At 40.9% G+C, this 105,830-nt stretch overlaps 11 protein-coding genes, 4 long non-coding RNA genes and 2 other non-coding genes across 28 annotated transcripts in view; 12 read left to right on the top strand and 5 right to left on the bottom strand.

Moving 5' to 3' along the window:
* Positions 1–5,437: 5,437 nt before the first annotated feature.
* LOC115673455 (cysteine-tryptophan domain-containing zinc finger protein 7-like) lies at positions 5,438–14,702 on the top strand. Of its 3 annotated transcripts, none has more exons than XM_056314299.1 (13): positions 5,438–5,834; positions 6,547–6,619; positions 6,711–6,841; positions 6,937–7,320; positions 7,413–8,761; positions 8,957–9,393; positions 9,481–11,273; positions 11,352–11,503; positions 12,360–12,520; positions 12,990–13,123; positions 13,296–14,018; positions 14,136–14,298; positions 14,391–14,702. In XM_056314299.1, exons 1-11 carry the CDS (start codon positions 5,664–5,666, stop codon positions 13,488–13,490), a joined length of 4,980 nt encoding a protein of 1,659 aa, XP_056170274.1. In that variant the 5' UTR covers positions 5,438–5,663; the 3' UTR covers positions 13,491–14,018; positions 14,136–14,298; positions 14,391–14,702. The 3 variants fall into 3 exon arrangements, with proteins under 3 accessions (XP_056170274.1, XP_056170272.1, XP_056170273.1); XM_056314297.1 differs by having other exon boundaries at positions 5,439–5,834; positions 12,963–13,123; XM_056314298.1 differs by having other exon boundaries at positions 5,439–5,834; positions 12,963–13,123; positions 14,388–14,702.
* Positions 14,069–61,528, top strand: LOC115673716 (glutathione S-transferase F13-like). 2 transcript variants are annotated; one of them, XM_030595967.2, is made up of 4 exons: positions 14,069–14,093; positions 60,471–60,630; positions 60,751–60,799; positions 60,893–61,528. In XM_030595967.2, exons 2-4 carry the CDS (start codon positions 60,484–60,486, stop codon positions 61,357–61,359), a joined length of 663 nt encoding a protein of 220 aa, XP_030451827.1. In that variant the 5' UTR covers positions 14,069–14,093; positions 60,471–60,483; the 3' UTR covers positions 61,360–61,528. The 2 variants fall into 2 exon arrangements, with proteins under 2 accessions (XP_030451827.1, XP_056170281.1); XM_056314306.1 differs by lacking the exon at positions 14,069–14,093 and adding an exon at positions 38,994–39,022.
* LOC115673636 (metal tolerance protein 2) lies at positions 17,538–24,097 on the top strand. Of its 2 annotated transcripts, none has more exons than XM_030595857.2 (12): positions 17,538–18,031; positions 18,805–18,874; positions 19,506–19,603; positions 19,782–19,936; positions 20,209–20,324; positions 20,462–20,558; positions 21,095–21,179; positions 21,547–21,609; positions 21,765–21,870; positions 22,898–23,043; positions 23,516–23,617; positions 23,709–23,836. In XM_030595857.2, exons 1-11 carry the CDS (start codon positions 17,636–17,638, stop codon positions 23,585–23,587), a joined length of 1,404 nt encoding a protein of 467 aa, XP_030451717.2. In that variant the 5' UTR covers positions 17,538–17,635; the 3' UTR covers positions 23,588–23,617; positions 23,709–23,836. The 2 variants fall into 2 exon arrangements, with proteins under 2 accessions (XP_030451717.2, XP_030451715.2); XM_030595855.2 differs by having other exon boundaries at positions 17,539–18,031; positions 23,526–23,617; positions 23,709–24,097.
* On the bottom strand, positions 25,534–25,612 carry LOC115673763 (small nucleolar RNA Z155). The gene has a single exon (XR_004004868.1). It is a non-coding gene; the product is annotated as a small nucleolar RNA Z155 (small nucleolar RNA).
* Positions 25,803–25,891, bottom strand: LOC115673762 (small nucleolar RNA R41). The gene has a single exon (XR_004004867.1). It is a non-coding gene; the product is annotated as a small nucleolar RNA R41 (small nucleolar RNA).
* Positions 28,950–32,682, bottom strand: LOC115673635 (uncharacterized). The gene is made up of 2 exons (XM_030595854.2): positions 32,020–32,682; positions 28,950–30,823 (listed from the first exon to the last, which is right to left on the bottom strand). The coding sequence occupies exons 1-2, from the start codon at positions 32,680–32,682 to the stop codon at positions 29,201–29,203; spliced, it is 2,286 nt and encodes a 761-aa protein (XP_030451714.2). The 3' UTR covers positions 28,950–29,200.
* LOC115673682 (uncharacterized) lies at positions 38,796–43,761 on the top strand. The gene is made up of 13 exons (XM_056314303.1): positions 38,796–38,966; positions 39,063–39,133; positions 39,366–39,405; positions 39,637–39,683; positions 39,780–39,914; positions 40,020–40,227; positions 41,216–41,523; positions 41,607–41,735; positions 41,818–41,951; positions 42,041–42,135; positions 42,335–42,426; positions 42,892–43,019; positions 43,358–43,761. Exons 1-13 carry the CDS (start codon positions 38,906–38,908, stop codon positions 43,428–43,430), a joined length of 1,521 nt encoding a protein of 506 aa, XP_056170278.1. The 5' UTR covers positions 38,796–38,905; the 3' UTR covers positions 43,431–43,761.
* On the top strand, positions 49,791–53,654 carry LOC115673672 (autophagy-related protein 18a-like). The gene is made up of 4 exons (XM_030595905.2): positions 49,791–50,745; positions 51,991–52,198; positions 53,009–53,135; positions 53,440–53,654. Exons 1-4 carry the CDS (start codon positions 49,882–49,884, stop codon positions 53,525–53,527), a joined length of 1,287 nt encoding a protein of 428 aa, XP_030451765.2. The 5' UTR covers positions 49,791–49,881; the 3' UTR covers positions 53,528–53,654.
* A 1,829-nt stretch (positions 61,529–63,357) lies between the features above and the next one.
* LOC115673656 (dephospho-CoA kinase-like) lies at positions 63,358–66,818 on the top strand. Of its 3 annotated transcripts, none has more exons than XM_056314692.1 (4): positions 63,665–63,892; positions 64,817–64,985; positions 65,724–65,869; positions 66,305–66,818. In XM_056314692.1, the coding sequence occupies exons 2-4, from the start codon at positions 64,878–64,880 to the stop codon at positions 66,741–66,743; spliced, it is 693 nt and encodes a 230-aa protein (XP_056170667.1). In that variant the 5' UTR covers positions 63,665–63,892; positions 64,817–64,877; the 3' UTR covers positions 66,744–66,818. The 3 variants fall into 3 exon arrangements, with proteins under 3 accessions (XP_030451744.2, XP_056170667.1, XP_056170666.1); XM_056314691.1 differs by having other exon boundaries at positions 63,667–63,892; positions 64,814–64,985; XM_030595884.2 differs by lacking the exon at positions 66,305–66,818 and having other exon boundaries at positions 63,358–63,892; positions 64,915–64,985; positions 65,724–65,797.
* Positions 66,819–70,046: 3,228 nt separating this feature from the next.
* LOC115673760 (heavy metal-associated isoprenylated plant protein 36-like) lies at positions 70,047–71,789 on the top strand. Its single transcript, XM_030596017.2, has 3 exons — positions 70,047–70,212; positions 70,323–70,398; positions 70,850–71,789. The coding sequence occupies exons 1-3, from the start codon at positions 70,165–70,167 to the stop codon at positions 71,536–71,538; spliced, it is 813 nt and encodes a 270-aa protein (XP_030451877.1). The 5' UTR covers positions 70,047–70,164; the 3' UTR covers positions 71,539–71,789.
* Positions 71,790–75,877: 4,088 nt separating this feature from the next.
* LOC130138953 (uncharacterized) lies at positions 75,878–77,108 on the bottom strand. The gene is made up of 2 exons (XR_008817218.1): positions 76,709–77,108; positions 75,878–76,669 (listed from the first exon to the last, which is right to left on the bottom strand). It is a non-coding gene; the product is annotated as an uncharacterized LOC130138953 (long non-coding RNA).
* Positions 77,109–82,426: 5,318 nt separating this feature from the next.
* Positions 82,427–86,097, top strand: LOC115668181 (bifunctional protein FolD 2). Of its 6 annotated transcripts, XM_056314941.1 has the most exons (7): positions 82,427–82,537; positions 82,913–83,049; positions 83,932–84,115; positions 84,619–84,776; positions 84,902–85,114; positions 85,358–85,607; positions 85,891–86,097. In XM_056314941.1, the coding sequence occupies exons 2-6, from the start codon at positions 82,930–82,932 to the stop codon at positions 85,586–85,588; spliced, it is 906 nt and encodes a 301-aa protein (XP_056170916.1). In that variant the 5' UTR covers positions 82,427–82,537; positions 82,913–82,929; the 3' UTR covers positions 85,589–85,607; positions 85,891–86,097. The 6 variants fall into 6 exon arrangements, with proteins under 6 accessions (XP_056170916.1, XP_056170912.1, XP_056170915.1 ...); XM_056314937.1 differs by lacking the exon at positions 85,891–86,097 and having other exon boundaries at positions 85,358–85,787; XM_056314940.1 differs by lacking the exon at positions 85,891–86,097 and having other exon boundaries at positions 82,515–82,619; positions 85,358–85,787.
* A 6,376-nt stretch (positions 86,098–92,473) lies between these two features.
* LOC115673498 (ferritin-like catalase Nec2) lies at positions 92,474–93,757 on the top strand. Its single transcript, XM_030595686.2, has 3 exons — positions 92,474–92,832; positions 92,900–93,125; positions 93,279–93,757. Exons 1-3 carry the CDS (start codon positions 92,528–92,530, stop codon positions 93,654–93,656), a joined length of 909 nt encoding a protein of 302 aa, XP_030451546.2. The 5' UTR covers positions 92,474–92,527; the 3' UTR covers positions 93,657–93,757.
* Positions 93,758–98,145: 4,388 nt separating this feature from the next.
* Positions 98,146–98,976, top strand: LOC130138991 (uncharacterized). The gene is made up of 3 exons (XR_008817238.1): positions 98,146–98,415; positions 98,676–98,826; positions 98,936–98,976. It is a non-coding gene; the product is annotated as an uncharacterized LOC130138991 (long non-coding RNA).
* Positions 98,977–99,004: 28 nt separating this feature from the next.
* LOC130138992 (uncharacterized) lies at positions 99,005–99,588 on the top strand. The gene is made up of 2 exons (XR_008817239.1): positions 99,005–99,046; positions 99,283–99,588. It is a non-coding gene; the product is annotated as an uncharacterized LOC130138992 (long non-coding RNA).
* Positions 99,589–100,096: 508 nt separating this feature from the next.
* Positions 100,097–101,639, bottom strand: LOC130138952 (uncharacterized). The gene is made up of 3 exons (XR_008817217.1): positions 101,501–101,639; positions 100,695–100,961; positions 100,097–100,516 (listed from the first exon to the last, which is right to left on the bottom strand). It is a non-coding gene; the product is annotated as an uncharacterized LOC130138952 (long non-coding RNA).
* A 431-nt stretch (positions 101,640–102,070) lies between these two features.
* LOC115673496 (uncharacterized) overlaps positions 102,071–105,830 on the top strand; it is a 5,417-nt gene continuing 1,657 nt past the window's right edge. Inside the window, exons 1-6 of the mRNA XM_030595685.2 lie at positions 102,071–102,202; positions 102,397–102,622; positions 102,722–102,856; positions 103,302–103,524; positions 103,955–104,141; positions 105,284–105,468. Coding sequence (XP_030451545.2) covers positions 102,106–102,202; positions 102,397–102,622; positions 102,722–102,856; positions 103,302–103,524; positions 103,955–104,141; positions 105,284–105,468 — 1,053 coding nt within the window. The 5' untranslated portion in view covers positions 102,071–102,105. The remainder of the gene's footprint in view (positions 102,203–102,396; positions 102,623–102,721; positions 102,857–103,301; positions 103,525–103,954; positions 104,142–105,283; positions 105,469–105,830) is intronic.

Here is a 105,830-nt window from a genome sequence, read left to right as displayed (position 1 = left end):
TCTTTGTTTCGTCGAATGTATCATTTGTTTTATCGATGGTTACGAGGCGATGAATTTATATTTATTGAATTTGTTTGAGATAGATTTATTGTTTGGTTTGATTCGTGGAAAATAGAACTTTTCACGGAAAAAAAAAAGTACTTGGATGGTCTTAAAAAGAATTATTTTTTTTTGGAAACAAAAACAGAATTAATTAAGTGTCTCGAAAGCGAAATATTTTTGTTTAAAAAAATTAGAATATTCGTTTTTGTATTTAGTTTCCATAGTTTGATGAGTAATAATAACAAGTGCCTAAATAATCGTCAACATATCTTACAAGGAGAGACTTATGATACGATGATGCATGTTGCGGTGACGGGTTTGCCAATTCGGACCTTAGAGTCGCAATTGCACTAATCGATGTCCGGCCTTTCGAAAGTCTGTGACGGGGGTATAGCTCTACTGCAAATATCCAAAGGATTACTTATGCTAACAATCAATAATCAAGAAAAATAAATTAAGATAATATAATGCTAACAATCCCTTCCCACCCTATTTCAAAAATGAGAAAAAAAATCTCAAAATTATTCAATTCTAGAAGAACCTAAATCAATTTTACTCTACTTTAATCTAGGAAATGGACGAAAAATTGAGAGAGCGAAAATTCCGAAGAAAATAGAGAAAAAAAAAAGTCGAAATTTAATGAGAAGTTGCATTGGAGAAATTCTAATTTTGTGGCATTTTTATAGTGCCTCTTAAACAAAGGACTGAAACATGGTCATCAACTTCATGTCTTAGAGATTCTAATATCGCATTAATCAGCCTGCTTCATATAATTTACATTGAAGTAATGATGGGTTTTTAAGAAAAAGTGCCCTTTTCAATTTGGATTTACAATAAGGTTTTCGGTTCGGTCCCTATATCATGAAAACCCGAACCGAATCATTGATATTCTTACTTTTTTTATTCTCTTCTTTTTTTTTTCAAATTGACACCCCTACTTTACACATGAAAAGAAAACAGCATTGGCGAATACATAGAAAAGTCAACAAAACGGACAAAGAAAGACTAATCAATGAAAATTCCAATGTCAATTATTATGGATGATAAATTTAAGTTGCATGTACATGCACGACGGATAAAGGCGAAGAAGAGGTGCGTTCGGTATTGTGCGACCGTGGAACGCCGCCTGTAGACAAAGGGGATCGGATTTGAATTCCAGCGAATGCGAAAACTTTATGAGCTAATACGGTCGTTAATCCTTCTATTGATCTTCTCTAAAATTTTTATTCTTATTTTCGACATAACATAAGCGCCGAATCTAAAAATCGTGGATTTTCACGAATTTCTTCTAAAGGATCGAGATTTTCACTTTTTACTGATGCGGTCTTCACTAGAAAGACATCCGGCTAGCACGACGAATGTAAAAATTCCTAATGCTCGCACCATCTTTTACCCCTTTACCGCATGTTCCACGGCTATGAATACGACCCATGTCTTTTTTTATTGCATGTTTGATTTTTTTTTTTAATTCTTAGTTTATGCTATCGTAAAGCCACCAAACAGTCATTAGGCTAACATATCTCTATATCCACTAACATATTCTTAAAGCATCAACTTTACCCTGAATGATAATTATGGGCCGAACTTTTTTTTATCTAAATAAAAAGTACAAATTTTTACTCGAATCCCAAATCTGACCTCCGTGATGTGAAATTTTTAAATTGATCGGGTCATAGTTGAGATTTAAGTGAAAGCTGATGATTTTTTATCAGATAAAAGAGAAGTTCGGGCCAGAATTGTTACTCAAAGTAAAGTTTGTGTTTTTTTTTTTTAAGAATTAGGCCCAAAATCATAGCTAGAAAATAAAGGGATTTTTTTTTCTCAATCGAATCATTTCTATACTTAACAAATTTATTTTTCCTCCAAAATCAAATGGTTATAAACTTATAACATAAGGATCGTGTTTGATTTGCAAATTCAAAAATAGTCAAGATAAAAACAAAAAAAGATGAAAACAAAAGAAGATAAAACCATATGTGGACTTCAAAGGCATGTGGAGTTCTTCGCAGACTTTGGAGAACACGTCAAACCGACGCGCCTGCTCAGGCGACTAGCGACACGCGCTGACGGTTCGTGGCTCCCAAGCTTTCGAGTGCAGACGGCGCCTCGTGACGGCGACACGTGGCACAGCAAAGCTAATCTTAAGGCCATCGGTTTCATCACTTGAGCGCAAATGTAAAATGAAAAAGGGAATAATCTCCTAAAAAAATTTCCCCACTTTAAATCAAATCACAATTCCACCTCGATCCTTTTTATTTTATTTAAAATAAGGTTATGACCTTTTACTATAGTCCTAAATCTGCGCTCCCGCATCCAGAAATTGAGGCTAGTTCCCTTGACATGTTCAACATCATGACCCCTTGGAGATTAATTATCAAAATCCGCATATTCACCAACGCCCTCACCTTCATATGGAACAACGACAACCTCACGATATTTGATAATTTTGAAGAGACCGACGTTGGTTTTTTAGACGCGGGGACAAATTTGAAACCAGAGCGAAAGTTGGTTATTTTTTCGGACAAAAGAAAAGGTTAAGTTCGGAGTAGATTTAGAATTGGACTTGAATTTAGGGAGTTTTAGGGGAATTAAGCCGAAATGAGAAATAATTTATATCAGGCGCGTGATCAATGCAAAAAATACTTTTTTTAAGAAAGCAACATGTCCAAAAAGAGAAAAAGCAGCATGTCAAATATTGCAATTATTGCCATTGGAGACCCAAATATTGCAATATCTAGCTAATAAATGAGATTCCATCATCCAACATAGAGTTTTACTTGACTTTCTAACTGCAATTTTAGTTGAGGTTAACACCACAAAAAATCTTAAATTAGTGCACTTATAACAAATTTATTTCAAATTAATTATTGTGACCACAAAAAACCCAAAACCGCTGCACTTGTGACATATATATGCTCCGTTGTTTTCGTTAAATTTTATCATTAAATTGCTGAGTTAAATGACACGTGGCAATTGATGGATGTACCAGTTTAGGGTTTTACATATTTGTCGCGGATTTATCAATTTGTGATTTTTCGTAATATTAATCCAATTTAACGGAGGGTATATTTGTAACAAATGTACCGGTTTGGAATTTTTTGTGATTAAAAAATTAGTTTGGAGGTAAATTTGTCACAAATATACCAGTTTAGGATTTTTCATGGTATTAACCCTTTTAGTTATAAAGCCGTGATTGACCATTGCAATTGTGAGGGGATAGAACCGTCCTAGCCATTATGCTAGTTTGGTCAAACAAAAGAAATAATTATATGGTATTGTGCGATTGGACAGTGTGGAGAAGAAATATGGATTGATCTAAAGTGCCCTCAATCATTTAAAAAAACAAAAAAAAAAAACCAAATGATTCGATGATGATATCTAAGAAATCTATTAATTATGATGTCGTGAATAAATAATTACATACAAAAGTGTAATAGATTACAGATATATTAGTATAATATGTAATTAAATTATTTCACGCTATAAATCGTGGTATATCGATATGATGGCGATTATAAATTGATGTTATTAGTGGACGGAACAACAATAATTAATGATTTGACAATATCATAACGGCTATTACAAGCAAAAAGCATAACGTGTAATAGACATAATAGCCAAACACGCGTTGGCAACTTTAAAATTCAAATCTCAAGATTTGTATATACCCACTAAGTGAATTTACAAAACTCAAAATTGTATCCGTTGATCTATGTACCTAAGTCATGATTAACTTTCATCTCACTTTCACAAAAAGGCCAATCTTACCCCTAAACCTACATCGCAAGCCGTGGCATTTAAATTGGAGATACTGTAATGATTGTGCAAATGGTTAATCTCCCTTTAGTAGTCTAACTCTTCTTTGGTAACTTCCTTTTTGGTCTCTGCTCATTCTTTCTCCCCTTACATATACATGAGAGTTTTCGTTATCGTAATAAGTAGATTTCCCAATAAAAAACACACATGACCAACTTAAAAAAGTAATTGCGCGCCCGAAACATATGCGCGAAAATCAGCTCGTTTGATGAAAGCTTAATAATTTACATTAAATGAGCGATTACACCATCTCATGACATTATTGTCAGGAGCGATTAGTTTTAGAATGGATAGGTTGGAATCTTGAATTTACCTTGTTAAAACTGTTTCTAAATTTTTAAAACCCGAAACCTGCCTTGTTTGTCCTATAACCAATTTTGGAACCTACCTATTTTTCTGGTTAGGTTTCACTGTCTATTCAAGAACCGATATTTTTTTTGTTGGTTATACAACAAAATAATACGAGATACAAAACGGCTCAAAGTAAAAGATGAACGAGGGCGAGCGAGCGAGTCGGGAAGGAGTGAGGACGAGCCCGCGAGCGAGCGAGTGAGGAGGGCGAGTCGAGAGAGAGAGAGTTGCAAAGTGTCCAAGTGAGCTCCAAAAAGACAGAAAAAGGGAAAAATTATGAAACCGTTCCTAAATTTGGTCCGGTTCCCAAACGGTTCTTCAGTCGAAATTGGGGCCGGTTTTCAGAGCGGTCCAATCTGATTCCCGAATAGATCCGGTCCGGTTGGACGGCCCCCCAACTGCTGTATCCCACACGTGTTCAGGACGGGGACGCTCTGCTCCTTTCAAGCACGAAAAGAACGTGCAGCGACTTGCCGTTTCCGGTACAGTCGCTTTCCGAATTCGAAACGCGTTGGAAACGAGAGAGAGAGAGAGAGAGAGAGAGAGAGAGGGCGGAAGGAAGCGACGGCGGCTTGCGGGGGTCGACGCACGCGCTGGGGTAGCGCGAGTCGAGGAGGAAGCGTAGCCCAAGTATGTTCAGACAAGTCGTTCGTTGGAAACACATGGATATAACATCCCCTTCCCCCGCCCCCACCTCCACCCGGCTCTAAAAGCCCCCGTCCGGTCGGTCCGGATCGGTCCGGATCGGTCGGTTGCCAATTCCACGCGACTTTCCAGAGAGAGACAGAGAGAGAGAGAGAGATCATGCGTTAATGTAATGAATTCGCTGCGGGCACGGATGGAGAGAGGGAGAGAGAGGGAGAGAGAGAGAACAGAAACGAGAAAGGAAAATATAAGTTAAAAACGAAAGGGAAAAAAATAACGCGGCTGCTCTGTACACCAAAACCAGAGAGATCCTTTCTCTCTCTCTCTCTCTTCTTTCTGTCTGTCTGTCTCTCTCTCTCTCTCTCTCTCTTTGTCTCTCTCTCTGTGTGAGCTAATTCGATTCTTACCCGCGTTGAGGATTGTAGATCACGCCATAGCGATCTGCACAGTGGAGCTGGGGAGCATCTTCTCGAGCGGTCAATTGGTCAATTAGTGCGGAGTTTCGGTTGTGGGGGTCCTTCTGATTGAAGCAATTGGAGTTTTTTCCTTTCTTCTCTCTCTCTCTCTCTCTTTTGGGGGGAGGGGAGGGAGGGGGTGGGCGGGTTGGCGTTCTCGATCGGGTTCGGGTAATTGATCGAGGCCGAGAAATCCCCAGCTGGGTTTCGCTTGTTTCTCCGAGCTGGATAATGGGTCGAAGGGTTCTTGTTGTTCAGGAGAGAGAGCTTTCGGTTCTTGAGCAGCTTGTTTGATTTTTCTTTTTTTTTTAGTTTTTTTTTTCTTTTTTGCTTTTTTTTTTTTTGGGCCCCCTGATGATTACCGCGAGAAACAGAGATGCAAGAAAAAGTTTAGCTCTAGGATCTTTTGGAGGAGACAGAAAGATGGAGGATACAGAGCTCGAGGAGGGCGAGGCTTATTCTTACCATGACAACGATCGTGGTTTTGATGACGGCACGGACCCTGATGTTTCTCTATCTTACATTGTAAGGTCTTCGTGTTTGTTTTGGTTACGTTCTCTGAACTAGTTCGTTTGTTCTCGTGTGTTTCTTGTGCTTAACAAGTGCTGGATTTTAAGGATTTGACTTGCCATATTTGGTCCACTTTACCTCCCATTCGTGGGCTGTAGACACTATATAGGTGGATATGTTTAAATGTCTCTGTACGGCACGGAGATTTGTTTTTGCTACGGGGTTTGGATGCTATTGGACTGAGTTTCTTGTTCACAGAACCTGTTCTAAGCTTTTTTTTCCGAGGCTAAGTCTCGAGAATCTGGAGGTAAAGAAGAACAGGTTGATGCAATCATCTAATTTGAGAAGGAGAAAGAAATGTTGGCACGGTATATTGTCTAGCTGTTGTCGGCGTTCCGTTTTTCATTCCCAGCAGTTTTATATATGTAGGGAAAGGTATTTAGCTGGAAAGGGGCTTTTACTTTTGTCTAAGTTTCCGATCTTAGAAAAATTCTTAGTATGAAGAGAGGAAGAATGGTGGATGGGATTAGGAAGTAATCTTTTTCTCCGTCGCGTAACTTTTTGGTACAGTAGCGGCTATATCTCTGTATAAACCGATACTCTTTGTCTCCTTCATTCTTTTGGTCATTTGTCTAAAGTGTCTTCAGGATTGGATTCCTATACATCCTTGTCCCCTTTGTCGTGTAATTATAGGGAAGTGGTTGATGTTACTGTTTTAATTTTGAAGGGGGAGAAACTTCAGCATGTGCTCGGACACTTCCGTAAAGATTTTGAAGGAGGGGTATCAGCTGAGAACTTGGGTAACTGAAACAGTTAAAGATGATACTTATTTGTGATCCAAGAATGACGGATGTGTATAACCTTAAGTTTTTGGGAATATGTATTCCACAGGGGCAAAATTTGGTGGTTACGGTTCGTTTTTACCAGCTGACCGGCGGTCTCCTGTTTGGTCCCATTCAAAATCTCCACCAAGAGGTCAGAATTATGATACACCACGGTCGACGCGTGCATCGAATGTGGAGGTAGAGAGTGTTTTCCTTAGAGGGATACCTGTATTTCAATTTGGTTTTACTTTTATTACTGGATTTAGCACTTAAAGAATTCTGCTTTTACTCAGGATTTGCACCATGATTCTTCAGTTTCCTTGCCCACCACCCATACGAATAGAGATCGATCTGTTTCTGCTGTTACCATATCACACCCTTCAAGGAAGAAAACGAATGTGGAAAATTCAGTTAAGCAAGATGGGTGCATGCCACCTCTCCGGGCTGTAGAGTATACTGACAGTAAGTCTGCCAATTTGTCTGATCAGAAAACGCTGAAGGTTAGAATCAAAGTGGGTGCGGATAACTTGTCGACACAGAAAAGGGCTGCGATTTACAGTGGTCTTGGCCTTGATGTCTCACCGACCTCATCATTGGAGGACAGCCCCTCTGAAAGTGAGGGAATGAGTCATGGACCCCATGACACGTCATTTGAGTCTCCCACCAGTATTTTAAGGGTGAATAATTTTTGACCATTTTTTGAATGTATCAGTTTTTCAATTGCCGTTTTGAGGTTAGTTGTAATATCTTTATTGATTCTGTGGATCAGATGATGACTTCGTATCCGGTGCATGGAAATTTGCTGCTGTCGCCACTTGCGGACGATCTTGTTTTGTTAACCATGAAAGAGAAGCATCTATCTGATCATAGGACTGGGCCTGCTTTGAGTGCTGATCCAGCAAGCTCTGGCATGCGGGCAAATGGAATTAATTGTCTGAAGGATCGGAAAAAGGTGATCGGCAAAAAGAAATTGGAGTCATTAAGAAATACTGAGGATTTGAAGGAGGAAAAAGGCGGTAAGGACTCTCGGAGCAGTGCTGATACTGCACCCAAGAAGGAATTGGACATTGACATGCTGGTATGTGAGGAACTAGTTTCGAAGACTTTGAAGCTTCCAATCTTATCTAACATAGGCACTCCGGGTGACATGGTGAAAAGCACATGGGGGGAATCTTATGGTGCCCATGAAGCGAGCACTGTAGCATTGGACAATATCCTTTCCGATCAAGCTGCAGAAGAAACTACACAACCACCGTTTAGTCAAGAACTGGGTTCGCTTGACAAGCCCAAGGCCCGTGGTGCTGGGAAACTTGCTAGAGATAAAAGAGGAACTGCCATTGATGATATTGCCGTTCACTCCAGGAAAGAAGGCATTAGTGCAGAAGAAAATTTTCGGGAATCAAAACCTGACTTATGTATTCTGAGGGGAAAGAATGGTTCAGCTGAACGAGTGGTTCAGACGGATAGTCTTTGCGAAATTACTGCTAAAAAAGGTTCTTATATGGACAAAGATGGGTTGACTTTGCCTTCTGGAAAGGATAATCCACCTTCTAACGGGAAAGAAAAAGTGAAAGTTAAAAATGAAGGTGCAGCAGTTGCTGATGCATCCAAAGAGAGCTTGAGTGGTTCAACTTCTGTGACCAAGAATAACAAGAGCCATAGTACAGGCAATTCTAAGTCTAGAAGTGGTCGTGAGGACGCTAAATTGGCCAAAAAACCCGGAAAAGGAAGGGAGAGATACAAAGAATTCTTTGGGGATATAGATGGAGAAGAAGAAAGTCAAAATCAGCTGATGAAAATGGCCCCTGAAGAAAGGCGGAAGGACTCTAGTGCGGTTGAGAAAGGCATATCAGAATATGACGTGAAAAAGGAGAGATTAAGTAGCAAGAGAACTGACATGGTGTCCACATCAGAAGCAGATTATAATGCAACTTCACATTTAGGTTCTGGCTCCGGAAATAACCCTACTGTTGATGCGGCTCCTTCTACTGCAGCTCCTGTCCTAATAGAAGAAAACTGGGTGGGTTGCGATAAGTGCCGAAAATGGCGGCTTCTACCATTCGGAAAAAATCCCCATGACCTGCCTGAGAAGTGGGTCTGTAGCATGCTTGATTGGCTGTAAGTCCCTTTCAAGTGGAATCTTTCTTCTTGTGATTTAAACCAGTAGTTATAGAGAAAGAAGGTGCTTGATATGTGAGCTAATGACTTTTGCTTAATTTGTAACAAATGAGGTAGTTAAGGTGTACATTGCTTCCACTATCTATACAATCTCGATCTACTTCCACAACTAATTTGCTTGTTCTACTTGTTTAGGTCTGGCATGAACCGATGTGTTGTAAGCGAGGAGGAAACTACAAGAGCAATATATGAAATGTTCCATGTTCCCGTTCCTGATGCTCAAAAAAGCGCACCTATTACTTCTGACGTGATGGGCATAAACTTTGCTTCCTACCAGGATTCGAATAAGAATTTGGGAAGTTGTAGTCCTCAAGCTCTATCTCTATCTTCTGTTGAAAAGAAGAAACATGGAATAAAAAAGCCATCTTTTCCAAGGAACAAAGATGGTCCTGCTCAAACTTCAGACTCCGAGAAAAAGCTCATCGCATCATCTAATAGTAGAAGCTTAAATGATGTAAACAGGACTTCTCTGGAGAATGAAGCTGATGTTTGGCGGATAAGTAAGAGTCATGACCTAGAAGCAGAAAAACACAGCCGTAAGCATAAAATACGCGAGCGACATTCCAGTGGAGGTATTTATTTTAATTTAGAAATTGGAATTTTTTTTGGAAATATTTCTTGTCAAAACTTCGTTACTTATGCAGTAGTATAATGACCAGGTGATGGGAATCATCTGAAGTCCAGTAGAAAGAGGGAAACCGAACCAGATTACCTTAATTCTTCAAAGAAAGTCAAGAATGAAGGAGTGTCGCACGCTAAAGAAGATTGGAGGTCAGACGATGGTAGTTTTACAAGGAAGGTTGGTCATAGCTCTAGTAGTGGATCTCCTGCTTTTGTGGGGAAAAGTCAGCAATTGGATGATCAAACTTCTTTGAAGGTTTCAAAACCCAACACAGCTGAGATAATTCAAGTCTCTGCCAAGTATCCAAGAGACAAAGTGCGGGATTCTTCAGACAGTGGGTGCTTTGAAGCTGGGAATTCCAATGAAGGAGAGCTAGCTACGAAAAAGAGGAAGAAAAGGGATATTCATGGTTCCCAGACTGGTTCAGAATCTCTACCAATTATGGATTATGAACATCATGACAGTGAGCTTCCAGTCAGAGAGATCGATCGCGAGAAAGAAAAAAAGCCTAAAACTTCCAGATCTGAAGGAAAAGAATCTGATCTATGCAAGGGAAGCAGTAGATCTGACAAAGGGGGCAGTAAGATGAGGAACCAGCAACTTGAACATGATCTGGCTGGTGTGGACACAGATCCTGTGAAAAAGAAAGCAAAATCTTCACAACCTGTTGCGGCCACGTCAAGCTCTTCTAAGGTTTGTGGTTCCCGTAAAAGCAGAGGAAGTCTCCAGGATACAAGAGGCTCTCCAGCAGAATCAGTTTCTTCATCTCCTATAAGAAGTTCAAAGTCTGGCAAGCTTGCGTCAGTGACTAGAAAGCTCAAGGAGAAGTATGATTCTCAAGATGCCACTTTGCCTCCCATCGGTAGCCCGAGAAGGTGCTCTGATGTTGAAAATGGAGGTGAAAGCTATGCCATTCGAAATGATTTTTCTGCTGGCAATGCAAAAATACAGTCTCTGCATTCTCCAGAAGTCACTGATCACAAAATTATTAAAGATGGAGTTGATTATGGTCAAGATACTCCTTGTCCAAGTAAAAAACAGGATTCGGACCAGTGGAGTAATGAAAGAGAGAATGGGGACTTGTATCCTGCTAGTGGGTCTCATTCTCAGAAATCTGGAAGGGACTCTTCTTCACGAGTCAAGGACAAAAACAGGAGTTCCAAATACCGAAGTGATGCTGAGACTACTGAGATCTCTTTTGATGACTGCCAAGAGACTGTGTCTTTAAAGGAAGCAAAGTTCAGGGATTACAATATAGATCTTCAGGAGAATGAGCATAAAGAGCTCAAGAAGAAGGATTCTGCTGGGGAATCAAGAGGGAGGACCTCAAGAGGAAGTCAATCGAATCTGAGAGGGCACGAGGATCGAGATGTGAAATTAGATGGTGGGCATACGCAGGATGTGCCTTTTAATTCAAATTGGGATGAAGAAAAATCATCCACAGGGTTAGCTTCTTATAAAGCTGATCAAGCAGGGAATTTATCTCAAAGAGGGAAGCCACTTCCAGTACCACCATCAGGAGCAGGTCATACTGAGATGATGAGATCTCGCTCTGCAGTTGTTCCAGTGCCACTTAAGGGAAGTGAAGCAGGAGTTGCAAAAGCAGATGCCGTTGAAGGTAATGGTGCATCAAAGGCGCAGATGAAAATGGCCGAGGCAGAAAAGGAAAATGGTAGTCAGCATCAGAGTTCGAGACATCTCACCTCCAATGGAAATGGTGTTCGTCATATCGATGCCCAGAGTCCAGTTAGAAGAGATTTGTCAAGCCAGGCTGCAACAAAGGCTTTGAAAGAGGCGAAAGATTTGAAACATCTTGCTGATCGTCTTAAGGTACTTGTATTTCTTCTCTTAAAAAGGTACTTTCTACCCCTATCTTCTTGTGTCTTAGCTACATTTCCATTTTTGCAGTCCTCTGGAGAAAGAACTGGTCTTTACTTCCAGGCAGCCCTCAAGTTTCTTCATGGAGCCTCTTTGTTGGAATCTAGCAAGAGTGACAGTACGAAGCATGGAGAGATGATTCAGTCAGTACAAATATATGGCAGCACGGCAAAATTGTGCGAGTAAGTATCTAGTGTTGACCCCTAGTCTCTGCAGCACATGTGCTTCTTTTCCATGTTGAGAAATGATATGAATATTGGAGCTTCTCCACAATTTTTAATGTGACTCACCCACTGGTTCTTTTTTTATCCTTTCTTATGGATACTTGTACCTGAATAAATGGCACATAACTTAATGACAGTGGTTTAATTTGTTGTAATGAGGTTTCAATTTGTGTATCTAACAATGGGGTGTTCAGTGCTCTTTGAGCACTCAGCTAATATCCGTTGTGCATCTCCAGTGCCATGCACACCGGTTTAATTGAATCGCACCTGCCCACTCTACTTGGGTGGCATCAAGAACAGTGGCAACTTGTGGTGGTAGAGACCTAGGCCTTAAGAAGAAAAGAAAACATGCTTACCTCTTAAGCAACCTGTTGGGGTTCAGTATAAGGCTTCACTGGTTACCCTACTTGACAGGCTAGCATGAGTCATGTACTTCTTTGTCAGTTTTAGAAGCTCTGATCGCTACACTACATCCTTGTACTATCCTTTATTTATCCAAATTTGGTTTTCTGTAGCTTTTCCTTTCTGGTTTAAAGCAATTCAGATCCAAAAGCATTTATCACATGGGGCAATGGCATGTATAGTTGAACAGTCATTTTATCTGAGGAGTACATGACTTTCATGAATCTGGATTGATATCTCTTCATGGTTTTTTAAGTCTACATAGATTGTTCTGATACTAGGGTAGCATTTAGAATCAGAAGCCTGTCATTTAGGGTGTCCTATTTCATTTCTGGCCTATTTTTTGGTACACCTGGATTGTTGTGGCTTCTTTCCTCATCTTTTGATAAGGTAGTCTCTGTGGAATCCTTAGGTTTTGTGCCCATGAATACGAGAAGTCTAAAGATATGGCCTCTGCTGCTTTGGCCTACAAATGCATGGAAGTAGCATATTTGAAAGTAGTTTATTCATCCAACTCTACTGCAAGCAGAGATCGGCTTGAGTTGCTGCCAGCATTCAAATTAAATCCTCCAGGTATTGAGAATGATATCCTCATCCTGATAATGGATTGCTTTTGTGTGTTGGATTATGCTCGTTTCTCTGTATGTCGCATGTGTGTGTGAAATCCTGGTTTCCTTTTCATTCATGTAGGGTTTAGGTTATTCCAGTTGCTTTCCTGTTACATTGTTGCATGGCTCTTGTACTTTGTAAATCCTTGTGCATTGAGGCCTTCATTGCTTGCCCGTGAAAACTATTCATCTGTTCTATTTCTTTTTTATTTCTTCTTTTGAGGTCAGACTTTGACATGTTGACTTTCTGTAGTATGATACCTCTCCAAGTAATCACACTATACGGTTTCCTTTTTATTTTCAATGCATCGTGGTTTCAAACTGTGATTTTGTTTTATTAAATAAAGAACAAACTGGATATTGCAATGCCTTTGATGCAACTTGTTGCTTATTGACCATTTTATCAGGCGAGTCTCCTTCTTCTTCTGCATCAGATGTAGATAATGTGAACAACTCAGCAACAGCAGATAAAGTTGCCCAGCCCAAGGGTGTGAGCTCTCCTCAAGTTCTTGGAAATAACTTTATTTCCGTGCGGACCAGGCCTAACTTTACGCGGTTACTCAATTTTGTAAGTGATCATAATAAGATTGAGATACCATGTCAAATTTCCTACCTTGGTAGTTTAGAAAATTCTAAAGCTAAACTATATAGCTAAATATATCGTGCTTCCTTGGCTTCTTTTAGGACTGTCGTACTTTTACAGTTTCAATGTTAAGATCTTTAAATATGTATCTTTGCAGGCGCAGGATGTAAACAATGCAATGGAGGCTTCTAGAAAATCACGCGTTGCTTTTAGTGCTGCTAAAGCTGCAGCAGGGGATGCTCAGTCCAAGGACGGTATTTTGGGCATTAAGAAGGCTCTTGATTTTAACTTCCAAGATGTAGAGGGACTGCTGGGGCTCGTACGCCTCGCAACGGAGGCTATAAGCCGATAAAAGGAGTCAGTAATTGTGGAAATGATTTCAAAATTATGAGGACACGCCGCTTGGTTCTTGTATCAATTGGTGTTGAGCTTGAGGGGAATGAAAAGGAGGCCGGCCTTCGATCCAGTTCCTGAACTAAATGGTTAAATCTGCACAAAGCATGCCACTGTTCAGTGACCTCCCTTAAATTCCAAGATATGGACGCGCAGAATGTACGGATTAATGGTTCTTAATGCATGTGCTGCTCCTCACCTGATTGTCAGTGGTGAAGAATCCGGTATTGTCATCTAGAGGTGCATTGAGGATTTATCGGTGATTTTGAAGGTTCATATCAGAGTCACAATTGATGAAGCATCATTAGTATGCGTATACATAGTTTTGCGGGAATAAGCTTTCAGCCTGCCGATTTATCATGGTTAAATAAAGCAACTCAAGTTCGAGAAGCTGCCGGCATGTATATAATGTCTCTGTACAGACTATTTCCAGCACGCAATTCCTTACCCGTGTATTAACTAAACATAGACAACTGCATTTTTTTTGGTAAGTTCTGCTTCTGTAAAGCTAATGCTTGCTCTCTCTCTCTCTCTCTCTCTCTCTCTCTCTCTCTCTCTCTGAGTGTTTGGTCGTTTTATTGACTATATGTCCAATTTTGTGCAGGTCACTTCTGGACTTTTCAGTACAGTATGAGCAATTTTCACCAATTGTTGATATCAATAAGATGAATAAAGAGAAGGCGAGATCTCTATGTTGTGTCAAGAGATTGTACAGTAACTGTGAATGCAAAGCTCCCATTCTCCCCTCCTAGTTGTACTATTGGGAGGTCCGTGTAGTTGAACTTTTTGAAGAATTTGCTTGGACATTTTTCATGCGTTGAAATCAAAATACTCATCCTGTCCTTGTTTCCTTCAGCAGAGTCTCATGCAAAGGAACATCTTTAGCTGAAGAGGGAGGAAACTGTTAAATAGGTATTTGTCCAAACATTCTAATTCTTTGAGGAGCCACAATGAGAAGCGAGATCTTTGGGGAGGCTGTTGGGTGAACTATTCTCTCCCCAATTTGTAAGACAAGTTAACTTTATGATAGGTATGATGTACACATAGTTGTAACCACGTCTCTTTGATGGCAACATAGTTTTTCATTTGATTGGTCTGGCATCTGTAAACAGTAGAAACAGATATGGGAAGTTCTCTATTTAACCAATTCAAGAATGTGATGTCTTGATTAGTTTCTGTCGTGCACTCTCAGCTAATGCTTGTGCAAATTAGATTGCGGTGTCCCCTGAAAATTTTTGGGTGCATAAAAATGTTGCAGAAGTAGAAATGAGAGCGTCTGAAGTGTTTTGACAGTTGTTTTGGTTTATTATATCTGTTGCTGTGGGCATATGAGGTTTGGGGATCATGTTAAGGGTGTAGCAATCTGAGAACCAAATCTGATTCTTTCCCAGATAAATTGTCCGAACCTTTGTTTCCTCCTAAGGTTCTAAACGGAGTCAACACTCCAGAGTTTGAGACTTTTTTTCTCGTGTGAAATGATGATCACATCGCATCAGCCAAAGAGGAGAACCAGTACGACATGATCTGGCCAAGATGTGTTTGTTTGGCAGCGAAAAAGTATTGTCCACAGTGTACCATCTGTGTTTGTGTGCAGTTTACGCTGAAGACTGTTTGAGCATCAAGCACTACAAATTCTTCACTCTTGGTTTTTCAACACGATTATAGGACTAATAAATACAGGAATTGCCTGATAAAGAGTTCAATCTTGAAATTTGTTTGCTGATTTGGTTTCTTGAATAGAAGAACACACAAGAAGTACCAGGTTGAGTGATGGTCTGGCGACCCTCAGCGGGCTCTCTCTATCTGCTGCTATTCTCTTTTTTGGTGTATGGTTGATGTGTCACTTTGACACCGGGCCACATCATCATTTGGCTTGTTGAGATCTCGACCGAATTGCATCAGTTGCATGTACCGTGAAATCAATTTGCACCAGTGATACTAACCACAATTCAAACTTCCAAATGAAAGTGACCCGAACGGTACAATTAACATCATCTCAGCAGAACAAAAAAAATTTTGGTCTCCGGGGCGACCGGAAAACCCTAAATTGAACAACAAAATCAAACGGAGATATGATATTTGGTTATATTCTAAACTGGGTTTGATCACATGAACTTGAGTTATCAGGTAAATTTATGGAGCGAAGACCGGTCCACTTGAAACAAGTTCAACGGGAAAAGTGCCAAAAAAGTCCTAAACCTTTTGCATTAGTGCCAATTTAGTCCTAAACCTTTTTTTGGTGCCAATTTAGTCCTAAACCTTTTGCATTGGTGCCAATTTAGTCCTAAACCTTTTTTTGGTGCCAATTCAGTCCTAAACCTTTTAAATTGGTGCCAATTCAGTCCTAAACCTTTTGTTTTTGTGCCAATTTAGTCCTTCAAGCCAATTTAGACCTGAATTTGCGGACGCGGACGCCTGCCGGCCGCCGGCCGGTCACCAGTGCCGACATGGACAACTTTAATAATATTTTAACATTTTTTTGAATTTTTATTTTTTTCCTTTTTTTTTCCACTTTTTTTTTTTGGCTCTCCCTCCTTCCTCTAGCCGGTCGCCGGTCCGGCGACCGGCCAGAGGCCGGCGAGCTCGACCTTGCCGGCCACTGGCCAAGGGCACCCTCACCCGGCGAGGGCTCGAGCCTCACCCGACCAAGGCGAGGCTCGCCCTTGCCGGGTGAGGCCGCCCTGGCCAGTGGCCGGCGAGGTCGAGCTTGCCGGCCTCTGGCCTTTGGCCAGTTGCCGGTCCGGCAACCGGCCAGAGGAAGGAGTGTGACCCAAAAAAAAAATTGGAAAAAAAAGAAAAAAAAGGAAAAAAAAGAAAAATTCAAAAAAATATTAAAATATTATTAAAGTTGTCCACGTCGGCGCCGGTGACCGGCCAGCGGCCGACATGCGTCCACGTCGGCAAATTCCGGTCAAAATTGGCCGGAAGGACTAAATTGGCACAAAAACAAAAGGTTTAGGACTGAATTGGCACAAATTAAAAAGGTTTAGGACTGAATTGGCACCAAAAAAAGGTTTAGGACTAAATTGGCACCAATGCAAAAGGTTTATGACTGAATTGGCACCAAAAAAAGGTTTAGGACTAAATTGGCACTAATGCAAAAGGTTTAGGACTTTTTTGGCACTTTTCCCCAAGTTCAACCATGGCTGCACGACCCTTGTTCAATTGAGAGCTTCATAACATCTGGAGATCCCTCTCCCAACTACTCAACGCTCGATCTTCGCTGTTTTCTTTTTTTTGTCCGGCCAAGAAGAGATTTGCTTCATATTTTACAAGAACTTAGATATGTCGTCATTTTCTTGAGTGAATGACACCCACATATTTTTTGCACTCGTGACATGTCTTGTTAGTTTCATGCCAATATCAGATACATCGGCACAATGTATAATCAGGCGAATTAGCATTGTCCCGATCCCGCGTCTCATTTCCACCATCCTGTTGTTGGAATTCCAGCTCGAGTTCATTCCCATCAACATATGTTTGACATTTTAGGCAGGGGGGAAAGAAAACAAGCCAAAGACTAATGCAATGACAGGAAAACAATCAATGGATTGTTAGACGGGAGGTAATGAAAAGATTTGATTGCACAAATTTGACAAGTTTGAAGACTCTATTGCACTTTTTAAAAGTTATAGGACTCAATTATACATTTGTGACAAGTTTTAAAACTTCAAATACATTTATCCTTTTTTTTTTGAATTCTAGCTTTCTGTGTTTTTTTCCAAAAAAATGCTACTTTTGTGACATGGAGCCATACCAATACCATGTCAATACCACATTCCGAAAACTCTAAAAAAGAGGTGTTGGGATTCAGGCTTGCTAGTTAGCAAGGTTGGCTGACCATAGCTAAAGATATATCGCCGGAAGGATTTGATTATACTTATTCTAAAACATTTTGAAAATGATTGCATGCTGAGCTAAAGTGAAATAATTTGAAGGTATTTGGACCAAGAACGTAAATGCAATATAATATAAATATAAAATAAGATTTTTATTTGTGTGAAGATTTACTTATAAATTCATAAATTATACGCACAGACTTCTCCCCGCTTCCCATTCCCATGGAAAGAGCAATCCTCGGCAAAAGACGTTAATCCGACAACCATGGGCTTCAGATTTTGCAACCTCCGCACCGTCTGCAGGGCCTCCATCTCGAGAACATCACCGGACGCCGCCGACAAGATCCTCCGTCGCGGTCGCGTGATCCGACAGCACTTCCCTCCCCACCTCCGAGACCCATCTCTCGGCGGCGGCGGCGGCGGCGGCGGCGGCGGCGGCTGCTGCTGCCATGTCCCCAGAAGGTGGAACTTGGGCCGCTCTCACCACGATCGCGATCGCGATCACGATCGCGGCCGGTTCTCCGCCGGCGAGGAGGGCGAGCGTATTTTCCGGATGGGCCTCGCCGCCGACGTCTGCTTGGCCGCGGGAAAGGCCGTGACGGGCTATCTGTCGGGGAGCACCGCCATCATTGCCGACGCTGCGCATTCTGCCTCCGACGTGGTATGGTCGATTAGCTTTCTTCATCACTTGGTTGTTCATTTTCTTTTGGCTGTTCCTAGTCTTCGATCTTTGGATTGAGAAGTAGAATCTTTTTTTCTTCGGGGTTACGTCAGATCACCTCGGGTTGTTTTAATTCTTTTGCCCTGGGAAGTAAAACTTAATAGCTTATTCACTAAGCACCTTGTTGGATAGTTCTAACGTAAAGACATTAAGTACCAAAGAATCTAGAGGAGCTCTTGAATGTGTAAACAAAGTTTATGTATTTCCATTGATGAGAGTGGGCTATGATGGACATGAATTCTCCAAAGATTGGTCAAGGCAAAACAAAGAAGATTTGTGATGGTTGTCCTCCTATTGTAAAATAAAATGTGGGAAATTTGAAAATACATATGAAAAAGATGAACCGTTTGAGAACATCGTATCATCTTGAAAACGTAGACAGTTTGAGTTATCTTAGAAATTCAATGGGGCAACCAAAAAAAGCCCATCCTTAGCTTAAGCATATCCCGTTTACCCCGTCGCTGTACTTCTCTTCTTTCAATGGAACTATTTGGTGTATTCGGGGAGCAAAGTAAAGGCTGGTTTTGTGCTTAGTCACATATGGATAGTTTTACATGGCATAGTCAAACATCCATTTTTGTGCTTGACAGCTAGCTTTCTTCTTTCAAGGTTTCTAAGGGGGGGAGGGATGTTATTTCAACTGTTCTAAATCTCTCTTTAATTCCTTGCTTTGTCCTTATTTCTTCTATCTACCACTTTTTTCCTAACTGCAGGTTCTTAGTGGCGTTGCATTATGGTCATATAAAGCTGCAAACGTTCCTAAAGACAAAGATCACCCCTACGGTAATCTCTTCAAGCGCATACCCTCACTAGTCTGACTAAAATAAGTTTTATTCTTGTCTTGATCTCTACCTGTATGCCATATGAATTGAAATCGACGTGAAGGAGCAACACTGTAGAAACCTTCAGGGATCTTGAAGGACGGTATCAATGTCTCTGAAATTGCATGGCCTTGGCAACTCAACCTTTGTGTCTGTCCTTTTGGATAGTTTAAATGCTATGGACATCTACCAGTACCCTTTCCTTATGGATCACATGTAATGGTCCAGTTTTAAAAGTTATCTCTTCTTTCGAGTCTCTATTACCTGATGCATGGTGGTTCATGTCTTGCCAGGCCTTACGTTGAATCCATTTTGTGTATGACGATGACATTTATTCTCTATCTCATGTGAATGTTCGTGTTGTTTACTTTCACTCAACGTTGGGTTGAAAACAAATAATTAGATTACAGGACGTGTCATGATGCTCTAGAGGAGAAATCTCTGACACATTGTAGATATGCATATTAGTATTGACTATTCGCCGTTGATGAGGTTTGCTGTGACTTGATCTTGTTTTAGTGCTGTTTATGTCAAGATGCTAAACTAAAGCAACCGTGTTTGCTTGCTCAAGGCTTTGCTTTCTTTTGCTGCAGGACATGGTAAATTTGAGACTTTAGGAGCACTAGGAATCTCTTGTATGCTTTTGGCTACAGCTGGTGGTATTGCCTGGCATGCTCTAGATCTTTTACTTGTATGATATGTTTCTTACTCATTTTCTGTCTTGAAGAATATGTGTTACCGGAAAAAGTAGTAGTTCCCTAACCCGTTCCTTGCATTAATATTCTCAGATGATTGAGTGAATTACATCTCCATGATTGATAATGTGATACATTCATCTTAGCTGTAAGGCTGCTTTTATTTCCTTGCAGGGTTTGTTGTCTACCACACCTGAAATAGTCAACCATTTCGTCCTAAATGAACATGTTCATAGTCATCATCACGGTGGTCATCACGATGGAATTGACATGGAGCACCCCATCCTTGCTCTCAGTGTGATGATCATATCAATATCTACTAAAGAAGGGTGGGTTTATCGGTTTTCTCTGCCAACCTAATTAAATAGGTTTTTTTGCTGTGGAGATTGCATAGAAAGGGAAAATACCAATTTTTAGTGTATATGGTGTATACGAAAACAATACGCAGTTCTCTCCTTGTTGCATGCCATACGATTTGTTAATGTTGTTTAAGTGGGTCTTCTCACCTCTATGCTTTGACAAACATGTAGCTTCATATTTCACCAATCTTTGGATCTGTCAATTAATCAATATGTTCATGCACATCTTGTTTGTACCACAGTCTATACTGGATAACAAAACGAGCTGGTGAAAGGCTAGGCAGTGGACTAATGAAAGCAAATGCATGGCATCATCGTGCAGATGCAATTTCATCAGTGGTTGCTCTTATCGGTGTAGGTAAGAAAATTTACATGCATTGCATAGATTTAGCGGTAGTTCGATAAACCTTTTAGTTCGACTCACGAGGCATTGTCGATGAACTTTTTGGTTTCTAATTGACAAATGCTGATACAGTGTCATTTGTCCTAATTCAGGAGGCTCTATCCTGGGAATAAAGTTTCTGGATCCCCTAGCAGGACTTGTTGTCTCAGGCATGATCTTTAAGGCTGGACTTGAAGCTGGTTACCAAAGGTTTTATTCCTTTCTGAAAATTTACCTTGCATTTTTTTTGGATAATTAACAAGACAATCATAGTAATTGCAAGACCTAATTTCAGTGCTTTCCATTTGTACTATAACATGATTTCTTAGTTGTATTGTACTAAATTTCGATACCATTATATGATCACTTGCTCCTCCCTTCATCTTGGGCTTGAAAATTTGTTTTATTTCTTACGAAGAATCTCAGTCACTCCTTATTAGTTAAAGGCACTCAGGTAAGTTAGCTGAGAAGAACTGCATGTTCAAATGTACTTGTAATGAGGAAGTCGTAATAATGATTGTTTTGTTCACATAGAAGTTTCATGTTGTATCTATGATCCAAAGAACTAAAATGTTTTCCACTTTGTCCTATTCTCTACATTAAACTCAAATTTTCTCTTTTCTTTCTTTCAGCTGTTAAAGTATCCGTGGTCATTACTATGTTTTTAGTGCCTAAGCTTGGATGGACTATCGTGGCGTTCTGACTAACCTATTCATTCTGACATCTCTTTTGTGACCACAATTTAGCATCTTGGAACTGGTGGATGCTGCAATTCCAGCTGAAGAATTAGATCCAATAAAAGAAACAATACTTAAAGTTCAAGGAGTTAAGGTACGTCTAAATTTTTTTTCAACGGTAGTTAGATCTTGAGGAACTCATTCTACAACTTCCTATACTTTGAACAAAGCCCTTGTGCAAAGTAGACATTAAGTGCATTCTAAATTTGCATTTGGCACAAACCATATGTAGACTGTAGAGAGTCATATTGTAAGATGAGGATAGAATTCAAGCATTTGATTGGAGGTGTTTAACACTTGATCATTTGTAGCCCTTCAATCATAATAATTAATCCTTGGTTAGGTGATGAACTATTTCTGGTAGATTTGTCCCTTAATGAGTAAACATTCTCAAATTCAATATAAATTATGCAATGCTACATAAAGCACTTGGACAACATGACAATTGGATACTCTTCTAGGGATGTCATCGATTGCGGGGAAGGAGAGCTGGTTCATCTCTTTATCTTGATGTGCATATTGAGGTGAGTTTTTATTCTAATAATTTCAAAGTTCAGTTCAAGTAGTGAGGAATGAGAATTCACAGGAAGCGGCTGGAACTTTCAAATTTTCACACATGATGTGACTGAAACTGCAGGACTGGTTTTGCTTAACAGTTTCTTTTACTTATGTACCGCAGGTTGATCCTTTTGTTAGTGTTAGTGCAGCACATGGAGTTGGTGAAACTGTTCGTCATCAAATTCATGAGTCCCACCCTGAAGTTACAGAAGTTTTCATACACATAGGTATCATCCTTCCTTGTCAATTCCAGATTTATATTTGTTTGTGTGGACATCCTAGTATCTTTGATGATGTTTTATTCAGTCAAATGGATGAAACTGGTGAGTCTTGGTTTGCTCTTCTTTACTGGCATGAAGAGATCAAATATAGATCAAGCTAATCATAATAACCTTGGGTTCGGGTGTATCTTTTTTTTTTATTCCGCATAACTTTGTGAAAAGAATCTCATGGTAGACATGAAGTTACTAGAAAATAGGAAAAATCAAGCAATTGGAGCACGTCTCCTGTTATTTGTCTGGATCCGAGAAATTTGAGAGGGTAAAACTTCACGAGTGCTTATCTCATCACTCCGGCATCTTACTTTTTTTTTATTCCGTATAACTTTTTGAGAGAAATCTCATGGAGAATTGCTAGTAACAAAGAATGATTGAGGGCATGAACACTATGGTAAAGCTTCTGACCCAATCCACAAGATCAGATGAGTTGATAATTATTGCAACATTGAGATTATTGGCATGTTTTATTAGTGGGATCAAGATTTATCTACTAGTCAAGTTAGTTGTCCTTTTTTGCGTGACTTAGAAGTGTATTAGTATCTTGACAATTTCCTCAACCTCTCTATAATACGGCTTTTGATGATGTTATGTAGTTCACCTCTTAAGTGCAATGCTTAGGAAGCTTTAGGTATGAAGCCAGAAGGAAGTTACTCTTCTTAGGTATTCACTGCAACTTCCAATAAAATTTCATCATTCAAAATTTAAAGTTTAATCCAGATCGGGCTCACTCCTTTGACACTTATCAATCCTACATCAGTTTTGGGCTCTGATGAATGTCAAAATGAATATGTAGGTACTAGAATTTCATTTTCGTACTTTTACAAACTGTAAACTCGATGCAAAGTGAATAAACTCTTGTGAACATAGATGTTATTTTCCCTCAACTTCAACTACTTCTCATACATAAACCTCTGAAAGAAATTGCAGCATTCTCATTCAACTTGCTAAGTCTAATTTGTTTGTCAAATGTCCGTAGACCCTTTGACTTCTCTGTTTTCTCCAACAAAAGTGGATGAACAAAAACTCTCAAAGGGATTGGTTGTTCCGAACAGAAACAATTGTGTGGATGACAAGGCAATTGAAGCTGTTGTTCGTAATGCTGTCTCATCAAAGCTTTCGAAGGTATTTGTTAGTTCTTTTCACATTGAATTCGAGATATGCACAGTCAATTTAATTAACTATTATGATTGTTACATTTGTTGAGAACATCTGACCCTATCAGATTAGGACTGAAGAACTTACATCCTTGTCCACGGAAATCTGTTTGTGCATACATTCCAGATGTATGATGTCTTTCCTGAAGCCAACTGGTGTGCCTTGCAATTAGTGTTGCTAAGAACGAATCTGTAGTTTCAGCTTTCACCTTTGATGCATATGGTCCAAATAAAGCGCGTTGTGGCCACACGAAAACATACAATTAGGCCATACTGGTGCTTAGGTGTTTCTGGAACTTAGCATTATGTGCATGGCCTTTGCATATGGCTTAAGCTTCTTCTTTTTTTATAGTTACATGCCATATTCCCCCATAGTGTCACCTCATAGCATTGGCTTCTGAACTTTCCATTGCAACTGCATATAATATGACAGTCTCCAGCTTGTTTCAGCAAATGGTCGTGGAACGCATAACACACCACGTGTTGCAAGGCAAAGTCCTACTCGAGGTTGAGGTCTCCATGCCTCCAGAGATGTTAATACGGTAGATATTCTCCCCCTATTGTGGCTTTGTTCTTTGCTAAAATATGAACTTGTTCCCGGTCATTTGATGTTGTTCCTATTCCTCGTTCCAGGAATGCAATGGAGGTAGTGAAAGAAGCTGAAGAGGAGGTTTTGAAGACTGACCCTAACATAGTTCACGTCAGCTTTCAACTAAGGTTAGGGCGTCGAATACCCCGTTCCAATGATGATTTTGAAGAAAGGAATTGGGAGGATAAGTAGTAATTGAGTTTAGAGGCTTGTAAAGTCATTGGAGATTTCTCCTGTGGAGCACAAACATATGCCATTTAGGTTAGAAAGTATATGTAGAATAAAAATCTGTTCCACCCCTTCTAGTATGTGGGATGGATCAGACTTCTCTACTGATTAGGTCTATGAGAAGTCTTGTTTCCCCCGACGAGGCTAAAGTTTTGAAGAGCCTGGTACTTCAAAGTTCAATCTTTTTGAACTGTTATGAACCGTTCTATCTGATCTTTTCTTTTTTGGCTAGATTTTTTTTTCCCCTAAAACCAGTTATTGCTGATATTTTCTTCTAGGTTTACTTCTTCTCCCTACCTGATCTCGGAGAAGGAGAAATTGAAAGAATATTGGTGTCAGAAATAGGATGATGTAGATTTAAGGGTGCGCATGAATACCATTTTGTGCTCGAACTATTTCGAACGTAAATGATTTTTATCAGTGCCCAAACAATTTCGAGCATTTAAAGGCGTTTGATAAACCTGTCCAAAATTTCTATTCCTAGAGTAGAAAAGAATATAAATGCGTTTGAACTAACAAAATTTACGTTCCCAAATAATATTTTAATAATATTTTGAATTGTTAATTTTTTTTTCTTTCTACCATTTTCTTTGGCCATGGCCGATCGCCTGCGACCCATTGGGCCGACGATCGGCCACACCCGGCAGCCTAGCGAGGGCGTCATGGCCCTCGCCGCGGAGGCGAGGGTCGCCTCGCCGCTCGGGCAAGGCCGAGCCTCGCCGCCGATCGCGACGGCGAGGCCTGGCCTCGCCAAAGACGGCGAGGCTCGGCCTCGCCCAGATCTGGAGCTGAGAGCCTCGCCGCTGACCACTGTGCGAGGTCTCGCCGCCCGATCGCGACGGCGAGGTCCCTCGCCTCTCGCCACCGGCGAGGGCCGTGACGCCTGCCGGCCATGCGGGCCGTGGCCGGTCACTTGGCGCCCGGCCCAAATTTTGAAGAACAACACAAAATAAGAAAAAAAAAAAAAAAGAAGAAAAAAATTGATTCTCAAATTATTAAACAAGAAGCAACTTTTTTACTTTTGTTTCTCTTCCAAAATCGTTTCTCGGCACAAATTTTTGCAAAATGTGCCCGGGAATAAAAAGTTTACAAACGCATTTATGTTCCCAAATTATTTTAACAAAAATGTAGAATTTTCACTTTTAACACGTTCTGAAACGGGTCCTTATTGGCCAACTATTCGAGGGTACTCAACAAATGAGTGTAACAAGAAATAGTATACAATTGATTATATCCCTATTGATGTTCCTTTTTTGAGACAATGCTATCTTGATCTTCCCAAATTGATTGATCCAGCAAAACCTTATTGCACCACAATATTTGGTTCACAGGAATGCCAAGCCCTTCTTGAAATTTTAAAAAAATATCTGGTTGGGCCATAATCAAGGACAAAAAAATCTGAAGCATAAAATAATTTCGTATACAAAGAGAGAAGAAAAATCTCACGGGTCATTGTTGTATACTTTGACAATTTTCCAAGATCGCAAGAATGCTAAAACCCTTCTTGAAATTCCACCAATATTTGATTCATACCTCTAAACAAGGACGAAAAATCTTGAAGCATAAGATTACCATAGAAAATAATTAGAAGAGACAGAAAACAGGATCGGACGAGAAAAGTAGGAAGGGAATTCAAGGAACCATTGATCAGATAATTGTAGTCTGATAATTTTTGAGTCGACATCTGTGTGTTTCCGAGAAGGTTATCATCACATCAATGGCTCTCTGCTTCAGGAGCTTCCAAAGAGCAAACAGAGGAGGCAAGAAAAGAGAAAGCGAATATAAACAAGAAGCATAATAGATCAAGATCGCTCGATGACCCAAAAAATTAAAACGAAAAATCGCAACTTTATCACGAGCCGAATCGAATTCATCGAGACGAGGAAAAGGGTAGAAAGAGGAAGCGAGGGAGAGAGGCTCAGAAGGATCCATTGGTAAGTTTTGTAATCACTGAGATTTCCCTCAGAAAATAGGTAGTTTTCAGCATCATCGCCTCCTCCTCCTCCTCCTTCCACACTATCAACACGACATCAAAACACAGACACAGAGAACAAAGTGAGAATGGGGTTCCGCTGCTGCCAGCGATGAAGGTCGAAGCGGCGTCTTCTTCTTCTTCTTCAGATATATATACACGAAGAGAACCCCCATGGAGGGTGGAAGCCGCAGCGCAGATTTTGAAATTAGGGTTAGGGATTTTGTAGTGCGGAAGAGAGGCGCGGAGGCCGGATAGGAATGGGCCATTGTGGGCCGAATGTGGTGCGTAAACATGGACTCAAATGACACGACTTTGGAAATGGGCCAATAAAGATAGAATTTTTGAATTTGAGGGCTAATGTATTGACAAAAGTAGAACCGGACTAAACAGATTCCCGTGGAAATCGATCCAGTTTCCGGTTCCTAAAATTTGGAACCGGTGAATATCGGTTCGGTTCTCAGTTCCAGACGTGGACCGGACCGATTTTTTTGATATTCTTATTATTCCAAATTTCTAAATCCCTAATTCTCATTCTTTTCTCGCTCAGATTCAATCACACAAGCTCGTCGCTCACGCATTTCACTCTCGCTTCTCTCGGTCTCAGTCACGCAACGCTCACGTCGTCCTCGCGACTTGACGCCTCTCAGACTTGGTTCTTGATGATCATTATAGCCTTGTTCATGGAGATGTTCATCATGTTTAGCTTATCATGATACCACGAGCTTGTTTTATTAACATCACTTGTGTAAAAGTTTAGACTATGTGCCAACACTTGCGGTCTTTCAGAGAATAAGAAAAAAAAAAGAGAGAAACGGCCGGTTTTTGGATCCACCCAGAAAAACAGACCACACTGGTCGTCCGGTTCAAGGGTGAAAAGCGGTTCACCCTAAAATCGATCACCCCTAGACAATAGCCATTTTTCATTTGTACCACTAGGAATTTTGTATTGCATCGGGGGACAAATTGTTGAAATCTATCTATATCTCGATATAAAGAATAATTAAATAGACCATCATACATCATCAATGATTAGAATCCGACATATTCGGGCTGTAAAGCTAACAAACCTCCTCAACTTGGCAGTTCGTCTTCATACTCTCTTGTTAAAAGTCATCCATATCAATCTCGAATGGGAAGGGTACACTCATGGTGCACGAAGGAACTAGTCATATTCGAATTTTGGTGTGAACCCCCTAAATTGCCGGCATACCCTCAAATCTAAAAACTAAGGGGGTATTTGGTTCAGCTTTGGGAAGGGGCTTTGAGCCTCGAAAACCCCTTCCCAAAATGCTGGAGTGTTTGGTTCAGCATTTGGCCTAGTATTGGCCAAATGCTAGCATTCCAAATGCTGAAAGCCCAAGGCTGGTCCGGACCAGCCTTGGGCTTTCAACATTCCACGAATGCTACTGTTCATTCTTTTTTTTTTTTTTTTTTTTTTAAAGTTAGGGTTTGAAGCTGCTGTTCTTCTTCGGTGAGGGTGGCCGGCGAGGGAGAAGGGCCGGCGAGGTCGCCTGGGGTCGGGCGACCGCCCAGGCGACCACCCAAGCGACGCCGTCGCTGGGGTCGCTCGACCCAGGCCGTCGCCGCCTGGGTCGCGCGACCTCAGGCGACGGCCGCCCGGGTCGCGCGACCCAAGCGACGACCGCCGCGGCATTGCGCGACCTAGGCGCCGGCCGCCCGAGTCGCGCGACTCGGGCGGCCGCTTGGGTCCCGCGACCCTCGCCGAGGGTCGCCCGACCTCGGCGACGGCCGCCGGCCCCAGATCGGCCGGCGCGGTCGCCTCGACCTCGGCGACGACGCCACCCGAGCGCCGGCCGCCCGAGTCACGCGACTCCGAGGCGGCCGCTTAGGTCACGCGACCCTTGCCGAGGGTCGCCCGACCTCGGGCGACAGCCGCCGGCCCCAGATCTGGCCCACCGGCGGTCGCCCGACCTCAGGCGATGGCCGCCGGCGCCAGATCTGGCTCGCCGGCGTCCGGCCGACGCCGGCTCCGGCGAAGGGTAATAAGTTAGGTTTTTTTATTCCCAAAGTCCATTTGCAAAAAAAATTCACCAAACACTATATTTTGGTCAAAGTAGCTTTACAAAATATTTTTACCAAACACCATTTGCATTTTCCCAGTGGGCTTTCACCCAAAGGTATTTGCATTCCCCCAAGTAGCATTTTCAAAGTTGAACCAAACAGACCCTAAGTCTTGGCGAAGTAGCTCCGGTAATAACGACTCGTGCAATTTTGCGGGTTAAAGAAAACATAGGAGATGGAAGAAATGGCTTCCTCCACACCTTGTTAATAGTGTCTAAAGGGAGAATGCATCTGTTCTCGAAACACAATGTCGATAACATTAACTAAAAAATTTCGCAAGCTTATAGAATGATGTTGATGATAAAGAAGTGGTGCTAATATCCCCATGGATATCAATCATTATATTCTTGTTCAGAAAATTTGTTGCTCACCTTTGAAAACTACTGACCAAATTGAAAATCAATAGAAGCTAAAATTGTCGAGCTTATTTTGTTCTATGAAAGTCACTATCCACATCGAGAATTTACTAACTATAAGGCGGTCGAAAATTGCTTTTCGGAATTCAAAGTTACTTATCACACAACTAATCACTAACAATCGCATTCCCTTGAATATAAAAGAAGAAACCATCAACTACAGTGCAAAGGTTACCCTGTACAATTTCTTATTATTCTATCATGTAGAGAAGTTACTAACCAATTCAAGTGGCTGCAAATTTCTGATATGTGAAAGTTACTTCATGAAATGTACGAATCTACTGTAAATTACAATATCTAGAACCCTCAGGAAATAACAATATGTTAAGGGCAACTAACGTTTTTTGAGGAGGGATTTATTATTTGGTTGATTTCGCGACCAAACAATTACGGATTGCAGTAAAGTACAGTGACCACGAATGAAACACACCAGTTTCTTTTGCCATCCAAGAATGTATAAAAGATGATGCGAAGCCTAAACCATAAAGAATGAAAGCTATCCAACAACTTATGATAAATCCTCTGTACTTTAAAAATCCAAACCCATCTCACCTTCCTCAGCTTTTCAGGAAGAAGATCCGGTTCATCCAAGTTTTTGACATTTCTCCCATAAGTCGTTCACTTGACCGGTCATTGTCTCGTCCCGAGATTTTGTGAATTCAGACTATTCATGTATATGATAGTACAAACATCAAATGCACAACTCCCTCTATATTCGGACAACCCATTGAAAAGGAACTAAAGCTATCTAAGATAAGACGAACAATGAGCTCCGAGCAGTATGACCACCTATCGATTCAAGAAATAAGCGCAAGACTAACCAACCACATCGCATTTACCATTGATGTCCATTTTGGGGCCTCCCTGCTTGATTTATAGGGTGTGCAACACTATGTCCTGGACCGTCGTTGAATGTTGGACTCACACTCGCTGTCACGGGCATTTGACGGGGAAAATTCTGTGCTGAAACATCTTTTGAAACCTTTGCACCTTTCCTCTTCCTCTTTGTGTTGAAAAACCCACATTCCATCGATTCCAATGCTTTTCTCGTCAATGGCCGGTTCCTAGTACTTTGCCTGCACCTGTTCCTATTATGCTGTTGCTCTATGTTGGGAGCGCCATAGGATGGATTTGACAGCTCTGTCTGCTGATCCGACCCAGAGGATGGATGTGATGATTTGGCAGAACTTGTTTGATCATGACTTTGCACTACTTTCTGGGTCAAGGATTCATGAGTTCCAGTATCGGTTGATACTTGCTGGAGAGTCAAGTTGATCGATGCATGGGAATTTTTCTTGTCCAATGATGGAAATCCATTCTTACAACTTTCAGACTTGTGCTCGTCCGGACTGATTTCAACAAAGGAACATGCAACCGAAAATTCTTGAGATGAACCTCCCTGCAAGACTATGCTCTTGTTCTTAACAGACGAAAGAAAATGAAACTCATTCTTGTATAATTTTCTCTGTGCAGAGAGATTTCCGATGCAACTGTTCGATTCTCCACAAGCAAGAGGACTTAAATCTCGCTGTTGTGAGGTGGAACCCTTGCAATCTGGGTGGCCAGCCTTCATTCCCAGGTCAAATCGACATTTCTTAAGCAAGATTGGCTGTATATTATCAATAGCTCTTGTTGCATCACCTGATTTATGAGATCCTGCTCTATCATCAGTTGCATCATCTTTGTCTTCAGACACTTCAGAAGTATCTTTTTCAATTTGCCCAGAATGAGTAGATGCACAGGTCGTCTCACTTGGTAAAAGTCTCACCTCTCTCATCTTAGCCTGTCCTTTACAAACCGAACTAGTATCCACTATCATGAAGCTGGCTGAAGCTGGACTGGGTTTTGAATTCTGGGGCTGCATATACCTCTGGTGGCATTTCCTATTTACAACTTCATCCGAGTCACACTTTGAAGATGTTTCCTGCCAGCTTTCTTCCTTAAGACTAATTTCTTTTACTGCTCCAAGTTCGAGCTCGATAAGCTCGGGGTCCAATTTAACTTTACTCAAGATATCGCTAATAGAGTCGAAGTAGTGGTTTCCTTTCACAAGATGCCCTCTTGTAAACTTTTTGATGCCTGGTGTGAGGAAAACCAAAGAATGCTTTGACCCAGAATGACTGTAATCCTCAGGCTGCTCAGAGTGCCATCCTCTAGCTAAAAGGCGGGGCCAAATAGCTTCCCAGAAAATATCCCTCGACCTAGCTTTACTTAACCTAAAGTCTCCTGTTAGAAGCTTGATTATTTCAGCGGGTGGAAGTAAAGAGCAAGATTTGCCAGTTGGAATCGCTGGAACCTTGCTTTTCTTTTTTGTTGACTCATCGACCACACGGGTGAGATCTCTCTTTCGTTTGCCGATTCCTACTGCTTCGACTAGATGGCCAAGACCGACCGCATCCTTTACAGTGAATACATACTCTTCAAATGAAGTTCTTCCCTCTTCCATTTGCTGAGAAACCTGCAGCCACAATATCTAGATCAGCATGATGTGATGCTTTTCTCACTAAAACAGATACAACTTATAATAGAAGGATACAGATTGAGTAACAAATATAACGCGTTGCGCCAGCAGATATAGCATTCACAGAAACTGATGTGTTCTAAAGATTGGAATGAATTGGCTGACACGAAAATAGTTTGCGAATTCAGAGTATTAGTCCTAAGACAAGAAGCAAAAAAATAACGAGGCGAATTTAAGGTAACATTTTTAGATGCTCCTCTCTGATGTTGCAGCCAAATTATTAGAGAAACAGAACAGATCCTCAGCCTTAGGGCCTTCACAGTTTAACACGGAAGAAAGATTAGGTAAATTCAGCGACTTAACAATTTTCAATACTGTGAAATTTAAAGGGGATGAAGGGATGATTTAATTCCCTAGATTCCTTTCAACCTTATCAAGCTGCTATGGATATTAATCTAGCAGCTGTGAGCCGATAATTGTGGGAACTTACTCCTAGCATGCATAGTGAAATAAATTACATAGCTCAATGAGGAGAGAAACCAGAAAATACTCAAATATAAAAAATAACCGGTGCTCGCTCAAAGGAAAAACCATAAATCCAAGATATAACCCACTTCACTCAACTTCCAAGCCATGGCCTCACTGGCCATGTTACATTGCCCAAATAGTGTTTAACACTGACAGTGTGGAAAGAAACACACTTCTCACTGATGCGACAGGGATGTTTAAATCTACAGATCTAAATGGTCAAATATCAACTTTCCATTGTTCTAAAGTGCCATGGCATTACAACAGAGTCCAGTATTGAACTTGTTTATTTTACCATTCATCGTCTATAGAGTTGAAGTTTCTTGTAGTTTCATAGCATTTAAAATAAGATGTTTATCATGGGAATGTCAGTGTTCTTTAAGTGTTTGAGCAAATATCACCAGAAAATAAAACAGACCGTAATATATTTATGAGAATAGTGATCATAAAGGCCAAACATAATGCTGAAAGTAATCTTAGCGAACACCGGAAACATCAGCTGCCAAACCAGAGTAACTAGTATGCTGATCATGTGCTGGCACATTGTTCAGGGGAAAAAAGGGCAGTGAGTCTGTGACATTCAAGTCAAAACATCAAAATATGAGGGTTGTCATGCATGTTCAATTATTTATCTGTCCGACTGGGATGAATAAGCATGAACAAACCTCAATAATAAGCTTTTGGCAATCCTCTGAGATACGAGAAACTAATCGAGATAGTAATTCCTGGTGCCTCCATCCAGTGAATATCTTCTTCCCAGAAACACGCCTCTTCCGTAACTTCTTACAGTCCAACCATCTGTGATATCCCGACGAACCATAAAACTTCCCGTAGTAAAAGCGCAGTATATCGCCCATCGGTTTACTTTCAACAAACCTCTTAACAAGGATAAGATTCTTCCCAAAGATATACAGACCGAGGGCAAAGCCGTCGCATTCAGACTTAGTCCAAGCTTCGCTGGATGAGTCAGGCAGATTGTAGATGCCAACATCTAGATCCATCTTAGTTTTCGGTTCCTCCACTAAAGAATGCACATCCATCTTATCAGCTCCATCTGCTTCACCAAGTCGTTCAAGATCTTTCACGTCTTCTCCATTAGCAAACATTGTATTTGGAGTCATCAGATTCTCTCCTTTGCCAACAAATTGGGCACCGATTAATTTATTTGAGTTCTGCATAGGATCATTCTCCACAACTATCGAAGGAATTTCAGCTTGGTACTGATCTCCAACCCGTGGAAGGACCTTTGGATCTCCAAAACCATCATTTGTCCTGGATAAACAACTAGAAAGTACCGGGTCTGCAGATTTCTCTTCAGTGCCTTCCATCTTGCTGTGAACGATAAAGAAAGTCCGTCACTAAGATAATTTAAATCAATACATTTCAGAAATATCAAAGCATAAAGATCTAGCTAGTCAAAGAACAAGCTTATATAACATATGAGAACGGACTTGTTATGGGACTCAGACTAAAGTAAGTTGACAGTGACCATGTTTAGCCATTCATTTTAACAGAGAGTCAATTTGTTCCCATCTCGTGCGACCCGTGTCACGAAAAGCATGGACTGATGCCTTCGTTTAGGACCAGTTACAAAGTTATTTTTGAATAATCAATCTTATTATAATAAATGTCATCAGCCTTTTCAAGTATATGATCAAACTATAAATATTCTACTCTGACAAAGGGGATATAAACCTATTACTAGATGCCTCAGTTTTCACATCAATCCACTAGCAAACCCCACGATCTATGACTTCTGGTTCGATATTAATACCATACATGAGACTGCATCAGAGTGATATGGCACCTCCGAGCCAATTGGAATACCACCCGGTTCTCCTATTGTATCAAAATCACCCGATGACATGAAGAAAGTGCTAAAGTTGAGGCTTTTACTAACATATCTATCTTCCACAAATGCTCAGTCATTTGCCTACCTAGGATATTAAATCCTGCATTCTAGCCCAAAAAGGAAGATGGGTGCTTTTGAAATTAGAAAATGAGCAACGAACAATCGCAATAAGATCACAAAACGACTTGCTAATAAGTAAATCAGCAGACATCATAAGCGAATAAATCATATTAAAGCCCAGCATTGATGAATTGACAAGCAAATGCTTTCTAAGCAGAAGAATGTCATTCCTGAATCGATCACCAAGCAAACAAAGCCGCATTTAAAGTTCCCGATCACGAATAACAAGAACACATTATATGATCTGCGTTAGAACCCAAAAGCAATATACGAATAAAGCTACCACGAAAATAAACCTATCGAGCTACAAGCAGCAATCGTTGAGACATCTCCAAATTCAGAGGATGCCCCCAACCTACAACGTCACATTAAATAAATAGACATCAAAGTTAAAACGAATAGCATTCGAGTGAAGGAATCGTAGAATCACCATGTCAACCGCAATCAGTTAAAGCTATGTATAAACCCATATAATTCCAAAACACATTTAACTGATAAAACAACGAAAGAACGAGGAGACACATCCAAATGGATATAGCTAACAAAGCTGAGCATGCAAAGAATGATCGAAAGAAAAAACAGTGATGTAACCATTGGAGAAAGAACTCACACGTCAACAAGCCACGCCCTTAAATGAACAACAGAGCAGGTGGGTCTTTGCGCTGATACTTGATCGCCACCTTTCGGTCGTGAAAAATTAAGGAGGGAGCAGGAGGCAAAGCAAACAGGAAACAGAGGGAATAAGACAAATAGTCATGTTGGAGAGAGGGAGAAAGAGAGAGAGAGAGCGAGAGACAGAGGAGATATATATACTGAAGGTCGAGGGAAGTCAAATTCTTTAGGACTTTGCCAAAGAGAGAGAATGTAGAATTGGCAGAACGAAGTTGTAAGATTCAGAGAGAGAGAGAGAGAAAGGGATGCTGTCTGGTTTGATTTACCTGAGTGCGATGCCACTCGCGTTTCATGAGTTCAAGCCTCGGAGTGATCACGGTGCCATGTTATTTGTTTTGGACGGCAAACTAAACCTCGACAGTCTATAAGTGCATAATTTGGCTTTAGCTTTTACATGATTTTTTTCTTTTTGTAATTTCCTAAGTTTATTGCGAACAAACACATTTTTCACATCTAGGTGTTCTTTTTCACAGGCGCCTCACGGAACATTGCCCCGTTAGGGAATAAGTCAAAATTAGTCATAGAATCTCGAGTTATCCTCGTTAGAATGGAACGTCATAAAAGATGAGACTTGCCCGAAAAGACCTTACCAACTCCCTTACTCATTTAGAAGGCCAGATACTAGTTCACGTCTTTATGGGGCTGTAGTGACCCTTTAGCGGTCCGTATGCATAGGACACGTGACGACTTATTATTGGCCAGCGTTCTTATAAAGGGCTACAGCCTATCAATCATCAATCTTACTAAACTGGGCTATGCAATAAGATCGTGTCCATTAGTCGTCTTAATCCTCTCATTATAAATGCCCTGCAATTTTATTTTTATCGTGGTTCAGAGCTTATCACCATTAGTGGCTTTCCGAAAAGGGAGTAAGATGTGTTTGGTTCAACATTTGCAAAGCCCTTTGGGGCCCTAGAGCTCCTTGAGCAAGCAAATGCCTTTTGGCAAAATTTTTGGGGAGATGCAATTGCATCTGCAATCAGCGTGCCCGGCAAGTGTCTGGTGTGCAATCGGCGAGCAGCCGGCGTGCCACCGACGAGCCATTGCCACCCTCACTAGCAGTGGCTGAGTTTCGCCAACCAATAGTTTGAAATTTTGTATAAAAAAAATTAGCAAAAACCCTTCATAAAGTATAGTTTTTACTAAACAGCCTTTATATCAAAATTATTTTCTGATGTTTTTTTAAAATATATTTTACCAAATATTACTCACATTTCGAAAAGCCTTTTCAGCCCAAAAGCCTTTATAATTTTCCGAGCACATTTCCCCAATGTCAGTCCGAGCACATTTCCCCAATGTCAGTAAAACGAACCCTTAGAATCTTGGTGTGCCCTTGTTTCTGGTAGACTTTCTGACAGGGAATCCAAACCATGAATGATACAATCACCTTAAGAATGGATGCTAGGACAGTTGAGCATTTGAAGATGCTGGAAGACTCCCAACTGAAAATATCTGGCATTTTACAGCTTGACAATTTGAGTCTCGAGTGTTCTGTTTTCCTGAAGAAAATGGTGAAGGTTTGTGGAAATGTGCTGTGCCGCTTTCTTTGGAAAGAGAGGTGAGCTCGAGCAGGAAAATGGTCCAATGAGTCCTAAATTTATTATACGGATGCCAATTTAATCATAAACTTCAATCCTAAATTTTCTAATTTTGCCAATTTAATCTCAAACATTTACGCGAAATTCCAATGTAGTCATTCCAGCTAATTTTCGCCAAAAATCACTGATGTTGTGGTCCTCAACGTTGGACGGCCAACGATGACTGGACCGTTACGTCAGCGATTTTCGGTGAAAAATGACCAAAAATATTACATTGAAATTTCGCGCAGAGGTTTGAAGACTAAATTGACAAAATTGAAAAGCTTATAAATTAATTGACACTTATACTATAGATTTAATATTGATTGGGTAATTTTCTCGAGCTCGAGCTAAGGGAACCTAGGAAGCATGGAGCGATGTCTGCATATCAAAATGTGAAGGTGGATTAGGGCAGCAGAACTTGGCTCTTTGGAAACTTGCCAATATCTTGAAGAAACTTTAGCAACTATTTGATGCAATTTGGTTTGATCTAGGTTCCAGTGGTTAAATGACAGTTTTTATTTTGTAAATTATATACTATTGAAATCCATTTTTCTTAAACTTGTAAATTATTTGAAATAGCCGGTTTATTACAAATTACAAATTACAACTTCATTCAAGTTAATTTCTTTGAAATCCACATATTCTAATTAATTCAAGAAAATCCATTTAATTGAACATAAAGTTGATAAGGGAAATCCTTACCAAAAAAAAAAGTTGATAAGGGAAAATGACACAAATAGCCCCTAAACTTTGGCTCAATACGGAATGTTATCTCTAAATTTTTAATTCATTTAATGTGGTTCTTACAATTCTTTCTATATGTTTAATCTAGTCCTTTAACTTTTAATTTATGCAATCTAGTTCCTCAACTTTCCATAACAAAGTCAATCTTTTCTTCGGTAGCGTTTACAAATTTTCATAATTAAAGTATTGCCCAGATTTTTGAATACCTTTTCATTTCAATCCATTCCTTAAATCAACAAAAAACTATGTTATCTTTTTATTACATTGTACATTTTTTGTCCTTTGAAATATTACTATAGTTACATTTAAGTATATATACACTTATTAAAAATGAGTGTTTCCATAAAAGTATTTAACTAGACTAATAATTTATCTATAGATTTCCCGTACTTATATTAATCTAAATCTTGTTCCTGATTATTAGATAGATAAAGTTTTCAAGGTTTTGTGTTTTGTGTTCTCTTAATTAAATTTAGTTAAATCTATAAATTAAGAAATTAAAATAGCAGAAATATCAACCGCATACAACTCTAAGTGATATTGTACTTTTACCATTATAGATATCATAACTCAAAATATACTTAAAAGGGAACTATCGTAATGTTTACAAAGCCTAAAAAGGTTAAAAAAAAAGTAATAAAAAGATGGTCATATTTTTTTGCTGATTTAGGAAATGGATTGAAAGGAAAAGATTTTCCAAAATCCGGAAAGTAATAATGAGAACTTTTGATTTTTTAATACAGAGTTAAGGGACTAATTGAACATATTGAAAGTTTAGGGACCTGATTGAACATTTATGAATAATTCAAGAGTCGCATCGAACGAATTAAAAGTTCATGGATGACATTGCACATTTGGCCAAAACTTATGGACTATTTGTGTCATTTACCCAAAAACAATCCCATTGAAAAGTATTCCTTTATAATTTTCCAATCATAAGTTCCCATAAATAAGTTTTGAGTTCAAACTTTTAATCGTTACTTGGCCCGTACTTTGCATGCGCATATCTACGGACATATTAATCTACGAAGAAATCCTCTTAACAAAAAAATAAAACAAAAGCGGAACAAATTAAATACATATGCTCTTAATTAATAAACTATATGCAAATTATTTTTTTCCAAATAATTAAATACATTGCACCAAGAGAATTACAATGATTAGAAAGATTAATTTAATATCTTAAGAATATGGATGAGAATAAAGTTCATGAACTTTACTTTTTTCAATAAAATTTTTGTCCTTTTCATTTATATTTCAAATGTTATTGTTCGAGTCTAAAATTGAAAAAAAAAATTAGATAAAGATAAAATACATTAAAAAATATTCTTAAGTATTAAATTTTAATTTTCAAAAAAATTAAAATGGTAAAAATAAAAGAAAACCTCTAAATAAAAAAAAATAAACAAAAGTAGTAGACAAAACTAAATGCACGTGTTGTACCACTTATTTCATTTTAAAAAGGGATATGTTCACCGAAAGTCGTAAAATTTATTACCAAAGTGTAATTGAGTCCTAAAACTTGCTCGAGTCCTAAAACTTGTCAAATTGATTCAATCAAGTCCTAAAGTTAACATCGTCCAATTTGAATAACGAAAAATGCTAACGTGACTTTTTTATATCCCACGTGGCAATGACATGATTTTTTTAATCATTATTTTAATATTAATTTTTATTTAAATTAAATTTAAAAATAAGCTAAATTAAAAAAAAATTAGAAAAAGGAGGAGGAAGGTAGGCTTGCCCTCACCGCCGCCCCACCATCGCCGGGAGGGGCCAACGAGGGTGGGGGGATGACAGGCGGGGGTCACCGGGCCCTAACCAAGGGCCGGGGACCCTCATCGACGATAGGTTATGGCTTGCGAGCCCTCCCCGAGATCGGGCGAGGGTTGCCGGACCTCGCCCAAACCTGGCCGAGGGTCGCCAGTGGTGGCTGACCCTCGCTAGATTTGGGGGAGGGCCGCCACGACGGGGGTCGGCCGCCAATGGCGACCCTCGGCCGAGCCTGGGTGAGGGCCGACGACCCTCGCCCAATCTGGGGGAGGGCTGTGACCCCACGCCTGTTGTCGGCGAGGGTCACCGGTGACCCCTGCCTGCTTTCCCCCTACCTTTGCCGGCCCCTCCCAGCAATGGTGGGGCGGCAGGAGCGGCGGGGAGGGCAAGCCTTCCTTCCCCGCCTATCCTTCTCCTCTTTTTTTTTTCAAATTTAAATAAAAGTAGTATTTCGTTTTGGTCACGTTATTGTCATGTAGGAAAGGAAAAATGTTAAAATAAGTCATGTTAGCGCCACGTCAGCATTTTCCATTAATAAATTTGACGGTATTCACTTTATGACTCATTTGAACCAATTTGATAAGTTTTAGGCCTCGATTGCATATTTTGCAAGTTTTATGACACAATTACACTTTGATAATAAATTTTAGGTCTACTAGTGAACATATCCCTTTTAATAATTAGATTCATAAACTCCTCCTCGAACTCCCTCTCTTCCAAGCAACTCGGCTCTCGAGCACCGCGCGACTCGGTGACTCGGTCGTCCGACTTCAAATTCCGGCGAAGCTGCGGCGACCTGAACCGAAAGAAATGCGGCGGCGGCGGCGGAACATTTTCCCGGGAAATCCGGGCGCCGTCCGGAGCTTCTCAGGTGCCCTCGCGTCGCTCTTCGCCTCCGCAACTCTCTCTCTCTCTCTCGCCCTCTCTGTGTGTGACATTGTTGCGTTGAACCGGAACGATTTTGCAGCCGACGAGGAAGACATCGACGGCGACCTCTCGGATGACTGCGTCTCGTTGGGCGCGCGCGCCGGGAGAGAGGTTAGCGCTCCGCTCCCCGCTCCGTGTTGGATCGCTGTTTGTTTTTTTGACGGATTGCGTTCGGCGTAATTCTTGTGCTCGACCGCTTCTGGTTGCTCCGTCTGGAAACTACCGAACGAGCGTTCGTGCTTCTCGAATTCGACTCGGTTTTTTGTAGATATTGAGAGCCGACTGAAGCATCGGAATGCGCATGGATCGTCTGTTCTGACTGTATATTTTTGTGCTTGCGTAGGACGTACTGCAGATTCTGTCTCAGCTGGAAAAACTCAGAGGTACCTGTATTTCTGTTTCTTGTTCTTGAAATTCTCTTTTTCTCTTTTGAATCGATATGTTTGTCGGATGATCATTGTGAATTTGCAATTCGGTGCGAAGAATATCGATGTCGATATGTCCTTAATAATCGACGAATGATCTAGCAAGTGGCGCCGCTACTGCGACCCTAGTGTTCGTCGTGACTGTTTTTTTTTCATCGCGGAATGTTCAAATATCTGCAATTTGATCAGATGCAGGAGAAACTTCTGCTGTTTGGAGCTCTGTTAAACCATTCGAGGTAGGTGTTACTGGTTTTCCTAGATAATGTTTTCAGCTTGTTTTGCTTAGTATAATGATTTTTTTTTTTTGTAAATTGTGAAACTTGTTCGATTAGGAGCGAGCTGAGTTCCCTCTGGAGGATGAGGTTGAAGTTCCTGATTTTGGCAATGACCGTCGCTTCAGCTGCTCCCCGAAGAGTGAATTCACGCGCTGCGCTGCAGATGACGACGAAATGATATCTGATGATGAGGTACATCGAGAAATAGGTCAGCCCTTTGCTTGGCTATGGCGTACCCGTCCTTGGATATTGTCATACATTATCTAAGCCGCATTTTCTTTATTATACCTTGCGCAGGAAAGTAGCTTGCTTGCTAAACTCTCCACTCTGTCGAGTCATAGAAAGATTCAGGAAGTTGGCTTTCATGCCTCTGAAACGAAAGAGAAGGAATTGCCAACACTCTCTGCGGTAGTCAAAGATGCCGGAGAATCAGTCCAGTCTATTCAAAGTGCTTCATGTTCGTTGAGACATGCTACCCACTCTAGAGCAAACCGCTGTTCTAAAGGTAACATAACTTCGAAGGTTTTAATTGTATATTTTTTTTTCCGTTTTTGTGCCTCCCTGACATTTCCTTCCATAGCTGTATGTTGCCATCAGGCAACTACAAAATTTCTTCATTAGAGTTTAGAATTTCTATATCCGATGGAAAGCAGCTTATAACATCTCAGTTCTTTAAAGTTTCGACTTGGAGATGGAGAGTTTTCTATGCGTATGGAGCTAAGGTAGATTTGATGTCACAATAATTGTGTAGTTTGTTATAGAGAGTTCAATTCCTGATGAAACAAATGGTATGCTGATTCAAGAAAACCATCTTGGTGATTTATTCTGAGGTTGAAATTGACTGAGTACATAATTATGCGTCATATTTTAGTTGGGATTATGCGCTTTTTCCTGTACTCTTCTGTGACTTTGACCTTACAATATAGTTGATGTAGATTTTATACCTAGTCTATCTCTCTATTTGAGAGTTTGCGGTGATTAAACCGAATTTCTTACTTTTCACCGAAATATTTAAATTGAATCTTGCAATATAATAATTTACAGCTTGCCTATCTCATGATTTATATTTCTCTGTAAGTTCGTTGTTTTCCTTCCTCTAATCACCAAACTTTGTCCTTGAAAACTGAGAATCAGCAATATTGGATTTGGCCATTGATTTTTTTCAGTGACATTAGGTAGCTAGCTTTATTTCTCGGAGACTAAACTTCATTTGGATTGGTTGTGTATCTATTGATAATCCAAGCCTAATTTCAGCACTTGGGTTTAATTACTTTTGAAACTTCACATTGACTCGTCTACGGGATTGCCTATGATGACTGGTTTCGTACTTTTGATTGACTCTTTCCTTCTTGAATTTCTTGCTTGGTTCCGTTGCATCCTATAGCATGATTTCTACTTCTCACCCATTATCACCTCTCTGAACTCTGATGTATTTTTGTCCATGGTTCTGCATGGTACGATCTGCGGTTGAATATGTCAACTAACTGCAACAGCTTCCAAAGGCAAAGCCAAGGCAAAATTTTCATTTGGTTTTCACCGAAAGGATGAACACTGGTCCTGTATTGCGAGGGATGAAATTGGGGGGTCACAAAAGGTATGTGAACAGCCGGAAACACATGAAGATGTAAAGGGAATAGATCCGGGCCATCAAGCTATAGATGCCCCTGATGATTTCGATGAAGAAGAAAATGAAGATTCAGAAGTCATGCCGTCCAATGCTCTAGTTCTTGGACATGGATATGCTACGCATTCTATGGCTGACCTTCTAGATGGACTCCATGACAGCAGTAGCCTTCCAAATGTAACGGTTTGCCCTTTCCTTTGTTGAAATTTTTTTACCAGTCAGGACATGGGATTCACTTTTTGATTTACTTTATGATGAAGTCTGGTAGAAAAAGACGGCCTAGGATGGGCTTTGCAAACAGGAGAAGTACATTTACTACGGGACAAGGAATGCCGGATGATGAAGGGGAGCTCGAGGCAGTGGACAGTAGATCACCTAGTGAAGATGAGGTATTCATTGACTTTGACTCTTTTCTTCTTTTTGTGCTTTTTACTTGCGTACGCTTGAAACTGTTTGTATTTTTCCATCCAGAACAACTTTGATGAGCTGAAGCTTCCTGCAGTATACTTTAAACAACAAAGCATGGCAGATTGCATTCAGCAAGTTTTAGATTATACTCCTTTGGACAGTGCAAGTGCTCTTATCACAGTTCCAAAGTCATTGGGGTAGTGTTTGGGGACTAAATTTTTGTTCACACAATTATAGTGGTAAAAGGAGGTGGTAGTCCTGACCGCACTTGCCTATCATCCTGCAGCTTTGGACTATTTGGAAGATTGCAACAGGTCATGCAGATTGAAAAGGAGAGCGAGCAGGAATTCTTGAAGAACCTGCAGGCTGGTGCCAGCGCAAGTTGTGATCTTGTCACTTTGTTTTTCCTGAAAACAGCATCTCCTCTGAAATAGAATAAAAAAATTAGGCTTAATTGAACAGAAAGATTGGTAAAATTACCGATGGAAAAAGGCATTGCTAAAATGGATTTTTCCTGTCTAAGAAAAGTTGCTTTTTTATTTCCGTTGCCTAATTTTGATTATTTTTCATTTTTCCTCAGGTAGATCAGGCTTCATTGATGTAATGATCCTGTCGAGAAACTTGGATGCAAAGCTCACTGTTTGTCTTTGCTCTCTGGAACAGAACCAAGAGGTCAAATTTTGATTAAAATCAATTTTAAGGAATATATTTATCATTCTCATAACTTGCACATCGGTCTAAGAGATTTAGAAGGAACCTACATACATGCTTAACTGAAAAGCCAGCCTATTAAGTTTCTCCTTTCTAATAGTAATTATTCAGATTTTATGCTGTCTTGTGTATACTAATTTTAAGTGCAAGAGCTGTTGTCGACATGTATATTTTTGCTCTGACTTGGAAAATCATAAATAGATTACGAGGGAAGTTTTCGTTTGTTACTCTGAAAATTTGAATCCTTTCAAGTTGGAAGAATATGAATTACTGAACTGTAATTGCTTATTTACTTGAAACCGTCTTGCTCTTCCCTTTTTGTGTAACTAATGATAGTGACGCTATTTTTTTCTTTTTTGCGTATACATTCGTGTATGTAAGAATGTGTGCACAGCGGGATGTGAATGTTCATTTCTGTGTCTGCAGGGAACCCCGTCCTCACATTGTAGTCAGGCAGATTTAACAGGAAGAATGAGGACTGTGATTTTTAACCCAAGAATTTGCAACAATGTTGATCTCGAAATTGGAAACCTGATTCGCATTTATTCCCCTTGGTAGGTATAGTTGGTTTGAAGTACTGTTCTTCTAACGACTGTTCGCCAAAATTCACAGAAAAATATTGCTCGCCGAGATTTCTTTACATCTGGAAATGTTTATCAGTTATTGTAGTTTTGAACCAGAATTTCCCTCACAAGTTGCCAGATTACACGGATTTATGGTCATTCAGTTACCTCGTATCCTGTAAATATATCTTTGTTTCTTGAAATTTTGGATGGAAAATCACATTCAAATGCTGTTTTCATTTGAAGTTCGATGTGGGCATGATCTGTGACAGTGGTAAGCGTCCGTCTGTGTTGCTGAAAGTTAGAAACTGACCCCAATTACATTGCAGGAAGGAGGTTCAAGTCATGGGCTATGAGAAGAGCATAATTTTGTCCACGCACTTTTCTCATGTCTCAGTTTGAATTCAAGTTCCACCAAGGAGGTGACATCATACCTTCCCCGGGTAGTTCATTTGATTTATCAGTCAACACTTTCTGTTCATCTTTAAGAAGTTGAGGCACAATCAAATGCGAAATCTGTGGTTGCGTAACCCCTTGTATTAGTGTTTTTTTTTTTTCCACATCCTCTTTTTTTTTTCCCGTTTTCTTTTTTTCTTTGTTAAGTCAAGTCTGTCACATGATGTGGTGGCAACTACCATATAAGTATTAGATAATGCAATAGATCTGGAGTAGAGTCTTACATGGGGTCTATAATTTACATCTAACACAAATGAAAATTGTGTTCGTTTGAAGAGATTGGTCTCTGGACTGAAGAATTCTCACTAGGACGAGTAGTTTACATGAACTTTTTGGATTTCTTTTTCAAATAGGGTGATTGTGCTCTGTTTGACACCAATTTATTCGCTAGTGCTTCGAAATTGCATTATATGTGTGTTGGAAATTTATATGCTTTTGGGGTTTTGCGGCAGTGCATCAATTTGTTAAATTCTGCCTCTATCAAATAATTGTCATATCACGTGATTTTGTTAACGTGACCTCGCCTACTTAGCAAAATTCAAGCATGGTTGATGACATGGTTCGGTTACGTAGCACAAATTGTGTTGTCTCCATCTAAGCATTGGGTGATCAGGAGAGAGAGAGATTTTAGTATCATCATCTCGGGAAGACACATTGGACGTTAATTTAACGGTTAATGACTATTTAACGGTGTTATCAGTCAAGTGGGAAGCTTCCATCCGCGATTTTAACTAGTGCCTCTTATTGACTCAAATTTATAAGGTTGAGATACTTGATTTAACAAAAAATAAAATTCGAGTACTCGACTGCAAACCATTAGGCACTTGCGGTGTTCTTATCTTCGATCAATTGAACAATGGGCGAATGGCAATGAAACCTATATAGATTTATAGGAAAAATTACCAAAAAATTCCTAAATTCATTGCACTTGTGTCAATTAAGTTCTCAATCTTTCAAGTTTGACCAATTTAGTCATAAATCTGTTGACAATTTGTCAATGTTATTCATCCAGTCAATTTTGGCTGGAAATCGCTGACGTGGACGCTGGGCGTGTTTATGTTAATGTGGACAATTTTTGCAATTTTTCAATATATTATTTTGAATTTTTTTTTTTTTAGCCTTCTTCCTTCGCCGGTCGCGGGCCTCAGCAATGACCAGCCACAGGCGAGGGCCGGCAAGGCTCGCCCTAGTCGAATCTAACAAGAGGTCATCCTTCGCCAACCTCGAGCAACCTTGCCCCGGCAAGGGTTGGTGTCGCCGACTTTGAGTGAGGCTTGACTTCGCTCCTGTGAGGGCGAGCCTCGTTGGCCCTCGCCTGTGGCTGGTCGTCGAGCATCACCGGCCATTGAGGAGGTCCGGCGACCAGTAGAGGAAGAAGGAAAAAAGAAGAAGAAAGGATTGACAAAAGAAAACAAAAAATTATAAAAAAATTATTCACGCCAATGCCGATCATGCCACGTAAGGCGGTCGCGTCTACGTTAGTGATTTCCAACCAAAATTGGCCGATGGATTACATTGTTAAATTGTCAAAATGTTCATGACTAAATTGATCAATTACGTTTGAATTAACACAAGTGTAATAGGTTTAGGATTTTTTATAATTTCACCCCATATTTATAGGTGGCATTGTTTGAAGATCACGTACTATGGACAAATAACTAGCGGAATGCCCTCTATGAGTGGGCTTTTGCTACTTGTGTGGCTAAAACATGTGCAACCATCGCTGCAGAATTGGTTCAATGTGCTAATCCCTCCTTTCCTTGTTCATCCAGCGACCCCACCTTGCAAGCAATGGATTGCCCCGTCGGAATGAGTTCCCTCCTTGAACTTCGGAATTAGTATGCCCTGGTATTCTCTGGTCGTTGCACTATCTTTTTTCTCTGCTTCCCTTTGAGTGACGTTTTGTACTTCACTCTTACTTGATCGATGAATTGTATCTTTCATCAAAACGACCAAGGAAAAACAAGATCAGGATACTTACCAAAAAGATCCTAAACATATTACATTTATGCCGATAAGTCATAAATCTCTTAATTGTACTAATTTAATCATAAACATTTGACTATTTGCCAATGTAATATTAAACCTTTTGCCAATTTGCCTCGCCAAATCAACAGGTTTAGGACTGAATTGGCCAAATTGAAAAAGTTTAAAATTGAATTAGCACAAGTATAATAGGATTACGCCTTTTTTGGTAATTTATCCAAACAGGATCTGTGACCCCTTGCGCTTCACTTCTACATTCGCCATGGAAGTTACCTCTTCTGGTTCGTGCGTCCATGGTGCAGGATCCGATGCCGTGTCTCGCTGTCCCCACCAATGCTGTCCCATGTCTGTTTCACCGTGAAAAAGGGGCGGAATCTTCATAGAATTCGAATGTGAATGTGAATGCAATACGTGGGGTTGACATTGGAGACGAAGGCAGTAAACAACGGAGTACGCTTAGAAGCTAAGATCTCGAGCGGGGCATTAAGTTGGGACACCTTCTCACGTCTCCGGACGGACCGAGTGGGAACATGTTTTGTTTCTATGGATCAGAGTGAGGAGGGTTGATTTGGCTATACCGCACTTGGCATGTGTCGTTCATCGGTTTCCGTCGTCATTCAATGCTGTAAGGTCGTTCTCCCATGTGTTTTCTTATCAGAATAAGGATCTCATCGAGATACTTGCTAGCCCAAATAAGCTCCTGCTAAATTTTCTTTTCATAATGCATTCCCTTTTCTCCCAAACATAATCCGTCGCTTTTTCGAGATCGAATATTTCTTATTAGGTATACTTTTACATGGGCTTGGTACGATCTTTAGAGACTGTGCTCTCGGAACAAATCTTCTCCTTCCATTTTTATGATTTTTTAAACCACTAATATTTTAATCTCAACTGGCAAGGAACGAATGTACCATGTTGTCTATACTCGAATCATGGTGGCTCATCTCATATAAACCATTAGATCATGTGAATTCCATGCGAGGCTCACCCCATCCAACCAACGGCGGTTGCGAATTGAGTCAAATGATCCGAATTCAGGCAATAAATTTCCCTTGGATCTGCGGGGCAACGTTTCTTTCCAATCCCAACCCCCTTGTTTGGTACGAAATTCATGACTACGATGTTGCTGGAAAGGTGTGAACAAAAACTCGTTCTAGCTAAGGACAACCTTTATTCTAAATGATTGTTTCCAAGTGAGTTTCTTTTTTATATTTCTCATTGGGGGGCCGTAAGGGATTTTGTGATTATGCAGGTTTGATTTCGAATCATTGCTCTTGATACTTTTATTTGACTCGATGTCGCGAAATTACACAATGGTGCCATTAATCTATATTTACTCACTCACGATTTAACCACTAACTTCTAGCTGAAATTAAAGCCAAAAAAAAATTTGAAAAAGAAGAAAAAAAACACTTCCAGCCGAAAATGAGTGAGAACAATAAATGTAAACTTGCGATAATAAATACAATGGAAAAAAAAGAAACGCAAAAAGAATGAAGAAACAAGAAATCTTCCGGGGGTCTGCCTTGAATCCTTTGTGGTAGTTAGACATGGCCACGGGCCGGTTTTGGCCCGGAACCAGCTCAAGTCAAACCCGGGACCAGCCCGTTGACCGGGCCCGCTGTTCGGAACCGGCCCGGAATAGCCGGTTCCGAGCCCGGTTCCAAAAAAAAAAAAAAACTGCAGCAGGCCTAGGGCAGGCGGTCAAACAAGCATTTAGTGCCGGAGGTAATATTTTGGATGAACAACGTTCAAGATTAGTTCCGGAATCAGTGGAGGCTCAAGCTTGCGTCGATGATTGGACGAAGGCTCAATATCGACAACAAGAGATAGATCGGAATAATGAATTCGAATTCTTTGACGACGAAGATACCACCACTGCCGGTACCGGTACCAAAACGGGTAGCGACGACTGAGGGTAAAAGAACTACATGGATTTTGATTCTTCTATCCCCAAGAAGATATGTAAGGCGCTTAATGATAATTCATTAAGTTCAAGCCCCATCTCTTTCTCTCTTTTTTTCCCCAAATTTGATTACAATGTACATTTTGATTACATTTTATATTGAATAATTCATTATTTCATAATTTGATAATTCATTATTTTTTTATTTCATAATTTATTTTTTTAATTTTTACCGGCCGGTTCCAAACCGGGCTGGAACCTGAACCGGAACCGCCAGTTCCGAACCGTGGGCATGTCTAGTGGTAGTTACCAAGGGTACCTCACCAAAGTAGAGGAAATCTAAGCTTTTAACTGGGGTCGCCCTGCCTGTCTAAGTGCAAACTAAGGGTGTGCAAAGGAGCCGGGAATTGCCGGGACCAAACCGGAATTAGCGGTTCCTGGTTCCAATTTATTAGAAACGGTGAGTACCGGTATGGTTCCCGGTTCTAGCGTGGAACTACCCACCTGCCCACTGGATCGAATCGGTAATATATATAAATAATTTTGAAGAAAAATTTCCAACAAAAAAAAAAGAAAACATTTTAAGAAAAATGAAAACTAAGTGCTCGTCTCGTCTTACTCTCACTTTGTCTAATTCATTTTTTTATCTCCTATTCATGGTCTCGACTCTTAAGCTCATCGCCCGTTGACTTACGGCCTCGGCTCTCAACTCCCATTAACTCATGGCCACGCCTCCCACCGTTCATCGCCTCCCTCTCTCACTCTCGGTCACCTCCGTTTGCATGAAGATTGGTGGGACCGGTTCCATGGACCCACCTGGGAACTAGATCGGACTGGCAGTTCAGTTATCGGGTGGATCCATGGAATCAACGAGTGGTTCCGAGTTTCAATTTTTCGGAACCGGTCCTTAGTGGGCAGTTCCCGATTCTACGGTGGGAACTGCCCACTCAGACCATGCTCACCCATAGTGTAAACACTGAGCATGCCGATAAGAATGCATTTTTTATTTTAACGTACTAATGCTCTCACGTCCAATCCCTCAATTGGTGAGGATATTTTTCCCTCTCTCCAATGAATACCCCTGAATTTAACGTCTCAGAGTTCATACGAAGTAATTTAAGGACTTACTTAGGTAAAAAGCTCATGATAATAAATACAATAGAAAAAATGTTAATACCACGAAAAATCTCAAACTGATACCACACGTGATAAGTTTACTCTAAACTAATTTTTTTACCATAAAAAACTTCAAATTTGTACATCTGTGACAGATTTACATAAATTAACTTTTGACCATCAAAAACTCAAAATTAGTATATTTATGATAAATTTATTTTCCATTAAATTGGATTAAATCTCGAAAAACCATAAAATGGTTAAACGGCAAACTTGCTTGTCGACAAACTTTCACAAAATGGATTAAGGGGGTGTTTGGTTTAGCTTTGTGAAGGAGCTTTGAGCCTCGAAAGCCCCTTTCCAAAATCCTGGGGTGTTTGGTTCAGCTTTCATGCTAGCATTGGCCAAATGCTAGCATTTGGAATGCTACTGTTCACGTCTTTTTTTTTTTTTTTTTTTTTTGGTTTGAAGCTGTTCATCTTCTTCACCAGGCAGGGCGAGGACGGCCGGCGAGGGTGGCCGGCGAGGGAGAAGGGCCGCGCGAGGTCGCCTGGGACGGCGACCGCCCAGCGAGCGCCGCCGCCGCCCCGGGTCGCGCGACCCAGTGGCGAGGCCCGGGTCGAGCGACCCAGGGCCGTCGCCGCCGGGTCGTGCTACCCTGTGGCGGCGGCTGGGTCGCGCGACCCCGCCGAGGGTCGCCCGTCTCGGCGACCGCCGGCGGCGACAGATCTGGCTCGCCGGGGGTCGCCCGACCTCGAGCGACGGCCGCCGGCGCCAGATCTATCTCGCCGGCTCCGACGATGGGTAGGTTAGTTTTTTTTTTTAATAAATAAGATAATTCTCAAAGTCCATTTGCAAAAAAAATTCACCAAACACTATATTTTGGCAAAAGTAGCTTTACAAAATATTTTTACCAAACACCATTTGCATTTTCCCAACAGGCTTTCACCCAAAGATATTTATATTCTCCCAAGTAGCATTTTCAAAGTTGAACCAAACAGGTCCTAAATCACGCTAAACGGCGCGTCGTGGATGACGACAAACTTGCTTGGTGTGGAAGCGAACGACACGCGCTGCCTCGCTTCCTTCCCCGCGACGCGGTGTCTCTCCTAATCAACGAATCTTCAATCCAATCAAAATTCCCAAATTCATCCCGCCATTTTCCAGCGAAATCCCCAAACTCTCCCCCGCCACCCTCCCCTTTCGCCCCGAACGTCCGCCGGGACAAGACCGTCAATCCGTCGAGCGAATTTCAAAAAGGAAATCTAAATTGTTCCTTTTGAAAAAATTGCCAAGACCCCCCCCCCCCCCCCGTAATTCTTTAAAACTCAGACCACCACCACCACCGTCGTCGTCGTCGTCGTCGCCGCCGCCGCCGCCGCCGCCTCCATGGCCACTCTCTCCGCCGTCTCCTCCCCTCCGTGGCCGAATCACCCTCGGCCGGCCCCCAATTCCGACGACTTCATCCCCCAACCCGACCCCTCCGATCTCTCCCAGACCGTAGATTCCCTCTCTCTGATCCCCGACGGCGACGACCCCCACCGCCGGAACCCTAGCCCCGACCCCGCCTCCGCCCCGGCCAATCCCGCCCCCTCTCCGGCCGACCCGCCCGCCCCTCCTCCCAAGCTCCTCCACCTCTCCTTCAACCAGGACCACACCTGCTTCGCCGTCGGCACCAGCCACGGCTTCCGCATCTACAACTGCGAGCCGTTCCGCGAGATCTTCCGCCGCGACTTCGGTGCGGGCGGCGGCATCGGAGTGGCGGAGATGCTCTTCCGCTGCAACATCCTCGCCCTCGTCGGCGGTGGGCCGGCCCCTCAGTACGCGCCCACCAAGGTCATGATCTGGGACGACCACCAGTCGCGGTGCATAGGCGACCTCACGTTCCGGGCCGAGGTGCGGTCGGTGCGGCTGCGGCGGGACCGGATAGTGGTGGTCCTGGAGCAGACGGTGTTCGTGTACAACTTCGCGGACATGAAGCTGTTGCACCAGATTGAGACGATCGCCAACCCCAAGGGGCTCTGCGTCGTGTCACAGACCGCAGGGTCGCTCGTGCTGGTCTGCCCGGGGCTCCAGAAGGGGCAGGTCAGGATCGAGCATTACGCCTCGAAGAGGACCAAATTCATCATGGCGCACGATTCACGGATCGCGTGCTTCGCGCTCTCTCAGGACGGCAAGTTCCTGGCTACGGCAAGCACGAAAGGGACTCTCATCAGGGTCTTTAATGCGGTTGATGGCACTCTGTTGAAGGAGGTCAGTTGACTTGATTGAGGAATTAGTCTATTTGGAACTGGAATGTGGCTTGTGCATTTAATTTCAGCTGAATTGAGGTGCCCAATGCCCTTTGTTGAGCTGAGAAACGAGTGAGTTGGAAGAACATTTGAATTGTCAAATGACCTACTCCTGTTAGGAGAAAATATTACAGCAAAAGATGGGTTTGAAATCTGGAAAATGACTTTGATGAATAAAACTATTAGACAGTGTCATGACCAATTGTATCGGGGTTATGCGGTGAGTAGTGTTTTGTTTTGTAGGAGCTGGTTACTTGTAAATAACATCTACCATATTGTGTAAACGTTTATTTGTAGTTGTATTTGCTTGATTTGGTTGGACTACGTTATGTAACTCATAGTTCCATTAGTCTCATACTGTTGCAAATGCCAATTATAGTTTATTATCGTCAATCCTGTTCCGTGTGGATGATTTTATCCTGGACCTTTTTATTTGATAGTTAGGTTGGAACATTTGGTTTTATGATGCTGACTGGTAAGTTACATCAGTTTTGCGTCCACCATGTTAAGACACCTTGAGTATTCTGGCAAATCAGTTGTTGCTGGTAAGATGTAGTGTTACATATGTGCTGTTCCTACCATTGACAGCCATGTACTGTAGTTGATCTCCATTTGTTTCCCTTACGAGCAGTTGGCTCTAGGTTCAGTCCTTGTTATGTCTTATATCGCGTTGGTCAAATTAAAGAATCTTCAGTTGCATTTAGAAAGTTTCCGTTGGCTCAATATTTTGAATCATGGACCAATCCATATGGAAGTTTAGTGTGTGAAGCCTCTGGACTCCTTTTCAAAGCTTTTTGCATTATAGAAAAAGGTGAACATTTTTGACACAATTGCACTTGTTGGCAATTTCATTTTGGCCGTCACTTGTGGGCATTTCACAGAGAGAAACTGGGTTGATGTTGTGACTGCTAATTTTAATTTTCTTTGAGTTAGCTTCTGGATTTTGATGCTTTGTGTATGACAGCGTAATTTGTCTAAGTCGTCCTAGTATGGTTTCCATCCAGCATCAAAATTTTCATAATGCTGACAATTCATTATATCGAGATATAAACTTATATTCATATAACATGTTCTGTTGGGCTTCTTTTACATTTTTCTGAGTTAGTTTGATTATTCTTCTGAAAGATTTGAATGAATACCGTTGTAATTAATTTTTGTCATGATTCTGAAACATATTGATGATTCCAATCAACAAAAACATATGCAGATGAGAAGAGGTGCAGATAGAGCGGAAATCTATAGCTTGGCTTTCTCATCAACTGCACAGTGGCTAGCAGTTTCAAGTGACAAGGGTACTGTCCATGTTTTTGGCCTTAAAGTCAACTCAGGATCCACAGGCAATGATGCTTCTGGAAGTGCATCCGATTCTAGTTCTGCTGTTATATCGTCAAATTCATCTCTCTCGTTTATCAGAGGTAAAATGCCTCCTGTTGACAACCAACCTGTGTGCTATCACTAAGTTTTAATTTCATGGTGAATAATCAAGCAAATTGCTACTTTTTCATTTCTGATGGTTTTGGATGTTCATATAGCATTCTTGATAAATATGTTTGAGCCGAACTAGTGAAACTTGTCCTCCAGAAGATGCCGACACAATTTATCGATGATCATCATACTTGCAATCTGCTTTGCTCTTGCTTCAACATAGATTGTTGTTGAATGTCTTCTGATGCAGAAATAATTGACATTCTATCACCTTTCTAGGGTCATGGATGTCATAGAAACTTTGATATTGCCAGAGAATTACTTGCAATAAGTTGGCTTAACTTTGATGCTATTTTAGGATATGTTTTCGCTGCTGATGTTTCTTGCTAAGGTTTATGTAAAAATGAAATTCAATCAATACATCCCATGTGTCACGACATGGAGCAAAAAGATGCTCCTCATTTACAGCATAATGAAGATTCTCTCAGGCTCAGCTTGTGCTGGAAAGCATAAAAGCATTTTAGATACTCAATTCACCTGCAGGCTTAAATCTAGTTGTCATCTGGAGGACTCTGACCAAATAGAATGGAACTATGAGATATACCATATATGGTCTCAACCCATCATTTCTGTATATCCTGAGAGTCTTCAGTAAACAGCAATGTGTAGTTTTGAGAGCCGTAGGTATAGTGTATTAGGCAATCGGATTAGTGTCATGTCTTTGTTCGTCTACTAATAATAACTTTGCTTCTTACTGCATTTCAACCGAGTTAGTTTTAAATGTGAATTTTCTTGTGCAGGAGTTTTGCCTAAATATTTCAGCTCAGAGTGGTCTGTGGCTCAGTATCACTTGCGTGAAGGGTCTCCATATATTGTTGCTTTCGGTCACGAGAAGAACACAGTTGTCATTCTTGGAATGGATGGAAGGTATTTCCATATTACTGTATAATCTACAGCCTTGCATGAAGAGATGTCATATATTGAGGAAAAGGTCTGCGCGTTTGGTTTTGATCTCCATGTTCGTACCCCAGTTTGTAGCTTTTCCTCTCTCTGGTGCCGCTTTCTATTGAAAAGTGGCAAAGCGCTGCTAGATGACATTTAGCATACGACTACCTACTTTCTTTCATCCATCATCATCATCTCTCTCTGTCTCACTCTCTCTCTGAACTTTATGTGTAAGGCCATATATGGAATTGGCTCTTAATCAACCTTGGGCTGAATTTGTTTGCAGCTTTTATCGATGTCAATTTGATCAAGTAACTGGTGGAGAGATGACCCAGCTGGAGTACCACAACTTTCTGGAATCCCAAGCCTCGTGATGACTCCTTCCCGCACTTTTTCTCTGCTCTATATCGTGTAAGTTTTTTAATGTCCCTATATAGAACTTTCTTGTACCTTATGTAGATTCCACAGTATTGTGTAAAGTTGGCATGTGATCTCCCTTTGTCCGGAGAGAAACGATGTAAAGACCGAAAAAAGAAAAAAAAAAAAAAAAAAAAAAGAAGTGCGACGCATCCTCGATTTCTTCCCTACTCAAGCAATTCCGGCTGAACAATACGAAACAATACCGTAATCATCCGCAACATCGTCGCCCAATTCCGAAGAACATTAGTTCCTGGGGCTTGTGTCGAAGTTGATTCTTTGAAGTGCTCGCGAACAAAAGGAAGAGCAGGATTTGCGAAATCTGCATACCCTCCCCCTTTTGACGTGCGAAAGGTGGACACATGCAGGGGACAGATGCGTACTGGGTTTTGAATTATGGATTTGCTTTTGAATTATTCAGAAAGATGCCCGCCGACATCTTTTGTCGTCCTGAGCACATGTGGTTCAAGCTTAGCAATTTGAAAGATAGGGAGATTCAGAAAGTCGCTCCTCCTCGAGCATTTTCTTCGATTTCATTTAACTATCTACAAGACTTTTTAGACCAGCTTTCAATCTAGGATCCCCGCGAATCGAATCGTGCGGACATATGTTATTGAGGGTCTACGGGTCTAGTCTAGTAACGATTTCGTGTTGGAATGGAGCCCCTAGGCTTGCTACATCTACAAGGGACTCAGGGGACCATCCCTCCTACCTGTCGCCCCTGGTAACTAAGAGCGAGTGAATTCAATCTTTCCCCAGTCTTTACATTGATGAGGACAGTTCGTTTTGACTATGGTTAAAATTGCGATCTTCGTCGCCCAACCACCCTCGAATGTACTCGCGAGCAATCGGAGAATCGGTGTTGCTGCCGACAAAACGACTCTGTCGAGATCTTCTTCGCTCGACTAAAACTACTCTAACCGACCAAAAAAAAAAAGACTAAAACTACTCTTCTTTTCTTTTTACTCCACATTTCAAAGCCCCGTTTCATTTTTCTTACTTCAATTTTTTTTGGCCCAAGAAAAGGTACCCTTTCAATGTGTGTGTATATATATATATAAAGAAGGGCCTGATTCCTTTAAAAATCCCCCAACTTTAGGTTAAATCCCAAATCTATCCCGAACTCTGTTTTGTCTTAAAAAAAACTCAAAACTTTAGATTCAGTCCTAAATCTGCCCCAAACTTTTTTTTGTCTAAAAAAAATCTCCAAACTTTAAGTCCAATTCTAAATCTGTCTCAAATTTTACTTTGTGTAAAACAAAATTACCAAAATTCAATTTATTTTCAAAAATATACTTCTGTGATCCAGTTTTAACTTAACATGACACTTCCATATCGATAACAAATCCATAGCAACAAAGTAATGTGGCTTTTTTTTAGACAATGAAAAGTTCGGGGAAAATTTGGATTGAACCTAAAAATTGGATTTTTTTTAAATTAAAAAAAATTAGGGTGGATTTGTTATCGTCCCTAACTTTCATATCCTAGAACGGTTTTATTTTGGAGAATTTCAACAATTTTTATTGGGTTTGATTTGTTATCGAAGTGGAAATGTCACATCGGTCTGTACCTATTACCACATTACTTTGTTAATGTGGATTTGTTATCGAGGCGGTGAGAGGATCTGGAGTATATTTTTTGAAAATAAATTGAAATTTGCGATCTTTTTACACAAAACAAAATTTGGGGCAAATTTGAAACTAAACTTAAAGTTTGGATTTTTTTTAGACAAAAAAATGTTCGGGTCAGATTTGGGACTAGTTCAAAATTTGGGATTTTTTTCGAGATAAAAAAAAAATTTAGATAAATTTGAAACTTGATCTAAAGTTGGGATTTTTTAGGGAATTCACCCTAAGAAGAGGGCAAACTATAAAAAAATCCGAGGGTTCATTCGGACACGTCCCATGCCATGCACAAAGACCCTGCAGCTGTATTACGTGACGTTACATATCGCAGACGTGGGTGTCGTGTACGCATTCTGAGGCAAAGGCGATGTCGGATCTCAAAGACGATTCGTGAAAGTCTCTAAAAACATCAGATCGCTGCACTGAAATTTGTGGTTTGATTTGACCGATTGTTATTTACTCGCCCTTCTGTAGAAAAACACAAAACGAGAAAAAAAAAATTTGTTACGATTAAATTATGCAGCGGACAGCCTCGGCTCCCTCCATCAATCGAGACTCTGAAAATTATCTCCTTGCCCGAGAAAAATTGAAGTACGAAAAAAGAAAAAAGAAAAATAGAGGAAATTATTTACCAAAAAGAGTGGGCCAACATCTTTATTTTCCTATTAAACAATGAACGGTCTATCTAACTTAGGAAGGACGCCGGCCCACATGATAGGTTGATGTCAGAAACTGCATCGACAAACCAAAGGCTTCATTAGCAACCTAGTTAAAGTTAATCCCCAGAACTTAATTACTATTAATACAATCATAAGAGTTTCACATGTAAAACTTTGCGCTCGCGGCCTCGGAAATTCTATACCCTCCAATATTTCGTGGTCGAAATAAGTAACATGAAATTTTTTTGATACGTATAATTTGATAAAGCGGTTACTCATATGAGCTCTTATCTTTTAACTATAGAGATCAACACGAGGCATTCGCTGGTTCAGGTTGGTCAGGTCTCTCTAATGCGAGCGATGCGGAGTCCCCCTTTATGGGTCTTCGAAGACACCTTGATGGCGTCTTTCAAGGAGCGCAACAAGCACGAACACCGACGGGGGAGCTAGGGTTAATAACTTAGTGAGCAAACTCAATTTGTGAAGTAATTACGACTACATATATATACTTACATGGTTAAATTTTAATCTCGTACGAGGGACAGTTTCTCTAGTAAGAAATAAACAAAAAGATCGGAATCAAATTAATGGAACAATCTAGACCTGTTATAGGCTGGGTTGTTATATGGATTAGTTATATGCAATAAATGGATTTAGACCCAACTCAATGGGTCATAAATGGGTATTAAATAGATTCACAACTTATTTAGACCCAACCCACCTCTATGACTCTCTCTCGCCCTCACTCGATCTCAGACTCTCTCACTCTATGCTTTCACTTTAATTTGGGTATGAATTTTCCTAAATTGGGTTAAATATATAAGTGCTTTAGTAATATGGGCGGATCGGATACGAGTCACTAGATTTGTATTACACGGAAATGAGTCAAAATGGGTTCAATTGGTCAATTTAGATCAGATCATTTTTTACTCGATCCACCCGTTTGATAGGTAAAGAACAATCTCTTCGAGTCAATGCATATGGCGATGGGAGGCTAATCTACATTTAACAGCTCCATTAAAGACCAAGCTTAGACGAAACCACAAGTCAACTAGCTTAAACCCTAGAAAAGAAAAGGAACCAATCGTGATTATTTGTAGTTATACTTTTGTCCATCGCTGCATTGGTAGTGCCATTAGTTCTCTGGGTCTGACGGTCATTAACTTTCACGGTCTTTGACCGTTCCATGAGCAAATCGACCCCATTCACCAACTATAGAGATCAAGGGCCGCATGAAGGCCTTTTTTATATTGGGATTGTGCTCTTAATCCAAGGTAGATTATGAATTCCGAAGTTCCATCCGAGCATTGGGATTCAGAGCGAAGCATGTGATGGACTGAAATTGAAACTGCGCTGTATACTTTAATAATTTCCATATCTGTGAAATTCAAAAGCTACATATATATTATAAGCTTGCCAAACAAATATTAAAGAAAAAGACTGTACCATATGATATAAGTGGTCCTCCAAAAAGTTTTGCATTCTAAATTAATGCTTCGTAATTAGCGAACGGCGCAGGCATAAAGAAAGAGGATTATTCAGAAACTTGGACCTCCAAGTTTTGATTAACCCAATGGGAACCGGTTGAAGCACCAGAACTTGCTGACCACGAGTCCAATAATTCACTATTTAATCTCTTGTCTTCGTCAGGGGAAAAATTCCACAGTCTCCCTTTTCATGCCTTCTTTCTTGACTTTGTTTCGTTGCGTAGCTTTCGTGTGATTCGACCATACATTTTTGTTGTCGCGGGAGAAGATCAACATGTTGTTAAAAGAGAAAAGGAAAAAAAAGGACAAGCAAGCTAGAGATTGCTCCGAAAGCAACATGCTTTTGTAAAACGGAAAAATTAACACAGTGATGTAAATTCGATTCTAAACTTTTTGATTTGCCTATGTAGTTTTAAATATTTGCGTGGAATTCCAATACAGTTCTTCCAATCAATTACCGTCAGCAATCGTTAACGTGACGAATCACAAGCTGTCCACATCAACATGCCATATAGGAGGGTCAGCGATGACGGGAAGCCACGTCAGCGATATGCGACGGTAATTGATGGGAAGGACTACACTAAAATTTTGTGCAAAACTTGCCAATGGAACCAGTTGAAGCAATTGAAGCACGGAACCGGCTGAAGCAAAACTTGCAAATGGAACCATCAAGTTTTGATTAACCCAACGGAACTGGTTGAAGCACCAGAACTTGCTGACCACGAGTCCAATAATTTACTATTTAATCTCTCGTCTTTTTCGAAGGGAAAAATTCCACCGTATCCCTTTTCACGCCTTCTTTTTACTTTGTTTCCCTATGTGGCTTTCGTGTAATTGACCAAACATTATAGTTGCTGCAGTAGAAGCTAAACATGTTGTTAAAAAAAGAAAGACAAAAAAAAAGGACAAGAAAAATGAAACTAAAGATTGCTTAGAAAGCAACATGCTTTCGTAAATATAGAAAAATTAACGATTGAGTCCTAAACTTACTATTGTGATGTCAATCCAGTTTTAAATTTTTTAATTTTGTTAATATAGTCATAAATCTTTATATGAAACTCCAATATAGCCCTTCCGGCTAACGCGTTGATCCACAAGTTGTCAACGTCAACTTGCCACAGAGGAGGGTCGTCTATGACAAGAAGCCACGTTGAGAAAGACGCTTTCGATTCACAATAAAAATCAACTCTAATTGCATTCCGAGATGCAAAATTCTATGTTTAATCGATAGTACTTTCTAAGTCCACGAAAAGTTTAGGATTGAAATCGTATCTGCACAATAAGATTGTGACTAATTGGGTAACCACCCCTTCGTAAACATCTTGTGCTAATCTACTCACTCTTATGAGCTCTTTCACACCTCTTGACAGTTAAGCAGAAGGATCCCTAGTTGGCTGTTTTTCAAAAATAAGAAAAGAAGTGGGACTCTTTTGTGAAAAACGACAAAAATGGGTACTTCAGTTTCGAATAAAGATAATTCATCAAGAACGTTGGCCTAATTCAAAGAAAAAAACACAAACTTTAGGTCGGATGACAATTTTGATCCTAACTTTTTTTTGTCTCGTAAAAAAGCATAAATTTTCACTTAAATCTCAAATCTGACCCCCATTGACTTAGAACCACTAATTATTCAACTTGACTATTCCACCTCAGCAATAATTTCACGTGGCTTGCTGACTGGATTTAAAGTAATATTAATTGTTTTATTTTCTGAGCCATAGCTTGAAAAATAACGGTGAAATTGTTCGTATCCTTCACTTCACCGGCAAGTAAAAAAATCTCCAGATTGAATCTCTCTGGCCATACTTCATCATTTTGTCTTAATTTGAATCTGTAAACCACAGTCCGTCGACAGACACCATGGACGAGATCTGCCAAGCTCACCACCATAACCTTTTTTTTTTCTCAAATAAGGGTTCCTTCATATAGAGAGTCAATCGAGGGGCCAGATTTGGGATAAGAGTGAAAGTTGGCGATTTTTTATGAGACGAAAAAAAGTTGGGCCTAGAATTGTCACTCGACCTAAAGTTGGTGCTTTTTTACGAGACAAAAAAAAGTTGGGGCCAAAATTATCTCTCGACCTAAAGTTGTTGCTTTTTTTTTTTGGAATCAACCCCAAAAACATCTACATGGCGCAAACTGCAAAATGGGGGTTGGGGTTTTAGGGAAAACGAAAGGGCAAAGTTGTAAATTTGAACTCTAATTTGGGCAAGTGCCAAAAATTCATTAAGCCTGGGTAGTTCCTGATTCAATTTTTCAGAACAGGTCCTTAGTGGGCGGATCTCGATTTCATGGTAAGAACCGCTCACCCGGACCATGCTTACCTCTGCTAATCTCCATTAGAGAGACCAAGAGTAATTTGTGAAGCCATCACTTTCATCATCATCATCGCATTGAGTGGTAGGTTTAAAAACAACATGCAACTCCTATCTACCAAACCCTCTCTCTCCGCCCACTTATTTTCCATCTAACTTAATGAACCTATTAAATATCATGGGGTTTGTCAATCACTTCTAGTCTAGAAAATAAGCTCAAGACAAGGCAAAGGCCGTACTCGCTTTCGGGCCCGCTTTCGGTCTGCCCACCAATGAGAACAGCAAACAAATAAATTATTTTCTGACCAATAATACAAATGTACCCCGAACTTTTTAATTTGCTTGATGCGATCCTTGAACCGTTGGTAAAATATCCAATGCAGTCATTCCGTTTGCTATTTTTATTTATTGCCAAGCGAAACAAAGCTAATATCAGTTTATATGGAAACTTTGGTGTACCCATATGCGTGCCATTCATCCGATAAACCCAGAAGAAACATCTGTAAGTTGAGTTTCGACGAAGCATACATTATGTAAAAAGGAAGGACGACGATCGGTCCAATCCTTGTCACAGTCAGAAAGTTTTCGGTACGAAATACAATGCTGCATGTGTGCACTGTGAAAAGTCCAGCTCTTCACATGCACCATGTCTGTGTAGTTAGCGTCTATGCGGCACTCAGAATCCAACCACTCCCCCCAAAGACTTTTTCACGTGTACAAAAGGGCTCCTCGCCCTCTTCGTTCTTCACCCTTCTTCATACTCTTCGCTCTGAAATCTCCCTCCCTCCCTCTCTCCCTCTCTCTCTCTCTCTAGCGAAGTGTGAGAAATGGGAGTGAAGCTGTATGGACACCCGATGTCGTCGTGCACGTTGAGGGTGATGGCGTGCCTCTACGAGAAAGGGGTCGATTTCGAGCTCGTCCCGGTCAACATGTTCGCCGGCGAGCAGAAGATGCCGGATTTCCTCGCCAAGAATGTACAGAAAAAAGACTTGGCCATTCCTATCGACTCTCTTACTGTGCTGTTGTTCAGTGTGTATGACCTCTTTTCTGGGTTGTTTCTGTTAATCATTGCTCTTCTTCTACTTTGATTGCAGCCTTTCGGGAAGGTTCCGGTCCTAGAAGATGGCGATCTTACCATTTTCGGTCAGTTTTTCATGCTCATGTTCATTGTATAGAATGCTTTGACAACCCTCTCTCATTTCTCTTGTTTTCTGGAATATGAAATGATGGTATCAGAATCAAGAGCAATCACGGAGTACATATCCAAGAAGTACAAATCCCCCGGCACCGAAGACCTCCTCCGCTCCGACAGCCCCGAAGAGTCCGTCACCGTCCGCGTCTGGGTCGAGGTGGAGTCCCACCACTTCCAGCCGGTGATGTCGCCGATCATCTTCCAGCACTTCGTGGTCCCGCTCCAGGGCAAGGTGCCGGACCAGGCCCTCATCGACGACCACCTCGCGAAGCTCGCCGGGGTCCTCGACGTGTACGAGGCGAGGCTGGCCAAGACCAAGTTCCTCGCCGGCGACTTCTTCTCCCTCGCCGACCTCCACCACTTCCCCTACATGTACTACTTCATGAAGACGCCGTGGGCTGCGGCGGTCACCGACCGCCCCCGCGTGAAGGCGTGGTGGGAGGAGATGTCCGGGCGGGCGGCGTTCAAGAAGGTGGACGAGGGCATGAAGTTTGGTGAGGATAAGAAGTGAGTGAAGCGAAGCGGAAAAGACCAAAAGAAAAATGAATGTCGTGCGAATGTTTTGCTTTTGATTCAGTGTTAGTGTAGTGCGCGTTCTGCGTGAATTGTGATGGGGGTTCATAGGCTAGTCAGAAGGTGTTTTGTCTGCTGAACTATTGCGAAATCCATTTTCTAGCGAAGTCTATCTCTTAACGACCACGATCAAGCTTTGCAAACGTCGGTCGCCAAAACTGACCTAGGGCAACCCTCTCAAATCTCAATCCCTTTCCGCAACAAGAACATGAAAATTTGGTCGCTAGAACTTCTCACGGCCAAAACTTTGGTGGCCAGAAGATGTAGCGACTACATATCGACTTCTCGCGATCTAGAGACCATTTTCTTATTTCTGTTACGATTTGTGGGTCGCAAACTCCCACTGCTCGCTCGCATAGAAGGCCACCTGATCAGAGATGCCACGGACACGACATGCACATGCGTACAAAGACATTGAGAACCGCGATGAAAGGGCGACGTCGGTGGCGGCAGTTGTAGGCGCGTCGATGAGGGTTAGCCGCAGCAGCAGCACTTCGCTGCGGTGTTATCGGAAAGAAGACGACGGCGAAAAGAGCAAAAGACGAAAGGGAACAAGAAGAAGAAGAAGAAGAAGAAGAAGAGTACATCATAGCGGCTGTCGAAATCAAATGCGTTGCGTTGATATGTCATTCTCTCAACGAAAGTAAATAAGACCATGCCGACAAATCCCCCAGTCAGAAAAAATGCACACAACCCTTCCGTTCCACCCCAAGTCATCTCTCAAGTCATCATCTCTCTCGGTCGCTCTCTCTCTCTCTCTCACTCTGTCTCTGTCCATCTCTTTGTCTCTGTTAGGTGCCATGGCCGCATTATCAGCTGCAAAGCTTTATACTTGCAAAGTCACAGAAAGCAACAGTTCAGTTGACCGTACTAGTGAAAAACAGGGAAAAAGAAGATCAGGAAAAAACGGGAAAAATCTGTATGTGCAGCAGCAAACTTTGCGCTGCACGTGTTATACTGCTTGCCAGTCAAAGCTGCAGAACAGCAATTGAAAATCTTCTGATCATTTCACTTGAAGATCAATTTTCACACGTTGAAAAGAACTAAACAGGGAAAATATGATAAATGATACATGAATTTTGGGCCGACGTGCAATGTGATCCCTGACCTTTTAATTTGTTCAATATGATGATTGAATAATTGATAAACATCCGATATAATCCTTTCAGTTGTTCAAACAACTAATCAGACGTTATTTGATGACGTGAATTATTATATCAAGAGTTGGGTTTTTGAAAACCGCGAGTCAACATATCCATTTCTTCATCCATTAGCTTTATAAAACTTATAAAAAAAAAATTAAGGTGCTAACACGTCCAAACACGTCCATCGTTATTGGATCATTATATCCTAGACTAAGATGAATGTCTAGTGTGAATAATTCGCGTGTAACTTTTCTTTTGCCCACCATTCAAACTCTATATATTGGAAGTCACGTTATTAGATTTCGTTAAACTTGAATTAATGACAAGATGACATTTAATATTGTTATATATTTTAGGGATCAGATTGGGCGTTTATCAATATTTCATTGACCACATTGAACAAATTAAAAGTTTTAAGACGACATTACACATTAAACCGAAGTTCATAGATCATTTGAGTCATTTTTCCGACTAAGAACTAGTTTTTCTCTTTTCAATTGATCCGCAAAGTTATTTTTACAATTGCTTATGGGAAAATGGAAAAGAGAAATTTATAATCCTTTTCTGCAAAAATCACGTGACGGTCCATTTCGTTTTTATAATCCGACAGATGCATATGGAGGGAAAGACATGTGATGTGGGGTTTCCCTTTTGGAACCTGTTTGTTTCCCACATTTTAGAAAGTGATTGTCGACTTTCGCATGAAAATAAGAGAAAAAAGTTTGCCTTAAAATAATGTAATTTATTTTAATCATTTTTCGACCAAAAAAAATAAAATAATGTAGTCATTCTCACCAAAGCCGGATCGAATCTGGCCGTCTCGTGGCCATGGCCGGCGCCGCGCCTAGATCCGAGCTCGCGGCCACGGCCCGAATCCCGGCGTCTCACGGCGAGGGGAGCGGTGGACGGCGGCGGTGGAGAGGCGAGTCAGATTGGAGCGAAGGCCATGGCGCGGCGGACGGCGGACGGCGACGTCGGACGGCGGTGTGTGGTGAAGGGGAGGCCGCTAGGCCCATTACTGCTTATATCTGTACCCGCAGGGCCCAAGTACGGCCCGGCCCATTTCCAATCTCTCACTCTCTTTACCAAACGACCTCAGCCGGCCAGAGCAGAGCAACGGAGAAAACCCCCCCACCCAGCGACGGCGCCGGCGAGCCCTCGCGACCAGGTTCGTCGTCTCCCCGCGACGCCACCGGCAGCGCCGGCCGCCACCAGTTTCGTGCCTACCCGTCTCCCTTGGCCGCGCTGGCGCGTCCACCGCCGTCGCTGTCGGCGAATTTGAATGCGTGGCCCGAGTCTTCTCCTTCGAGACCTTTGAACTTACGGGTGATTCTGATTCCTTTTGCTTTGTTTTCCCCTTTTTTCCTGGTTTGGTTGTATCCGATTCAGATACGCTTTGTAATCCCTCATACCTTGCAGTTTCCAGCTTAACATTAGGAAAAAAGATCGTCCCTTTGATAGTTTGAGATACTGTGGGAGCGAAACCCCCGAAGATTTGATGTTGGTTTTGCAAAATTCTGTTTAGAATGCGAAAATTTTGTTGATGCCTTCTCGGTTAACGATAACTTGTTGTTTTCTTGGTTGAATTTGACACATAAGTTGGAGATAAATGTCCTGCTCTTTTGACAGAAATTCGATGACCACGTTCAGATCACGTTCAGAGAGCCAAAAAGTTTTCTGATTTTGCTTTGATTTTGGGACTTTGAAGTAATTGGTGAATATACTGAAGAAATTGAAGATATCGCGAGAATCGTCCGTGGAAATTTAGAGAGCAATGAGTAATTTAGACTCCAGATGCTGCTCAAATATGAGTTTTGAAGCTGTAATTGAAGCAGCTCAAGTTAGCACTGTTAACATCCTTTGTTTATTTTTTTTTTCACCCATTATAACATAGCGCGGTTGCGGTGAAATGAGCTATGTCCGTGTTCTCGCTACCACATCATGGCAGCTCCTATTTCTGCTATTATCCCGCATTTAAGTCTGTGTGTCTGCGTTATATTGGTCTGCTGATTGCCAAGAAATATACGGAAAATCAAAGCTTTTTGGTTTAGATGAATGTGCAAAAAAATGCTATGTTGATGATTCTTATCAAAAGTCGTATTCAATGTTTATCTTTGCTGACCTAACTGACTTGTTTTTTCTGAGATTAATTGTATGTAGAGATTGTACCATTTAAGGTTTACATGTAGATGTTGATTTTGGTAATGAAGCGAGAATGACGGATATACCTTTTTTTCTGGTTTATAGTAGACAGATCGCGTCCGCACTTTTCAGAGTGTTTGACCTGATAACTAGAAGTAAAACAAGAAGAATGAGGATAGTCGGTCTGACTGGTGGAATTGCATCAGGGAAGAGTACAGTCTCCAACCATTTCAAGGCCCATGGTATCCCTGTCGTTGATGCCGACATTGTTGCTCGTGTATGTTTTCCTTGATATTGCTTAAGTTATGATTATTGGTCCTATTGATTTTTTTGCCTAGTTACGATTCACTTTATATTCCTCAAGAATGTTCCCTTATTCTGGTCTGTTACAATCAATGATCTTTGAAAAGGATGTTTTGAGAGTTTTCCTGAAGTTGAGGACTGTAAATCAATCACGATATGTACATCAAATTCTGTCTAGAAATATGACGGCAAGGGGATGGTAGATGGTTTATTTTATATTCATCGGGTATGTTTCCTATCAATTTCTTTCCTTTTTTAAGAGATATATGAATAACAAGGAGACGTTCTAGAAGTTGGAATCTCCAACAAGGAGAAACATTGTGCAAATTTTGAGAATGCTATTCTTTGAAAGATCTCACTTTCTCGTTTGACTGGTTAAATGATTCTTTTGTTGTTGGCTAAGCAGTTTCCGTGTAAAGGAGCTTTGCATTTTGTTTTTCAGTGTCTCTCCTACTCTAAGCTTCCATAAATATCTGTATACTGATGATTTATGAGACGATAGAGTATGGCAACCTTAAACTGTGTCATGTAAAAACACGCAGATAGTTTCACTTAAGAGTACATGTGAAATACTGCAGGGAGTTGTTCTTGTTCTAGCAAGTTTCAATGATTGTGTGGCTCCATGTAGTGAGGATGGCATCTTGCCACTTGACAGGACTTGAAGAGTATATTTTCCTTCTTGGAATTCTTAAATTCCTTGTTGTGCTTGCAGGATGCATTAAAGAAAGGGACTGGTGGATGGAAAAAAGTTGTTGCTGCATTTGGGGAGGAGATTCTACAAGCTAATGGAGAAGTTGATAGGCCAAAGTTGGGCCAAATTGTCTTTTCTGATCCTGCAAAGCGTCAAGTTTTGAATAGGTAATGGTGAATCTGAACTAAACCTGCAGTACTAGTTCTAGCTTCAAAATGGCGATCAAAGCATGCTGGACACAACAGCAAATTTTGCCTTTCATAAGTACAGATGCATAAGTTTCTGCTTGACTAGGAAGATTTCTTGCTCTGATGAAACAGGGGGCAAATTCTAATTTTTAGTTCGTTTACACCTGCCATGGATGTAGTTGCTGTCTGTAATTTGTGATATCAGTCTGAAATTTTTTCACCTTTGAGTTCTGAATTGTCTTGGTCATAGCTGAGTTATTCATTCTGAAGCCAGTAGCCATGTGCTTTTACTGACGCACCTTGGATTTTCTCATGTTTGTTTGAATGATGCATTAACAGTTGCATAGATCTTCAAGATAAGAAATCTTCCAATCTTCTAATTTCCTGAAGCTTTCTGTGCTTACTTATGTTTAGGCTGCTGTCTCCTTACATATCATCTGGCATCTTCCGAGAAATTTTGAAACTTTGGTTGAAAGGACATAAGGTTATTGTCCTTGACATCCCTTTATTGTTTGAGGCAAAGATGGATAAGTGGACAAAGCCCATTGTTGTTGTCTGGGTCGATCCAGAAACTCAGCTTCAACGGCTTATGGCAAGAGACAGAACAAACGAGGAAGATGCTAGGAACAGGATAAATGCTCAGATGCTGTTGGATTTGAAAAGGTCTAAGGCAGACATAGTAATTGACAACACTGGATCATTAGAGGACTTAAATGAGCAGTTCCGGAAGGCTCTGTTCCAAGTCACAAGGCCCTTGACATGGACAGAATTTGCACTTTCTAGACAAGGAGCTTTGTTGGCTCTTTTCTCGATCACCATCGGTGTTCTGGCATTCAGAAAAGCATCCTTGTAAAGGTGATTGCTGTTCAAGCTACAATACAATGTCCAATTCGTCAATCGCTATTTAATATCAGAAATTTGTTGCAAATGTTTTTAGTGCTAAAGCAAATAACTCAATAATAAAATGACGCATTTACAGTTAAACTTTTTCAGGAGTTCCCATCAGTCTTGCTTCTCCTTATGTTTGATGATATCTCATCTTCATTATGAACAGGATGCACATGTTATCTGTGAGTACATCAGCATACACACATTAATATGCAGATATATTGGACTAATATCTGATAGTTCTCGCGACTTGCGTATTATTGTCCAGTGAGTTTCTTGTCAGGAAATAATCACAGACATAGCTCATAAATATAAACACTGTTGCGTCTGATCAATCTACTCAAGTTTACATCTCCATTTTGTTCACAAGTTTCACTTGTTGCTGGATCCTATTACTGAACTCATAGATTTGTGTCAATCCCTTGAGTGGGCATATCATTACTTGATTTGTGTTCTGTTGGAGGTACTGATTAAGTCACCATGAATGTTGCGGCTCCAAACCTCTCACAGATTGATGGCTTTATCTACTAGGCGTTTCATGAAACTAGAATTTTGTGTAAGAACTTGATCAACTCCTGGAAATAAACTTATCTGCGGCTTTAAAAGTAAAATAGTCTGTTTGAAGTAGGTGTTATTGTTTCCTTGAGTCTTTGTTGATTGTCAAAAAGATGTATATGCGTTCATTGTTTATTTGAAGCTTTTTCTTGACTGAGGAAATTATTTAGGAATGGTTCATCACCACAATTAGAATCAAGTCCACATCAGTGAGTATGTGGATTGCACTAATATCCCTATATCTTTTCATTTAATCAAGATGACTAATGTCTATCTCTATTCAGTGAAAAAGTAAAATTAACCCATTATTTTAATATTAAAAGTTTGCTTTAGATAAGTTCAACTGCAATATCTCCTTTTTATAGTAGTTACCATATTATATTGCTTTGTTAGTGCCACTAAAAGTGAAAAACAGAGTAGTTTAATTATTTTGAATCAGTGACAATCTTTGTCTTTTCCATTCTCAAATGCGTTCGTTGTCTTCTTTGTCTGTGTTCATGCTTTTGGTTTTCTTTCCAGGATAGCTTGTCCTGGCAACCACAACCAGAGTTTTGTTCTTTGTTAGAAGAAAGCATTCTTGTTTATTATAATAGTGTAAAATAAACTTGGTCTTATAGAGTAACATAGATTAATTACACTTGTATGATTCCGTACAGGTGTGGGATTTTTATTAGCACTTTCCATAATGTAATTTGTTTCTGAAATGTTAAGAACTAATTTCCCTTGCCAAAATTATCTCACTTCCTAAGTTCTACGTTTTTCATGATTTTGGATACATTTTACTTGTTCATTTGTTACTTCTTGGACTCTCTCCTCCGTCCAGAGCAGAAGGATCACACGAGTGATGACAATAGAGAGAGTGAAGAAGGAGACGAGACTTTATTCTCTTAGTGCAGTCGTAATCTTCTATCTCTTGCGCTTTTCATTAGGTTCATTGATAAGTGAAAGTATAAAAGCCTATTTACACGGAGAAATCGTTTGCTCCAACCACATCGGCTATTCGTTCAATTGCGCTATCTGTTGTATGCTGTTGTTTACGTCATTAGTAAACCTAACAAAGAAAACCCTATTTTTCGGTAGGTCATGCAGCATTCCGATTGTGCAATTACTTGTTTGGTTGGATGATATTTTGCTTTCTAAGGAACTAAAAAGCATGGTCCTATCAAGATTCAAGAATAGAGACATATGTGGTTACATTGTCATCATGTGTCAATGCTCAGTCCTTGAACAAGTTCCTTAATGCATAAGAAAGAGACCCGTGAGTGGCTTTGGATTTGCTAACAAGTTGATGTCCTTTTATCTTTGAAAGTGGGAGGCAAAAGATCATTATTACATACTTTCATTTCCTCTTTTCATTTCATGCACGTACTGATTATTTTGGCTTCATGTGATAATTGTACTTAAGATTTCTGGTGCCAGATCTCATCAAGAAAGTGAAGCCAAAGTAAATGGGGCACTCACGTAAAGTCATCATTTTTATGTTCAATGACTGAAAAAATACAGAAGAAAAGACCTGCAACAGCACTTACCGGGCTATTTCAATCGAAATATGTGAGAGATCAATACTGGCTGACATATATTTCTAAAGCTGTAAAGCAAAGATCTTTTGGCTATGTTTTAATTGAGTGCACCCAGTCTTGACCAATCATTTTGCTCTCAGAACCTTCTAGTTCTTGAGGCCATCTCTGTTAATTTGACAGGTACGATTAAGAATCATACGAATTCTGCAAGTTCTAAGACTCACGGTAAGGAATGATTGCTCTGAACTATTCAAGAAGTATGCGAGAATATTCTATCAAAATACCATTATGCAGAGTATGATATGTATATCTTCTCTTTCTACTTCGAAAGAAAAGTCATATCGATGTCAATGCCTCCCCCCAAAAAAAAATTGTTTCAATCCAAGTCCACTTGTCAATTTCACAAGCAATTGTTCGAAAGTTCTTACCTAGATTTCAGTCTATATAGATCCGCATCATTATAGTCGTTTGATTATGTGGGTTAACGTCCACACATTCGATGATTATGATCATGTTGGTCTATGTCGATAGAGTCGGTCTAACTCATTGCAATGTTGTGTACTTAATCAAACTGCTATTAGCTCGACTTCAGTATGAAAGCACTGTTAAACGATGTTACAATTATCTCACATAGGTCGAGAACCACAGAAAGACACAAATCAAATAAACTCTCTTCCCATTCATAGAATTGGCATCTCCACTCCTTTTTCCGAAAAAAAAAGTTAACATTCAAAACAAGTCCAGGAAGAAAATTACCAGAAAGCAGGTCAGGTCAAGGGACAAAAATTCATCTAGTTTAGCTCGATGCGTACCATATACAACCGCTTTATCAAAAGAAATTACAAACAAGAGGCTGACACGTGAAATCGTATTGCATGATATCTTAATGTGCGCCCACATGAGTTGTCGAGATGCATATACAAATCGTGCTAGAAAAGTTTTGCATCGGAGAATTGATGTGATACGGGAGTAATTGATATTGATAAGAGATTTTGTCTCGAATGGATCTGAATTTATACTATTTGATGAGACAGGTTGACCCACAAACTTTTTCTGGCTCTCTCTTTTTTTTTCCCCGAGACCAAACAAACAAAGTGGTATGTACAGAATGTCGTCAGTTGCTCTTGTGGTATAATGCACATTATACATCTTTTTCTTCAACCTTTTTCTGGATATTTAAGAAGTGTTTCTCAGGCAGCCTCTCTCCCCCTTCTCTTTTTAATTACCTCCTCACAGTTTTCTTCTTAAGCTGGTAGAACTCACTCCTCTCTCTCTCTCCACGCGTGCAAATCCATAGCACAAGCACAGGAGATGGCAGCAAAAGGAGGAGATGGCATGCCAGGAGCCTTAAAATACCAGGTACTGTATCTCTCCTACGTACTCCAATCCGTTTGTTAATTCATTTTTGAAGCATAGTTTCAACGAAACTTCTTAGCTTGGACCTCTCTATGTCTATCGGTTTGATACAGACATGGACGTTGAAGGTCCCAATCCACTGTGAAGGCTGCAGTAGAAAAGTCAAGAGAGTTCTTCACAGCATCGATGGTATAGTGTGTTGCTTACTGTTTCTAGTTTCTGCTCCCATTTACTTCATCAACCACTTGCACAAAGAGCTCGCACCATGTGGTTCTTTTTTGCCTGACCATGCATATATCAAGCTCCTCATAATGTTGATGAGTACATATAGTGATTTATTTTCCTCTTTTATCACTAATCAAGCAAGTCACGTGATTAAGCACCTGGCGATGTTCATAATCGATTCCTATGGCGTCCTACGGATCCAAGTTTCGATTGTAAATCCCGAACTTCTTCATTCGCAAATCTGTATATCAATCCCAAATCACTATAGTTCTTCCATCTGATTTTCAGATTTCGATCGGCTTCCTCACTTTCACTTATGAAAAGACTATCTGAAGAAAATGTCTTTAACGCAACTTTAGTTTGAGATTTTCCGTGAATTGATGATCGCTAAACATATGAATTTCCTTCCCCTCAGGTGTATTTACGACAAACATTGATTCACAACTGCACAAGGTCGAGGTGACTGGTGATGTCGATTCCGAGACACTGATCAAGAAGCTGACCAAATCGGGAAAACAGGCTGAGCTCTGGCCCGATCAGAAGGAGAAAAAATCCGGGAAGTCCAAGAACAAGGACAACAAGCAAGAAAACCCCAAAGATTCCGAAGACGCCGGTGAAGAGGCTTCCAAAGATGCAAATGGAGTTGAAAGCGATGACGACGGCGACGACGATGAAGGGGGAGAGAACCATGGATCGGAAAACAAGGACACGGGTGGCGCGACCAAGGAGGCCGGCGCTGCCGGAACCGGCGGCAAGAAGAAGAAGAAAAAGAAGAAAGGGAAAAAGAAGAACGACGGCGGCACCGGCGATGGGGCAGCCCCGGGCAACACTCCAGGGACGAGCTCGGGATTCAGTCCACCGATTACGGGCTCGATGAGCATGAACCCGTATCCGCCGATCTCCTATTCACCGCAAGTTATGAGCTACAATGCGGCATACCCTAGCCCCAGCACCTCCTACTACGGCGCCTCTCCGATGCATGCATATTTGTACTCTCATCCAGGGCAGGCGTACGCTTTCCCTCCAGCGTCTGATCCGATCAGAAGCTACGCCGACGATGATCATGATCACGACGACGACGACGGCGGGTGCTCAATCATGTGAAGTGATTAACATGTGAATTTGCTAGGTTTTGTTTGAGGGAAACAAGTGTTGTGGAAGTTTATAATACGTATAGTAGGGGGTTGCTTGAAGAATAATGAAATATGGAGAGAGAAATTAAGGGTTTTATGGATGTGCTTTGCATTTTAGGGTAGGAACTCTTCGGTTCAAAAGTCTTTACTTTCTTCTCTTTTTAATTAAGGTTTTGCTTAGTTTCGACCAAAAATAAATTAAGGTTTGCTTAGGGAGGTCAATGTTATGTAATGTATGCATGCTTTGCAGGAACACACTGCTGGGTTTTCTTTTCGTCTCTTTCAATTTTTCCCGAGTACTTCCCAAAACTTACCCTTCGAACTAAGCAAATTGGAAGATTATTAGATGCTCTCGGGTGGCCATCCACCTAATGCAAGTCACGGAGCATCGAGAGCTATGAGCTTTATCGCAAATAATTGGGCAGACCGTCGCGTGATACTTCGAAAGCATTTTATAAAAATTTTCGGGATAAACGAAATGCTCTAAAAATGCATTGAACTCAAGTACTTTAGCAGCTGTAACTTTTTCTTGGGAATTTTGTAGAAAATATTTTTTTTTTCTCCCTCTCTTTATTATCTATCGTGTTTTGAAAAATAAAATAAAAAGAGAAAGGGAGGGATAATAGATTGCTAAAGTGACCCTCACACAAAAAAAAAAAGAGCTGATTTTATTGGCCAGGACATGCTGTACATGCCTTTTTCCCTTTGGCCCCAAAAAGCAAAGAAATCTTCGTTGGTGCCCACCGAATTGGTTTTGGAAAGCTACTCCAAAATTCTCTGTGACTGATATATTTTGTTCCTGATTTCACCTTTTATTTCAAATCTGCCACCTTTACACGAGGAAACCCTAAAAGTTGGGACCAGCGAGAAATCATTCTTTAGCTTATTTCCAACGAGAATCTCTAATGAGTTATGTAATCGATCATATGTAATTGGACCGATTAACAAACAAATCGTCCGACAAAAACGATTAGGAATTATACCATACACTTCCGATGACGGTCTATACATACATGTTTATACGAACAGCCGTGGAATGAAAATAGTGATCTATTTCTAATGTGAATTTGTCGTTGTCACTTTTTAAACTACTGCTTGTGAAGATTGAACTTGTGCATTATTAGTTTAGTGTAGAAAATAAAAGTGGGAATTTATTATCCCAAGAGAAAAAGTAGACAAATCTGTATGAAATATCCACGAGGACCACACGACCACCTTTTGCGTACGCTTTATCCGGAGAGTAATTTGCAGAATATTCACCGTCCATTATTTAACCCCCCCGTTTCATTTTATTTTCTAATTTACCGAAAGAGCGTGTGTATATTCTTATCCCGTCAGATATTCTTCGTCCATTTGTCTTTTGACTGGAATTTCCAAAAGGGTGCATTATTTTTGGCAACACATACGCTGCTGAAGCAATTGCAATTTTAGGAAAGATCAGATATGCGGGGGATCATTTTTTTTCTTGGACAAGTACATATAGCAAATGAGAGAAATAAAATAAGGTGGTCATATAAATTTAATATACACGACCTGAGCACGGCGTTAAAAGACTTCATCCGGGGCCTCGTTCGGATGCAAAGCAGATAGAGGGTATTCCTTCCTCTCAAGAAAGACAAAGATAGGGAGGCGAACAAGTGGTATAGAGCGTGCGGATATCGACACGTTAAAATAAAAAAACGTATCCATAGAACCCGTTGTCCCCGTACATTAAACGGACAGGCCGCCGAGGTCATTTTAAGAGTTTCGACTTCTCTTCTATGGTGAGATTACCTCTTAATCAGAACATCAATGATCCACCGGAGACCCTTAGTTAAGATTAAGAGGACATCAATCACAAAATCTTCATGAAAAACTTATTTATGAAAACATGGACATATTAACTGTCGTTTACGAGTAAGAGGCAAAAAGGAAAAGAAAAATAGAAAAGGGCACTTATGCCTTATTTTCCCACCTAAACTTTTCACGAATATTGAGTGTTTAATAGTACACCGGACTTTCATTTAATAGCTTAATCGAATTTTTTAGAACAGTTGACGGAAGGTCTAAAACAATATGACGCTTTATTAGAGCACGAGATATTGAGTTCGAATACTCCAAATCCCTATTTGCTTCATCAATTATATATCTCCGAAAACTCCATTTTATGCTTGATAGGAAGTGTTTGAGTATTTAAATATAAAAACGTGTATTAATCTAATAGTTTAAACTTTTAGAATGGTTCGACGGTGGTCAATAGTATCAATTGTGCATGTGAAGGTGGTCCTCGTAGACGGCACCTCCGAACTTTGTCGAACATAGTCCAAATAGGGTTCAAGTACATCAAGAAAACATTGTGTACGTTTGGATAGATGAATGGAGACTCTAAATAGACACTATTCATATAGCTCAAGGGCTAGGGGGAGAGCATGGGATCGAGTGGAAAGCACACGAACCTCATAAAAGTATCGGGGCAATTCTTCGACTTAGGTGCTTAATTTCTTTTCCGATTCTGCTCATATATATATATGTATGTTAATTTTGCAACCATTTCTTTCCAGCATCTTCTAGAGAATTCTTCCCTAATTCCACTTGTGGCATATATAGAATAAAACCTTAAATATTGGGCTTCCTTTTCCTTAGAATATCTAGGTGGGACATGATCAATTTGATCATCAAATGATTAAGGCTCTCAGGTCCCCCGTGTTCAACGCAAGTATTAAAATAACCATCATAGTGTTTGAATCTGGCTTGTAATAATCCGTTTAACGTAGGAGATGCATTTGACTTTCCTACTGATTGAACTACTTGAATCAGCTGAAGGAGTGAGCATGTACCATACAACCAAACATACAAAAGTAAGCCAACCATGAATTCCTATATTGTGAAGGGAACCACCCTGTAAAGTAAAGAGCCACGCCTAAAGGACCAAACTCGATGCTGAGAACAAGATCTAAAGCCCCGTAGTTGAGAACAAGATTGAAAGCGCAACTTCTCATTCGAAGCATGAAAGTGCTCGAGTCACTTAGAGCGAGAAGAGAGAGGAGTGGCCAAGTAGTAATTTAAGCGTTTGAATTGAACTTTTTGATATGGTATCCGAATCGAGTTTTTAATCCCCATACCCTATTTAAGTTTATTTCACGCGGACTAGACTTTCTAATACTCTACCAAAGTCTCGATCCAGTTAATGGTGTGGTGCGCACCAACGATCAAATCAGTCATCTCATATTTCAATCCACGAAAATGTTGTGATAATTTTGATTACCTAGTTTTTCCGGTGAATAAACGATGATGGTGATGACATTGATGGAGTGGGTGGGATAAAGGAAAGATTAGACAGAGTTTGGTGGAACTTAACAGATAATAATGATGATCAACCCTAATCAAATCATATTTACAAACTCAAGAAAGTTAGGAAATTCGTTACCAAGGAATTCGCCTAAATGGATTGGCGATGGCTAAACAAATAAAGCCAAACATGCCCTGAGAAGAGTTTTAGACAGGAACCTAACTCACATGTACCGTTGAATGAAGCGGACTCCATATGATACCCGACCAATCTAGACGGGTCGGGTCATATAAGGAAATGGGCCACGAATGACGGGCATGATGGGCCTTGAAGTGACTAGCCCAGTTCACGCTCTGAGCAAACTTATTGGGCCTGCCAAAGGCCCATCAATATACAGGTATTCATTCAATTGCAAATATGCAACCTATACTTTTATACATATACATCATCAAATAAACAAAATCATCTAAAAAATCCCCCAAAAGTAATGTCAAGACTCTGCATCTGTTCATCTCTCTATCGCAACAGTCACTTTCGGTCAACTCATCAAACGTGATTATATTTAGAGGCTTTTCTTGATTTGCTTTTTCTCATTTGCAATTGCCACATGGAATTTATTCCTCATCGATGCATTAAAGATTCTTCGACAGATAAAAGCTTTTTATTCGATTCCATGATGTTCTTTTAACGCAGCAAGAATATTAAGTCCGTGTTGCATGGAACTAAAGATCGGATCGGAATCATTAGATGCCTAACGTGGATAATTTTCTCTTCTTCTTTTTTTGGTGAATTCTATGAATTATCAATATCAAAGTAGTTAAATTTTGGATTATTAGAAACCGCTCACTCTGGTCGATTGTTTTCCTAGTATTTAATTCTAGAAAATGAGATGAAAATTGACTAAAAATGGTGAGAACTATAGTAGCAATGTCATCTCATGTTGTTTGATTAGTTAAGTGCGAAAATCATTAATTTTTTTGGAAAAAAATCAAATCAGGGAAGTCTGCTTGTGAAAAGTGGACTAATTAACCAATCGAATCGATTGTGAAATTCGGCGTGTCATCCACTAAGTCAAGAATAGTACCAAATAGCAAGATACCCTTATCTGAAAGTGACAACTGGACCCTCACCACCATGTCTTGCTCAATGCTCAACCATGTGATTTCCTCTCTCTATATATGCACCCTTAATGTCCTCTCCTCAATGCTATTATCTTATCCTCCACACACGCACACCACACAGGCAAAAACTCCATTAAAAAGCATGAAACCTCAGCACCCACCTGGGGATTGCTCTCTCGGCCACGAGAGCAAGAGGGCGGCGACGATCGGAGAGAGGCTCAGGCGAGCGTACGAGGCGGCCGTCGTGGCCGCCGCCGCCGCTCCGTCGAGGGGCGAAGCCCCGGTATGGGGCCGGTTTGCGATCCCGAGAGATGTGGAGAGACGGAAGTCGGGGTATCGCGTCGAGGACCCGATCAGGACCATGATGTTCCTGGGATCTTGGAACCACACTTGAGAAAAAAGGAGCTTGTATCTTTCCTTGCGGAGAAGAAGGGACTGAAGTGATGGGGAGGTGTAAATGAATGGGAGGTGGGGCTAGAGTGTCATGAATATATCCTAGAAATATACGGCATAACCAGGAGATTGTTGTAACTAAATTGATCTTCAATGGTCGAAGATGATAACCGTGTATCCAACTGACTGATGAAGTCAGATGTTGTCGTAAAGCATTTGTAGTAATCTTTCGTTATGTAATTGATCTGTCGAACTAAGTTGAAAGCAATGTCATTTCCTCTGTTATCTTTTCGTGGTTCTTGTCGATCTTGATCGTGGGACTCGGTTTTCCAAGAAGCTCAGGAGGTGGGTGGTCCGACGGGCTTTTACCCGAATCCATATTCTATGTCTGGTTACCCAGTTAGCTCTGAATGTAAAAAATTGATGCTTTGCTTCGAAAACGAAGAAAAAAGATGCAAAAATAGATAGGGCCTTGAAGCCCTCCCATAAAGGAATTCCACTTTTTCGTCCAAATAAGGGAATCGTCAAATTAAAATTTTTTGTGAAATTTTTGGATCAATGTCATTCATGTTTCTCAAGAAATTGAGATTTTGAGGAGCCACGTCATGTATTTATCCGGGTAGCTTCATCTGCTCAAGGTTGAAACCCTCGCTCTTCTGGAAACCCTAAAGTACTTCACTTCACAAAAGCGAGAGAGCTTTCTTGCTGAGTCGGATTGGTTTGATCTGAATGAGCGCACTAGCGAGCTCGTATCGACTAAGTGGGAAGCCAAAGTGGTTATCGAAGAAAGCCGTGATCAGCTGTTGCGGTTTTCACATATCCAATTGGCCCATTGTCTAAGAGCGTCCAGTAGATAAAGTGTAGAAAAATAAAGAATTCTAAAAAATTTTCTGTGATTTCTCTCTTCCAGCTTACGTTTACAAGGCTATAAGTACATTTATATACAAAGAAAAGAATCAACCTTAATTGACCTACAAATCAGGGGATATACATAGAAATAGGAAATATACATAGAAAGAGTATAACACAATAAGAACTTTCCTATTTTGGCTCTAGAAGACAACTCACGCTAACACTCCCCCTCAAGCGGGTGAGAAGATGTCTTTGATACCTAGCTTGACAAGTGAGCTGTGAAAATCTCGACTCGACAAGGCCTTCGTAAGAACATCCGCCAACTGATCTTCAGATCTGACGAATGGAAACTTTATCACCTTAGCATCCAAGTTTTGCTTGACAAAATGCCTATCCACCTCAACATGCTTAGTACGGTCATGTTGAATTGGATTGTGAGAAATTTCAATCGCAGCTTTATTATCACAAAATAGTTTCATCTCGGACTCAGGTGGGAAACCAAATTCTGTCATCAACATTTTTAGCCATAATAGCTTGCATAGACCTTTAGCTACCCCTCGAAATTCTGCTTCAGCACTTGACAAGGCCACAACCTTCTGCTTCTTGCTCCTCCATGTTACCAAGTTTCCTCCCACAAATGTGAAATAGCCTGACATAGACCTCTTATTAGAGATACTACCTGCCCAATCCGCATCCGTAAATCTTTCTACCTCAAGGTGATCATTCTTTGCAAAGAACAACCCTTTTCCTGGAGCTGACTTCAAGTAGCGCAGAATCCGAACCACAGCATTCATATGTTCTTCACTCAGAGCATGCATAAATTGGCTCACAACCCCTATAGCATATGCAATATCAGGACAAGTGTATGACAAATACATTAGTCTCCCTACTAACCTTTGGTATCTATCCTTATTGGTAGGCATCTGATCAGGAAACTCTCCGAGTTTATGATTTTGAACTATAGGAGTGTCAGCAGACTTACATTCCATCATTCTAACCTCAGCTAATAAATCTAATACATACTTTCGCTGAGACAAGAAAATACCTTCCTTCGACCTGGCTACTTCAATTCCCAAAAAATATTTCAGGCCTCCCAAATTTTTCATCTCAAACTCATTGGCTAGCCGCCCTTGAAGGTTTGCAATTTCTTCAAGATCATCCCCTGTGATGATCATATCATCCACGTATATGATCAATGCTGTCACTTTGTCCTATCTATGCTTTAAGAATAACGTATGATCAGAATTACTTTGAGTGTATCCATACCTCTTCATCGTTGAGCTAAACCGACCAAACCACGCATGGGGTGATTGCTTTAACCCATATAATGATCGCTGAAGTTTGCACACCACATTTGACTGATCAGCACACGCATACCCAGGTGGGACTTCCATGCAGATTTCTTCCTCTAGATCTCCGTGAAGAAACGCGTTCTTCACATCAAATTGGTGCAAAGGCTAATCCAGGTTCGTAGCAAGTGACATCAAAACCCGTACGGTATTCAGCTTCACAACTGGAGAGAATGTTTCTTGGTAGTCCACACCATAGGTCTGGGTATATCCCTTTGCTACTAGTCGTGCCTTGTACCTCTCAACTAACCCATCTGCTTTGTATTTGACAGTGAAGACCCACTTGCACCCCACTACCTTCTTCCCCTTCGGCAACTCTACAAATCCCCAGGTCTTTTTTTTTTGCAAGGCTTCCATCTCCTCTTTCATTGCTTGAACCCACTTGGGATCCCTCAGGGCTTCTTGTACTCCACTAGGAACTTGAATTGCGGAGACATTGGCCACAAACACTTTCAAGTGTTACGACAATCTCCTTGTCGAAACATAATTGGTAATAGGGTACTTTGACCTTCGTTCCTCCACATCTGGTGAGTACCTATTAGGAGCCTTGCCTCGATTGTGTCTGTCGGGCAATTTATAACCAACAACCTCATCAGTATCAACAAGAGAATTATGTGTGATAGGAGAGCTTACCTCAGGAGAATGATCGGGTACTAAAGAGGGGATATTTTGAGGAAGAGAGGACTGCTCTTGAGGTTGTTCTTGTGTCTCTTGTAACAAAATAGTTTGCTGGTCATCTTCATTAAGAAGTTGCTGTCGTGAGTCAGATGCATCGCTAATCCCTACCATCAAGCCACCTTCCCACCAATTTACCCTTTCACCATGGATCTCCCCTTGAAAGGTACAATTGGTGGCACGAAAGAAGAGTTCAGATTCAACAAATGTAACGTCCATGGTCACATGAGTTTTCTTTGTGTCCGGATTGTAGCAGCGATATCCCTTCTAGTGGGTTCCATAGCCAAGAAAAACACACTTGACAACACATGGGTCGAGCTTTGTTCGCTGATTTTTATGCAGATGGACGTAAGCCACACACCCAAACACCTTGGGAGGTAAAGTCAAGACTGAAAGAAGTGAGACATACGTCGAAAGAGCGTGAAGCAGGGTCTGGAATGCCAATACGCGGGAGGGCATGCAGTTCATTAGATGCACGGCAGTAACCACAGCCGCATCCTAAAACCGATTCGGAACCTGCCCACCCACTAGGAGTGCCCTCGCTGTCTCCAGGATATGGCGATTTTTCCGTTCGGCAACACCATTTTGCTGGGGTGTCTGAGTGCAAGAGGTCTCGTGAATTAATCCATAGCCTTGAAAATAACCTGTGAGGTGTTGGTTAATATATTCGCCGCCGTTGTCGCTGCAAAGGATACAGATTTGAGCTCCAAATTGAGTCATGACCATGCGGTGAAATACACGAAAGATTGTCCCTACTTCATCTTTATGTTTCATTAAATATAACCAGGTCATCCTTGTACAGTCATCCACAAAAGTTACAAACCAACAAATGTCAGACATAGTAATAATTGGTGAAGCACCCCACACATCCGAATGTATTAATGAAAAAGGAGTTGGGCTCTTTTTAAAACTCAATAGAAAAGAAGCACGATGGCTCTTCGCCAAGATGCAGGTCTCACAATGAAATTCAGAATCTGATAAACTACTGAACAAATTTGGAAATAATTTCTTTAAATACCCAAAAGAAGGGTGTCCTAAGCGACAGTGCCATAGCCAAATTTCTTTCTCCTTAGCAGTAGACTGACCGCGGGTGTAATATTCTCGGCTTTCAGTGAAGTCATCAACAAAGTACAGTCCCTCCCTCTTAGTACCACGTCCAATAATCTCCTTCGTGAGGATATCCTGAAATAAACAAAAGGAGGGATACATAATTACGCTGCAATTCAATTCAGCAGTGATTTGTCCAATAGAGAGCAGTCGGTTAGATAAAGATAGCACTAGCAAAGTATGAGATAATGATAAAGATAGGGAAAGTTCAACACTGCCAGCCCCCAACACAGGAAAACGATGACCATTGGCATTATATATATGTTGTCTCCTCGGAGCGGTGTGGCGCAAAAGATCATCAAGATGGGGTGTCATATGATCAGTAGCGCCTGAATCAACAATCCACCCATCTTTACCTCCCGCTTGAGAAGTATTGACAAGCACAAACCCATTGTTACCTGTAAGATCGGAATCAAGTGCAGCGGTGGAGTCTACCTGTGATACCAAAGATAACGACGAATCACCTATGGCCAAGGAAGCTTGTCCTCTACCCGTTGGATTGTCAGCCTTCTTTTTTGCCTGCAATTCTTTCCACCACTCAGGATAGCCATGCAACTTGAAACATGTCTCCTTTGTATGTCGAGAATTCCCGCAGTGAGTGCAACCCCCTGCTGCTAGCGGTTACGACTTAGCTCTCGGACCAGAGCTCGAGCGCCCTCCCCCAGGCAGAGTAGAACCAAGAACCATTTGTAAAGTAGCATGTCCGGAGCCGAATTCTGGAAATTTTGAGCCTGTTTTGCTGCCACGCGGCACCATAGTAGTAGCAGTGGGAGTCTGTGGCTGTGCCATCATAACGGCGTGGCGCACATCTTCTCTTCTTGCTCGTGCGTAGGCTTGTTCAACCATAAGAAATGGCTGCATCTGCAATACATCAGCCTAACCTTGTCGAGGCGATCATCCAGGCCATCCAAGAATAAATAAACACGATCTTCCTGAACTAAAGTGTTGTATATGTCAATATCATGAGCGCAGGTCGTAGGATTAGGCCGGCGAAAATCAATTTCTCGCCAAAGTCTTTGCAGGTCATTATAATATTTTTCAATGGGTCTGCCTGCCTACTTCAACTGGGTCAGTCGTTGCTTTAAATCATACACCTGGGAGACGTTGGCGCCATCAAAGAATGTTGTAGCCACCGCATCCCAAACCACTTTTGCGGTGGGGTATCGGATGAAGTTGCCAATCAGTGTAGGATCCATGGAATTGATAAGCCAGCCATTCACAGTTGAATCGTTAGTCTTCCACTTCCGGAGGCCGAGATCATTCGAAGAGGGTTGGGGAAGAACCCCAGTAATATATCCCAACTTGTTTTTGCCAGAGATGTACATCTTGACAACTTGGGACCAAAGACCATAGTTGCTTCCTTCTAACTTGACAGCAATCGGGGGAGCCGGAGTCTCAACATGAGATTGTGGGACATGTTGGGATAGGACCCGGGTCAAACGCTCAATAAGAGCATCAGTATTCGAAGTTCCCTCTTGTGCTACCAAGGGAAGAACATCGCCAGTCGGGTTTGTGTCTGCCATAGGGTGATGCAGCACGGTTGCGGCGATCTTCAAGAAATCTGGTTGGAGCAGCAACGAAGGTCGCGGCAATGGAGTCTGATTGATCGAATTGAGTATAGAGTCCCTTGATCGATGGCTCTGATACCATGTAGAAAAATAAAGAATTCTAAAAAAATTTCTGTGATTTCTCTCTTCTAGCTTACGTTTACAAGGCTATAAGTACATTTATATAAAACAATAAGAACTTTCATATTTTAGCTTTCCTATTTTGGCTCTAGAAGACAGCTCACGCTAACATAAAGTACAAAGAAAAATAAGCCCGTCACGAAACTGGGTAGCCTACTCCATATAAGTCCTATGAAATTTATTTCATCTCGTCCAATAAATCCAGACCGATATACTCATCAACTATAATTTAACGGAAAACTAATTAAAGATAAATTTATCACAAGTGTATCAATTTTGGAATTTTGATGATCAAAATATTAGTTTGTAGTAAATTTATTATAGGTGTAATGATTTAGGATTTTTCGTGATATTAACTTTTTTTTTTAAGAGAAGACAAACCCATAAACGAACCGGCGTTTGGTGAATCCGGTCGAACCGAACCGGGCGACTCCGATCTAATCTCGCCTTGACTCAGAAACTGCACCCACTCCGTCGAAGCATCATCTTCTTGGCGAACTAGGGGAGTGAAGCAGAGGTAATGCCTCCTCCAAATCCAATCATTCGTTAATCCGATTGCAACCCTTTTCGATTCGCATCGCGGTGATCGCTGTGTTTAGGTTCCTGCTCTTTCGTTTCTGTTGATTGATTGTTTATCCGAGCTTTTGGTGCGAGATCTTTCGAAGTTGTGGTGACCCAACGGGAGTCACGATTGGTAGAGCTAAATATTGGGGATTGGGATTGGTTTATCGTGATGCTTGATGGGTTTTTTTTCCGATTGGTGAATCGTGGAAGTTTCATATTGCAAGATCAAAACTTTGAATTCGCGGGTTTCGCTTATGATTCGTGGGATTTGAGCTCCAAAATCGGAATTACTCGCTGCTCACTAGGTTTGTCTCCTGCTTTTGTTTAGGAGATTGGACAACAGAGATGGCTTCGTCGCTTCCCTCTGATCACAAAGCCAAAATCATCGATGGAAAAGCCATTGCTCAGACCATTCGATCAGAAATTGCCTCTGAAGTTAGCCACCTTTCTCAGAAGTATGGCAAGGTCTCTCTCTCTCTCTCTCTGCGTGTATGAGTCGGCATGTGTGCGCGTGGGCGAGCCGGGTGGCATGGATGTGTGTGATTAGCTGCTCTTATATTATCTGGAAAAGTTGTTCCAGTATGGCAAGGTTTACGTTGCTAATTTGAATCTTGTTATGTCTCGTTTATGTTAAGTTGATATGGAACTGTTTGTTACTGTTTTTGATGGTATGCTCAAGTTCAGAGCTTTCCTCTCATATTTCTGGTGGACAACAATGCATAAATAAACGCCAGATGCATTTGTGCTTGATTAATATGGAGAGCAAAGTTCCTTCTTCCTTGAGAAAAGCAGTTTAGTCAGAAGGAATGTTTATTTACAACTCAGCTGGCCACACCTAATACTTTATTGCACCAGGCCGTACAAGTGTACTCCTTTGGTGCTCTGTCTGCATGCAGTTCTGAAAGTGAGAAGGGTTCGCATGATTTATTTGTCCCATCTACTAGTTGCTGCAAATGCGTTCCTATTACAGGATGCCTATGCAGAAACTCATATGATCTGTACATTGTTAATGAAAGAGGCCTCCTGTATATTTCTGGATTTAACAGAATGCGATGATTGCCTTCTCATCAAAGTACCAATACTGAAATTTAGGAACAACATCTAATGCAGCCTGTCATAGTATTACTCAGCATTGGGGTTTAACTTGCTGCTGAAGTAGATGTTAGGAATCTTTGCAGTTCCATGTTTCGTGATTGTCCAATTCGTGATCTATCACTACTAGTTACATTGGACTATGTATATTGTACATCTTCGAGAGCTTCCACTTGGCTTATTCTCTTGGTCAATTTTTTTACTTTCAATTGATTAGACATTTGGCTTGTGATCACCACCTTGCAATGAACATAGGTTCCTGGACTTGCTGTGGTGATAGTTGGTACCAGGAAGGATTCGCAAAGCTATGTAAGCATGAAGAGAAAGGCTTGTGCTGAAGTTGGTATCACGTCATTCGATGTAGATTTGCCTGAGCAAGTATCCGAGGCTGAATTGATTGACAAGGTCTACGAGTTAAATGCAAACCCTGATGTACATGGTTGGTCAGTTGATTGTTTTTAAATTTGTTACCTATTGTTATCGCTGTGTTTATTCTATCATCAGTTCGAAAACACTGGTTTAGATGCCCATTTCACATTATTAACCTTTCTTATGATAGCGCTGCTTTACCTGTGCAAAGTTTAGAAAGTCAACTTTTAGACTGGGTTAGATATACGTTCATATGCCTGCAAAAGAAAATTTTATTTTGGAGAATAACATGTAATTTGTAGGCTTCAAAGATGGCAAAAGGCCCCTGATATGAAAAGTTCCAATTTTTGGAGTCACATATCGGAAAGATACGTGTGCCATCTCCAGCTATGGTCTGATTTTTTCAAACCTGTAGCATAAGTTGTGTTAAAGGTTAACGGTGCTGCATTGGAAACATGAAAAAGTGGACCTTGTTGCATAGACTATCCTTTCTAAGCCTACTGATTGCAAAGGCTCAAGTTCCTAAGGCTCTGATCCTCTCCTCACCTTGTGTCTAATCTGCTGCTTTGGCAGGTATACTGGTTCAGCTTCCTTTGCCAAAGCATATAAATGAAGAGAAAGTCTTGAGTGCGATCAGCATCGAGAAAGATGTTGATGGCTTTCATCCTCTAAACATTGGAAAGTTGGCCATGAAAGGCAGAGAACCTTTGTTTCTTCCGTGCACACCCAAGGCAATGATGTTCATGCTTCTTAATTATCATGTTCATACTTCCAGTCTATCTTATTTACTTCCTTCAAGAAGGAAGCAGGATATTCAAGAACTACTACACTAATTGCTCAAGTGTAATTTCTCTAGGGATGCCTCGAACTCCTCTCACGTAGTGGAATAAGTACGAAGGGAAAGAAGGCCGTTGTGGTTGGACGAAGTAACATAGTTGGGTTACCAGTATCCTTGTTGCTTCTGAAGGCGGATGCCACTGTTACTGTAGTCCATTCGCACACTCACGATCCGGAATCTATTATTCGTGAAGCAGACATAATTATTGCTGCAGCTGGACAAGCAATGATGGTATGCAGACTCTCCAGACATTTTATGGTCCTGTCTCTACGAATTAAGGACCTTGTTTTGCGACCTAATTATACCTCTTGAATAGAACAGAGACTTTTGTTTTTGATCTCTGTTAAAGGCTAAATGATCTTAGCTCTTTCTCTTTCTCCTGAGTTGATAAACCTTTCACTGGTAATTGATTATTTCTGTGACCTATATCTCCCTGCACAAATGTGACACTCTTTTTGTGCATTCAAAATTCAGATCAAGGGTAGCTGGATCAAACCGGGTGCTGCAGTCATTGATGTAGGAACTAACGCTGTTGATGATCCCAGTAAGAAAACAGGCTACAGGTTAGTTGGAGATGTGCATTTCGGGGAAGCTAGCAAGGTAGCTGGATACATAACACCCGTTCCAGGTGGTGTGGGCCCAATGACTGTCGCAATGCTATTGAAGAATACCCTCGAGGGTGCTAAGCGCGTGATTGAGAAATGAAGATCTAGTGCTCAAAATGGTACGACACTGGGCAGATCTATAAATTTTGTGTAATGCTGTTTCCAAACTAGTAGATTTTTGTTTGTTGCCACAAAAATCATGCTGTACTTTGTTTTCCCCAGTAACATCATAAACCCAATCTTCATATTGGTGGTCCTTAAAGAGCGACTAATAATGCCATAAACCTAGTTTGTGCGAACAGTATAACCCCCCATCTTTTATTAAGTAGGGAGAATTGACAGCACAAGATTGCAGCACTTGCTCCGATCGATTATTGTCCTCTAATGTCCTTGCTTCTTTAGGTACTCAAGGAATTCTTCACAGTTAATCACGAGAAGGCATTGTAGTTCGCTCAAGCATTGCTTTCATCAATCGAAGCATTGTAACCCTCGAGTTATAGGGAAAATCGGTTGTCAGTTTATTGTTACTTGTGAAGCATATGTATTCCTTGGAATGACAGGGAAGATTTCATCTCTTTACCTAACTCTATGCATCGTCAATTTGTCTCACCGTTTAGTTATGCTGCTTCTTCATTGTGAAGTTTCTTAGAAGAATTTGGCTATTGCTTCATCCTTAAGTTGTCATGCTATAATCTTACCCTCCTTTTTAATTGCTATTTGTGGTTAGAACTTAGATGGTTTGGGACCATCGTCAGATGCATCTACTATTCAACATCTGTCAAAAATGTTTTACCATTCTTATTTTTGTTAAGACGGGGTTCACCTACCTTAACGAAACACATTCCGACTGGAGCCCGCTCCATGTCGCGCCCACCAGAGAGAGAGAGAGAGAGAGTACTTTTGGTGAATGTGTAAAAGGACAACCTTATCAAATACATGTAATGAGCAAATGCCCTTTCAACCCTCATGGGATTAGCTAAACGGCTAAGCGCTTGATTCGAATTGGGTAGATCTCCAAGTCCAATCTGAACGTCTTTTATGAAGGTCACCTTGTGGAGCGGGCGTTGTCTGATATATACGTGAGCATGACATTTGAATGAGTCAGGAAGGATTGTCACGTTATTTGGAGATAAAACTAAAGGAGCAAATGTCCTCATTTCAAATAACCTCGTGCCTCTACTACAATTAAGGATAGTTTTGAAAGGAAAAAACTAGTTTTGGTATTCAGCCAAATACTGAAAGCCCAATGCTAGTAGAGACCGGCAATGGGCTTTTAACTTTCTCAAGGCTAACATTTGACTGAAAGCCTTTTGGAAAGGCTTACCAAACATCTCAACATTTTTTTAAGGGGCTTTGGAGACCGAAAGCCTCTTGAGAAAGTTGTACTAAACGCACTCTTAGAAAGCTCCACCTAATAAACTTTCCACAACGTATAGCATGGCCTATTCGGTAGACGATGGTACAAATGAATTAAGACTACCAAAGATTGCTACGAAAAGATAGTGCCAAAATAAGCTTTGGGCTTAGCATTGCTTCCTTTGGTTGATAGTCAAAGATTCCATTTTACAATCGAGTTATCTAGCTTTTAAGGGCGCGAATGATAATTAATCTATTTCAGAAATCAATTTCTCGCCAGAAATAGATTTTTCTATTTCTATTCCATGAACGAGTTTTTGAGCCAAAATTTGCGTTTAATAACCACACAAAATTTCTCCCTCCCGAGTAGCCGACGAGCGAGAGGCGGCGGATGATGGGCGGTGGTGGGAGGCGACCGGCAACGGGAGGCCGACAATGGCTAGAGGTGGCTAGCGTTGGGCGGCGGACGACGATGGGAGGCGGTCGGCAGCGAAGGACAACAACGGGAGGCGAGCGGCGGGAGAGGTGGCCGACATTGGGTGGCGGAGGAGGACGACGGCCGGCGGCGAAGGAGGATGGCGACGGGAGGCGGCCAGCGGTGGAGGATGACAACAGGAGGCAGCCGGCAGGTGGGTAGCAGTGGGAGGTGGGCGATGTTGGGCGGCGACGGAAGGCTAGCGGCAGTGGGAGGTGGTCGGTGTTGGGCGGTGGCGGGAGGCGACAGAGGATGGCTAGAGGCGGCGACCGACGGTGGGAGACGGCCAACATTGGGCGGCGAAGGAAGGCAAACGGCGAGAGGTGGCCGACAGCGAAGGATGGCGGTGAAACGGCGACAAACAACGGTCGGCAGGCGGCGGAGGACGATGGCCGGTGACAGAAGGAGGCGACCGGCGGCGACTGTGGGGCTGCGGGTGGGTGGCCAATTAGTAGTGAGGGCAAATGATGAGAAGACTTTTTATTTCTCATTTCTGTTCCAGAAATAGAAAAGTAAAAAAATTTTACTTCTGATTTTTGTTCCAAACCTATTTCTAGAGTAGAAATTTGTTCCAGAAATAAAAAAATGAAATTACGTTACCAAACGGATTTCTATTCCAAACCTGTTCCTGGAAACAGAAAAATAGAAAAACAGATAAACTGAATGATTATCATGCACGCCCTAAGTCTTCAAACTTTCATAAAATGTCCAATCAGGCCCTTCCATTAAAAGTTCGATAAATTCCTATATGTGCTGTCGATGCAAACCGCTTGATGACACTATGTTGGAGGATTCCTTTCAAGTTGAACGGATCGAGTTGACAAGATAAACTTGATTTGGACATGTTTTTCTAAAACTTTTAAGGTTCTATTGTGCAAACAAAAGAAAATTAAGGACCAAATTGGATGCCATGCACAAATTTTAGAATGCATGTGGTAACTATCCAATTTGTCAATTTTTTCCTCCAATTTGTCAATTATGACAAAAGGTTTTATGTACTAGTAGGCGCTATTTCCTTTCTCTTTTTGGGCTAAAACACACGGTCTTTTTTTGTTAATCGATCAAATTAGCTTCCTTCCAGCTTTATTAAGCATGTATTAATAATTTACTGACACTATTTCTAAGCAAATGAATGATCCATGAGTTATTACTTTCTTATCTCAGTTTAATTCAAAGTTTTTCTTTTTATGCTTTCTTGAACCCTGTCTTGAAGAGAGCAATTTATTTTTTCCTTCAAAAGAGTAAAAAACTAATACCCGAATGTGCATTCAGTTAGCAGCTTAATTCAAGATTTTATTTGTTTGGTCCTTCCAATCTTTAGACATAAAAATTAGAAAAGAGAAAGATCAAGACTAAACTTTTTTATTTTATTGTTTAATTACGAAGAAAATTATCAATGTTGCTTGTGAAATATGTTGTCAATATTATTTTTTATGAATAAATATAAGTTTGAATGCAAAGAAATTATCATTAGATTTGAACTTCCATCGAAACAACCTAAAAAAGAATAAATGAACGATTTTCTAACAACTCAAATTAACAACAATATTATCTTCGACAAATTAATGAACTCTTGATTGCCAAAACGAAAACTTGTGTTTCAACTTGGAGACATGGTTTTACCGAAAGTTAAAGACATCTTTTTACCTTTACCGAATCAAAAGGACACTGTAAATAATTATGAATATCGAACCAAATCTTGTTATCAAAGGGTAATTTAATTAGTTCACATAAAAACGATGTGTTTCAGTCCAAAAGGTGCGAAAATAGCGTCTCCTTTAACAGAAGAAGAAAGAAATGGAGAGAGAGAGAGAGAGTTTATGAATTTTTCATTAGTTTGTCTTACCTGATTATTTAGATTTGCAACAGTTCATGAGGGCTCATCTAATTTTCACCAAAGCTCATCTAATTTGGATCTTTATACATAATAAATGTAACTTCGAGAGAAGGGAATGAGTTGCAATTATACTTTGAAAACGCAACCGCAAGCAAAGGTCAAGGCCAAGAAGTTTATTTTGAGTTCTTGTTCAGTTCGTGATTGAATGAGCGTCCACGTCGATAAGTACCTTAATTTCAACGAGCTCTCAATTACTAACAACTTTTTTCAAAGAATCTAGATCGTCCCTCATGCAACTATATCAAATTGACTTTCGAAGCGTTTACATCTTGGTCCGGGTTAGCCAGTCCAACACTTAACCCAAGGATTAACCCGCACAGTTAACGACCAAATTGGATGTCATGCACAAATTTTAGAACGCATGTGGTAAATATCTAATTTGTCAATTTTTTTCTCCAATTTGTCAATTATGACAAAAAGGTTTTATGTACTAGTAGGCGCCATTTCCTCGCTCTTTTTGGGGTAAAACACACGGTCTTTTTTTGTTAATCGATCAAATTAGCTTCCTTCCAACTTTATTAAGCATGTATTAATAATTTACTGACACTATTTCTAAGCAAATGAATGAACCATGAGTTATTACTTTCTTATCTCAGTTTAATTCAAAGTTTTTCTTTTTATTCATTCTTGAACCCTGTCTTGAAGAGAGCAATTTATTTTTTCCTTCAAAAGAGTAAAAAACTAATACCCGAATGTGCATTCAGTTAGCAACTTAATTCAAGATTTTATTTGTTTGGTCCTTCCAATCTTTAGACATAAAAACTAGAAAAGATAAAGAAAATAAAAAAGAAAGAGAAAGAGAAAGATCAAGACTAAACTTTTTTATTTTATTGTTTAATTACGAAGAAAATTATCAATGTTTTTTTTTGCTAGAAAGAAAATTATCAATGTTGCTTGTGAAATATGTTGTCAATATTATTTTTTATGAATAAATATAAATTTGAATGCAAAGAAATTATCATTAGATTTGAACTTCCATCGAAACAACCTAAAAAAGAATAAATGAACGATTTTCTAACAACTCAAATTAACAACATTATTATCTTCGGCAAATTAATAAACTCTTGATTGCCAAAAGGAAAACTTGTGTTTCAACTTGGAGACATGGTTTTACCGAAAGTTGAAGACATCCTTTTATCTTTACCGAATCAAAAGGACACTGTAAATAATTATGAATATCGAACCAAATCTTGTTATCAAAGGGTAATTTAATTAGTTCACATGAAAACAATGTGTTTCGGTCCAAAAGGTGCGAAAATAGCATCTCCTTTAACAGAAGAAAGAAATGCAGAGAGAGAGAGATAATTTATGAATTTTTCATAAGTTCATCTAATTACCTGATTATTTCGATTTGTAACAGTTCGTCATCTAATTTTCACCAAAGCTCATCTAATTTGGGTCTTTATACATAATAAATGTAACTTCGAGAGAAAGGAATGAGTTGCAATTATACTTTGAAAACGCAACCGCAAGAAAAGGTCAAGGCCAAGAAGTTTATTTTGAGTTCTTGTTCAGTTCGTGATTGAATGAGTGTCCACGTCGATAAGTACCTTAATTTCAACGAGCTCTCAATTACTAACAACTTTTTTCAAAGAATCTAGAACGTCCCTCATCCAACTATATCAAATTGACTTTCCAAGCGTTTGCATCTTGGTCCGGATTGACCAGTCCAACACTTAACCCAAGGACTAATTCGCACAGTTAATGACCAAATTGAATGTCATGCACAAATTTTAGAACGCATGTGGTAAATATCCAATTTGTCAAATTTTTTTGTCCAATTTGTCAATTATGACAAAAAGGTTTTATGTACTAGTAGGCGCCATTTCCTCGCTCTTTTTGGGGTAAAACACACGGTCTTTTTTTGTTAATCGATCAAATTAGCTTCCTTCCAACTTTATTAAGCATGTATTAATAATTTACTGACACTATTTCTAAGCAAATGAATGATCCATGAGTTATTACTTTCTTATCTCAGTTTAATTCAAAGTTTTTCTTTATATTCTTTCTTGAACCCTGTCTTGAAGAGAGAAATTTATTTTCTCCTTCAAAAGAGTAAAAAACTAATACCCGAATGTGCATTCAGTTAGCAACTTAATTCAAGATTTTATTTGTTTGGTCCTTCCAATCTTTAGACATAAAAACTAGAAAAGATAAAGAAAATAAAAAAGAAAGAGAAAGAGAAAGAGAAAGATCAAGACTAAACGAGCTCTTAATTTCAAAGAATCTAGAACGTCCCTCGTGCAACTATATCAAATTGACTTTCCAAGCATTTACATCTTGGTCCGGATTGGCCAGTCCAACACCTAACATAAGGACCAAACCGTACAGTGTTGATCTCCAATTTTTGGTACCGAGGACCGACCCTGTTGAGCCTAAGATCAAGGACCGAATCGACCCTATGGCCGAGACCAACTGATTATCTTTCTATTTCATTTTTGTATTCCTTGTAATGACAGACATACTATTTCAAATTATATATCTATCGACAATGCAATATTGAGCAACCAAATTATGAATACCGGTACATATCAAACATAAATATAAGATAAGGCAACAACATAAATTTCATACTTGTTAAAAACAACAAACCATGAAAATGAAAACGCGAAATACAATTAAACCATAAAAAGTTCAAAATACGTAATATAAATCATGAATTATACAACTTCATATTTTGTCCATTCTTAAATGATCGCTTCAACTTCCGAACACCTGAAAATAAAACAAACAACACATATAACTAATACTTAACAAGCTATGTTTGTTCAGCTGAGCTGCGCTCATGAGGCAAGTGGCTAGTCGAGCAGCGAAGCGAGCGAGGCGAGAGGCCGAGGTGGGCGAGCAAGGCCAAGGCGAGCGACCAGAGCGAGGTGAGCAAAGAGGGTTTCTATTTTTTTTGGTCGAATTAGGCTGGGTTTCTTTCTACTTTCTAACTAACACGGCAAACTAAATTGCGTAAAAAAGAAGAGAACAAAGGAGGAGGTTGTAGGGTTTAGAGTAGACAAAAACATATAATATATAATAGCTAATAAATATATAATATATACAAGATTGGTTCGGGTTGGACTAACCCTAAACTTTCAAGACTGAGAAACAATTGCACAGTGAAGGGTCCGGTGGTCCTAGGAACAAGACCGACCCAATCCCTCTCGGAATCAGATCAAGACCGGTTGGGTTAGCCCAATCTAAGTATGCTTGCCCCTATTGTGCTCTCTCACCACTTCACTATATAAACAGCTTATGTGATCTAATTCCATGCGTGCATGATTTCCACTTTCCACACGGTATAATAAAGACATCTCACCAAAATGAGAAACCCATCTCCTTTCTCCTCCTTCTTCTTCCTTCTGCTTCTTTCTCACAAGGTCTGGTGTGATTCCCGTTGCAAGCCCATTGTAGCCAGCGATGTCGACCGAGTCCAGTTCGCCATGAACTTGGAGTTCTTGGAGGCCGAGTTCTTCTTGTTCGGCTCGCTCGGCCAAGGGCTCGATAGCATCGCCCCGTACTTGGCCCAGGGCGGTCCGCCGCCGGTCGGGGGGGCAAAGGCCAACCTCGAACCCATCGCCCGTCGCATTACCGAAGAGTTCGGGTATCAAGAAGTCGGCCATCTCAGGTAACACAACTAATTTTTGACATCAGTATGTATGATGATTGTGATGAACGTTGATCGATTTGTGCAGGGCTATCTACACGAGGGTTGGTGGAATCCAAAGGCCTCTGTTGAATTTAAGCGCCCAGAATTTCGAAACGATATTTGATCTAGCCGTGGGTCACAAACTGCAACCTCCATTCAATCCTTACAGAAATACTGTGAACTTTCTCTTAGCATCCTATCTTATCCCCTACGTGGGCCTCGTAGGTTATGTGGGAACCATCCCATTCCTTGAAAGCTACAATTCCAAAAGCGTAAGCCGATTACTCTTTGACTCTCTCTTCAAATTTCGACCAACTTTAATGAGTTGTGGACCCTAAATAACGTGTCTTCATATAGCTAAAAGCTATTGCAGACTGTAGTGTCAAGTCAAATAATTTACTTCTCATTTCGACGCATGTATACAGTTGGTCGCGTCGCTGTTGGGCGTGGAGTCGGGCCAGGACGCGGTGCTGAGGACGCTGCTGTACGAACGCGCGGAGGAGAAGGTCGAGCCTTACGACATGACCGTGGCCGAATTCACCAGCCGTCTGTCGATGCTCAGGAACGAGCTCGCCATGTGCGGGCTGAAGGACGAGGGCATCATGGTGCCCAAGGAGCTCGGGGCCGAGAACCGGACCACGAGCAACGTGTTGTCGGCGGACACGTACTCGCTGTCGTACTCGCGCACCCCGCCGGAGATACTGAGGATAGTCTATGGCAGCGGCAGCGAATACAAGCCCGGTGGGTTCTACCCGGATGGAGGAAACGGGCGTATAGCTCGGAGTTACTTGAAGAATGATTAGGGAGGATATAAGGAATGCTAATAAAGAATAATGTAACATTGTCTTTGCTATACTCATTACGTCAGACAATGGGAAATAATTACCTCATCATATTTTACCAAGTCTATTTATTTGTGATAATCTTGTCATTGTCACTTCTAATCTCGTGCTTATTTGCCTTTCAAAACGATGCGTCTATCCTATAAACGAAGAATTATTAGGTGAGTGTGTGTCTTCTATATCAAAATCAAAGTGGAATTTACATAGTCTTAAGGAACCCCATTTTAAATAGTCCAAATTCTCTTTGTGCATATAGAACATTCGCTGATAATATTGTTACGGAGTATTAATTTCGAACAGTTTCTTCTGGTACGCGAAGAATTAATTTCGCACTTCACTATTTCAAAAATCAAATATCTTAACAAGAGGGACTTTGGAGAGTTATCTCGATATGTACCGATGTTGTCGAAAGGATATTTAACCGATTTTGACCGAGATTTGCAATGCTATAGATGTTTGAAAATTCAAAGACAAGTGCACGACCGGCAACTGATCAATATTTTAAGTTCATAAACTCGCAGTACCAAAAAAAAATAAAAACATGACATTAGTTGGAAAATTTTTAGAATTATAATGATCAATGATGTGAAGACGAAGTATAAATTTAAGGAAAAATTTCAAATAAGGGCCCGAAATGCTCTCGTTTTCTAAAAAATGAGCCTGAAATGGATCTTGTTATAAATAAGGGTCTGAAGTAGCCATATCAATCTTAAAAAGGACTTGATCTCATCCACTGATCAAAAGCATTTTTATCATTTTAATTTTTTTAAAAATTTCTTTCTTTTTTCTATTCTTTTTTCCCGTTTCTTTTATTTTTTCTCTATCGCCAACCGGCAAGGGCCGGCGAGGGTTGCCTCGCCAAGGCCTTCCCAGGCCGTCGAGCCCTCGCCCAGTGACCGGTGAGGGTCGCCGAGAAAAAGAAATGGGAAAAAAGGGAAAAAAAATAAACGACGAAAATGACCTTAACTAGCCGGTAAAGTCTGGCCTTACCCACTTCAGATTTTTATTTAAAACAAAATCCACTTCATACATTTACTTGAAATTTTATCTAAATTTAATTTCATATTTGAAAATAATTCCCAATTTCCATCATTTTTTGCGCATGTGCGCCTCTTTATCTCGAGAAAATATTCAGTGGTTGGTGCTCACCACGTCACCAGCCCACATGGCATAAATGAGCTTAGTTGGCTCCACTCGGAGAGTGACACATGTCCTCTGACATGGACACGGAAAGAAAATAAAAAATTAAAATCCGAAGCTTTGTCCTTCTTTTCCCTAGCCGGTCAGTAGACTGCAGAGTGGGTGAAAAAGGACAGAACAATAAACGATAACCCGCTTAAAACTCCCTCTCTTTTTTTCAATTTTCAAGAGCTTCTACCTTTTATACCTTCTCTCTCGCCTTTTACGTTTCTAAGACTCTCTCCCTTCTTTTCTTTTCTTTTCTTTTCAAGAGCTTCTTCACCTGCTCTCTCTCCTCTTTTGCGTTTTCATTTTACCATTGAAAGATGCAGAGGTGCTCTTTCACGCTTCCGATCACTCAGTACTTCGAGTGCTCCAAACAAGCTGGCTTGGTCCGCTCTTACTGCTCTTCTTCTTCTTCCGGTGAGTGTGGTCGTCCGCAGCCACATTTCATTTCTGGTTTGTCTGAAGAGAGACATCAACGTCGTCATCGTCATCCTAGTGCTACTCCTCTTAGTGTTCCTCCTCGAAAGGTTGGGTTGCCTTCGATTTTGTTGTAATATTCAAACATAGGTCATGTTACGAAGAGATCAGTAACCTTACCAATGGTGTGCCAGTGTTGATTTTCTTTTGTCAATGTAAAAATTGTTATAACGGGATCCGTCTGTATAGCAGGTAAGAGTGAGGGAAAAGTGACTTGCGCATGTCAAGGAGCCAAGAAAGCAATCTAGAACGTGCAACGGTGACGTCACAGAACCGTCAAAGGAACAGCGCTACGAGTAACTGGCTCGCAACAAGATCAACAAGACTATCAATAAGAAACAAAAAGATCGATTCATTTTTTTTTCTCTGTTCTCACACACTATCTTCCCCTCTCTCTTCTTGGCTTCTTGTGCTGGGGTGTGTGGTATAGAAATGAGTTTCCATCATTTGACTCGTGTTTTCTGTCTCTTTATCACCAGGTTCTGTGTTTTTTTCTTTTTTTGGGTCTAAAGTTTCTTTTCTGTTGTGTTCGGTGCAACAACTAAGGAGAATAATAACAAAAGGAGTGTGACAGATTTTGGTGTTTGGGAACTGGTATTACACAAACGAGCTCCCGATCACTCAGTACTTAGAGTGTTTTCATTTTACATGGTAAACTACATTTACTTACTCGATTATCAATCGCACTTGACATACTAAAAAGGATTGAAATGAGGAGACACTTGACTTGGTGACTATGGTTAGACTATCAATTTGATAATGGGAGTTTACCCTTAATTGACTTTAAAAAATAAAAGACTTTGTCTGAAGACTTTATGTTCTTTAATGTAATATTTCTTTCGTTTCTTTACCTGGGGGGGATTGATTTTGCAAAAGAATGATCGCAGAAGCATTAACAATGGCAGATGTGTAATGGGAGCCTAATTTCGTCGCAAATACAACGGATACCACAAGGTCACAGAATGTCCCAAAGTTTTGTTTTTTCCCAGGAAAGCACTTCATTGGTTGTTTTCACAGCATCGGACTTCTAGCTATAGTGAATCGATTCCCGTGACATGATAGCTTATGATCGATGGTTGCTAGTTTACTTTTCGCGCAATGGCCTTCACGAAAGGTCATCAGCAGCTTGGAACGCGTTGGCATTTTTGGGATGCATCAAACATGAGAATTGACAACTTTGATATCGTGATGTTCGACATCTTACTCAATGTCGCGGGCATTGTGTCAACATCCAAAACTGCTATGAGAAATTATCGTTTTCTTTGGATGCAATAGTTGCACGAGTGGATGTATGAACGGACGGTGCGGTGCAAATATGGGCTTGTAACCAAAGTGAAGCTCATGAGTTGCTGCGTAAGTTGGAAGAGAAGGAATTGCTGTTCGAATGAAACTACCTGCAGCTACAATAACAAGTCGTCCTGCTTCGAAGTTTGATCCCATTCAAGTTCAGAAATCTAACTTGGGAAAGTTCTCCCTAGTTGAACCAAACCAGATCGACAATTTCAATTTGACCTGAAACCAATTCGAACTGTTCCATGCTCGAGTGTCGACAGTAGCAAAATGAAGTCTGCTCGTTAGGCTATTCAACTCGACTATTTCGATCTCTTTGTTTCCTCAATTACTGAATTTCAAATTAACCATCGCTATCATCCAATTGTAAAGCTCCTAAATGAGTACATTAAGAATGACCACATGACTGGAGTGTAGCCATCTTGGAATCCAGAAATGTACTTCTGCGTCCTCAATCTATACTCGATGTATATATCAATTCTCTCCACAACTTTTCGGCAAAAAACAATACCATAATAAAAGAAACTATAAGTGTGAACGTTCTTGAGTTATCACTAGCACTGGGGACGATGAGCTTAGCTGAGCAAGCTGGAACAGACATCTTGAGATGAATCCCAGCGTCTTCTTCTGAACCAATGTGAGAAGGAAGGTGTCAAGGCATTCATCAAAGCCACAGTCTTCGTAAATAGATCAACCGTATAAATTGGAGGCGATTAACTAGGGAGCGAGAGAGAGACACTGAACCCCTTGGTGGTGCGAAGGAGGTCGGGAAATTTTGTAGAGGAGGAACACCAAGAGGAGCAGCACTAGAATGACGACGACGACATTGATGTCTCTCTTCAGAAAAATCAGAAATGACATGTGGCTGCTGACGACCACAGTCCCCGGAAGAAGAAGAAGAGGAGCAGTAAGAGCGGACCAAGCCAGCTTGTTTGGAGCACTCGAAGTACTGAGTGATCGGAAGTGTGAACATCTTTCAAAGGTAAAATGAAAACGCAAAAGAGGAGAGAGAGCGGGTGAAGAAGCTCTTGAAAAGAAAAGAAGGGAGAGAGTTTTAGAAACGTAAAAGGAGAGAGAAGGTACGGCAGGTAGAAGCTCCTGAAAATAAAAAAGAAGAGAGGGAGTTTTAAGCGGGTTATCATTTATTATTCTGTCCTTCTTCACCCAGTCTGCAGTCTACTAGCCGGCTAGGGAAAAGGAGGAGAAAACTTTGGATTTTAATTTTTTTATTTTCTTTCCATGTCCATGTCAAAGGACATGTCACTCTCCGAGTGGAGCCAACTAAGCTCATATATGCCATGTGGGCCGGTGACGTGGTGAGCAGCAACCACCGAATATTGAGAAAATATTAGGTGGTCCGGGACCGCCAAGCCAGCGTGGTCCCGGACCACTCATGAAGCGCCACGTGGACCACGTGGCGCTTGTGGGGCCGGCTGGCCCGGATGGAAATTTTGCACAAAAAAAAAATATTCATTATTTCTCCTTAGCCCTGCACGCTAGCCCCTCTCTCTCTCTCTCTCTCCTCTGCACGCATTTAATTCTTCTCTCTCTTCTCCTCCTTCGTTTTCGCATCGAAGAGGAAAACCCACCGCTCTTTCCTCTCTGGCTTTCAAATTTATTTTGAATCTCTGCGATTTCGCTCTCAAATTTCGCTCGGCTTCCTCGTTGCTCCGGCGATCTTTCGCTCCGTGGCGTTGTTGCTGCTCCGGCGATCTTTCGCTCTCTGCTCAATGCCATACCGTCGAGAAAGGCGCCAGCCGCAAGCAAGGTTCCCCTCTTCTCCTCTTCCCCCGCGCCTGGATTCTTCGTCGATCCATTTTTTTGTGTGCCCGCGTTGAGCGGTTTTGATTGGTCTTTTTCTTTTACTTTTCTCTTTGGCGGTGGTGGGTTCGGTACAAAATGGGTGGGGAGAGGGAGTCCCCTTCTGGTTTTTTGCCACCATTGTTACTGCAAATGAAAACAAACCCAAGCATGATGCTCTGTTCTAAAGGGGCTGCTAGTTAATTTGCTTCGTGCTCTCGTTTGAAGGTTTGAAGGGATGATGGCTCCGAGCCAAGGGCAAGCGGCATTGCTGACATTCTGCTCCTGCATTAGCCTCACTAGTGTTGCCCTTGTTCTTGCAAACTGTTCTGGACATTGGTAACAACTGGTTTTGGATCATTGCATTAAGCCCCTTAGCGTAAGTGAAGATTGTTTTTCGTTGAAGAGTCCAGTTTCTAGTGTTCCTCATTTCTGAAGAACAAAAATCATCTGTGAATATGCTGAACCCTTGATATGATATTTTGCAGTGGAGCACACTATTGGATGCGGGCATCGTGGAAGGAGCAAATTAAGGTAAAGATGATGGTGGCGGAAGATGCCTGGTTGGAGCAAGCATTTTGATGGCCATGTTGGACGGGGTGAGTATTACTGCGAGATTTTTTTTTTCCAGCTGCATCTTTTGTGTTAATGACAAGCAAAGCATGAATGTTTCAATTTCTTACTACTGTTAGAGATAGGTTGAATTTTGTGGTGAAATTTGTTTTGCCGTTAAAGGCCTTAGCGTAACAATCTCAACATTTTGGTTGAACGTTTCATCACTTGTCTTGTGAGGGTGGTGTTCTTGTTTCTAATATGCGCCTTTTGTTGGTGCCAGCCACAATCAAGCATTGCCTTTGTCAGACAAGGATCATGAAGAGAGGGCAAAAAGATGTGAATTTGTGTCTGAGCTATTATGATCCACCGTCATCGACGATAATTTATGAGTAGGTGCAGAATGGCGGGTGATCTGGAGCTTACGTGACCGAGAATCCGGCCCTACAATCTTTATGGTTGGCCTGGGGTGAATTTGTTGTTTGCTGATGTATTAAAATAGGAAGCAAGGGAATAGGGTGTATAAGCTAAAATGTAATTCTTTCCTTGTCGACTTCGGTTTTGACCCGAGGAAACAATGTTGTGCATAGCTTCTGTGTGATGCTTGGACCTCTCAAAAGTAACGATATTGAAGAACTTTTCTTTATGTCTGTGTACCATGTATTATTCATAAACATATCAAAGCACTATCGAAAAAGCAAGGAATATTGAGTGAGAATCGCTAAATTTTACTGTAGTTAGGACTTGGAAGTAATAGGAATGGAGTGGGGGTAGGATTTTCACGGCACTAGGCATTGCATTCAGCGTTGTTATATTCATTTAAGTGGAAAAATATCATCACAATGCTAGTCTCGCTTGATATCTTCCTCTGTTTCCAATGACCAAAATAAGACCAAATCACAGTGCATAGGAACGAGAACATTCCATGCCACAATTAAACTTCTGACTAGGTTCGAGTCCGAATTTACTCTCTGAGAAGTGAGTTAGCCACTCCTATGCAATTGAATTAGATGCACAAGAGAGAGGAGAACCGCCTAGGAAGAAAAAGGAAGTAGTATTGAGATTGATTAACCCACCTCTTCCAAAAATAGGACCCCTTCAACCAAAACATAAATATCATCAATGTAGTCACAGAAAAATGGATCCTCTTGGGACCACGAACAGTTATCAGTATGGACAAAAACCCCCCTACTTCTCATCTAAATCCCCTCAAAATTAACCATGGACGTGCAAAAAATGGCAGCCCATGTTTATCAATTCGTAAAGACCTAAACTTAACCAACGCAGTGGTAGTCTTATGTACATTATGTTTTGGGTTACATCTCTGACGAAAACATCAAAACATGTTGAGCAAACTCCACTCATCAGACTTGTCTGTCCAGTTGCCATTTTGTCTATGTGGGAATAAAAGGATGGCAGAGGGATTGTGTAGACCTCGCTCCTCCTGTGCTCAAGGCCACAAGCAACCAATACAGTATGAGTGGAACACCTCGCTATTTCCTTAAACTCACCATGACCTGTATCAACGATCATATCGATAAGTTCACATGCAAGGCACCTTGCGCACCAAGGAAAAAACAAATGCAATAAGCACTTGAAAGAAAGCATCATAAAGAGAACAAGCACGGGATTCTAGAGCATAAAATGTATAATAATAGGACCAAAAATCTAGTAGAACATATATAACTCGCATACCTAAATCAATTTCTCTCAAAAGGCTTTTGACCATTGATTGCAATTCCTCTTTTGCTCTATGAAAATGGCTATCTTCACATCCTGCATAAGGAGATGCAGCCCCATCAGAACCGAGGCTGGATCGGCTGCTGGACTGATGATGCTGGTCAGGAACTATAGTTGAGCTCATCCCTACACGTTCGTCCAAAAGTGCCTGGCCAGAACTACTGGGAGTTCTTCTGGACCACCATCACAAGCACTATGCGAAATTTCACCACTGTCTACCACCTGCATCCACCCTCGATTATGACTCCAGAATGATGCGTAACATACAAAATGGAATACCAGGAAAGTGCAGTCAAGTATCGTAAGAAATCAGTATTCAAGAGTCCCCGGTTCATGAGGAGGCACCGGACAAGACTCTAAAAGGATAAAAAAAAAGCATATTGAACCACGGCGACAAAAAAACGTTAGTGAAAGATCATTAAGCGAACCTGATCACCACGCATTCGAAGCGACTCAAAATCGGACCTTGGTTCAAACATTCTGTCAAACACATGGTGCGCAGTGGACGTTCGAGCAATTAAAAGCTTCGAACGCACACCGAGACTTGAAAGAGACCATCAAAACACACTTGTCCAGCGACATACAGCCATAACAAGTTCAAATTCAATCAACTCAGAATTAAATTTTTCCATCTTAAAAGGATTGAAAAAAGGGTCAAAGAAATCAAAACTTCCAACATATCTCAGTGTTCGATTGGGCACATTGGCAGAGATGTAGAACCAAGCAAACAATTAGAGTAATGCAAGTTTCATCATCCGTACCTGAATGAAGTGAAAATGGGATCCCCAGATCTCGGCCGCCCCAGCAGATTAATGGGCGAAGGAAAGCTGCGCCGGAGCAGAGACGGAGCGAGCGAAAGAGCAGCGAGCGAGCGAGCGACGTACCGAGCGCCGGATTTTTCGAGAGCGAGCGTGCGCTGGAGCAGAGACGGAGCGAGGACGAGGGACCCAAACCTTGGCTTCGTCGGAGAGGGGGGAGCAACGAGGAAGCCGAGCGAAATTTGAGAGCGAAATCGCAGAGATTCAAAATAAATTTGAAAGAGAGGAAAGAGCGGTGGGTTTTCCTCTTCGATGCGAAAACGAAGGAGGAGAAGAGAGAGAAGAATTAAATGCGTGCAGAGGAGAGAGAGAGAGAGAGAGGGGCTAGCGTGCAGGGCTAAGGAGAAATAATGAATATTTTTTTTTTGTGCAAAATTTCCATCCGGGCCAGCCGGCCCCACAAGCGCCACGTGGTCCACGTGGCGCTTCATGAGTGGTCCGGGACCACGCTGGCTTGGCGGTCCCGGACCACCTAATATTTTCTCCCGAATATTTTCTCCTTTATCTCGGAGCTCCACCTAAGCCCCGCGACAGAGACAGAGAGAGAGATGCTTCATCTTGCCTCCCGCCTGATGAAGTCTCTTTCTCTCTCTACAGCTCCGGCCACCGCCGCGCTCCAAGAACTCGCCTTTGCTCACTCCCCCGGTCTCCCTTTTCTCTCCCTTTCCGTCTTGCTCGTGACTTTTGTCATCCCTCTGTCGTGTCTGACTTATGCTGCATCTGTCCGTGCAATACATATGTTGGGTGTTGGCATCGAGCTGAGTGAAATGCTTGCTTTACTTTGCGAAGTTCTCCGAGCTGTAGTGCTGCTGTCCCCTCATCTTGGTTTTGTTAGACAGGTGTTGCGAAGGTGGTGCTTAAAAAGGGGAAGACCCAGTTGTTCAAGGATGGCAGTCCCATGGTGTACAGCGGCGCCGTCGACCGGATAATCGGTCGGCCGCCGCCAAGAACCGGGGATGTCGTGATGGTGGCTGATGGGACAGAGAAACCGATTGGGTGGGGCTTGTACAATTCGGTTTCCATGTTCTGTGTTAGGCTGATGCAGCTAGAAGAGGAAGCAACAGGGTGTGGTTACGACTTAACTCTACCAATGAGTTTTTTTCATTTTGCATTGGCATCTCCCCAGGTTGGCAATTTCTTGTAAGTGTTTAATCCGTGTGACAGGAATCCGTCATGTGCATTGAACATGGAGAAGTTGCTCGAGAAAAGAATCGAGGCAGCCATAGAGCTGCGCAAGAGTTTGGGGTTGCCTTCTGTCAATACGAATGCATATCGTCTGATCAACAGCGAAGGGGATAGGTATAGTCTAGATGAATTTTTTTATGAAAAGAGTAGTTTGCCATTATCATTACTGTGATCAAATCGTGCGCTGAGAAATCGATTGGCAATAAATTGGTTAAGACGAAGAAACTGATCGGGTTCATGTGGAACATTGCCAGTCGGCACTATGGCCAGAGGGAGTTTTATGCTAGCATAATCTCACAGGAATTTATCGCAGTCTCCAAGTGGTATTTGTGATAACTCATATTAGGCATACAGATGCGCAGCTAGTTGAGCATTTGTAAACACTACCATTAAATATTGTGAATAAACTTAGTGTTCTTTAAATCATCAAATACCCTCCCCTTCTGTCCTAATTTTGACTTGGGAGCATCCCTTTTCACATTTATCCTAATTTTTACTTGGACATATACTTGTTACTGTGTTTGTGTTCCTTAATGGGAGAAGTATTGTCTGCATCTAGGTTGTCGGGTTTGATCGTCGATGTCTTTGGAGATTTAGCTGTGGTTGCATCATCTGCTGCTTGGGTTGAGAAGTACAGGACAGAAATAGAGGCTTGCATTTGTAAAATCGGCGGCATAAATCACATAAGCTGGAGACCATCCGTCGAAATGTTAAAAGAGGAAGGACTGGATGTATCCAAATTGCGGGAGATGCAGCCTTCTACTTGTCCTAAAAGAACCAAGGTACAGAACAGTTGACGGACTTTCTGTTTATGTATACTAAGATTTGCTTAAGTGAAACTTTTATGTACCTATATATCTTGTTATCGATGAGTTCTTAGAACCGCGTGCTATCTATCCTCTATGTCACTGGAGGATCTAGGACTATGCCTCTTCCAATAGGGTGCAATTTCTTAGAGACGCTTAAAAATTTGGGAGGCTGCCTAAAAACTTGTTGGGCCTGAAAATGCTCTTAGGTTGGAAGAAATGAAGAATGGACCTTTTCTTGCACCTTTTGTCATAGCTGTAGGAGGTGTGTCTTGGAAAGTGCTCTAGAGGAAGGATGACTAGTGGCCAAAAGTGACCTGCTGGGTATATTTCCTTGCGCACTTTAACAAGAAGTTCTCTTTGCGCATAGTCATCTGATGTTTTCCTTTTTGATGGCTCATCTCAGGTTCTTGAGAATGGGATTGCTTATGTCGTCTCACTTGATGGCCAGAAGACAGGATTTTATGCTGATCAACGTGAAAACCGTCAGTTTATATCCACAGTATGTGATGGTCAGAGAGTTCTCGACCTATGCTGCTACAGTGGTGGATTTTCCCTAAATGCAGTTAGGGGAGGTGCTGTTGATGTTTTGGGTATGGCTTAACTGTGCATTCTTTTACTCTTTGTTCCTGACAATGCCACCACTACCCTTAATATATTGCGTCTGTGTGAAAATTGCGTGCAATTTGCTTGCTGTCCTTGGAACAAATATAAGTGATCCAGAGTCATCAAGAATTGGGTTGTTCATATAGCTGTACGAGTGATGAAAATTCACTTTATTAACTAGCAACATTTGCATTATAGTTTACTACGTCCAAATGCTTCCACAATCTATCGGTTTGGACCTTTGTCAAAGTACGTCGGCTGGAACAATATAAACCATTGTATTCATTTTGTGAGAACTTTGCATTGAGTCATTTAGAGGCTTAGCTGGTGGGGGAGAGAGAACTAGTCTTGTCAGGGTCAAGACCGAGGGCACACTTTGCGGACTAGTAGTGGTAGCTATCAGAAGAAGTTATTGGTCTCACATCCTCCATTGCTAGCGCCCTTGGGCAAACATCTGATAGATCAAGTGGTAGGAGATCAACTCATGGTGCTACTAACAGATTCTTCATTAGTAAGGAATAACGTCTAGGATTGCTGCTCATAAGGGGGTGAATAGTCCGGTGGGAATGAAAAGCAGACTTCATTAAAGTCAGTCTTCGTAGGGAAGGTGGATCTAATAAAGCTCAACGGAAAGCTTAGGATCCATCCTCCAACCCCGACTTGGGGGTAGTCAATGCGATGTGAGATGTAGTACAGGGCTGGGGAGTCCCTTGTTCCTACCTAACAAAGGAGGACAAGTTGCTTGTCATCTGTGCTGAGTACTCAGGAGACGAATTATCACACCTGCAAGTAGTAGCAGCCTTTTACATCAGTGCATGCAATTTTCCCCTTGTTGAATCATAAATAAGATGTCAGTGTAGCTGAAGTAGTCTGTGTAACTCTTTCTTTTGTCAATCTTAATTGGTAATCTGAGTTTCGGCTTGGTTTTTAGCAAAGGACTTCATTTGGAATCCTTGTGGACAATAAAGAGAGGATATAGAGATTCCATTGAAGTTCTATCATGTTTCTTTCTAACTGTAAAGATGTGACTTTGACTTAAGTATTTCCAAGGTTAATTAAAATTACAATGAGGATACCCTGGGGCTGACAAACTTTTACGGCTTGTTTAATATTATCCATATCATTTCAGGTATTGATACGTCGTTGCCTGCTTTGGAGCTTGCTCAAGAAAATATTGCTCTTAATAGATTGGATCCAGCCAGGATATCTTTTTTAAAAGAAGACGCAACTGTATTCATGAAGAGTGCTTTATTAAGAAATGAGTCATGGGATATAGTCATACTCGACCCTCCAAAGTTAGCTCCAAAGAGGAAGGTACTGATTTACTGTTCATTTTTAAATGTGAAATAGTTCTAGTAATCGTAGATGTCAATTGCATGCTTTTTTCAGCTGGCAGAAGGAACTTACTCTTTCACTGAGGTAATGACTTGTCAGAAGAAAAATTGAGTTGAAGGACTCTGGTCAACCTGGTCCTGTTCCATCTTGGTTCTGTGTCTTCTTTACCAATAACTTTCACAAGCATTACACTACTCTTCCAGGTTGTACTTATTAATGGTGGTTTTATACTTTCAATGCTTCCGATATAATCATTCATCGACAAGTTACAGATGCCCATAAATCTGGGTTCTGCGAACTATTAATCGGTCGATTTTATCATTGCTGCCACGAAAATTCGC

The sequence above is a fragment of the Syzygium oleosum genome, unplaced genomic scaffold, assembly GCF_021117445.2.
Source record: "Syzygium oleosum isolate NSW1041296 unplaced genomic scaffold, Sole_v2.1 Sole_v2.09, whole genome shotgun sequence".
NCBI classification, from domain to species: Eukaryota; Viridiplantae; Streptophyta; class Magnoliopsida; order Myrtales; family Myrtaceae; genus Syzygium; species Syzygium oleosum.
Note: the sequence above shows the minus strand (reverse complement) of the source record. Positions and strands in the feature narration are given on the sequence as shown.

Excerpts from the sequence above, each read along its gene's own strand:
- LOC115673455 (XM_056314297.1), top strand. The coding sequence starts at position 5,664 with ATGATTACCGCGAGAAACAGAGATGCAAGAAAAAGTTTAGCTCTAGGA. Across the intron at positions 6,842-6,936 it reads CGCGTGCATCGAATGTGGAG|GATTTGCACCATGATTCTTC; the intron begins GTAGAGAGTGTT and ends GCTTTTACTCAG. Across the intron at positions 7,321-7,412 it reads CTCCCACCAGTATTTTAAGG|ATGATGACTTCGTATCCGGT; the intron begins GTGAATAATTTT and ends TCTGTGGATCAG.
- LOC115673636 (XM_030595855.2), top strand. The coding sequence starts at position 17,636 with ATGGGCTTCAGATTTTGCAACCTCCGCACCGTCTGCAGGGCCTCCATC. Across the intron at positions 18,032-18,804 it reads CGCATTCTGCCTCCGACGTG|GTTCTTAGTGGCGTTGCATT; the intron begins GTATGGTCGATT and ends TCCTAACTGCAG. Across the intron at positions 21,871-22,897 it reads AGAAGTTTTCATACACATAG|ACCCTTTGACTTCTCTGTTT; the intron begins GTATCATCCTTC and ends AAATGTCCGTAG.
- LOC115673635 (XM_030595854.2), bottom strand. The coding sequence starts at position 32,682 with ATGGAAGGCACTGAAGAGAAATCTGCAGACCCGGTACTTTCTAGTTGT. Across the intron at positions 30,824-32,019 it reads GCCAAAAGCTTATTATTGAG|GTTTCTCAGCAAATGGAAGA; the intron begins GTTTGTTCATGC and ends TTGTGGCTGCAG.
- LOC115673682 (XM_056314303.1), top strand. The coding sequence starts at position 38,906 with ATGCGGCGGCGGCGGCGGAACATTTTCCCGGGAAATCCGGGCGCCGTC. Across the intron at positions 39,406-39,636 it reads TCAGCTGGAAAAACTCAGAG|ATGCAGGAGAAACTTCTGCT; the intron begins GTACCTGTATTT and ends CAATTTGATCAG. Across the intron at positions 42,136-42,334 it reads GCAGGCTGGTGCCAGCGCAA|GTAGATCAGGCTTCATTGAT; the intron begins GTTGTGATCTTG and ends ATTTTTCCTCAG.
- LOC115673672 (XM_030595905.2), top strand. The coding sequence starts at position 49,882 with ATGGCCACTCTCTCCGCCGTCTCCTCCCCTCCGTGGCCGAATCACCCT. Across the intron at positions 52,199-53,008 it reads ATCTCTCTCGTTTATCAGAG|GAGTTTTGCCTAAATATTTC; the intron begins GTAAAATGCCTC and ends TTTCTTGTGCAG. Across the intron at positions 53,136-53,439 it reads ATTCTTGGAATGGATGGAAG|CTTTTATCGATGTCAATTTG; the intron begins GTATTTCCATAT and ends ATTTGTTTGCAG.
- LOC115673716 (XM_030595967.2), top strand. The coding sequence starts at position 60,484 with ATGGGAGTGAAGCTGTATGGACACCCGATGTCGTCGTGCACGTTGAGG. Across the intron at positions 60,631-60,750 it reads CGGATTTCCTCGCCAAGAAT|CCTTTCGGGAAGGTTCCGGT; the intron begins GTACAGAAAAAA and ends CTTTGATTGCAG. Across the intron at positions 60,800-60,892 it reads TGGCGATCTTACCATTTTCG|AATCAAGAGCAATCACGGAG; the intron begins GTCAGTTTTTCA and ends TGATGGTATCAG.
- LOC115673656 (XM_056314692.1), top strand. The coding sequence starts at position 64,878 with ATGAGGATAGTCGGTCTGACTGGTGGAATTGCATCAGGGAAGAGTACA. Across the intron at positions 64,986-65,723 it reads ATGCCGACATTGTTGCTCGT|GATGCATTAAAGAAAGGGAC; the intron begins GTATGTTTTCCT and ends TTGTGCTTGCAG. Across the intron at positions 65,870-66,304 it reads AAGCGTCAAGTTTTGAATAG|GCTGCTGTCTCCTTACATAT; the intron begins GTAATGGTGAAT and ends ACTTATGTTTAG.
- LOC115673760 (XM_030596017.2), top strand. The coding sequence starts at position 70,165 with ATGGCAGCAAAAGGAGGAGATGGCATGCCAGGAGCCTTAAAATACCAG. Across the intron at positions 70,213-70,322 it reads CAGGAGCCTTAAAATACCAG|ACATGGACGTTGAAGGTCCC; the intron begins GTACTGTATCTC and ends GGTTTGATACAG. Across the intron at positions 70,399-70,849 it reads AGTTCTTCACAGCATCGATG|GTGTATTTACGACAAACATT; the intron begins GTATAGTGTGTT and ends CCTTCCCCTCAG.
- LOC115668181 (XM_056314941.1), top strand. The coding sequence starts at position 82,930 with ATGGCTTCGTCGCTTCCCTCTGATCACAAAGCCAAAATCATCGATGGA. Across the intron at positions 84,116-84,618 it reads TGCAAACCCTGATGTACATG|GTATACTGGTTCAGCTTCCT; the intron begins GTTGGTCAGTTG and ends CTGCTTTGGCAG. Across the intron at positions 85,115-85,357 it reads CAGCTGGACAAGCAATGATG|ATCAAGGGTAGCTGGATCAA; the intron begins GTATGCAGACTC and ends TTCAAAATTCAG.
- LOC115673498 (XM_030595686.2), top strand. The coding sequence starts at position 92,528 with ATGAGAAACCCATCTCCTTTCTCCTCCTTCTTCTTCCTTCTGCTTCTT. Across the intron at positions 92,833-92,899 it reads CAAGAAGTCGGCCATCTCAG|GGCTATCTACACGAGGGTTG; the intron begins GTAACACAACTA and ends CGATTTGTGCAG. Across the intron at positions 93,126-93,278 it reads AAAGCTACAATTCCAAAAGC|TTGGTCGCGTCGCTGTTGGG; the intron begins GTAAGCCGATTA and ends GCATGTATACAG.